General features: G+C 42.5%; 2 pseudogenes; both read left to right on the plus strand.

The window, feature by feature from the left end:
• The first annotated feature begins 37,667 nt into the window (after positions 1-37,667).
• On the plus strand, positions 37,668-90,004 carry LOC103234466 (small ribosomal subunit protein eS4, X isoform-like; annotated as a pseudogene).
• A 22,684-nt stretch (positions 90,005-112,688) lies between these two features.
• Positions 112,689-114,144, plus strand: LOC103234465 (small ribosomal subunit protein eS4-like; annotated as a pseudogene).
• Positions 114,145-144,179: the final 30,035 nt, after the last annotated feature.

Consider the following 144,179-nt stretch of genomic DNA (forward strand, 5'->3'; position numbering starts at 1 on the left):
ATTCATACAAAGACTGGCACACCCATGTTGATAGAAGCTTTGTTTGTTACAGCCAGAAACTGAAAAGTGAACAACGGAGGAATGGATTTCAAAAATTGCAGTATATCAATACAATGGAATTCTACTCAGCAATGACAAAAAATGAACTACTGATCTACTCAGCAACATGAATGAATTTCAAAATAGTTAAGCTTGACTGTGTAACTTCCAGACCAGTTTTATCTGGCCATACTTTCTTGATAACAGGATTATTTTGCAAGCACAGAGCTCAGAAGTCAAACTGTGCCCCAAAGGGTTAAACAAACGGGTGACTAACAGTTTTTTTTTTTTTTTTTTTTTTGAGGCGGAGTCTCGCTCTGTCGCCCAGGCTGGAGTGCAGTGGCCGGATCTCAGCTCACTGCAAGCTCCGCCTCCCGGGTTTACGCCATTCTCCTGCCTCAGCCTCCCGAGGAGCTGGGACTACAGGCACCCGCCACCTCGCCCGGCTAGTTTTTTGTATTTTTTAGTAGAGACGGGGTTTCAACGGGTTAGCCAGGATGGTCTCGATCTCCTGACCTCGTGATCCGCCCGTCTCGGCCTCCCAAAGTGCTGGGATTACAGGCTTGAGCCACCGCGCCCGGCCTTTTTTTTTTTTTTTTTTAAGACAGAATTTTGCTCTGTCCCCTAGGCTGGAGTGCATCGGTGTGATCTCAGTTCACTGCAACCTCCTCCCGGGTTCAAGAAATTCTCCTGCCTCAGCCTCCGGAGCAGGTAGGATTATAGGCGCTTGCCACTATGCCCAGCTAATCTTTGTATTGTTAGTAGAGACAATGGATTTCACCATGTTGGTCAGCTGGTCTCAAACTCCTGATTACAGGTGATCCACCCGCCTCGGCCTCCCAAAGTGCTGGGATTACAGGCTTGAGCCATTGCACCTGGCCAGGAATTCTTGGAGCTTACATGATGGCAGATACGAAAAGAAACATGTTGTGGGAACTCCCTTTAATTATAAGGGAATGAAACTGGCTGAAATCAGCTGGAACCAATATGGCCAACTGGAGTCTGCAGAAGGAGGCTGCTAACATCACAGGCTGAACTTCCGCAGCATGTTCCATACTAACTCTCGCATCCTGGATTTGCACATGCAACCCATCCAGAGGCAACTGTGCGTGCCCAAGGACTTCCCAGACCTCCCCTTTCTTTCCACCTGTGAATTCCTAACTCATCCCCTAAACCTTCCTACTAAATGTTCTGCCTTAAGGCTGGCATGGCGAGATAGACTTGATCTGGCCTCCTGTCTCCTTGCTGGTCAACAGGCAATAAAGCTTTCCTTTTCTCAAAACCTCATGCCATAGTATTGGCCTCTATGCTCATCACGAAGGGACCTCTTGGCCTCGGTAACTGTCCTCTACCCTGAGAAAAAGCAGATAGTATATGATTCCTTAACATACAATTCTATAGGATGCAAACTAATCCACAGTGACCAAAAGCAGATTCACGGTTATCTGAGGAACCGATATGGCAGGCTGTGACTGGGAGGAAGGGTTATAAATGGGTAGAAGGAAATTTTTGGGGGTGATGGATATGTTCATTCTCTTGATTGTGGTAGTGGTTTCAGGGATGTATACACACATATGTAAAAGGCAAACTGTATGCTTTAAATATGTACAGGCTTTACACCAGCACTTCAATAAGGCTGTTTAAAATTTTCAAAGGTGTGGGAAAGAACACAGAGGCCACACATGTGGTGGTGGAAATGGTCCAGGCTTTGCTATTGAAGTTGCGCTGGTGTCCTTTGTCAAGTCACTTAGAACTCTCAGCTGCAAAGATAATACCGCCCTGGCAGGGATTAAGAAATAGTGAATAGGCCGGGTGCAGTGGCTCACACGTGTAATCCCAGCACTTAGGGAGGCCGAGGAGGGTGAATCACTTGAGGTCAGGAGTTCAAGCCCAGTCTGGCCATTATGGCAAAACTCTGTTTCTACTAAAAGTACAAAAATTAGACAGGCGTGGTGGCAGGCACCTGTAATCCCAGCTGAGGAGAATCACTTGAACCCGGGAGGCAGAGGTTGCAGTGTGCCGAGATTGCGCCACTGCATTCCAGCCTGGGAAACAGAGCGAGACTCTGCCTCCAAGAAAAGACAGACAGACAGACAGACAGAAAGAAGAAATAGTGAACAGGCCGACTGCGGTGGCTCACGCCGGTAATCTCAGCACTTTTACAGGCCGAGGTGAGAGATCTTTTGAGCCCAGGAGTTGGAGACCAGCCTGTGCAACATAGTGAGACCGCCCCCTCGACAAAAAATGTCATAATTAGCCGGGTGTGGTGGCCTGCGCCTGTAGTCTCAGCTATTTGGGAGTCTGAGGCGGGAGGATCACTTGAGCCCCAGGAGTTCAAAGCTCCAGTGAGCTAGCTCTGATCACGCCACTCTACTCCAGCCTGGGCTACTAAGACCTTGCATTAAGGGGAAAAAAAAAGAAAGAAATAAAAGAAAAAGAAATAGTGAACATTCAGGCAAATTCAGGCGAAGCACAGGGCATTCGGCCAGGTGTGACATGCAAGGTGGAATGATGGCAGGCAGCCCGACTCAATTCCAGCCCCTAGCTCTTCTTGGATCTGTGACCTGAAGCACGTTCCCGAGGACCTGACGGCGCCGGTGAGACCCCGGGCCGGTTGCTGGGGTAGCACACAGGCGGCCAGAGGGGCGCGCAGGAGCGTCCGGGGCAGGGGCAGGGGCAGGGGCCGGGAAGGCTCGGCGGATGAGAGGGCCGGAACAGGCGAGGCGGCCAAGGAGGCATCCGGGAGCCGCGACAAACGTGCGAGCAGCCCAACAGGTGACCCACCGAGCCGCCAACCACCACCATAACGGGACTTCCCAGCCTGCCCCGCGCCCTCGGGCGCAGGCGCAGTGAGGTGGGCGGGGGACCCCGGCCCTAGGTTCGGTGGGCGCGGTCCGGCACCTAGCCCAGCTCCAGCCGCGGTCACACCCCCTCGCCCCGCCTCCGAGGGGAGGCTCGGCTGCTGGGTTCAGTTGGCAGCAGGTGAAGGTGGGGGCATTGCCAGTGTCGAGTGGGTTGATCCTCCCTGGGTCCTTTTGCAAATTTAGGACCGTGCCCGGAGTCCCGTCAGGAGCGGGACGCCTACCCTGCACCGTCGTGCGCGCTTCAGGGGCATTATTGCAAAATAGATGCAGCACTAGGGCAGTTTGCTTCTTGCTGGGTGAGTAGTTTTTGGTTAAAAAACAGTTGTTCCTCCCCGAGTTTGTGAAAGATAACCTATGTAAAAAATAAAACAAAGAAATTCCCAAGTCCCATCTGGAAATGAAAGATAGTTTTAAAGGACACCTGCATTAGATTGCTACAATAAAGTTATATTTTCGTATTTTTTTCTTGATGCAAAACAAATTAAAATATATATATATATTAGACAGAGTTACACTCTTGTTGCCTAGGCTGGAGTGCAGTGGCGCGATCTTGGCTCAACCTCCGCCTCCCGGGTTTAAGGGATTCTCCTGCCTCAGCCTCCCGAGTAGCTGAGATTACAGGCGCACGCCACCACACCCAGATAATTTTGTATTTTTTAGCAGAGACAGGGTTTCATCGTGTTGGCCAGGCTGGGTCGAACTCCTGACCTCAGGTTATCTGCCTGCTTCAGCCTCCCAAAGTGCTGAGATTATGCGCTTGAGCCACCGTGCCTGGCCAATAAAATAGATTTTTATCAAATAATTGTACTAGTACTCAGTTTAATTTGTGTGAACCCCATAAAATGTAATGTGTGAGTGCATGAGCAAATCCCAAAGATTTCACACAATCTTTTTACATTAAAACAATTTTTTTTGAGACAGGGTCTTACTCTGCTGCCCAGGTTAGAGTGCAGTGGTGTGATCATAACTCAAAATGTAGCCTCCAGCTCCTGGGCTCAAGAGATCCTCCCACTTCAGCCTCCCAAAGTGCTAGAATTACAGGCAAGCATCACTAGGCCCCGGCAGAAGTAAAATTTCTGGGTCATAAGGTATGCATAAGTTTAATTTTAGCAGCTACTGCTAGTTGGTTTTCCACAGGATTACTTTTGTTGAAATAATCAAATTAGATTGGAGGCCAGTGCCATGCCTGTAATCCTAGCACTCTGGGAGGCTGAGGTGGGAGGATTGCTTGAGCCTAGGAGTCTGAGACCACTCTGGGCAATATCTCTACAAAAAATTTAAAAAATAGCCTGATGTGGTGGCTCATACCTGTCATTCCAGCTGCTTGGGAGGCTGAGCTGGGAGGATGACTTGGGCTGGGGAGGTTGGGAGGTTGAGGCTACAGTGAGCTATGATGGCATCATTACATTCCAGCCTGGGTGACAGAGTGACACCCTGTCTCAAATAAAAACCAACCAACAAACAAAAATACCCACCTAAAAGAGTTGTTTTGAAGATTAAATAAGCAATATATGGAAACTGCTTAGAAGAAGGTCTGGTACACAAGATACCCCTTACAAATATTAGTTTCTTTCCTTCCAAAGGATTTTATTTGAGATATTAAGAGATCTTGATAATATTTGATCTGGAAGATATATCATGCCCTGTTACATCTTTTAGAGTGTTTAACCAAACGAAGAGAAGTCTGAGACTGAGTGTTAGTCTCCTGGTTTTCTGCTGCTGGGTATATTTTACGCCAAGCACAGAATGAGAGCCTGTGTGAATTAAGCTTCTTTCCCAAGATGATGTGTAGAACACTTTGGTGGAGAACAGAAGAGTCTGCACAGCCTCACTCCTGTGTTTACAGTGTTTTGAGGGGTAGAAATAAGCATTTCAGCAGTCTTTCTGTGGCATCTGCCCCAGGACACAAAGCCCTAAAAGGTAATGAGTACAGGCCAAGATGCCAATAACTGGTGATACAGTTTGGCCCTGTGTCCCCACCCAAATCTCGCACTGAATTGCAATGATCTCACCCACATGTCAAAGGCGGGACCAGGTGGAGGTAATTGGATCATGGGGATGGTTTCCCCCATACTGTTCTTGGGATAATGAGTGTCACGGGATCTGATTTTTTTTTTTTTTTTTTTTGAGACGGAGTCTCGCTCTGTTGCCAGGCTGGAGTGCAGTGGCGCAATCTTGGCTCACTGCAACCTCCGCCTTCCAGGTCCAAGCAATTTTCCTGCCTCAGCCTCCCGAGTAGCTGGGACTACAGGTGTGCGCCACCATGCCCAGCTAATTTTTGTATTTTTAGTAGAGATGGGGTTTCACCATGTTGGCCAGGATGGTCTTGATCTCTTGACCTCGTGATCTGCCTGCCTCGGCCTCCAAAGTGCTGGGATTACAGGCATGAGGCACCGTACCCGGCCAATCTGATGGTTTTATAAGCAACTGGCATTTTCCCTGCTTGCTCTCATTCTCTCTCCTGCAGCCCAATGAAAAGATAGCTTCCTCCATGACTGTAAGTTTCCTGAGGCCTCCTCAGCCATGCAGAACTGTGAGTCAATTAAACTGTGAGTCATTTCTTTATAAATGACCTCGTCTCAGGTGTTTCTTCAAAGCAGCGTGAGAACGGACTAATATAATTGGTTTTGTCCAATCTGCAGAGATGACCATAGATACCACAGGCAAAGAGAGGCAAAGTAAAAGGGTAGGAAGCCCCAAAGTCCTAGGACCTAATAACATGAACACTGATGGCAGGTACATGGAGAGGATGAGGACCAGCATTGGGATATTTACATTATGCTCACAGAGCTCATAAAAAATTTAACAAATTAGGCAGGGTGTGGTGGCTCATGCCTGTGATCCCAGCACGCTGGGATTACAGAGACTAAGGTGGGAGGATTGCCTAAACCCAGGAGTTCAAAGCCAGCTTCGGCAACATCTCTATAAGAAAATTAAAAAATTAGCAGGGCATGGTGGTACACTACTAGAGAGGCAGCTACTCAGGAGGATGAGGCTGGAGGATTGCTTGCACCCAGGAGGTAGAGGCTGGCAGTGAGCTAAGATCTCGCCACTGCACTCCAGTCTAGGCAACAGAGTCAGAACTTGTCTCTCTCTTTCTTAAAAAAAAAAAAAAAAAAAAAAAAAAAAAAAGGGCCGGTCGCAGTGGCTCATGCCTGTAATCCCAGCACTTTGGGAGGCCAAGGCGGGTGGATCACGAGGTCAGGAGATCGAGGCCATCCTGGCTAACACAGTGAAACCCCGTCTCTACTAAAAATACAAAAAATTAGCTGGGCGTGGTGGCAGGCACCTGTAGTCCCAGCTACTCGGGAGGTTGAGGCAGGAGAATGTCGTGAACTCAGGAGGCGGAGCTTGCAGTGAGCCGAGATCGCACCACTGCACTCCAGCCTGGGTGACAGAGTGAGACTCCGTCTCAACAACAACAACAACAAAAATGGACTTGACTAGAACAAAATGAGGTGGACTAGAGATGCTGGCATTTTGTCTGGATGTAGGAAACAGGGAGCAGAGTGGAAGGTTCCTCTTGCTTGTCCAGTGGTTACCCTTGGGGAGCAGAGTGGAAGGTTCCTTCCGCTTGTCCTGTGGTTACCCTGAGTAAGCCCTGTCTCATTTAGTTTCATCACAAGGCAGGGCTTGAATGTGTCAGCCTATGATTTGGTCATCTGTGGTCTCTTCCAATTAAACAAGGAATGTGCAGCAGTGAACGTCATGGAGATGTTCATCCAGCAGCTGTTGTTGGAGGAGAACTCTGTTCCCAAAGTTCGTGTTATTATTTTTTAGTTTTTTATTTTTTATTTTTAAAAAAGGCACCCTAGAGGGAGACTGAGGGGTTTAGTGACATCCTGCCCACATCTGGGCTCATACTATGCCAGTGTGGTCTTCCTAAAATGCTGCATTGATCATGTGAAAGACCCGCATTAAATCTTTTCAAGTGGCTCTCATGGCCCATAAAATAAATCTCAGACTTCTCATCCTGGCATTAATGGTCCTCCTTGAGTTGACCTCATTCTGTGTTGAGGCTTCCTTCTAATTATTCACTAAACCATAGTTTCTTCTGCAAAACTAGTCTACTTGAGCTTTTGCGACCTTTCTCATTCTTTGTGCTTTTATGAATCCTATTCATTTTTCACGGCCTTATTCAGATTCATCTTCTGTCTTCCCTGAAGTCTTTCCTCTATAGCCCAACTTCAAGTGTTTTCCTTCTTGTGATTAAAAAAATTTTTTTTGGCTAGGCACGGTGGCTCACGCCTGCAAATCCCAGCACTTTGGGAGGGTGAGGCAGGAGGATAGCGAGGTCAGGAGTTTGGGACCAGCCTGGCTAACATGGTGAAACCCCGTCTTTACTAAAAATACAAAAATTAGCAGGGCTTGGTGGCACATGCCTGTAGTCCCAGCTACTGGGGAGGCTGAGGCAGGAGAATGGTGTAAACCCGGGAGGCGGAGCTTGCAGTGAGCTGAGATCCGGCCACTGCACTGCAGCCTGGGCGACAGAGTGAGACTCCGTCTCAAAAAAAAAAATAATAAATAAAATAAATAAAAGTAAGTTCAGCAAGATTGCAGGATATAAGATCAATACACAAAGATCAATTGCATTTCTATATACTAACAATGTGGGAAGCAAAATTAAAAACACAATGCTATTTAGAGTTGCTCCAAAGAAAATGAAATGCTTGATATTAACTTAACAAAACATGTACAGTATCTGTACACTGAACATTACAAAATGTTGATGAAATAAATCAAAAACAACCTAAATAAATGGAGAAACACACTGTATCTACTGATTGAAACCTAGTAGATGTGTCGTTTCTCTCCAGATTGATCTATGTAATGCAACTCTTACAATAATCCAAGCAAAGTGTTTTGTAGACATAGACAAGTTATTATGTGGAAAGGCACAGGCTCTAGAATAGCTAAAACGATTTTTTAAAAAGAAAAGTAATGGAGGAATTACTCTAACCTGATATTAAGGCCTACTGAATCGCTACAGTTATCAGTATAGTGTGGTGTTGGAGGAGGGATGGAAACATATAACCATGGAACAGAATAGATAACTCAGATATAGATCCATACAAATACGCCCAGCTTATTTTTAACAATGGTGCAAAAGCATTTTCAATGATGAAATTTTAAACAGTGTTGGAGTAATTGGACATCAATAGGCAAACAAACAAACAAAACCCTCAACCTACAACTCAGAATAGGTCACAGAATTTAACATAAAATATAAAACTATAAAACTTTTAGGAAAAAACTGTCAGAGAAAATCTTCAGGATCTAGAAGTAAGCAAACATTCCTATGATTAATACCAAAATGAACTATCCATAGAAGGAAAAATTGATAAATTGAATCTCATCAAAATTAAAAAACATTTGCTGTGCTCAAGCTCATGTGGGTTGGGTGTGGTGGCTTACACTTGTAAGCTTATGCTTGTAATCCCAGTGCTTTAGGAGGCCAAGAAGGGAGGATTGCTTGAGGCCAGGAGTTTGAGAACAACCTGGGAAAAATAGTGAGACCCTATCTTTACAAATAATCAAAAAATTAGCTGGGTCTGGTGGCATGCTTGTGATCCTAGCTACTCAGGAGGCTGAGGTGGGAGGATGGCTTGACCCCAGGAGGTGGAGTTTGCAGTGAGCTATAATACACCACTGCACTCCAGCATGGGTGACAGAGCAAGACTCTGACTGTAAAAAAAAAAAAAAAAAAAAAAAAAAAGCAAATAAAGCCCATGTGGAGATGATAAAAAGACAAATTATAGACAGGGAATAAATGTTTGGGAACCACATATCCAATAAAGCACTAGAATTTACAATATGTAAAGAACCCCAAAAACCGAACAGTAAAAAAAACCCCAAACAATCCAATTAGAAAATGGGCAAAAGACACGAACAGACATTTTACTGGAGAAGATATACAGATGGCAAATAAATACATGAAAGATGTTCAATACCATTAACCATTAGGGAGATGCAAGTTAAAACCACAATGAGCTATTACTACATACCTGTTAGAATGGCTAAAATAAAGTAGAGGCAATGAATTCTCACAAAGATGCAGAGAAATTGCATCAGTCATACATTGCTGGTGGGAATGTAAAATGGTAGAAAACACTCTGGAAAATGGTTTAGCAGTTTCTTAGAAAGCTAAACATGCAACTGCCATAAGATCCAACAACTGCACTCTTGGACATTTATCCCAGAGAAATGAAAACTTATATTCACACAAAAACCTGTATGTGAATGCTCATAACAGCCTTAAAAACAATAGCTATTAATAACAATTGTTAATAACCCAAATGTCTTTTGGCAGGTGAGTGATTAAACAAACTGTGGTATGTTCAGACCATGGAATTGTACTCAGCAATATGCAGAAACAAACTATCAATACACACAAAGACTTGGAGGCATCTTTAGGGAATTATGCTAAGTGAAAAAAGCCAATCCAAAGTGTCACATAGTAACATATATGATTCTTGTATTTTCCTTTCTTGAAATGACAAGAAGAAATGAAGGCTAGAATAGTGCTCGCCAGGGGTCAGAGCAGGATAAGGAGAGGGAGGAAGAGATGACCTGACTGTATAAGGCAACATGAGGTATCTTGTGGTGCTAAAACTGTTCTGTATATCGATTTTACTAATATCAATTTTTTAAAGACACAGTTTCATTCTGTCACCCAGGCTTGAATAGAGTGGCGTGATCTCAGTTCACTACAACCTCCACCTCCTGGGTTCAAGCGATTCTCGTGCCTCAGCCTACAGAGTAGCTGGGATTACAGACTTGCACCACCATGCCCAGCTAATTTTTTTTTTGTTGTTGTATTTTTAGTAGAGATGGGGTTTGCCATCTTGGCCAGGCTGGTCTTGAACTCCTGACCTCAAGTGATCTGCCCGCCTCAGCCTCCCAAAGTGTTGGGATTACAGGCGTGAGCCACTGTGCCTGGCCTATCAATATTTGTTGAATGAATATCTTGCAGAATTTTTTAAGGCTTTGAAATTGCTTTGTATTTGGCAAATACTTTAAATGCCTCTCCCACTTGATTTTTTGAAAAAATGAGTATACCTTATCCTCTTCCCAGGATAGCCCTCAGACTTTCCTGGGTGGGCCCTGGATCTCAGCAGCCTCCCTGGAAAACATCCTCTGCTTCTCTGGACTCTCCAAGTGGGACAGCTGCAGAGAATATCTGCCCTCTTGACCCTCCCAGGGTTGGTTTTATTAGCATACCCAGTAATTGGTTTTATTATTCTGTGTTGGAATTTTAGAAAGATAATGTGATGTTGTTATTATTCTATGAATAACAACTTCTAAATTGATCCAATGCTCAATGAAAATGACATTTCTTTTTCTTTTTTTGAGATGGAGTTTCGCTCTTGTTGCACAGACTGGAGTGCAATGGCACAATCTTGGCTCACCGAAACTTCTGCCTCCTGGGTTCAAGTGATTTTCGTGCCTCAGCCTCCTGAGTAGCTGGGATTGCAGGACCGCACCGCCATACCTGGCTAATTTTTGTATTTTTAGTAAAGACAGTGTTTCGCCATATTGGCCAGGCGGTCTCGAACTCCTGACCTCAGGTGATCCACCTGCCTTAGCCTCCCAAAGTGCTGGGATTACAGGTTTGAGCCACTGTGCCTGGCCATTTTTCTTTCTTTCTTTCTTTCTTTTTTTTGAGACAGGGTCTTGCTCTGTTGCCCAGGTTGGAGAAAACCTCTGAGAAACATCATATATATGGAAGCTGTTCATACAGAGTATATGAGTGGGCTGTAGAGATAGGGGTGCTGTGGAGGAAATGGAACTTTCATTTAGTTGCTGAAAACTGCATTATTAGCTCCTGAATTTCCAGTCTGTTATATAATTGTTTATGTGAACATGATGCATTTTAAGGTGTAATATTTAAAATTTACTTGGCATTAAATCATAGTTCTGCTCTTAACATATTCTTTATAGATAATTGGGGACATGGTTTTATTCATACAGATTATTAGGTTCGTTTGTTTAAAAGAGACTAGCTCCTTTAAGTAGTGGATTTGATGTGTAGAGGGGTAATTTAGTAACCACTAAACTACTAAACTATGCATTTGAGAGCAGAGGCAGTGGGGAATATAGTGTAATTACTTGAGATAAGGTATGTTCATCATTTGTGTTTTCTCATGGTGAAGATTAAATATATAGTTTAAATATAATATATATGCTCATAGGAACCCTTTTCATTACACGTGTATGTACTAAGAGTAGAAGGTTCTTAAAATGGCTGTTTCTCTGGATTGATTGTTGAGGGAAGAAAGTGTAATTGCTCCAGACCAATCTGGCTCAACTTTCATGTAACAAAGTTGTGAGTTGTTTTTCAGTTGCCATGGACCCCCAGGTCAAAGGTCATGTAACCTGAGCTTGCACAGATGAACAAAGTCTGGGTAGAGGGAACCTCAGTACTTGGACTGAGGAGAGGGGACTGAACTAAGAAGCAGACACCACATGGGGGCATCCAGGATCCAATCAGATCAAGCTCTGGTGTCACCTCATGGCAGGATCCAGTCAGATCATGCCTCCTGGCAGTCACCTCATTGCAAGATCCAATCAGATCATACCTCATTATCCTATGCTTATAAAACCTGATCCAAATCCCAGCTCAGGGAGACAGATTTGAGTGCTTCCTCCTGTCTCCTTGCCAGTCAATTCACGATAAAGTAGTTCTCTTTTCAAAAGCCAGTGCCATGCTATTTGCCTCTATGTGCATTGGGCAGCCCGCCCATTGATTACTTAGTAACAAAAGTGACAGATTATTTTAGATGACTCCTTAACAACTTCTTTTTCCTGAAACTTCACATATCTTCTCTCTTACTCTCACTTTCAACAACAAAAGAGAACTTGCGTATGTTCCATTACATCTGCACGCTTCTCTACGTGTCTAACCATATATACTTTGCCTTCTCTTCTGTTATTCTGGGTATACCTCTGTTCTAAGGCCAACCCTTTGTTTTGTGCATTACATTCTATCTTCTTTTGCCTTCTTAAGAACCTTCTCCAGCAGATTTTCTCTTTTCTGTCTCATCACATTTTCCCCATCCACTGGAACATTCCCATCGGATGTACGTCTGCTATGTTGCCCATCTTAAGATTCAAAAAACTTCATTATTCTATAACCTTCTCTAGGGATGACTTTATTTCTCTCTTCCACTTTATAGCAAAACTCCTTGAAAAAGTTGTCATATTCTTTCTTGAATGCACGTGGTCAGGTTTTCAACCCTGCCTGTCCTCTAGTGAAGTAGCTTATGTCAAGGTCACCAATGACCTGTGTTGTTAAATTCAATGGTCATTTCTCAGACCTTTTCTTTCTCTCTCTCTCTGGTTTTTTGTTTTGTTTTGTTTTTGTTTCTTTTTTGAGATGGAGTTTCACTCCTGTTGCCCAGGCTGGAGTGCAATGGCACAATCTTGGCTCACTGCAACCTCTACCTCCCGGGTTCAAGCGATTCTCCTGCCTCAGCCTCCTGAGTAGCTGGGATTCAGGCATGCCCCATCACACCCGGCTAATTTTGTATTTTTAGTAGAGACAGGGTTTCTGCATGTTGGTCAGGCTGGTCTCCAACTCCTGACCTCAGGTGATCTACCTGCCTCAGCCTCCTAAAGTGCTGAGATTACAGGCGTGAGCCTCCTTCCTTCTTTCCTTCCTTCCTTCCTTCCTTCCTTCCTTCCTTCCTTCCTTCCTTCCTTCCTTCCTTCCTTCCTTCCTTCCTCTCTCTCTTTCTTGTTTTCCTCCCTCCCTCCCTCCCTCCCTCCTTCCCTCCCTTCCTTCCCTCCCTCCCTGCCTCCCTCCCTCCCTCTCTCTCTCTTCCTTTCTTTCTTTTCTTTCTCTTTCGACACAGGGTCTCACTGTGTTGTGCAGGCTAAAGTGCAGTGGTGTGATCTTGGCTCACTGCAGCCTCAACCTCCCAGGCTCAAGTGATACTCCCACCGTAGCCCCCTGGAGTAGCTGGGACTACAGGTGAGTACCACCACACTTGGCTAATTTTTAAATTTTTTGTAGAGACAGGGTTTCATCATGTTATCCAGGCTGGTCTGGAACTCCTGGGCTTAAGCCATCCACCCGCCTTGGCCTCCCAAAGTGCTGGGATTACAGACGTGGGCCACCATGCTTAGCCTAAACCTTCTCTTTCTTGACCAGTCTACAGCATTTGACATGGTCACTCCTTTCTTCAAACTCTTTGCAAACCCTTGACTTTGGGATAACACACTGTCATGGCTCACCACCTTCATCACTGCTCGTGATTTCTTAGTCTCCTTTGCTGGTTATTCTTCATCTTCCCGGCCTCTACGTGCTAGCTAACCCGGGTCTCTGTGTTTGAGCCTTTTCTCTATATTCCCATTCCTTATGTTAATACTTTCTAAACTTTTTCATATCATGGCCCAGGCAGAAAATGACCACTTGTTTTGGCACACTGGGCTCAGTAAGGCCACCCAGGGCTTGAGGTGACCAATCTAGAGGCTCTCGCAGTCTTCAACTGTCACATCTTGACTCACTCATAACCCATTTATATGCTGAGAAATGTCAAGCGGAAAACTCTACCAGATGATCACATCTCTCTCTTCCAGACTTTACTTATTTATTTATTTTTTTGAGACAGGGTCTCACTCTGTCACCCAGGCTGGAGTGCAATGGCACGATCTCGACTCACTGCAACCTGTATATCCCGGGTTCAAGTGATTCTCCTGCCTCGGCCTCCTGAGTAGCTGGGACTACAGGCATGCACCACCATGCCCAGCTAACTTTTGTATTTTTAGTAGAGATGGTATTTCACCATGTTGCCCAGGCTGGTCTTGAATTCCTGACCTCAGGTGATCGCCCTCCTCGGCCTCCCAAAGTGCTGGGATTACAGGCGTGAGCCACCACACCTGGCCTGTCAATGCTTTTTACTTTAGCCATTCGAAGGGGGGTGTAGTGGTATTTCATAGTGGTTTTCTGTTGCGTTTCCTTAAAGTTGAACAACTTTTCATGTGCTTGTTGGGTATCCATACAGCTTCTTAAAGTCTCTTTTGCTCATTTTTTTTCAGTTGGATTGTTTATTATTATTGATTTGTAAGAGTTCTTTTATTTTCACTTCCTGATATAAGTTCTTTGTTCTAAATACAAGACATATGTGTTGAATATTTTCTTCTGGTCTATGGCTTGCTTTTTCTTTCTTTTAATGGTATCTTTTTAAGAGCACAAGTTATTAATTTTAATGATACCCAGTTTATCAATAAGTTTTTAAAATTTAGTGTTTTCAATTTCCTTTAAAATAATCTTTGCCTATCCCAAGTTTTCCAAGACATTTTATGTTTCTTCTACAAACTTGATAGTTATAGCTTTTCCTTTTGGTTTATCATCAACCTATTTTATTTGAAAATGCCCTTATTTTGATTTCATTTTTTAAGGATATTTACTCCGTATACTGAACTCTTGGTTGGTCATTTCTTTCTTTTTTTTTTTTAGCACTTCAAAGATGTTATCTCCCTGTCTTCTGACCTTCATACTTTCTGTTGAGAAGCGACTGGTAATTTTAATTATTGCTCTACTTTTTCTCTATTTTCAAGATTTTCTCATTATTCTTGGTTTCACTAGTGCCATGATATACATAGGGGTATTTTTCTTTGTGTTTATTCTGTTGTGCTTCACTGAGTTTCTTGAATCTGTGAGTTTATCTCTGGAAGGATCACTTGAGGCCAGCAGTTCGAGACCAGCCTGGGCAATATATAGACACAATTTTTTGTCTCTACAAAAAATTTTTAAAATTAGCCAAATTGGAAAAGTTTTAGCCATTATTTCTTCTAATACTTATTTTGACTCCTTCTCGTTCTTCTTTCCTCTGGTACCCCAGGCACACAGACCCTAGTCATTTCTTTTATTGTTCCGCAGGCTCCACACATGTGTTCAGAGAGGGTCTCTCAACAGTTCTCCTATTCTGTCTCCAGTTTTTTTCACATACATTCGGTAAAGATCCATGGAGTAGAGTTGGCTATGAGTACAGAGTCTCTGTGTATGGGGCTGTTAGGGATTCTAAACCATCACTCAAACCTTCGTTTCATCTCTAGAAATTCATTAAAAGTTCAGTTCAGTCTTCTCTTCTTACCCATCTGCAGCGAGATCCTCTGCCCCCTGCTGTTCAACCAAGGGAAGGCAACCATGCTTGTCAGTTTTTGGGTTTTTTCATTAGGTTTTATGCATTCTCAGCTCTCTGATGCACTTAGAAAGACTGTGATTAGCAGTTAACCATCTTTTTCTTGTTGTTAGGGTGGAGAAACACTGTCTTGCAACCTCCTACATTCTAGATGGGAGTAGAATTATCCTACTAGTTTTGATATATTATGTTTAATTGTTTTTCTTTATAAGCACTTTTAAATTTCCCTGATATTTTTTTCCTCTGACCTTGGTGTATGTCTGAAATGTTTTAAAATTTCCAAACATACAGGTTTGAAAAAATATATTTTTATGATTGAATCCTGACTTAATTACATGTTGATAGAGATTAAGGCCTGTATGCTTTGGAATGTTTAACATTTGTTTTTAACTTTTTAAAAAACATTTGCCTTAACCCTTTGAATGGCCAGTTTTTGTAAATGCTCCAAGTGACTGAAAAAAGTATGTAGTCTGTTTTTTAGCTATTGGTTCATTAAATCAAGTTTATTGTTCAAAGTTTCTTTCTTTCTTTCTTTCTTTCTTTCTTTCTTTCTTTCTTTCTTTCTTTCTTTCTTTCTTTCTTTCTTTCTTTCTTCTTTCAACAAAGTCTTGCTCTGTTGCTCAGGCTGGAGTGCAATGGTGCGATATCGGCTTGCTGCAATGTCTGCCTCCTGGGTTCACGCGATTCTCCTGCCTCAGTCTCTCTAGCAGCTGGAATTACAGGCTTCCTGCCACCACGCCAGGCTGATTTTTGTGTTTTTAGTAGAGACAGAGTTTCAGCATGTTGGCCAGGCTGGTCTCGAACTCCTGGCCTCAAGTGATCCGCTCACCTAGGCCTCCCAAAGTGCTGGGATTACAAACGTGAGCCACTGTGCCCAGCCTTGTTTTGTTTTATGGGAGAGGCTCTCGCTCTGTCACCCAGGTTGGAGCGCAGTGGCACAATCATAGCTCACTCCAGTCTTGACCTTGTGGGCTCAAGCAATCCTCCTGCCTCAGCCTCCTGAGTAGCTGGGACTATAGGTACATACCACCAAGCCTGGCTAATTTTTAAATGTTTTGTAGAGGCAGGCTCTTATTATTTTTTAAATAATTTATTTTTATTGGTATGTAATATATATACATATTTTTGGGGTACATGTGATTATTTATCTATCTTTGAGACAAGGTCTTGCTCTGTCACTGAGGTTGGAGTGCAGTGGTGCAATCATAGCTCATATCAAATCAGTGCAATTGAGATATCTGCCACCTTAAATATTTGTCTTTTCTTTATGCTAGAAACATTGAAATTATTCTCTTCTAGCTATTTTGAAATAAATATGCAATAGATTACTGTAAACTGTAATCATTCTTCTGATCTATCAACACTATGTTATGACTTTTTTATATAAGAAAAGTCTTGCCTGTCTGAGAACAGTTAAGTCTTTAGTCTTATTTCATAGCTATTCCGATATTGGGGACTTGTTTTCAATTTGATTGTCATCAGCCAAGTATAGGAATTTTTTCCCATTTGAAATAGTAGGATCTATTAGTGACTCTGACTCTATGAGCTTCCGGAGCAAGTCTTGGATAGTCATCTCGTTTCCTTGTCGTCAGTATCTTTGGTGAGTGTTTATGGGAGATTCACTAAGATCACGAACACGCTAAGATCATAGTGCCACAGTTTATCAGAGCTGGAAGGAACCCAAGGAATCTCCAACCCTCTTCCTTTACAATGACATCACTGAGCTCTAGAAAGGGAAAGGGACCTGCTTAAAGTCTCATGTACACTGATGGCAGAGCAGGGACAAAGACCCTAATCTCTTGACCCTCCCAACCCAGGGCCTTCTTCCTCTGCACTTGCCTCAAAGGCAGAACACTAAATCATGCCCGAAATTTTAATATTGTTTTGTCAGAGTTGATTTAGAATTGACAGTGACAGGAGTGTCAGGAAATAAAAGTATAGGAAGTGCTGTGGTCCCTTGATGTGTAATTGTAGACAGGAGTAAAAGACTTGAACAGGGGTGGGAGGATTTGTGCATAGAGCCTGTGGGCTGTGCAGGAAATTATAAATGCTGCTGTGACACTCGTGTTGTCTCATCCTGTTTGGAGTAAGGAAAATGTTACTCCACATTTTTTGTTTTTAATATTACAAGTTTCCCTTTTCACTTCTTCCTTTAGTTGTTTTTTCTGCCTCTTTTCTTCTTTCATTGCTTTCTTAGATACCATTAACCCTTCTTTTTCTGTAATCTTTGTTTCTTTCCCTACTAACCTCTGACATAAAGTATTAATTTTTGGTAATTTTTTTTTCTTCTTTGAAGTGCTCCTTCTGGCTACAAAAACTTCCAATTAAGTTTTTTAAATAAAAGATAGAAGTTAAAAGCAACTGCTGCCTGGGGTTAGCAGGATGGAAACTTGTAGTTGCTTGAAGCTGTACTTCAAAAAGAGAAAAACTCAATTTTAAAAGTGTAGAGGTTTATTCATAAAATACATTGTGTTAAAAAAATGACTCTGAGTACTTTAGGCTGTGGAGAAGGGAAACTGTAGGTCACTTGTTCTATTGTATTTATTTACAGAATATTCTTTTTCTATGTAATATTTTTATTCTAAATAAAAGGAAAGGGAACATTTCCAGCATCTGGATTCTTGTTTATTCTGTTTCTGATAATAATGTTAATTAATTTAATAATGAGATTCTCATTTTTATTCACCAAATAACTTTAATGAAGTTCTTACGTATATTTCCTTTTCTGTGCTACTTTATACATACAAAAGAATGTAGGAAGGTATCTCAAATTTCCCATTTTAGCAAATTCTCTTGTTCCTAAATTCCACTTACAAAGGCACCCCAGAGAGTGTGCATGTATTCTGCAAGGAGAACGCAGAGGGTGATGAGTAAGTGGCTAGGGGCTCCGTTGTACACAGGCTGCCTCCTTTAACTGCAGGTTTCCAGAGGGCTGTAAGCTTCTTCCTTCTTCTTTCTTCTTTCTCCTCCTCCTCCTGCTCCTTCTCCTTCTATTCCTCCTCCTCCTCTTCCTCCTCCTCCACCATGCCTGGCCAAATCTTTGTCTTTTAATAAATCAGTCAATCTTCTCAGTGGACTTAAGCCCACTGATATGTATTAACGGTCTCAATTGTGTCATATTATTTTACAATATAATTGTTATGTGTGTTATATGTATGTTATGTGTGTGTCTGTATTTCTTTCTCTATTTGATATTTTCTTTGTTCTTTTATTTTCTAAATGTGTTTGGATATTTAGGATATTTAGGAAGATGGATTTTTTGTTTTTTGTTTGTTTTTTTGGAGACAGGGTCTCACTGTGTCACCCAGGCTGGGGTGCAGTGGTGTGATCATAGCTCATGGTAACCTCGAACTCCTGGGCTCAAGTGATCCTCCCACCTCAGCCTCCTGAGTGGTTAGGACTACAGACATGCGCCACCACTCCTAGTTAATTTTGAATTTTTTTGTAGAGATGGGATCTTGCTATGTTGCCCAGGCTGGTCTCAAGCTCCATTCCTCAAACAATCCAACTGCCTTTGCTTCTTGAAGTGCTAGGATTACAAGTGTGAGTCACTGTCTCCAGCCTGAAGGTGGATATTTTTGTTCTAGTAATTACCTTTATACTTAAAAAAAATGGTTAAGATACTGTTTTCTTATTTAATCTTTTATTTATTATTATCATTTATTATTATTATTTTTTATTTTGTAGAGATGGGGGGCCTCACTATGTTGCCCAAACTGGTCTCGAACTTCTGGCTTCAACTGATCCTTTCACCTTCGCCTCCCAAAGTGTTGGGATTACAGGTGTGAGCCACTGTGCCTGACCTTATTTAACCTTTTAATATCAAGTTTGTTAGATTAAAAAAAAGCAACCCGTTTTTATTGAGATATAGTTCACCTATCATATGATTTAGTCATTTAAAATATACAGTTCAGTGGTTTTTAGTATATTGACAAATATGTGCGACCATCACCGCAGTCAATTTTTTTTTTTTTTTTTTTTTTGTGAGACAGGGTCGCATTCTGTTGCCCAGGCTGGAGTGCCCTGGCATGATCTCGGCTCACTGCAATCTCTGCCTCCCAGGTTCAAGCAATTCTCCTGCCTCAGACTCCTGAGTAGCTGGGATTACAGTTGCCTGCCACCACGCCCAGCTAATTTTTGTATTTTTGATAAAGATGGGGTTTCACCATGTCGGCTAGGCTGGTCTCGAACTCCTGACCTCAGGTGATCCATCCACCTTGGCCTCCCAAAGTGCTAGGATTACAGGTGTGAGCCACTGCACCTGGCCAGGGGTAGGACTTTCATCATGCTGAGTTGGAGGTTAGGGAAGGAGTGAGTTGTGACTCAAATGCTGCAGACTCTGAGTGTTCTTATTGAGATTTAATAGATTTTCTTGAATAAATGCTTCTTTATTTGCTTCATGCCATGAGGACAATTTCCAGAAACTTTAAATAATCGTTTGTTTGTTTTTTTGAGATGGAGTTTTGCTCTTGTTGCCCAGGCTGGAGTGCAGTGGCGTGATCTCGGCTCACTGCAACCTCCGCCTCCCAGGTTCAAGTGATTCTCTTGCCTCAGCCTCCCAAGTAGCTGGGATTACAGGCACATACCCCCACGCCCAGCTAATTTTGTATTTTTAGTAAATTTGGAGTTTTGCCATGTTGGTCAGGCTGGTCTTGGACTCCTGACCTCAGGTGATCTGCTCCCAAAGTGCTGGGATTATAGGCATGAGCCACCATGCCTGTTTTTTTTTTTTTTTTTAAATAAGTCTCATCAGTTTTGGTCATTTCTCTCAAGTGAGTCCATGGAGGTCCTTACTCTGCCGTTCCAGAAGTCATTCTAATGGTATGGTTTTAAAAATGTACTATCTAGTCCAGAGAAAGGACAGTTTCTGGGGCTTCTTTTTAGCCTATTCTACCATGAGTTATCTTACTCCACGGGTTAGGTGGCCCTAAAGCAACTACTAAAATGACACAACAAAGACTTATGGCCGGTAAGCCAACAAAGGAGATACGCGAATTCCTAAAAAATGCTCAATCCAAAATCAGGCAACAAAAGAAGAACAAAAGAACGAAGAACAGATGGGACAGATAGAACAAATAGCAACATGATAACTTCTAAACCCAACCATATCAGTAATCAGATGAAATGCTGCGTACACCCCAGTAAACAGGGAGAGACTGTCGAACTAGGTCAAAAGTAAGATCCAACCTTATGCACTGCCTGCAAGGAACACTTTAAATATAAGGGCATCAGCCAGGCATTGTAGCTCATGCTTGTAATCCAGTACTTTGAGAGGCTGAGGCGGGCAGGTCACTTGAGGCCAGGAGTTTGAGACCAGCTTGGCCAACATGGCAAAACCCCATTTCCACTAAAAAAAAAAAAAAAAAAAAAATTGACTGGGCGTAGTGACACATATCTGTAATCCCAGCTACTCAGGAGGCTAAGACATGAGAATTGCTTGAACCTGGGAGGTGGAGGTTGTGGTGAGCCACGACTGCACCACTGCACTCCAGCCTGGGCGACAGTGAGACTCTGTCTCAAAAAAAAAAAAATATATATATATATATATACACACACACACACACACACATATATATATATGGGCATCAATAGGTGAAATTTAAAGCGATGGGAAAAGATGTATCATGCAACACCAATCAAAAGGAAGCTGAAATGGCTGTATTAAATGCTGCCATGGAGGCCTCCTGACTTTCACACCGTGCTGTGAGTTGATAACTGGCTGTCCTGAACCTGTCATGTTCTTTCTTCGGTGCTTCAGTAGCACTGAACAACAAGTGATTAGATTTCTGAGTCTGTATAACTACTTCCCACGTCTATCAAATGCTAGAAATATAGCTCGTGAACCAGTGCTTCCTTTTCCCTTGTATCACAGCCAGTTCATCACAGATGAAAGTACTAGTGATTATTAGTTAAGCAATTACACAGCTTGTCAGTAATCCGCCCATCACTGACAATGGGAACTCTATTGCCATTTGACTGGGGAATGATCCCACTCTAAAATCCCATCTTAGAATCTGTTCCCTAGCACTCCCATTCCCGGTTCCAAATGAGTTTGCTGGAAGTAGATCCTGAGACAAGAATTTCTGAGCACATGTGATGTTATTAAGGAACTATTCCCAACAAAGACTAGTAAGAGATTGTGATGGCCTGGGTGTGGTGGCTCATGCCTGTAATCCCAGCACTTTGGGAGGCTGAGGCAGGAGGATCACTTGAGGCCAGGAGTTCAAAACTAGCCTGGGCAACATAGTGAGACACCTGTCTGTACTGAAAAAATATGAATTAATTTTAAACAAGACATTGTGGGAAGCAGACACGGAAGGGAAGGAAGCCGAGCAGAATGTACTATCAGGCCAGAGCCCCACAGTGGATAGGCTTCAGTTTGATCTGACAGGGGCATTTGTGCATGTAGATTGTGCTGCAGAGGTGTGTTAACCTTGGGCAAGGGAGTAGGGGACATTCATACTCCTAGTGCCTCCCAGGCACTTCTAGCTCCTGTGCCTGTGGACAGTGTGACTCTGATAACCCAAAAGCAGTCCCCTAAACAAGAGATTGGCCAGGCACAGTGGCTCATACCTGTAATCCCAGCACTTTGGGAGGCTGAGGAGGGCAGATCACCCAAGGTTCTGAGTTTGAGACCAGCCTGGCCAACATGGTGAAATCCCATCTCTACTAAAAATACAAAAATTAGCCAGGTATGGTGGTTGGTGCCACCACCACCTTGAGAGGTTGGGTCAGGAGAATTGCTTGAACCTGGGAGGTGGAGGTTGAGTCAGGAGAGGTTGAGAGGTTGAGTCAGGAGAATCTTGAGAGGTTGAGTCAGGAGAATCACTTGAGAGGTTGAGTCAGGAGAATTGCTTGAACCTGGGAGGTGGAGGTTGAGTCAGGAGAGGTTGAGAGGTTGAGTCAGGAGAATCTTGAGAGGTTGAGTCAGGAGAATCACTTGAACCTGGGAGGTGGAGGTTGCAGTGAGCCAAGATAGTGCCACTGCACTCCACCCTGGGCAACAGAGCGAGACTCTATTTCAAAAAAAAAAAAAAAAAAAAGGAAAAAGAAGAGGCCCAGGAGCTGCCATTAGGACCAAAAGCACATTACGGCTAAAGGTATGTAAAGCCATAGTATACAGGAATCTGGGCAATCTGATCTGGGCAGAGTACCTGCATTATCTTCTGCAAGAGAGAATGTGGACTGAGGACCAAGCCAGCCTTTGGGGTGGGCCTTAGAAATCTGCAGAGGAGACCAAGAGAAGAGGCCAGTGGGGACAGAGGGAAAACCCAGGGAGCACTTCAGGAGAGGTGTGCTGCTCTGGGCAATGTCTAGTGCAGCATCCAGAGTTGAATCCAGGGCTTCTGACCCGGGGACTCTGTGCTCCTTGGGCTTCCACTGAGACGGGACGGTGGGGAGCTCAGGAGGCGTTGTGGTTTGGCTTGGGATGTGGAGACTTTGATTTCATTTTTTTGAGACAGGGTCTTACTGTGTGACTCAGGGCTGGAGTGCAGTGGCATGATCACAGCTCACTGCAGCCTTGACCTCCTAGGCTCAGATGATCTTCACACCTCAGCTTCCCAAGTAGCTGGGACTTCAGGCGCCTGCCACCACACCTGGCTAATTCTTACAATTTTTTGCAGAGATGGGGTTTTGCCATGTTACCTAGGCTGATCTTGAATTCCTGGACTCAAGTGATCCTCTTACCTCAGCCTCCCAAAGTGCTAGGATTACAGGTGAGAGCCACTGTGCCCAACCTGATTTCATTTTTATCTATTGCATAAGGAAGAAAAGATAGGCAAGCCATGGTGGCTGTCACCCGTAATCCCAATGCTTTGGGAGGCTGAGGTGGGAGGATTGCTTGAGGTCAGGAGTTTAAGACGAGCCTGGGCAATAGAGCAAGACCCCGTCTCTACCAAAAAAAAAAAAAAAATTAGCTGATTGTAATGGTGTGCACCTGTCGTCCCACTACTTGGGAGGCAGAAGTGGAAGGATCTCTTAAAGCCAGGAGTTCAAGGCTATGGTGAGCTATGATCATGCCACTGCACTGCAGCCTGGGCAACAGAACGAAGCCCCCATCTCTACAAAAAAATTAAGAAAATAACAAAAAAAAATTTAAAAAGATAGGCAAAATATTTTATATCCCACTCCTAGAATTTCTTAAATTGTAATGAAATAACCAAGGGAAAATTTTCTGACAACTGCTATTAAAAAACTGAATGATCGTTTCACTTTTCTCTGTGGGTTTTGTTTAAAGGCACAGCAATAAACCCATATGACTTGATTCCTTATGGTTTAATTTTACCTTAGGTCTCAGTGTGACTTAGTAAGTCATTATAGGAGCCCTCCTCTGTGTTAAGCAGAGGCGATGAAGGCATCGTCCCTTCTCTGAGGGGCTGGCCGTATGACAGGGAAGTTAGCTGTGCTTGGAAAGCCACATCACATGGAGAAAGAGGACGAGGAGCCAGTCTGCTGTGGCCTTTACAGATGGCTTCACAGAGGTCTTGGCTCTGAGCCTCAGTTAATGAGCTGGGGTTGGCTGATCCACAAGTGAAGGAGAGGCTATGGGGTACAACAGTGGTTCCAGGGAGCAAGATGCTGTGTGTGTGTGTGTGTGTGTGTGTGTGTGTGTGTTTGAGACAGAGTTTTGCTCCGCCACCCAGACTGGAGTGCAGTGGCACAATCTTGGCTCACTGCAACCTCTGCCTCCTGGGTTCAAGTGATTCTCCGGCCTCAGCCTCCCCAGTAGCTGGGATTACAGGTACATGCCACCTTTTTTTTTGTTTTGAGACAGAGTCTCATTCTGTCACCCAGGCTGGAGTGCACTGGCGCAATCTCAGCTCACTGCAACCTCTGCCTCTTGGGCTCAAGCGATTTTCCTGCCTCAGCCTCCTGAGTAGCTGGGATTACAGGCACGCGCCTCCACGCCCAGCTAACTTTTGTACTTTTAGTAGAGACAGGGTTTCACCATGTTGGCCATGATGATCTCAAACTCCTGACCTCAGGTGATCCACCCGCCTTGGCCTCCCAAAGTGCTGGGATTACAGGCGTGAGCCGGCCCGAGGTGCTCACTGTGCCCGGCCTGAGACGCTGTGTTTCAGAGGCAAGGGGGCAAGAGGAAAGGAATCTACACAGGTTTGCGAAAGCCAGGAGGAGAGCACAGGTGGTGCGACCATGAAGGCCCGGCTCAGCATCTTGCACACAGCAGGCTCTCTGTAGGACTTGCTGATTCATTAGCCCCTAGGTAAATTTCTTGCTCCAACTCTCCACTGGCTGAAGCTATGCTCTGATACTGAGTGGAGGGAATGTGGGAGAGGAACTGAACTGAGCATCACGTAAATGCCTGAAAACAACATATGTTTAGGATTAGCCTGGCTAAATTTTTTTTTTTTTTGGAGACAGAGTCTCGCTCTGTTACCCAGGCTGCAGTGCAGTGGCACGATCTCGGCTCACTGCAAGCTCCGCCTCCCAGGTTCACGCCATTCTCTTGCCTCAGCCTCCTGTGTAGCTGGGACCACAGCGCCAGCCACCATGCCCGGCTAATTTTTTGTATTTTTGGTAGAGACGGGGTTTCACCTTGTTAGCCAGGATGGTCTCGATCTCCTGACCTCGTGATCTGCCTGCCTCGGCCTCCCAAAGTGCTGGGATTACAGGCCTGAACCACTGCGCCCCGCCTAGCCCAGCTAATTTTTTTATTTTTAGTAAAGACGGGATTTCACCATGTTGGCCAGGCTGGTCTTGAACTCGTGACCTCAATTGATCCACCCACGTTGGCCTCCCAAAGTGTTAAAATTACAGGTGTGAGCCACCACACTCAGGCAGTTCATAGACGTTTGAAATTAAGGCTTTTAAACATTTGTTCTTCAAACATTTACTGGGTATATGTTATATGCTGGGCAATATAGGCTTTGGTGCAGGAAGATGTGAATTCAAGTCCTAATTCTGTCATTTGCCAGCTATTGTCTTTGGGCAAATCACTTAGCTTCTTTGAATTGCAGTATGTAAACTAGGTTTCGTAATGCATAACTTGTGTTGTGGTTATAAGGGTTAAGTACAAAGTATGGCACTATGTATAAAACAGTGCTTGATTTTTAGTAGGCATTTAATAAATGCTAGTTTTTTCTGCCCATGAAGAATTCCAAGCTTTAAAAATTACTCCTGTTTCTTTCTTTTTTTATACAGGATCTTGCTCTGTCGCCCAGGTTGGAGTGAAGTGGTAGGATCATAGCTCACTGCTGCAGCCTAAATGTCCTGGGCTCGAGCTATCCTCCCACTTCAGCCTCCTGAGTAGCGGGGACCACAAGTGTGCACCACCATGCCCATCTAATTCTTTCTAATTTTTTTTAGATACAGGGTCTTGCCATGTTGCCTAGCCTGTTTTCAAACTTCTGGGCTCAAGTATTCCTCTGGCCTTGGCCTCCCAAAGTGTTGGGATTATAGGTGTGAGCCAGTGAGCCCAGCCATTTTAAAACTTTTAGAAACTGGCCAGGTGTGGTGGCTTACGCCTGTAATCCTAGCACTTTGGAAGGCCAAGGTGGACAGATCACTTGAGCTCAGGAGTTTGAGACCAGCCTGGCCAACATGGCAAGACCCCATCTCTACAAAAAATACAAAAATTAGTTGGGCGTGGTGGTGAGCGCCTGTAGCACTACTACTCAGGAGGCTGAGGTGGGAGGATCACCTGAGCCAGGGAGGTGGAGGCTGTGGTGAGCCATGATCATGCCACTGCACCCCAGCCTGGGAGACAGAATAAGACCCTGTGTCAAAAAAAAAAATACATAAAAAAAAAAATTAAAGCTTTTAGAAACATACCTGTACACGTGTGGTGCATTACATGACTGAGTCATTCTAATTGATTCTGACTTACAAAATCCCTTTGACATAACAAAATATAGTTGTGAATACTCATTTTCCCAAAATTATGTTGTATTTGTGGTGATTATGTAAGTAATATGTAAAATATAAGTAATATATAAAATATAAGTAATACGTAAATATGTATACACATATATATAATATGTAAAATAAGTAAATAATATGTAAAATCAGTAATATGTAAAATCAGTAATATGTAAAATAAGTAATATGTAAAATGCATATTAGTCCAGCCAACATTTGGTTAGCCTGTGAAAGAAAAAACCATGTTCATTTGACATTAGAAATGACTGCAACCGGGAAAATGCAAGGTCAGGGCTTAACATTCTAGAAAACTCCTGCAGGCCTAAGGAGGAATTTCATTGTCATGTGCAATTGGTAGCACGGGCGGATCTTGAAGTGCTGTCATTGACAGCTTCATGTTTTTGACGCTCCTTTGCTGCCTAGGGAAGCAGGGAATTCACCTCTGCACCCATAGCAGCTTTTACTACCTTCATCACCATTTCATACCTTCTAATTAACCAAACTTGCTCTACGTCGATAAATCCATGTATGTGTAATGTGGCACATTCCTGATAAACTCTGCAAACATATTCATTTACGCCTGAGTCCCTCTTTTCTTTTTGTAGTCTCTTAAACCCCCCGCTTTTTTGTTTTTATAAAAAGCGCCCTCTTTCTTGCAGGTGATTCCTCCAGATGCCGTGTGGACATTCACCTCGGGCTGGATCCCTGCTGGACTTAAAGTCGCCAGAGATTTTTTTTTTTTTGCAAGCCCCTAAGCACTATGTGGTGTGCAGCTCCTGATAAAGAGGAAGTTTAATTCAGCCTTTGAGTCTGGAGTGGGAAGAAGTTGTAAGCAAGTGAACCATTGAGTTAGGAGTTTTTACTTCAGGCTAATGTTAAATGACAAACTCAAGAGTTCAAGTCTAAACATAGAGTATCCTTGATAATTCTCCATGTGAATTGCCTTTAAGATATACACACACATACGTATTTTGCCCAAAGGAGTGACTATGATTTTGTAATTTTACTTAAAGTTATGTAAAGTAAAACTTGCAATATTTTCCAGAATGTCATGGTTCAGGTTAGGACAGAAAGCAGGTAAATAATGGGAAAATGAGGACATTGAGAGCTTCATTTGGAAGCCTACTTCAGAATGAAAGCTTTTGGGAAAAACAGAATATCTGAGTTATACATTTTGAGGCTCTACGATAGATGCTTATAAGATGATATTTTTCTGGTGAATAGTTAAGTAATGGCTTTTTGTTTGTTTGTTTGTTTTTTCTGTGACGGAGTCTCTGTTGCCCAGGCTGGAGTGCAGCGGTGCAATCTCAGCTTACTGCAACCTCTGCCTCCCAGGTTAAGCAATTCTCCTGCCTCAGCCTCCCAAATAGCTGGGACTACAGGTGTGCACCACTACGCCCAGCTAAGTTTTGTGTTCTTGGTGGAGACCGGGTCTCACCATGTTGGCTAGGCTGGTCTCGAACTCCTGACCTCAAGTGATCTGCCTGCCTCAGTCTCCCAAAGTGCTGGGATTATAGACATGAGCCATTGCCCCTGAGTAATGGCTACCTTTCTGCCTGAAATCCTATTTTATCTTATGTTACACTAGCTTTATGTGGGCGAGTATTTGCCTGGTATTCTTTTCCCGTCTCTTTACTTTCATTCTCATTTTATGTCCTTAGATGTCTATCTCTTTTCTTTTCTTTTTTTTTTTTTTTGAGACGGAATCTCTCTCTGTTGCCCAGGCTGGAGTGCAGTGGTGTGGTCTCAGCTCACTGCAAGCTCTGCCTCCCAGGTTCACACCATTCTCCTGCTCAGCCTCCCGAGTAGCTGGGACTACAGGTGCCTGCCACCACGCCTGGCTAATTTTTTTGTATTTTTAGTAGAGACGGGGTTTCACCATGTTAGCCAGGATGGTCTTGATCTCCTGACCTCGTGATCCACCCGCCTCAGCCTCCCAACGTGCTGGGATTACAGGCGTGAGCCACCGTGCCTGGCCAAATAATGTTAACTTTTAATTGTTATTTTTATTTTAGAGATAAGGTCTTGCTTGGTCACCCAAGCTGGAGCTCATGGCACGATTATAGCTCACTGCAGCCCCGAACTCCTGGGCTCAAGCGATCTTCCTGTATCAGCCTTCTGAGTAGCTGGGACTATAGGCATGACCACCACGCCTGAGTAATACTCTCCCTGTTTTTGATGACTTTGTCATTTGAGGAGTCCTGGTCAGACATTTTGCAAAATGTCCCTCCACTGGAGTTCGTCTGGTTTTTCTCATGATTAGACTGGGATTGTGGGTTTTTGGGAGGAAGACTACAAAAGTAAAGTGCCATTTTTGTCACATTGTATCACGGGTATTGTCATACATCCTTTATAATGTGTCATACATCACATTATATCGCGGATATTGTCATACATCCTTTAACGAGGGGGGGGGTGCGTTCTGAGAAATGTATCATTAGGCAATTTCGTCCTTGTGGGAGCATCACATAGTGTGCTTACACAAACCTAGATGGCACAGCCTATTCCACACCTAGGCTATATGTATGACCTCCTGCTCCTAAGCTACAAACCTGCACAGCATGTTACAGTGGGCAACTGTAACACAGTGGCAGCTATTTGTGTGCCCAAACATATCTAAATATAGAAAAGGCACAACAAAAATATGGTATAGAATTTTTTTTTTTTTTTTTGAGATGGAGTCTTATTCTGTCACCCAGGCTGCCCACTGCAGCCTCTGTCTCCCAGGTTCTAGTGGTTCTCTTGCCTTAGCCTCCCATGTAGCTGAGATTATAGGCGTGCGCCACACGCCTGGTTAATTTTTGTATTTTTAGTAGAGATGGGGTTTCACTATGTTGGCCAGGCTGGTCTCGAACTCCTGACCTCAGGCGATCCACCTGCCTCAGCCTCCCAAAGTGCTAGGATTACAGGCGTGAGCCACCGTGTCCAGCCTAGAATATATTTTTTAAGTAGTATATAGGACACTTCCCATTAATGGAGCTTGCAGGACTGGAAGTTGCTCTGGGTGAGTGAGTGAGTGAGTGGTGAGTGAATGTGAAGGCCTAGGACATTGCTGTACACTACTCTAGACTTTATAAACACTGTAATTATGCTACATTAAATTTATAAAATTTGTTTTCTTTAATAACAAATTAACCTTAACTTCCAATACCTTTTTACTTTATAATTTTTTTTTTTTTAACTTTTTGACTCTTCTGTAATTACACTTAAAACACATTGTATAGCTGTACAAAAATATTGTCTTTTTTTTTTTTTTGAGACACAGTCTCGCCCTGTCACCCAGGCTGGAGGGTGATGGTGCGATCTTGGCTCACTGCAACCTACACCTCCTGAGTTCAAGCAATTCTTCCGCCTTAGACTCCTGGGTAGCTGCGATTACAGGTGCCTGGTACCATGCCTGGCTAACTTTTGTATTTTTAGTAGAGATGGGGTTTTGCCGTGATGGCCAGGCTGGTCTTGAACTCCTGACCTCAGGTGATCCACCCACCTTGACCTCCCAAAGTGCTAGGATTATAGGTGTGAAACACCGCACCCAGCCTATTGTCTTTCTTTATGTCCTTATCCTATAAGCTTTTTTCTATTTTTGTTACTATTATTTTTTGAGACATTGTTTTGCTCTTGTAGCCCAGCTGGAGTGCAATGGTGCAATCTCGGCTGGCCACAACCTCTGCCTCCTGGGTTCAAGTGATTCTCCAGCTTCAGTCTCCTGAGTAGCTGGGATTACAGGCATGCTCCACCATGCCCGGCTAATGTTTTTTCATATTTTTAGTAGAAACAGGGTTTCTCCATGTTGGTCAGGCTGGTCTTGAACTTCTGACCTCAGGTGATCTGCCTGCCTCGGCCTCCCAAAGTGCTGGAATTACAGGCATGAGCCACCGCGCCCAGCCTTCTATTTTTAATTTTAAAAAAAATTTAAAAATTATTTCAACCTTTTTATTAGGAATGAAGACACAAACACACACATTAGCCTAGGCCAACACAGGGTCAGGATTGTCAATGTCACTGTCCTCCACCTCCACATTTTGTCTCATTGGAAGGTCTTCGGGGCAGTAACACATATGGAGTCGTCATCCAGTGTGATAACAATGCCTTCTTCTGGATACTTCCTGGAGGACCCTCCTGAGATCTTCTTGAGGTGGGGTCACTTTTTTCAGAAATATGTCCACGGTGGTTTGCTTGGTTTGTTTCTTTTCTTTATCATAGATTTGCCTATAAACAGATAATGCACCATGAACATTCCTCTCTGTTAATAAAAATCTTCTGGTGTTGGGGTCCATGTTTTCAAACTTCTTAAGGAGTTTGCTGAAATCTGCAGAAGCTTCTGCTAAACCCTTCACTGTGAGTTTTCCTGGGAGTTCTTTTCCTTCTCCAGCAGCTCCCTTTGCTCTTGCCCCTTCTTCAGCTATGTGTTCCTGTCCCAGTTCCAACAACTCCTCATTCCTTTAGGAGCTCCTCAATGCCATCCTCAGCCACACCCAGATTAGAGTTGTTTGCCATCTGAACCACAGCCTTGTTGATTTTTGCAACCTCCTCATCCTTGGCAAATCCTTTGAAATTATGGATGAACCTCCTGAGTGTCTTCTTCCAGATGCCATTCATACACTCCTCAGTGGCTTCACCCCAAGCCCAAGCTCAAAGTGCTTGATGCAGTCATAGATGTTGTAATCCTTCCAGAATTGCATCCATGTCTTCTCAGAGTCTTCCTCAGTTGCAGCAATAGCCTGGGGAAAAGTCCTCCTTAGGTAATTGTCTTAAAAGCTGCTATAATTCCTTGATGCATTGGTTGGATCAAAGAGGTAGTATTTGGCGGGAGAAACACCACTTTGATACTGAGATGAAAATGACAGGAAAAAAAAAAAAAAGAAAAACAAAAAAAGAAAAACAAGCATTGTCAAGAAGCCAGATCTTAAAAGATATGTTATTCTCCAAACAGTACTTCTCCATCTCACTGGCAGAGTAATTCAGGAGGGCCTCTTGGAAGAGGAGCTGGGTCATTCACGGCTTATTGCTCCTGCAGTGCACTGGTTGTGTGTGCCGATTGACAGGCTTGAAGGCCCTGGGGTCCTCACAAAGGGTTTCAGTTTGTAATCTGCAACATTGTTGCCAGGCAAGACTGTTGCCCTGTCCTTAAAAGCCTTCAAACCTGACATTGACTTGGCTTCCTTATGAATGAAAGTCCTTTCAGGCCTTTGTTTCCAGAATGGGGAGGTTTCTTTCATTCATTTTGAAGATTCGCTGTGACAAGTAATTTTCCTCCACAATCAGCTCATCCAGAGTTTCCAAAAATTCTGCTGCCTTCACAACAGCACCCACAGACTCACCACTCACTTTCACTTTATGTAAGAAGTAAGGATTCTTGAATCGTTTTAACTACCTGGAGCAGTAAATTCAACACCACAATCAGGTCCAGCCTTTGCTTTCAACCTTGCAAACAAGCATTGCTTTGGTGGTGATTGTCATAGTGCTGAGAGGGATACGCTTCTGTGTTTGGTCTTCAATCTAGGTCATCAGAAGTTTCTCCACATCTGATAGATAACTTTCATAAATTTTTGTTAGTTTCATTGCTTTCAATGAAGCAGACCCCTTAATACAGAAGTCCCCAACCTTTGTGGCACCAGGGACTGGTTTCACTGAAGATAACCTTCCTTCCTTCCTTCCTTCCTTCCTTCCTTCCTTCCTTCCTTCCTTCCTTCCTTCCTTCCTTCCTTCCTTCCTTCCTTCCTTTCTCTCTCTTTCTTTCTTTCTCTCTCTCTCTCCCTCTTTCTTTCTCTCTCTCTGTCCCTCCCTCCCTCCCTCCTTCCCTTCCTTCCTTCCTTCCCTTCCTTCCTTCCTTCCTTCCTTCCTTCCTTCCTTCCTTCCTTCCTTCCTTCCTTCCTTCCTTCCTCTCTCTCTCTCTTTTTCTTTCTTCTTTCTTTCTTTGACACAGTGTCACTCTGTCACCCAGGCTGGAGTGCAGTGGTGGATCTTGGCTCACTGCAACCTCCTCCTCCTGGGTTCAAGACATTCTTGTGCCTCATACTCCTGAGTAGCTGGGGTAACAGGTGTGCGCCAGTACTTCCAGCTAATTTTTAACAGAGAAGGGGTTTCGCCATATTGGCCAGGCTGGTCTTGAACTCCTGGCCTCAAGTGATCTGCCCACCTTGGCCTCCCAAAGTGCTGGGATAACAGGTGTGAGCCATGCTGGACTGGAAGACAATTTTTCTATGGGCTGGGGTGGGGGTTGAGGGTTGGTTTGGGGATGATTCAAGCGCTTTGTATTTATTGTGCTGTTTATTTCTATTATGATTACATTGCAATATATGATGAAATAATTATACAACTCACCGTAATTATAATGATATAACTCATGTCATGATGTAGTGCACCAATATATGCTATACTGTATATTACTATATATACTATAATACTATATATTACAATATACTATCAATATAACTTATCACGGCATTGACCTTGATCACCTGCCAGAGGCAGTGTTGGTCAGGTTTCTCCACTGTAAATTTACTCTTCTCCCGTGTTTGGAAGGAAGTCACTACATGCAGGCCACACTTCAGAAGTGAGGAGTTATGCTCCACCTCTGTGGGGGTGGAGTATCTGTGAGAATTCGTTAAACTTCTTCCTTGTGGGAGACAGGTCTCTTCTTCCCCTTCTACACTCAGCCCTCTGTATTCTCTGATTCCACATTGTGGATTCAGCCAACCACAGATCAAAAATATTAGGGAAAGAAACCCAGTAAAAAATCATACAAACCGGCCAGGCACAGTGGCTCACGCCTGTAATCCCAGCACTTTGGAAGGCCGAGGCGTGTGGATCACCTGAGGTCAGGAGTTTGAGACCAGCCTGGCTAACATGGTGAAACCCCGTCTCTACTAAAAATATAAAATTAGCCAGGCGTGATGGTGAGTGCCTGAAATCCCAGCTACTCAGGAGGCTAAGGCTGGAGAATCACTTGAACCCAGGAGCAGAGGTTGCAGTGAGCCAAGATGGTACCACTGTACTCCAGCCTGGGTGACAAGAGTGAAACTCCATCTCAAAAAACAAAAAACAAAAAACAAAAACAAAAACAAAAACACCAAATAAATAAATAAATAAATAAATAAAACAACACAGTAGAACAGCTATTTACATAGCATTTCTATTATATTAGGTATTATAAGTAATCTAAATATAATTAGAGTGTACAGGGGGATGTGTGCTGGTTATGTGCAAATATGATACCATTTTATATAAAGGACTTGAACATCCATGGATTTTGGTGTCTATGGGGGTCCTGGAACCAATTTGCAGTGGATGTGGAAAGAGACCTGCATTTATTTATTCAATTGTTAATATCCGTGTGGACTCATGAGTGTTTATTCCATGCTTTGGGTTATGATCCAATCTATTTTATTTTTGTTACTCAAAGTTGTTCCAGCTTTGACTATCGGGATCTCTTTCAGTTGGATCCTGTGACCCTTTGACATCTCCCCACTGATGTGGGCTTATTTTGGGTTTGTTTATTTTGAGCACTTTCCTACTTTCTGGTACTAGTAGGTGCACCTGGCTTATCCTGTGTATTTCCTGCCCCAGTCTTAGAATCAGCCATTTCTCCACGGAAATTTAGTTTCTTTTATTGGCAACACAGTGAGGCTCCATCTCTACAGAAGAGTATGGGCTGGGCCTGGTGGCTCACGCCTGTAATCCCAGCACTTTGGGAGGCCGAGGCAGGCGGATCTCTTGAGCTCAGGAGTTCGAGACCAGACTGGATAACATGGTGAAACCCCATCTCTACCAAAAAAATACAAAAAACAATTAGCCAGGAATGATGGTGGGCACCTGTAGTCCCAGCTACTAGGGAGGCTGAAGTGAGAAAATTGCTTGAGCTCAGGAGGTGGAGGTTGCAGTGAGCCAAGATCGCGCCACTGCACTGCAGCCTGGGAGACAGAATGAGATCCCATCTGAAAAAAAAGAAAAAAAAGCTGGGCATGGTGTCCTTGGCCTGAAAGCGCTGAGATTACAAGTGTGAACCACTATGCCCAGCCAAGACTGCTGAATTTGTGCATGCAATTCTTGTGTGTGTAACCATCAGAACGGCACGCCCTGCCCTTGTAAAGTTTTATTTTCTTATAGCGGAGAGCTATGACAGAACTTCCTTTCTATCTTATTCTTGAAGTACCTTTAAGCAGGAATAAGATGATCAATACATAACCAGTGATTGCCAGCTTCTTTATGCATGTGGCTATTTTGTTTTTCATAAAAATTGTCTCACATTTTTAAAGACTTCTATAATACATAGAATATCGTAATATTGCTCTTCTTTCTATTCTTCCTACCAGGATTAGTAGAAAATGTTCTGTGAAAATAATCTTTAGTTTATTTTCCAGAAACTTCTCCCCCACAGAAGCTCTTGAAAGTACTTTTTGGTTTTGTTTTGTTCAAAAGACAGCTGAATATAGCTCTTGGAGAGGAGATCCTCTGACGTGAATTGATTGAGACAGCTTGTAATAACGTTAGTAGGTATTTTCCAGGCACAGTGGGGAAGGTGTCCACAATATATACCCGTAAAATCCTTTGGGATTTTGTGTTCAGATTTTTTGCAAGTAAAAACGTAAGTCCCTGAAGGTGGTGGTTTTTGTATTTAAGAAAGGCTTTTCTTTTTTTCCTTTTTGTTATGTTAATCAGTGTGGAATGACCTTAACACCAGAGGGCAGTATTTTCTAGTAGTTGCCAAAATGTCCTTGTAGTCGGCGTAATTATCTGATGGATTAAAAAAGACATCTTATGTTTTCCCGGGTGTTGCCGGTATAATGCATATAGCCTGGGTCTTATACCGAAGAGTCATAATGCATCTAGAATTTTCTAAACCGCAGGGATTTTTTTTTTTCTTTTCTTTTTAAACCATTCTGTTTGGTGGTGTTTAAGCTCCCTGAATTAATTTTCACAATAAGCTGTGCTGTTTCCAGGGGTTGTGTGATTGGCAGGAATGGGTGGCTTTTCACACAGCACCATTTGACCCCAGCCCAAGCCCAGAGGAAGTCCTGTCTTATTAGAGAGTAACAGGCAGATTCTTGTGCGGCCAGCGGGCTTGAGTTTGGCTTCAAGGATGGTCAGAATTTGTGAATTTCGTTCCAGAAGAATATCCAGGTCTTGCTCAGAAGAGAATGGGCTTTTTAATCCAGAAACTTTCATACAATTTATTTTATACACACCTTTACTTTTTGCAATTTAAACACTACAGACAATAGAGAGGACATTTAAATAGCCTACATTTGGTTACCCATCTCTCTTTGCTTGCTAGTTTCCATTTAATGTAACTGCAGAGTGAATCTTCTAAAATATGTTCTTACTCTTCCAATATCCTTGTTAAAACAGGAAAGCCTATGGGTATTAACCAGGTAGTTTCTATTTTCTCCTTTTAAAAAATGTTTCCCCTACTTGCTATACATCTAATACATATTCACTGTAGAAAATAAATATGGCAGGTCAGATGCAGTGGCTCACACTTGTAAACCCAGCACTTTGGGAGGCTGAGGTGGGAGGATTGCTTGAGCCCAGGAGTTTGGGACCAGCCTGGGCAACATAGCAAGACCCTGTCTCTACAAAAAATAAAAAAATTAGCTGGGCACAATGGCGCACACCTGTAGTCCCAGCTCCTCAGGAGGCTGAGGCAGGAGGATTGCTTCAGCCCAAGAATTTGAGGCTGCAGTGAGCTAGGATGGTGCTACTGTATTCCAGCCTGAGCGACAGAGCGAGCCTGTGTCTTACAACAACAACAAAAAAAACTTGTAATCTCACCTCATAGATAAGATTTTGTTGTATGCACTTTTTCCTTGGAAACAAACTGTACATGCTATTTTATAATTTGTATTATTCCCATGATAATGTGATGGAAACTTTACTAAGAAGTTCTAAATTCAAGACCAGCCTGGGCAACCTAGTGAGGCCCCATCTCTACAAAAAAATGAAAAAAATTAACAGTGCATGGTGGCTTGTACCTGTAGTCTCAGCTATTCAGGAGGCTGACGTGAGAGGGTCACCTGAGCCCAGAGGTCCAAACGGTGGGGAGCGGTGATTGCGCCACTGCACTCCAGCCTGGGGAACAGAGTGTAACTGTATTTTGCCAAACTGCACAGCATCACTTTCAATGGTTGTTTAGTATTTTCGAGTATGAATGTATATAGTTCATTTAATCAGTTTACCCTCTTGTTAACAGTACATGAGTCTGACTGTTCATACTCTTGCCTACTGTGGGTATTATTATTTTGTCAATCTGCTGCATTCATTCAACACATAGATATTGGTTGCTAACCATGTACTAGGCATATTCTCAGTGCTTGAGATAGATTACTGAAAAAAACAACCCCTGATCTCATGAAACCTATATTTGAGTGGAGGACATGTACATACACGATACACGTTATAAATAAGTAAATCCTTTAGTATTTTAGAAAGCAAAAAGTGCTATAGTTAAGAAAAAACAGAGCAAGTTAAAGGAGCAGGGAGTGAAGAAGATTGTAGTTTTTTATTTTAAATTTATTGTAGAGGGGACATCTCCCTATGTTGCCCAGGCTGGTCTCAAACTCCTAGACTCAAGCAATCTTCTTACCTCAGTCATCCAAAATACTGGGATTAACAGTGTGAGATACTATACCTGGCCAAGGATTGCAGTTTTCATTTGTATGTTTTTCTCTTTGAGAAAGGGTCTTGCTCGGTCACCCAGGCTGGAGTGCAGTGGCATGATCTCAGCTCACTGCAACCTTCACCTCCCAGGCTCGAGTGATCCTCCTGCCTCAGCCTCCCAAGTAGCTGGGACTATAGGCCCATGACACCAAGCCCAGCTATTTATTATTACTTTTTTTTGTGTGTGTGTGTGTATATATATATATATATATATATATATATATATATATATATTTTTTTTTTTTTTTGTAGAGACAGGGTTTCACCATGTTGCCCAGGCTGGTCTCGAACTCCTGGGTTCAAGCGATCCTCCCGCCTTGGCCTACCCAATTGCTGGGGTTACAGGTGTGAGCCCCTGTGCCTGGCCAAGGGTTGCAGTTTTAATTAGAGAAATCAAGGCGAGCCTAATTGAGAAGGGAGCATTGCAAGACTGGAATCAAGTTATTTGAATTTGCAATTTTATTATTACTATAGCTGATATGGTTTGGATCTGTGTCACCACCCAAATCTCATGTCGAATTGTAATCATGAGTGTTCAAGGTGGGGCCTTGGTAGGAGGTGACTGGCTCATGTGGATGGGTTTCCTCTTGATACTGTCCTCATGATAGTGAGTTCTGGAGAGATCCTGTTGTTTAAAGTGTGTGGCACCTCCCCAACCTCACTCTTGCTCCTATTGCCACCATGTAAGATGCCTCCGTCCCCCTTTGCCTTCTGCCATGACTGGAAGCTTCCTGAGGCCTCCCCAGAAGCAGAGGCTGCTATGCTTCCTGTACAGCCTGCAGAACCGTGAGCCAATGAAACCTCTTTTCTTTATAAATTACCCAGTCTATAACAGTAGGAGAGTAGACTAATACAATAGCTAAACGTTCTTTCATATATTTATTCTTTTTTTTTTTTTTTGTGATGGAGTCTCTCTCTGTCACCCAGGCTGGAGGGCAGTAGTGTGATTTTGGCTCACTGCAACCTCTGCCTCCTGGATTCAAGCAATTTTCCACCCTTAGCCTCCGGGGTAGCTGGGACTACAGGTGTGCACTACCACGCCTGGCTAATTTTTGTATTTTTAGTGGAGACGGGGTTTCGCCTTGTTGGCCAGGCTGGTTTCAAACTCCTGGCCTCAAGTAATCCACCCGTCTTGGCCTCCCAAAGTGCTGGGATTACAGGCGTGAGCCACCACGTCTGGCCCACATACCTTGATGTACAAATACTTTATTGGTTCCCAGTTTCTGTGTGCACTAGAAGATGGGAGGTCCTCTTTCTGCGCCTATTACAGCTGTGGCTTTTGGTCCCAAGCGGCATCTGAAGCGGGTAGCAGCTCCACAGCATTGGATGCTGGATAAATTGACCGGTGTGTTTGCTGCTCGTCCATCCACTGGTCCCCACAAGCTGAGAGAGTGTCTCCCTCATATTTTCCTGAGGAACAGACTTAAGTATGCCCTGACAGGAGGCAAAGTAAAGAAGATTTGCATGCAGTGGTTCATTAAGGTAGATGGCAAGATTCGAACTGATATAACCTACCCTACTGGATTATGGACGTCATCAACATTGACAAGATGGGAGAGGATTTCTGTCTGATCTATGGCATCAATCGTCGCTTTGCTGTACATCGTATTACACCTGAGGAAGTCAAGTACAAGTTGTGCAAAATGAGAAAAATCTTTGTGCAGGCAAAAGAAATCCCTCACCTGGTGATTCACGATGTTCACACCGTCCGCCTCCCTGATTCCCTCATTAAGGTGAATGACACCATTCAGATTGATTTGGAGCCTGGCAAGATCACTGCTTTGAAGTTCGACACTGGTAACCTGTGTTTGGTGACTGGAGGTGCTAACTGGGGAAGAATTGGTGTGATCACCAACAGAGAGAGGCACCCTGGATCTTTTGACATGATTCACGTGAAAGATGCCAACAGCAACAGCTTTTCCATCATTTTTGTTATTGACAAGGGCAACAAACCATGGATTTCTCTTCCCCGAGGAAAGGGTGTCCGCTTCACCATTGCTGAAGGGAGAGACAAGAGACTGCAGCCAAACAGAGCAGTGGGTGAAATGGTCTGTGGGTGGCATGTTAGATCTTTGTATGTAATTAAAATTAATATGGCATGATTAGAAAAAATAAGTAAAAATACTTTATTGCTAGAAAGTGCTAACGATCTATCTGAGGCTTCTGTGAGTCACGATCTTTTTGCTGGTGGAGGGTCGTGCCTTCAGATTGATGGTTGCTGACTGATCAGGGCAGTTGTCGCAAGGCTAGAGTGACAATTTCTTAAAATAAGACAACAAAATTTGCCTCATCGATGGACTCCTTCACAAAAGATTTCTCTGTAGCATGCAATGCTGTGTGATAGCATTGCATATAGAACTTCTTTCAAAATTGGAGTTGATCCTCTCAAACCCTACCACCTTTTTATCAACTATGTTTATAGAATATTTGAAATCCTTTGCCGTCATTTCAACAATGTTCATAGCGTCTTCACCAGGAGCAGATTCCATCTCAAGAAACCACTTTCTGGTTGGGCGCAGTTGCTCATGCCTGTAATCCCAGCACTTTGTAGCTGGGATTATAGGCACCCACCACCACATCCAGCTAATTTTTGTATTTTTAGTAGAGATGGGTTGGGGGTGGGGTTGCACCTTGTTGGCCAGGCTGGTCTTGAACTCTTGCCCTTAAGTGATCCTCAGCCTCCCAAATTGCTGGGATTACAGGCGTGAGCCACCATGCCCGGCTGGTGATTCATTTTTGCATGTGGTATGACATAGCAAACATTATTTTTCCTGAATATTTGTATTATTGTATCAGGTTGTATTGACAGCATTTGTTAAGCATTTTATGCCATTACTGCTTATTGACAGTGTCTCACTCTGTCACCCAGGGTGGAATGCAGTGGCATAATTACGGCTCACTGCAGCCTCCACCTTCTGGGCCCAAGCAGTCCTCCTACCTCAGCTTCCCAAAGTGTTGGGATTACAGGCGTGAGCCACTGTGCTGGGCCTGTTTTTTATTTTTTATTTTATTTTATTTTTTTTTTTATTTTTATTTTTTTTGAGACGGAGTCTTGCTCTGTAGCCCGGGCTGGACTGCAGTGGCCGGATCTCAGCTCACTGCAAGCTCCGCCTCCCGGGTTTATGCCATTCTCCTGCCTCAGCCTCCGGAGTAGCTGGGACTACAGGCGCCCGCCACCTCGCCCGGCTAGTTTTTTGTATTTTTAGTAGAGACGGGGTTTCACCGTGTTAGCCAGGATGGTCTCGATCTCCTGACCTCGTGATCCGCCCGTCTCGGCCTCCCAAAGTGCTGGGATTACAGGCTTGAGCCACCGCGCCCGGCCTGTTTTTTATTTTTTATTTTTTATTTTTTTTGAGACAGTCTCACTCTGTATCTCAGGCTGGAGTGCAGTGGTGTGATCTCGGCTCACTGCAACCTCCACCTCCTGGGTCCAAGTGATTCTCCTCCCTTAGCCTCCTGTGTAGCTGGGATTACAGGCATGTGCCACCATGCCCAGCTACTTTTTGTATTTTTAGTAGAGACAGGGTTTCACCATGTTGGCCAGGCTGGTCTTGAACTCCTGACCTCAAGTGATCCACCCACCTTGGCCTCTCAAAGTGCTGGGATTACAGGCGTGAGCCACTGCACCCGGCATTTTTTAGTTTTTAAATTCTGTTCCATTGATCTGTCTGTTTTGTCTTGTGCCATTGCCACATTGCATTACAATTTCTACTTTTATGATTTTTAAATGTCTGCCAGGTAAAATGGATATTGTCTCATTTTGCATAGAGCCGTTCACCATACTTGTTGAGTGCTTGCTCTGCACCAGGCTTTGTCCTGGGCACTGAAGGTGCGATGTTGACCTACATGGTCTTTCTCTCTCATAGGTCTTGGAGACACATGCAGACACACAGAGCGGTAATTACAACCTGCCTGATGAGCAGTGCAGCGGGGAGGGCTGGAGCACGGTGGGACACACCTACCCACGTTCCTGCCTTTGTGCCCTAGATGGACTTTCTGGCTCCTGTCTGAGGCCGCCCCTGACCAGGCACCAGATCCTTTCCCCTCTTGCCTTCTCAAGGACCTACTGAAGCAATTCCCTCTCTCCTTTCCTGCACCATCAACCGATATTTCCTTCTCTACTGGAATATTCCCATTAGCTTACATGGATGATGAGTGAATTCCTTTCATTGCACCATATTCTCCAATTACCATCCATTTCTCTGCTTTGTTTATGGCCCAAATCCTTGAGTTATCCATCTTCACTGTCTCCAGTTCTCCTCCCATTCCAGTGGGGCATCACCTCCACCACTCCTCCAATACCTCTCATGTCAAGGTCATCAGTGACCTCCCTGCACCTGAACCCAGTGTTCAGTTCACTTGCTCATGGTACTTGACACTCCAATAGCACTGGACGAAGCTCGTCACTCCCTCCACTTGGCTTTACACAGGACACTCTCTTCGGTTTCCTTCGACTTTACTGGTCACTCCTCAGAGTCCTTTGCTGTTTTCTCTTTATTCCCCCAAACTATATTTCATTTATTTATTTATTTTAGATGGAGTCTTGCTCTGTCGCCCAGGCTGGAGGGCAGTGGCATGATATGGGTTCACTGCGACCTTTGCCTCCCAGGTTCAAGTGATCCTCCTGCCTCAACCTCCCAAGTAGCTGGGATTACAGGCACATATCACCACGCTCAGCTAATATTTTGTATTTTTCAGTAGAGACTGGATTTCACCATGTTGGCCAGGCTGGTCTTGAACTCCTGACCTCAAGTGATCTGCCCACCCTGACCTCTCAAAGTGTTGGGATTACAGGCATGAGCCACCGTGCCTGGCCATCTTTCCCCCAATTCTAACTGCTGGAGTGCCCCAGGGCTTAGACCTTAGGTCTTGTCTTTGTCTGCACTCACTCCTTTGGTGATCATACCTAGCCTCGAGATTTTAACTATCATTTCTCTTTTTTTTTTTTTTTGAGACGGAGTGTCGCTCTGTCGCCCAGGCTGGAGCGCAGTGCCCAGATCTCAGCTCACTGCAAGCTCCGCCTCCTGGGTTTACGCCATTCTCCTGCCTCAGCCTCCCGAGTAGCTGGGACTACAGGCACCCGCCACCTTGCCTGGCTAGTTTTTTGTATTTTTTAGTAGAGACGGGGTTTCACCGTGTTAGTCAGGATGGTCTCGATCTCCTGACCTGGTGATCTACCCGTCTCGGCCTCACAAAGTGCTGGGATTACAGGCTTGAGCCACAGCGCCTGGCCTTAACTATCATTTCTAATGATGGAAATATCTTCTCAAATCATGGAAACTTCAACTTTATATCCCCTGTTCAGACTTCTCCCCTGAGCTCCAGACTTGTCGATCACTTGTCTTCTTATATCCCGCTTGGATATCCAACGGTTATCTCAAACTCAGTGTGTCCCACACTGTATTCCTGATGCCATCGCATTGCTCTTTCCATGCCTCTTTATACCTCTGTACATGGCAACTACATTGTTTCAGTTGCTCAGGTCAAAAACTTCAAAGCGCCAGGTGTGGCGGCTCATATCTGCAACTCCAGCACTTTGGGAGGCTGAGGTGAGAGGATGGCTTAAGCCCAGGAGTTCTGTAACAGCCTGGGCAGCACAGTGAAGCTCTGTCTCTATAAAAAATACAAAAAATAAAAATTAGCCAGGCGTGGTGGCACATGCCTGTAGTCTCAGCTACTTGGGAGATTAAGGTGGGAGGACTTGAGCCAGGGAGGTCGAGGCTGCAGCGAGCCATAATTGTGCCATTGCACTGCAGCCTGGGAGAAAGAGCAAGACTGTCTCAAAACACAAACCAGCAAACAAACAAAAAATTCGAAGCTATTCGCGACTCTTCTCTTTACCACACAGCTCACATAGACTTCATTAACAGACTCTGGACTCTGCCACTCAAATCTAGAATCTGACTGATGTTCACCACTTCCATCTTGCCATCCTTTTCAAGCTGCCATGATTCCTCACTTGGATTTTCATAATGGCCTCCTGATGGCTCTCTCTGCCTCTGTCCTCATTCCCCTTGGTAGTCTAAGAGTAATGCTTTTAGAATGTAAATCACATTACGTTACATGGCTGCTCAAAACCCAGTGGCGCCTCTTTGTTGTAAGAACGCAATCCAAGTCCTTACAACAGCCTACAAGGCTGTGCTTGATTCTGCATCCCCCAATTTACTTCTCTAACTTTCTCTGCTACCATTTCTACCCTAGCCTTATTGGACTTCAGACACACTGACCTCCTTCCTCTTCTCTGAAGGCCAAGCATGTGACCCTTTCGGGACATATCCTCATGGTTCATCTTGTCACCTCCTTTTGGATTTTGTGCAAATGACAGTGAAACTTTTTTTGATCCTCTATTGATAATTTTAACATCATCCTATCCACTTCCCATCTTTCATTAATTACTTAATGAGTTTATTTATGTATTTGTAGAGACACGATTTCACCATATTGCCCAGGCTGGTCTCCAGCTCCTGCGCTCAAGCAATCTACCTGCCTTGGCCCCTCAAAGTGCTGGGATTACAGGAGTGAGCCTCCTGCCCGGCCTTTATTTACTTTTTATCTAACTCATTACCAGCTTCTAACTAGCTAACATACTCTATTTTTAATTTTTTTTAAAACCTATTTTTTTTTTTTTGTTTATTTCCTACTAGCCTGCAAGTTTTCTAAGGGCAGAGATTTCATCTGTTAAATTCCAGGTTGTTTATACAGCTCCTAGAGCCATGCCTGGTATATAACACATGCTCAGTAAATATTTGTTGAATGAGTGATCTCCTTGAATATTGAAATTGATATGTCTGAAGTTTCTACAATTTCTTAAATGACTTTATTTCTAAGGAGATAATCCCCTTTATCTTAAGTCATTGAATTTTTTACTCTGACAATTTTTGGGTTTGCCTTTCTAGAGGAATTATGTGGGTGTCTGTTTCAAAGATTTTAGGTCAAGGTGAGAGAAAAAGAGAGTAGTTTGAATTTGTTGGAGGTTTATTTTTTTCAGACAGTTACAGTTGCCGTTGTAAAGCGGAAAGAGAGCTCACCCGGAAGTGGCCAAGGACAGGGAGTTTCCCTGTGATGTTGAAGGGTTCCTCTTACCCTTTTGTTATTATTACGGAAGTGGTAGTGGCAGGAGTAGCCACAGTGAGGTAGATAATAATTGCAAGCATTTATGGAATCCTTCACTGAGTGCCAAGCCCTGTCAGAGGGCTTGACAGGCACTTTCTCATTTAAACCTTATAAACCAGGAGCTATTATCATTATCATTCTAAATTCATAGATGGTAGACCTAAAGCTTTTTTTCTTTTTCTGGGACAGGGTCTCAAGATGTTGCCCAGGCTGGTCTCAAACTCCTAGGCTCAAGCAATCTGCCTGCCTTGACCTCCCAAAGTGCTGGGATTACAGACCTGAGCCACTGCACCCAGTCTGACCTGAAGCTTAAATAAAGGTAATGCACAGCCAGTCCCCCTCAATGATCCCCACCTCCTGGTACTCCCATACTCATGTAGTCCCCTCCCATCTTGTACCAGGGTTAACCTGTGGGATCAATAACATACAGCAGAAGTGAGGCTGTCCTTCTTCTGAGATTAGGCATAAAAGACTGGCTTCCTTCTTGAGCACTGTCTTGTCTTGCATGTTCTCTCTCTCTCCCCCTCAGATCACTTGTCTTAACGGAATGTCAGCTGCCATATTGAGAGGATACTCAAGCAGCCCATGGAGAGACCCATGGGATAAGAAACAGAGACCTCTGCCTAACAGCTAGTGAGGCATTGAGACCTGCTATATTAGTCTGTTCTCATGCTGCTAATAAAGACATATGCAAGACTGAGTAATTTATGAAGGAAAGCAGTTTAATTGACTCACAGTTTCACATGGCTGGGGAGGCCTCACAATCATGGCAGAGGGCAAAGGGGAAGCAAGGCATGTCTTACATGGCAGCAGGCAAGAGAGAGTTTGTGCAGGGGAACGCCTGTTTATAAAACCATCAGATCTCGTGTGACTTATTCACCACCATGAGAAGAGCACGGGAAAGACCCACCCCCATGATTCAATTACCTCCCACTTGGTCCCTCCCACAACACGTGGGGATTATGGCACCTACAATTCAAGATGAGATTTGGGTGGGGACACAGCCAAACCATATCACCTGCCAACTACCCATGCATGAGCTTGGAAGTGGATTCTTTAACACCATTTGAGCCTTTAGATGGTGGTACCCTGGCTGGCACCTTGACTACAACCTTTGGAGAGACTCTGAGCCCAAGCCACCCAACTAAGCTGCTCCAGGATTCCTGATCCTTAGACATTGTAGGAGGTGATAAATGATAATTATTTAAGCTGCTAGATTTTGACATAGTGTGTTATGCATCAGCAGACAACCAATATAGGTAACTTGCCCAAGATCATGCTGTCGATAAGTGGTAGAACTAAAATTTGAACATGGGCTTGTCTGACTTCAGACCACTGGGCTCCATTGCTGTGGTGACAGCCACAGTATTGACTCTGCTCAACCCTGGCCTGTTGCGAGCTGCCACTGAGTTGTGGGGCTTGCCATGGTCTGCAGGACTGAGAGTGGGGCTGAGAACCAACCCCATGACTTCTAGGACATATTTCATTCATTCTCAATGTGGGAAAATTTAACCTATTTTACATTCCCTGAAGCATATTTAAGATGTGGGTTGTGACTTCCAACTGAAACTAGATATCTAGACTTCGTTTTTGGACCATGGGTCAGCAAATAGTAAATAATTTTGGCTTTGCAGGTGAAATATATCTTTTTAAAAATGTTGCCTTGACACGGTTTTGAGGCCCTGGCTAGAGGCTGGTCATGTCCCCTTCTTAGGCAGCTGGTTAAGTCATACTTCTTGGCTGGGCACCGTGGCTCATGCCTGTAATCCTGGCACTTTGGGAGGCTGAGGCAGGCAGACTGCTTGAGCCTAGGAGGTCAAGACCAGCCTGGGCAACATGGCGAAACCCTGTCTCCACAAAAAATACAAAGAAATTAGCTGAGTGTGATGGTGCATGCCTGTAGTCCCAACTACTTGGGAAGCTGAGGTGGGAGGATCACCTGATCCTGGAAGGTTGAGGTTACAGGGAGCCGAGATTGTGCCACTGTGTTCCAGCCTCGGTGATGGAGGGAGACCCTGTCACAAACAAACAAACAGGCAAACAAACAAACAAACAAACAAAGTCTACACCCCAAATCGCCTGGCAGTTCATGCTTTAGGCCACTATACACCTGCCCTAATTGCCCAGAACCAGGTATCTGATACCTGATAGGGACAGCCCCTAAGCCCCAGAGCCTGCTGAAGTCACACAAATTGGCCAATCCTAAACCTGCTTGTCCTGCCTAATCCTTTCCTTCCCAGCTGCCCGTCTCTGGTGCTTCCTCGGGGTGGCCCTGCAGGGCGTTGCTGTGTTCTCACCCCAGGGAACTGTCAGTTAGAAAGCGGTAAGACTCAACCCTTTTTCCAGTTTCTCCTGAGATCTGCATAAGGCCTCCTCACCATCCCTCACCACTCACTGTGGGGAGAACAGTGGGCCATATGGCTTCGGTCACAGCGACTCAACTCTGTCTTTGTAGGATCCAAACAGCCATAAACAATATAGGAATGTGTTCTGAAGGAAACCGGAATATTTCACCCCAAAAATAGACTTCTTTGGCATATTTTGAGATGATTATTCAGAGAAACTGCAGACAAGAATAGCCCTGAAAAGCTGTCTTTGGTGGAGGAGATTTGCATCTGTAGAGAAAATCTACATTAGTGAAATAAGCAGCCAGGCTTTCTCTGAGCACCCCTTTCTCCATATCTAGGAAAGATGAGCTCACAGGAAAAAGAGACTAAGAGCCTAACACCTTTTAAGATCTGTCAGAGAAACTTTGCCACAGTCCACTTCTATTCTTTCTGAGAGCTGCTACCTGTGACGCTTCATGTGCATGACAAGACCACTTTGACAAGTTTTCCTTCCTTCTCTCATAACCTGTGTGCTACCCTCTTCTGGAAGCCCCAAGCCTCTTATTCTTTCTGTAGCCTCAGGATAGTGTAAAATTCCACCGAACTGTGGCTTTACGCCTGTACAACTGTGGCTTTACTGCCTTTGGGAGGTCAAGGCAGGTGGATTGCTTGAGCTCAGGAGTTTAAGACCAGCCTTGGCAACGTGGCAAAACTCCATCTCTGCAACAACAACAACAAAAATTAACCAGGCGTGGTGGCACATGCCTGTAGTCCCAGCTACTCTGGAGGCTGAGGTGGGAGGAGGGTCGCTGGAGTCCAGGGAATCAAGGCTGCAGTGAGCATAGATGGCGCCACTACACTCCAGCCTGGGCAATAGAGTGAGATCCTGTCTAAAAATGGTAATAATAATTACAATCACTCAATGGGCTCTTCTTTGAGTTTTCATATTTTCTGTGACATCCCTGCGTAAGTGTGCATGTAATAAATTTGCTATACTTTTCTCTTGTTAACCTGCCTTTTGTTATAGGGAATTACCCCCTTTCTGCCCCTACACTTTCAATAACATTTTATTTACAAAAATAGGTGGTAGAACAGATTTGACACCCAGGCTATAGTTTACTTGCTTTAGAATCTTCTGATAGATTTAGATTATCTGATTCGTGGGTAATATTAAAGAAAGCTTCATCCATATATGAGTTAAGGAGAACGTCTCTTCAAGCTGTCACTTAGTTGACACTGAAGGACCCTTGCGAAAGCGTTAAAGGCGCTTTGTCATACTCTGTGAACTGTTTCAGCCCTGGAGCCTGTCTGTGTGGCCTTCCATAGTGTTATACCTCATATGATTTTAGAGTGACAGTAATGGGAATGGAGCTGCCAGATGGAAGGCTGACCGCATGTCAGAGGCTAGGCCGGATGCATTCTATTCATCCTCACTACTCATTTTCCTAAGGACACGTGTATCTCCTCATTTTATGGATGGCGAAACTGAGGCTTAAAGAAGCCCAAGATAACACATCTCGTCAGTGGTGGAGGCTACAGTCAATCTTGGTAGTTTAACTTAAAAGATCACGTTCCTACCCATGTTATGAAATCACATTTCTGTGATGCCCGTATCTCCTTTAGAGCTTGTTAAAGCCATCTTTTAAAAATGCCTATTGGCATCAAAGACATTTTTTTCCCTTTATTTGTTTATTTATGTATTTATTTTTGTGATTTCTTTTTTGTTTATTTTTATTTTTTATTTTTTAATTTTTTATTATACTTTAAGTTCTAGGGTACATGTGCACAACGTGCAGGTTTGTTACATATGTATACATATGTCATGTTGGTGTGCCGCACCCATTAACTCGTCATTTACATTAGGTGTATCTCCTAATGCTATCCCTCCCAATTTTTTTTTTTTTTCTTCAGATGCAGTCTCGCTTTGTTGCCCAGGCTGGAGTGCAGTGGCACAATTTCAGCTCACTGCAACCTCTGCCTCCTGGGTTCAAGCAGTTCTCCTGCCTCAGCCTCCCGAGCAGCTGGGATTACAGGCACCCGCCACCATGCCCAGCTAATTTTTGTATTTTTAGTAGAGATAGGGTTTTGCCTGGCTGGCCTGACTGATCTCGAACTCTTGACCTCGGGTGGACCAGCGCCTCAGCCTCCCCAAGTGCTGGGATTACAGGTGTGAGCCACTGCCCCAGGTCCAATGACGATGATTTAATACAGTATTTTTTTTTTTGTTAAATAACTTTTAATTTTAAGGATTCCCCAAACAGAGAGATACATTTTTTGTTGTTGTTGTTGTTTGTTTGTTTGGTAATTGGAGGTTGTGCACAGGGACGGGATAGATTCTTGCATTCATTTTAGTTCATAATAGAATACATCAGTTGGCTGGAATTGTTAATTCTCCCTTGGGGGAAACCAAGTGCCTGAGGCAGTGATTGACAAATCAATACATCTTTAGTGGGTCTGGTAAATCAAGTGTCACACGTATGTCAACCTTGTCTCCAGAGTATGGATTTTACCCAGGACAAGTGTGTTTCTTCCTTTCCATCATTTTCTCCTTCAAAATTGCAACATAGTAAGGTATTTAAACAAATCCTCAAGATTGCAAGCTTTTTTTTTTTTTTTTCTTTTTCAGTTTTTAAAAGATAGCGTAAGGGATCGTGCTTTTGCCAGCTATTTTAGGGCAAGAACTCAGTTGTTTGCATATTTGCATTTCAACCCCTAACCTCTCCTGAGGACACATGGCTGGCTGACGATGAAGCCCACAGGCACAGCGCTGGGACCGTGGATTAAGCCTCTGAATGCTGACTAGTTTTCAGCAGTATTCCCAGCGTGTGTGAAGAATGTGTTTGTAGCTGGGAGGCAAACAGAACATCCAAAGCCGAGCAAGAATTTTGAAAAATAGTTGTCTTATGTATAAATGTATTTTTGCTCTTAGTGTTTTCTTCTTGCCGATTTCATTATTCCAGATTTCCGCTTTCTTTTCAAATAGCTCCATTGTGTTTGATATTCTCATAATATTCTCTCAAGTTTTGGTCACTTGATTTTTTCAAAATGTTCTTATTTTTTTTTTTTCTTCTTTATCATTTAAACACCCAGCCATGGATGGTTGGCTCAGATATCTCTCCCTGGCAGTAGGGAAGACCTGGTGACTTCCACACAAGACGCCCTGTATGGCTTTTGCTCTTCATAAATCAGGGCCCAGTTGGAAGTTTTGGCAGGTACTGAGGGCGACAGCTTAGGTTTGTAGCTCTTATAATAGGAACAGCAAGGCTTTGGGCTGTGGATTTATTTCTCTTAACAGTTTAAGTGATCTTTGTGCCTGCTTTTAGGGCCAAATAAATGAATTCTCTTAACTGGCTCTTTATTCTTTTAGTGAAGAAACATATTGTAGAAGTGTGAGTTCTGTTTGGGTAGAAAAACCAAACTAATTTGATGAATTGGCACGTTGGCTTAAAGAGTCCCCAACAGTAATTTGTTGAGAATCTCCTTTTTTGCAATCTGCCAGTGGGGAAGGCATGGCATGGCCCAAGTGAAGTAAAAACTGGTTCCTGTTCTCAGGAGTTCAAGGTCCAGATGTAAAATAAGGAGAATGCCAGAAAACTTACTTATCAGTGAAAGCATCCAGTTCGAGAAATTGTGGGCCAGGGAGCCTTAAAAGATTGGTGGCATTGGCCAGGCGCAGTGGCTCACCCCTGTAATCCCAGCACTTTGGGAGGCCGAGGCAGGCCGATCACCTGAGGTCAGGAGTTCGAGACCAGCCTGGCCAACGTGGTGAAACCTCGTCTCTACTAAAAATGCAAAAATTAGCTGGGTGGGGTGGTGGGCGCCTGTAATCCCAGGTACTCGGGAGGTTGAGTAGGAGAATTACTTGCACCCAAGAGACGGAGTTTGCAGTGAGCCAAGATCGTGCCACTGCACTCCAGCCTGGGTGATAGAGCAAGAGACTCCATCTCAAAAAAAAAAAAAAAAAAAAATTGGTGACATTTTAACAATGTAGATATATTTGTCATGGCTGTAAAGGAGTGTGTGTGTGTGAGTTTATGCGTGTCTGTCTGTCTGTGTCTGTCCATGTCCTTTGGGGAATAATTTGCTATTCACTTCATCTGGCACAAGTGTATGGGAGCAATGGGACATGATTTTCTAAAACTAATTTAAATTTAAGACTCATAACTCATCAGGTCTTTAGGAGAAAGGCAATGTATATTTTCCTTTTACATGCAGTAAAATTAGATCCTTGTCTGTAGGGATGATGATTAAATTTATTATAAAGTTAATGTCAAACCCATTGTTAGCTATTTTGTAAGTTGAAAAGTGACTGACACATAATGAGCTCTGTGTTGTAATTCTTAAAAATAGTTACAATAATACTGCCCTCGAGGTCAGTGTCTTGCCATAGTTAAATTCATTACACAGCCTGTACTTTCTAAATTTCTTTATTAATTATTTGCCTGTACTTTTAAAGTGGGAATTGATCACCTATTCTAGGCCAAACATCAGGATTAGCAGCAAGTGATCTTAGCTGTTTTGTGGTTTTTTTTAAGGGGTAACTTCAATTTGCTGTTACAATGACCTAAAAGATTTCACTTAAAGTATAAGGAATGGCCGGGTGCAGTGGCTCACGCCTATAATCCCAGAACTTTGGGAGGCTGAGGCAGATGGATTGCTTGAGCCCAGGAGTTTGAGACCAGCCTGAGCAACATGATGAAACCCTGTCTTTATAAAAAATACAAAAATTAGCCAGGAATGGTGGCACACACCTGTAGTTCCAGCTACTCGAGAGGCTGAGGTGGGAGGATCACTTGAGGGCTGCAGTGAGCTGTGATTGTGCCACTGCACTGCAACCTGGGTGACAGAGTGAGACCCTGTCTCAAAAAAAAAAAAAAAAAGAAGTGTAAGGAATGGATAACATTACATTGCCATTCTGCTAATAATTCTACTAGTTGAGTTTTTTTTTTTGTTATGTTGCATATTATTAGACACAATAAATCACACTGCAAACTATTTTTATTTTTTGTATGTTTTTGGGTGAGAAATGAAGTATTACTTTGAATCTATGCTTTGTGGACATTCTACTGTGTTTACATCAGAAGGGCCAGGGAAATTAATTGAGTAAGAGGGAGATTTCAAAAACAGAGAGATTAAAATATGCTGTTTATGAATGAGATGGATTTGGATTTGAAGGCAGGAGCTTCTTCTTCTGTTGGCTTGAAATGGACTGATATTATTTAGTAACATTTCTGAGAAATTATTGAAACCATCTGTATTAGTCTGTTCTTACACTGCTATAAAGAACTACCCGAGACTGGGTAATTTATGAAGAAAAGAGGTTTAATTGGCTCATGGTTCTGCTGGCTTACCAGGAAGCACAGCTGGGAGGCCTCAGGAAACTTACAATCATGGCAGGAGGCAAACGGGAAGCAAGAACCTTCTTCACATGGAGGCAGGAGAGAGAGTGAGCTTGAGGGGGGAGTTGCTATGCCCTTTTAAACAACCAGATCTCGTGAGAATGCTATCACAACACAGCACTAGGAGATGGTGCTAAACCATTAGAAACCACCCCCATGATCCAGTCACCTCCCACCAGGTCCCACTTTCAACACATGGGAATTACAATTTGTCATGAGATTTGGGTGGGGACACAGAGCCAAACCATATAACCATCCTCACAGGGGTGGCAAGAATTGCATGTCTGGTTATGGACAGAAATATAGTTATAATTAAGCATCAATCATGCTGCACTTTGGCCCACTTCCTTGTAGCTGAAAGTCATGTGGTGCTAGATCCTGATCATTGGCACCCCATTGCTCCTATAGATAGGACCTCTGACGTTAGACTCATAAGGCTTTTGTTTAAGGATGGCTTATGATGTTTTTCAGACCCAAAATTCTAGCAACCAGTTTGAAGACCTCACAAAGGGTTGGGATAAGCGTGAGAACACAGCTTCTTCCTCTCCCTGCCCCAGGACTTCACCCTGCACTTTTCCAACCATCAGCAATTTGCACACATTAGCCTGCTCCAAAACTCTAACCCCAAATTCTTCAGGGAGATGGATTTGAGGTTTCCTCCCATCTCCTCATTTTGTGACCTTACCATTAAACCTTTTTCTCTGCTGCAACCTGATGTCTCTGTGTATTGACTCACTGGGTGCATTGGGCAATGGATCTATTACAATTACAGCTATTATTAGTAACAACAGAATTGTAGCACATCTCATGAATTCATCACGATGGGTTAGTATACCAATGAATCACCTGGGAAGTTGTAGAGTGAAGATTCCTATGTCTCATTTTCCTTCTTCTCTTCTTTTGGATTTTTTTTTTTCTTTTCTCTTGACTTCTTTTGAATGGATTTTTAAAAATGATTTTTATCACCCTCCTCCACTCTCCTAGAGTGGTTACCCTAGAATTATATATTATTTGAAAATTTATGGAAGTATAATGTTAGTGAAATCCTTTACTATCCACCTGAACAAATATATCTACCTTCCAGCACATTAACTTCATTTATTTCCCATTATGACTTACATGCTATTATTATTGTCTGTCTTACTTTATATATATTTAAATCCCCCCAGAGGCATTTTTATAATTATGGTAAGTCCCTACTTAACGTCTTCAACAGATTCTTGGAAACTTCTATCTTTAGCGAAATGACGTATGATGAAACTAATTTTACCATAGGCTAATTGATCTAAACAAGAGTTAAGTTCCTATGGTGTATTTCTGGTCACAAAAATATAACAAAACTTTTAAATAAAGACCAAAATACTCTTAACATTAAACATGGAAATAAGTGTGAGCTATACATACATTTGAGAAAGATTAATAAAAACAAGTAAGATAATATTTACCCAGTTATTCCAGTTCAGGGTTTCAGTGGCTGGAGCCTATCCCAGCAGCTCAGGACACAAGTAGGAATCAACCCGGGACAAGATGCCCTCCTGCTGGCGTGCATGCTCACACAGACACCCATACTTCTGATCACCCTGTGCGTTTTTCCTGCCCCCTGCACAGACAAAACCAGTTCACTGAGACCATGGTATTGCAGTAAAGGAAGAATTTAATTAACATAAGACCAGTCACAAGGAGAATGGGAGTTATCACGCAAATCAGTCTCCCCAAAGGCTCAGAGATTAGAGTTTTTCATGGTTAGTTTGGTGGCAGGCGGCTAAGGAATGGGGAATGTTGATTGGTTGGGGATGAAATAATAGGAGTGTGGCAAACAGTCCTTGTGAGCTGTGTCCACCTCTGGGTGGGGGCCACAGAACCAGTTGAGTCATGAGTCCTCATCTGGGTGAGTCAGCCAGTTGTCAGAAATGTGAAAGTCCAAAAAGCATCTGGAAAGGCCAACCTTAGGTTCTACAACAGTGACCTTATCTATAGGAGTAACTGGGGAAGTCACTCAAATCTTGTGAAATCTTGCACAAATCTTGTGACCTCTAAAACAATGGCTGGCTATTGTTTAAGTATACCTACATCTTAGCAGAATTTGGGCTCCTCCCATAATCCTAACATTGTGGTCTTTCATTAGTTTTATAAAGGCGGTTTAGTTTTGGGAAGGGCTATTATCATCCTCGCTTTAAAGTTAAACTATAAATAAATTCCTCCCGCGGTTAGCCTGGCTTCTGCCCAGGAATGAGTGAGAACAGCCAGCCTGTGAGGCTGGAGGCAAGATGGAGTCAGCCATGCTAGGCTTCTGTCACTGCCATCATCTTTGCAAAGGTGGTTTCACACTCACTCAGACTGGGACATTGTACACATGCCAGTCAACCTAACATGCACATCTTTGGAATGCAGGAGTAAACCAGAGGACCCGGAGAAAACCCATGCAGATAAGGGGAGAGTGTGTAGACATTACACTGACAGTGGCTCTGGCTGGGAAGTGATTATTTTTTCTCATCATTATAATGAAACAACGTGATTTGAGGACAGGCTGTATTTTATGAAGTTGGCATTCATTTACACTGACAACCTGCTCACCACTTTCTTTCCTCTTCACCCCTTCTTGTATCTCTGACATTCCATGTGGAATCATTTTCTTTCTGCTTAAAATAGGTAATTTAAAATGTTCGTTGGTTGAGTCTGCTGATCCTGAAATCTCGTCGTCTATGTTTATCTAAAATGTCTTTATTTGAAGTTTATCTTTTATTTTGAACTTTTCATTTTGGCATAATTTCAGACTTACAGAAAAGTTGTAAGATTAATACAAAAAATCTCCAATATGCTTTACTGCTCAGCCACTGGAGTAGCTGGGATCACCGGTGTATGCCACCACAGCCAACTAATTTTTTTTTAAATACACTTTTGGCTGGGCATGGTGCCTCATGCCTGTAATCCCAGCACTTCCGGAGACCTAGGTGGGAGGATCACTTGAGGTCAGGGCTTCAAGACCTATCCAGACAACATGGTGAAATCCCATCTCTACTAAAAATACAAAAATTAGCTGGTCATGGTGGCAGACACCTGTAATCCCAGCTACTTGGGAGGCAAAGGCAGGAGAATGACTTGAACCCAGGAGGTGGAGGTTACAGTGAGCTGAGATTCTGCCACTGCACTCCAGCCTGGGTGACAGAGCGAGACTCTGTCTCAAAAATAATAATAATAATAATAATAATGGCTGGGCATGGTGGCTCATGCCTGTAATCCCAGCACTTTGGGAGGCTGAGGTGGGAGGATCACTTGAGGTCAGGAATTCGAGACCAACCTGGACAACACAGTGGAATCCCATCTTTACTAAAAATACAAAAATTAGCTGGGCATGGTGGCACACATCTGTAATCCCAGCTACTCAGGGGGCTGAGGCAGGAGAATCACTTGAAACCAGGAAGTGGAGGCTGCAGTGGGCTGAGATTGCGCCACTGCACTCCAGACTGGGGCAACACAGTGAGACTGTGTCTCAAAATAAATAAATAAATAAATAAATAAATAAATAAATAAATAAATAAAATCTTGCTGCCTCAGTCTCCCAAAGTGCTGGGATTACAGGTGTGAGCCGCTGTGCCAGGCTAATACATTTATTTTATCTTTTCTCTTTCTCTGTCTGATGGATATCTAGTCGTATGTTGCTTAAATTAATTAATGCGAGGCTGGCCACGTGGGAGATTGGAGCTAGCACTCAAATCAGTCTTCCCAAAGGCTCAGGGGTTAGGGTTTTGCAGGGATATAGTTTAGTGGGTAGGTGGCTAGGGATATCTTCTCTTAATGAAAGTGATGCCTTCTGAGGAATCTGTCATTAGAAGATTTCGTCATTGTGAGAACATCACAGAGTAGACTTATACAAACCTAGGTGGTAGAGAGTACTCCACACCTAGGCTCTATGGTATAACCTATGGCTCCAAGGCTCTAAACCTGTAGAGCATGGCACTGTACCGAATGCTTAGGCAACTGTAACACAATGGTAAGTATTTATATATGTAAACATAGCTAAACATAGCAGTTACAGTAAAAATGTGGCCTGTCATTGACTAAAACATTGCATGTTGTGCATGACTGTGTACATACACGTGCCTGTGTGCATGTATGCACACACACACACATACACACACCACTGTAACTGCATTCTTTCTAATGATTAAGTATCTTCTGGGGAGTACATAGAGACTCCGTAAATATTATGTTACTCAAACTTTTCCTTACTCGTTTTAGGCTGTTGATCACTCTTGCCTGAATCAATTGTTACTGTTAAGCCCCTCACATGGTGGCTTTCTAATTCCATCATTCTTTCTATGTGTATTAGATGCATTTCTGCTGTTTATTTATTTTTATCAGTGTATTAGTCCATTCTCACATTGCTATAAGGAAATGTCTGAGACTGGGTCATTCATAAAGGAAAATTTACTTGTCTCATGGTTCTGCAGGCTGTACAGGAGGCATGATGCTGGCATCTTCCTGGCTTCCAGGGAGGCCTCAAGAAACTTACAATCATGGTGGAAGGTGAAGGGGAGCAGGCACGTCTTATATGGCAGGAGCAGGAGCAAGAGAGGGGGAGCGAGAGAAGAGGTGCTATATTTTTAAACATCCAGATCTAACAAGAGCTCACTCACTATCACAAGAACAGCACCAAGGGGCTGGTACTAAACCATTCATAAGAAATGCACCTCCTTGATCCAATCACCTCCTACCAGGCCCTACCTCTGACATTGGAGATTATAATTCAACATGAGATTTGGGCAGGGACACAGATCTAAACCATATCATTCAGTGTATATTCATAGAATCTTACTTTATGTAAAAGCTTCTCATTCTTTATTATAAATGTTATTTATTTCGAAGCTCAGATTCTCCCATATCTGGCCAGTGGCAACTCCACCAAACTGGTTCCTGTGTCCTTTTGACATGTCTATGTCATCTTTGACGAATTCCTTATGGTCGTCTTTCCTTTTTTGCAATAAACACACACACACACACACACGTACATGTATATTATATATAACATTATATATGCCTCCTGTACATATATATGTATCTATACATATATGTACATATATTAAATGTTTTATATATATACACACATATATGTATATCTAATACATAACATTATATATGCCTCCTGTACATATATATGTATCTAAGTGTATATATATGTACATATATAAAATGTTTTATATGCCTCCTGTACAGCCTGAAGAACCATTATATAGATACGTGTGTGTATGTGTATGTATACATACAACTGCAAAAAAGGAAAGAAGAAAATAAGGAAGTCCTCAAAGATGATATAGGCATGTCCAAAGGATGCAGGAACCAGTTTGGCAGAGTTGCCACTGGCCTGATCTGGGAGAATTTGAGCATCAAAATAAATAATATTAATAATAAAGAATGATAAGCTTTTACATAAAGATTCTATGAATATTTATACATACATGCATGACATATATGTATTTATAACATAAAATTTGTTACTTTAACAATTATTTTTGGAGACAGTCTCGCTTTGTCACCCAGCCTGGAGTGCAGTGGTGCAATCTCAGCTCACTGCAACCTTTGCCTCCTGGGTTCAAGCGATTCTCATGCCTCAGTCTCCCGAGTAGCTGGGATTACACTATGCCCGGCTAATTTTTGTGTTTTTTTTTGTAGAGACAAGGTTTCACCATGTTGCTCAGGCTGGTCTCGAACTCCCGAACTCAGGTGATCCTCCCAGCTTGGCCTCCCAAAGTGCTGGGATTACAGGTGTGAGCCACTGCGCCTGGCTACTTCAACAATTTTTAAGTGTACAGTTCAGTAGCATAAATTACATTCACAATGTGTGCAACCATAACCACTATTTCCAAACATCTTTTTCACCTTCAATAGAATCTTTGTACTTAGTAAGCAATGCTGCCCCATTCTCCCATCACCATAGCCCCTGTTTTTCTGTCTCTATGAATTTGCCTATTCTAGATATTCCAAATAAGTGGAATTATATAATATGTGTCCTTGTATGTCTGCTGTGTTTCATTCAGCATGTTTTTAAGGTTCATCTATATTGAAAATACGTATCAGAACTTTATTCTTTTTTATTTCCAACCAATATTCCATTGCACATATAGACCACATTTTGTTCATCCTTTCATCTATTGATGGACACTGGGGTTACTTCTTCCTTTTGGTCCCTGTTTCTTTCTCAGGGTTTTATAGTTGAAGCTCACACATGTAGGTCTTTGATCCATTTGGAGTTAATTTTTATATGTGATGTAAGGTAAGGGTCTAATTTCATTCTTTGCTTGTGAATGTCCAGTTTTCTCAGCATCATTTGTTAAAAAGATTGTCTTTTCCCCATTGAATGGTCTTGGCACCCTTGCTGAAAATCAGTTGATCATATATGGTTTATTTCTGGGCTCTCTATTCTGTTTTATTGGTCTGTATGTCTGTTCTGATGCCAGTACCACACTGTTTTGATTCCAGTAGTTTTGAAATCAGAAAGTGTGAGATATCGAAATAGCCAAAATAATATTGAAAAAGAAAAACTGGCCAGGAGTGGTGGCTCCTGCCTGTTAGCCTAGCACTTTGGGAGGCCGAGGTGGGAAGATCGCCTGAGCTCAAAAGTTTTGAGGACAGCCTGGGCGACATAGTGAGACCCCATCTCTACAAAGAATACAAAAAGTAGCTGGGTGTGCTGGTGCATGCTTGTAGTCCCAGCTACTTGGGAGGCTGAAGTAGGAGGTTGGCTTGAGCCCAGGAGGCAGGGGTTGCAGTGAGCTGAGATCACTCTACTGCACTCCAGCTTGGGCAACAGAACCAAGTCTCAGAAAAAAAAAAAAAAAGAAAAAAAAAGAAAGTTGAAATGGGAAACCAGCAGTGCAAATAGGGAGGGATTTAAAATAGTGGTGCCAGTGGTGTAATCAAAAAACAAGCCCTGACTAGCAGTGTTCACTGGTTCCGTGGGGGAAATACTCCCACCATGGCCAATTTCAAGCTATTTTAGGTGGCTGCAAAAGTCATTGCAGTCTTTGCCATTACTTTCAATAGCAGAAACCACAATGACTTTTGCATCAACCTAATACCAATGATTGAACTCACACACTTCCTGATATTTAACAATGCACATTGATGCTAACCAGCTCTAGCTCACCAATGGGCTAAAAGCTGAAGCTCTGATGTCAGAAAGGTTCCTTTGAAAATCTGAGGACTGCCCATGAGACATATAATATTAAACAGTACAGTAAATAGTACCGCTTAAAAGCCTATAAAGAGAGTGGACATGAAATTGATTAGCATAAGTAAAACTCAGTTGTCAGGTTGACCTGAATCCTTCAGAATTCAGCATTCATTATGTTCACACACAGCTGTCTGTTAATATGACAGTTTCCCAAGAGAACTCTTTCTTGTTTTATCTTGGAAATTGAGGCATACTAATTTGTTAGCAATGAGAGAGTAATCTTTGAGCACAGATAATTCATAGACACTTTTGTTTTAATTAAGAAAAAGTACATCGAGTCAAGCTTTTGTCACGGGATATTTTTGTTTTATTAAAATTAATTTTGCCTGACTCAAAATTAACTTTGAGTGTGTATTTTAAGTGCCTGTCCTTGTCATATTGGACACTGGAAATGCATGCTTGTTTTAAAACAGTAAAATAAATTTACCTTAGACAATGCAAAAAATTGATTTCACTTGTTTCTTTAAAATTTTTTGAAATTTTGCTACCAGAAAACCTAAAGTTACACATGAGCTCATGTTATACTTCTATTGAACAGCAATGATCTAAGAATGAATTTTAGATAAAAGTAAAATGATCCCAGCTGAAAGTCTGACGTATAAGAAGAAAGGAAGAATGAGGAAAATAATAAATATGTGGGTAAACCCAGACAAGCACGCCTGTGTACAACAATAGTAAGGGCTTTGGGATTAATGTAATTCCAACACTTTGGGAGGCTGAGGTGGGCAGATCACCTGAGGTCAGGAGTTCAAGACCAGCCTGGCCAACATGGCGAAACCCCGTCTCTACTGAAAATACAAAAATTAGCTGGGTGTGGTGGCATGTGCCTGTAATCCCAGCTACTCAGGAGGCTGAGTCAGGAGAATCGCTTGAACCTGGGAGGTGGAAGTTGCAGTGAGCTGAGATTGCACCGCTGCACTCCAGCCTAGGCAACAGAGTGAGACTCTGTCTTAAAAAAAATAAATAAATAAAATAAAAATGTATTACAGCAATAGCTTATACGTCTGGCATGGGAGTAATTAAGGTTAAAGTGATCTGAAGTTCTGTGTCATTTGGGAGGAGGGTAAATATATAGACCAAGTTAACATTGAATAAGTTAGTTGTGGATGTTGAAATTTCTAGGGTTACTTCTAAAAGAACATAGTCTATAATTGCCTAACTAGTAGAGGAAAACAATGGAATGAGAAGATAGGAAATAGATCCCCTCAAAAGGCAAAAATGAAAAGAAAAAGTGTTGATAGGATGATAGTGGGAATAAATGTATCTATATACAAAATTACAGTTAAATGTGAATAAATATTCCAGTTGAAAAACAAAAATGGTGGCTCACGCCTGTAATCCCAGCACTTTGGGAGGCTGAGGTGGGTGATCACTTGAGGTCAGGAGTTCGAGACCAGCCTGACCAACAGGGTGAAACCCTGTCTCTACTAAAAATACAAAAATTAGCTGGGTGTGGTGGTGGATCCCTGTAATCGCAGCTACTCAGGTGGCTGAGGCATGAGAATTGCTTGAACCCAGGAGGCAGAGGTTGCAGTGAGCCAAGATCTTGCCATTGCACTCCAGTCTGGGTGACAGAGTGACACCCTGTCTCAGAAAAAACAAACAAAAAACCAAAAACAAACAAACCCAATAAAGTCATTTTAAAAATTAGCCAATTACAAGGAGCACATCTAAAGTCTCAGTATACACAAGGGTTGAAAATACAATGATGATGCAGGATACTTAAAACAAATTCTCACTGAAGGAAAGATTAATGGCAGACAAAATAGACTTTAAAGCAAACAGAACCCCTAGAACTAGAACAGATTATTACACAAATGATACCATACAGTATCCTGTCACAACTTTTTTTTTTCCAATGAACATTATGTTTTTGAGGCTTATCTAACTCTGTTTTTTTTTTTTTTTTTTGAGGTAGGATCTTGCTCTGTTGCCCAGGTTGGAGTGCAGTTGCATGATCAAGGCTCACAGCAGCCTTGAACTCCTGGGTTTAAGCCATTCTCCTACCTCAGCCTCCTGAACAGCTGGGACTACAGGTGCATGCCACCATGCCTGGCTAATTTTTAAAATTTCTGTAGAGATGGGGTCGTGCTCTGTTGCTCTGGCTGGTCTTGAACTTTTGGTATCAAGCAATCTCCCTGGCTCAGCCTCCCAAAATGCTGGGATTGCAGGTTTGAGCCACCTCACCTGGCCTGGTATATGTTTTATTTAGGCATTTAGCATTTCTTGCTGGACGCTGGGCAATTCCCCCAGTCCCCCCACCTCCTGGAATTTATGGATGTCAGGGTGCCTACGTTGACACACAGGTACCAATGGATATGGAATGCAATTTATTGCTCACATAGTCAACACCACAAATATTTCTTGAAGGGCTTCGACTTTGGTTTGGAGTGAAAGAGTGAGGGTGGGAGGCAGTGGCTCTGGTTTTTAATGTGGTTAGAAGTGGGATGGGAGGGCTCCACGCAGGAGTGTGCATGGTTTAGACTTCCCTGCCCATGCGAAGGGATAGAGAACACAAGCTTTCTTACAGGTTTGCCTGGGTGTGGGCAAAAGGGAAAGGGCCAGTAATGTGGCTTGGAAGCTGTCAGTGGCCAAACATCAAAAATCATTAATTCTAGCACCCTATGCATAGACTTAATTTATTTCTTTTGACTAGTGCCAGCATTTTACCATGTGAAACAAACTTAATTTTCATATCAATGTCTCTACTGAGGAACAATCAGTGTTTTATACCTTTTCACTCTGATAAATGGTTCTGCAGTGAGCACCTCTGTATAGAATCTGTGCAAGCATTTTTCTCAGGGAGATACCGGGATAAAGAATAGCGAGGCCAGGAGATGTTCTAATCTTCAGGTTTACTCGGCATTGCCGCATCATCCTCCAATGTAATCATAACAGTTTATGCTCCCATGTCTTGACGTAGTGGGGTTTGTTCCAAGGGTGGTAGGAGACCATTGCAGGGCTTGTGGGAGAATGATGATGTGATCTGATTATAAAAAGGATGCTGGGCGCAGTGGCTCACGCCTGTAATGTGAGCACCTGCAGGTTAGCAGTTTGAGACCAGTCTGGCCAGCATGGTGAAACCCCGTCTCTATGAAAAATACAAAAATTAGTTGGGCATGGGGGTGCATGCCTGTAATCCCAGCTACCCGGGGGGCTGAGGCAGGAGAATTGCTTGAACCCTGGAGACAGAGGTTGCAGTGAGCCAGATCGCGCCACTGCACTCCAACCTGGGCGACAGAGTGAGACTCCATCTCAAAAAGAAAACAAAAAAACAAAGAGAAAGAAAAAACTCTGGCTGCTTTCTGGGAACCTGGGGGTGGTGAGTAGGGAGCAGGTAACAGTCATGAAGCTATTGTAGAGATGCGGGTGACAGACAGTCGTGCCTGGAAGGGGGTGATCTTTGTGGAGATGGTGATACAAGGTGGGATTCAGGATTCGCTTTGAAGGTAGAGGTCATAGAGCTTGTTGATGAATTGGAGATGGGCTGTGATGGATGGCTCCCGGTGTTAAGTCTCATCAGTGAATGGGGAAGACTGGAGAAGTGGATGGGGGGCATCGAGCGTTGTTTTAATCATATGGAATTTGAAATACCCATTAGGCATTGTATTAGTCCATTTTGTATTGCTATAAAGGAATATCCAAGACCAGGTAATTGATAAAGCGATTTCTTGGGCTCACAGTTCTGCAGGCTGTACAAGCATGGCACAGCATCTGCTCGGCTATTGGTGGGGCCTCGGGAAACTTCCACCCATTTAACCGACCCCATCGTGGCGTCCTGGTGTCAAGCAGCTGTGTATATTTTTTTTAAAAAACCCATCTGAATGCTCCAGAGGGCTTTTTATATCGTGTGTCACATGGCAAGAGAAGGAGCAAGAGAGGGGCGGGAGGCATCAGGCTCCTTGAAACAATCAGCTCAGTCCATTGGCACCTGCATGTCTACGTGTCAACGTGAACGAACAGAGTGAGAACTCGCTCATTACAGCAAGGATAGGACCAGGCCATTTATGAGGGATCCACCCCCACGACCCAAACACCTCCCACCCAGCCCCACCTCCAACGTGAGGGATCACATTTCAACATGAGATTTGGAGGAGACCCACATCCAAACCATATCACACATGCAAGTAAAAACGCAGCGTCTGTGGCTTGCTAGGCATGTGTGGAGCTCAGGGTACCAGAAGGGGCTGGACAGATACACGTGCAGTACTCAGAGTAGAGGTGGCATTTAAAGCCACAGGCCCGGATGAAATCCCCCAGGTGTTGGAGGATGACAAGAGGTCTTCAGACTGAGTCTTGGGGAGCTCCAACAGTTAGAAGCTGCGAAGGGGAAGAGGATTCAGCAAGGAAAACACACAGGTACAGGTCCTTGAAAACGGAAATAAAACCAGGTGAGTATGGCCAGCCAGCAGCCACAGGGAGACGTATTTTAAGAAGAAAGGAACAATCACTGCGTCAAATGCTTCTGATAAACGGGGTTGAGCTCTGAGGATAGACCCAAATCATCTAAACGCTTTGGTTACTTTGTAGTTTTGATTTTCCTTATGTTGACACCTTAATTGTCGTCTCCTGCATCTGCTAATATCCTTGAGGTGGGGGAGGGAATCAAAACCCATCCCTCAACTCCCATCCATTCTAAGTGTATCATTAGACCTAGAATGGAAAAGATTAAGGAATTAAAAAGTGCTGGGGGCTTTGTATCTGCTGGTAGCCATTTAACCTACCCCATCGTGGCGTCCTGGTGTCAAGCAGCTGTGTATATTTTTAAAAAAACCCATCTGAATGCTCCAGAGGGCTTTTTATATCGTGAGTTAGAACTGCCTGCAAGATCTGATTGGCCCAGTTCCACAAAGAGGGCTCCAATAGGCTTTAAAACCTTCTGTCTCATTTCTTTGTGCATTTGTTATTAGCTCAATCAATAATAAATGGAGGAATTACCCAGTCACTAATTTGCTTTTTTATGAAGTAGAATTCATGTTTTAATAAATTGCCATTTTGTCTTATTGAACATGTGCTATACTATGCCTGTAATTCAAACATAAAACTATCTTTATTATAGTATTTGTTTCTTTACCCATACATATGTTCTTCAGCTATGGCTTTTGTGAGGATGTTTGTTCATTTATTGCTTTTCTCGTTCCATTCTTGTGATGTCTTCTCGTAAAATGTTTGCTTTTTTTCTGGAATTATTGCATTTAAAAAATTAATATTTATTTATTTTTCTCTCATCACAAGAGTAATAAATGATGCCCTTTTAAGATTCCTAAATTTGCTTCCTTTTTTTTTTTTTTAATGAGTAATGTTCTTTTTGCCACTGTCATGTTTTTGGATAATGTTGCCTTTTTAATAACTACCTATATTTTGAAGAAGTGTTGAGTTGAGCCATATGAAATGGCTGATACTTGGCAATTTTTGACTACAGAAATGGTGATTTCAAATAATTCAACCTCTTGTTTCCTTTAGTAATAATTCTACAACTTACTTATTTGGCCCTTTTTTTTTGGAGACAGGGTCTCACTGAATCACCCAGGCTTGAGTGCAGTGGTACGATCTTGGCTCACTGTAACCTCTGTTTCCTGGGCTCAAGCGATACACTCACCTCAGCCTCCTGGCTAGCTGAGATTACAGGTGTTCGCCACCACACCCAGCTAATTTTGTTTAATTTTTGTAGAGATGGAGTTTCACTATGTTGCCCAGGCTGCTCTTGAACTCCTGTACTCAAGCAATCCTCTTACCTCGGCCTCCCAAAGTGCTGGGATTACAAGCGTGAGCCACTGCGCCTGGCCCAGTTACATACTTTTTAGGGCCTACTATAAATTGATAATGTGGGTCCTCTTGTTTAAAAATTGTTAAGAATTTTAAGACAGGGACAACAGAGCCCTTTGGAGTGCCAGGCTGTGTGTGACTGTGCAGGTCACATGTCCATGAAGCTGGTTCCAAGGTCAGGAATTGGAGACCTCAGAAGGCCTCACACTTAGGATGTGATGGACCTGTGTTCAATCCAGGGCTGCAGACCCCCAGGGCCGACTTGTCTAGCCAGGCTGCAGCTAGCTCTGTTGTAATCTCTTGACTGGTCTCTCACTGGTCTTGCTCTACTCCATCCAACCAAGACTGATCTTTTTATTTTTATTATTTATTTATTTATTATACTTTTTCTTTGAGATGGAGTCTCTCTCTGTTGCCTAGGGTGGAGTATGGTGGCACGATCTTGGTTCACTGCAACCTCTGCCTCCTGGGTTCAAGCGATTCTCCTGCCTCAGCCTCTTGAGTAGCTGGGACGATAGGAGCACGCTAACACGCCTGGCTGATTTTTTTTTGTATTTTTAGTAAAGATGGAGTTTCACCATATTGGCCAGGCTGGTCTCAAACTCCTGACCTCAGGTAATCCACCTGCCTCGGCCTCCCAAAGTGCTGGGAATACAGGCGTGAACCACCTCGCTCGGCAGAGCGATCATTTTAAAACTGAAATCTGACCACAGCACTCTCCTTTGTTGGAAACCTCTTCCCTGCTGCTGCCTTTGAATGAAGTCTAAGCTCTTTAGCACAGAACCCGAGTCTTGTGGTCAGGGTCCACTCTCTCAGATCCTTCCCATGTGCACCGTTCTCATGCTTTGGTTGTCCTGACCAGCTTGACAATCTCCACATGCTTTTTCTTTCCTTTTCTTTTTTTTTGAAAGCATCTCACTCCGTCACCCACGCTGGAGTGCCATGGCGTGATCTCAGTTGACTGCAGCCTGTGCCTCCCAGGTTCAAGCAATTCTCTTGCTTCAACCTCCTGAGTAGCTGGGACTCCAGGCATGCACCATCATGCCCGGCTAATTTTTGTATTTTGGGTAGTGATGGGGTTTCGCCATGTTGGCCAGGCTGGCCTCAAACTCCTGACTTCAGGTGATCTGCCTGCCTCAGCCTCCCAAAGTGCTGTGTAGGTGTGAACACTGAGCCTGGCCTCAGCACGCTCTTTCATGCCTTCTTGGTTTTTCCTATGCTAGTCTTTCCTGCCACCCCACCCCAACTGCCTAGCAGACTTATAATCACTCTTGAATATCCTGGCTAATACCATTTCTTTCGGTCTGAAGCTTCTTTGAATCACTCTAGCAGAGTTGGTCCTTTCCTCCTCTGTGCCATCAATATCTTTAAGTCATGTCTGTTTAGGTGGTTACTGCAGTATGTGATAGTCATTTGTTTTTATTTATTTATTTTTGAGACAGGGTCTTACTTTGTCACCCAGGCTGGATTGCAGCGGTGCAGTCTTGGCTCACTGCAGCCTGGAACTCCCAGGCTCAAGTGATCCTGCCACCTTAGCTTCCCGAGTAGCTGGGACTACAAGGTGCATGCCACCACACCTGGCTAATGTTTGTATTTTTTGTAGAGATGGGGTTTCACCGTGTTGCCCAGGCTGGGTCTTGAACTTCTGAGCTCAAATGATCTGTCTGCCTCGACCTCCAAAAGTGCTGGGATTACAGGTGTGAGCTACCACACCCGGCCATTTGTTTTTCATGTCTGTCTTTCCTACTGAGCTAGTCACAGGCAGGAGCAACGTCTTTTAGATTTTATTTATTTTTTATTTTTAGAGACAGGGTACTGCCCTGCTGTCTAGGCTGGAGCACAGTGGTGTGATCATAGTTCACTGCAGCCTTGACCTTCAGCACTCAAATGATCCCCCTGCCTGGACTTCTAAGTAGATGGGATTGCAGGCGCATGTCACAATGCCTGTCAGATTATTATTATTATTATTATTATTATTTTTGTAGAGATGGGTCTTGCTATATTGCCCAGGCTGGTTTTGAACTCCTGGGCTCCAGTGATCCTGTCATCTTGACCTCCCAAAATGTGTAGATTACAGGTGTGAGCCACTGCACTCAGCCAACATTGTCTTGTTTAGTTTTGTATCCTCTGTACTTACTCCAGGACTTGGCAAAGGGCATGTGTTAGATCAATGCTAATTGTGTTGACTTAAAATCAGGACTGGTGTAAGCAGGATATGATGATAGTTTAATGGGACTAGGGAAGGAGTTGAGGGCAATGGCTGTTTGTGATAGAGGCAGAGTTCTACCGGATTGCTTGACTGAAAAGATGAGATTAGATGGGTACTTTTTTTGTTGTTGTTTTTTGTTTTTTTTTTTTGAGACGGAGTTTTGCTCTTGTTGCCCAAGCTGGAGTGCAATGGCACTATCTCAGCTCACTGCAACCTCTACCTCCAAGTTCAAGTGATTCTCCTGCCTCAGCCTCCCAAGTAACTGGAATTACAGATGTGCCACCATGCCTGGCTAATTTTTTTGTATTTTTAGTAGAAACGGGGTTTCGCCATGTTAGCCAGGCTGGTCTTGAACTCCTGACCTCAGGTGATCCGCCTGCCTCAGCCTCCCAAAGCGCTGGGATTACAGACATGAACCACCATAGATGGGTACTTCTAAGTGACAGGCCGTGTGTGATGGTGCGAGTTGCTGGTCTCGAGGTCAGGAATCTGAGGCAGAGTGAAGGCCAGTGAAGGCCTCACACTTAGGACGTGTTGGACTCCCATCCAGAGCCCCAGACTCCCAAAGCTGATTTATCCAGCCATCCTGTAGCACTGATGTAATCTCTTGATGGGTCTTTCACTGGTCTTGTCCTGTTTGTATTCATCTGGAATATCTAGGACAAAAGACAGGTGTGAACAGCAAGGGCCAAGCCTTTTGCTTCTGTGAGGTCACACCGGATCACAGCACATGAGCCTGTCAGTGCCTGGAATGGCCACTTGCAGAGATTATTGGAAACTTCTGTCCCTCAAGGTCACCAGAGGGGAAGAGAAGATACTAGTTGCTTAAATGTGGGAGGAAATTATTTTCTTTTCCCTCTCTTAGTTAATTAATTCTTCAAAAAGATTTCCAGCTGTATGTAAATAGTTGATGTTAGCACCTAAATAGAAAATATAAAGAGCCACGGGTTTGCTAAATAGACTTAAATAATTAGCAGTCTAACCAGTATTTTTAGGAATATTATTTTTTGGTTTCATAGATAAATAATTTGCAACTTCCTTGTCTGCCAAGACTACTGTGAACATATACTCTGGTGACCTGGACATCATCACAAGCCTCAGAGCACGGATCCTTCTGGCAGAGAAAAGGTGACGTCACTTTCCTTTAAGAATTTTTTATATGGGTCCTTTGTGATCCTCTCCTAGGAGGATTTCTGCCCTTTCTATCAGCTTCTTTCCTTGGAAAGCATTCTCTTGAAAAGGTGTTTTTCCTAAAATAGATCATAGCTGTGTAGAAAACTCTTACCAAACTTTTACGACGTTTTGATTTTGAAGATTAGTCTTTCTCTAGTTCCTGAAAAGAGACATGGACTTTTTTCTTTCTGCCATTGCTATGTGTCACATGGCCTACTTCCCAGGGCACCTGGCTTTGGTGGTATGTCGGGCACACTTGGGGTGGTGCTTTAGAAGAACGTGAGCAGTGATTTTTCGTTTCCCTGTCTCACTTGAGACAGGTGCTGGCCTGAGTGCAGTGACCCTTTTCTTTGTTTTCGTATTCAGAAAGTCCTTGGCGTACATTGGATCAACTTAAATTTTTTGACTTGACGGTGATGCAAAAGTGATCCTCGCTCAGTAGAAGTCATACTTTGAGTACTCGTACAATCATTCTGTTTTTTCACCTGCAATACAATGTTCAATAACTTCTGTGAGATATTCAGCACTTACTTTATTATAAAACCTTTTTAGATGATTTTGCCCAATTGTAGGCTAATGGAAGTGTCTGACCGTGTTTAAGGTCAGTTAAGCTAAGCTATGTTGTTCAGTACGTTAGATGTATTAAATGCATTTCTGGCTTATTATATTTTCAACTTACGATGAATGGGCTTATCAGGATGTAACCCTATCCTAAGAGGAGCAACATCTGCATTTAGTTTCTCTGTAGTTTTTCTTTCTTTTTCTTTTTTTTGTTCTCTCTCTCTTACTCTCTCTTCCTTTCTCTGTCTCTGTCTCTCTTGATATTCCCTTTGATGTTTAGTAAGGCTTGGAGTTTTGTCTCCTAATGGTTTATCTTTATAGTAATACCTTTACGTAATAACCTAAATACCACCTCCCTACCTATTTTGGCACTGCATTGGCTTACCTATCATGAGCAATGTTTTAAATAGCTTGTAATTCTTCCTCTCTCTTTTTCCCCTTTTATCCTGCATCTACTTTAAAAGAAAATTAGTTTACTCTCAGTTAATGTAATAAGACAATCAACAAGTTTATTATTATTACTTTTGTTATTATTAGAGATAGGGTCTTACTCTGTTGCCTAGGCTGGAGTGCAGTGGCACAATTATGGCTCACTGCAGCCTCGACCTCCTGGGCTTGAGTGGTCCTCCAACCTCAGCCTCCCAAGTAGCTTGGACTACAGGCATGTGCCACCATGCCCAGCTTGAGTTTATTCTATACATTCTCCCTTCTATTTTTGATGGTTGTATTTTGTCTACACTATCAAACACATCACCATTATATATTGTCCTGGCACCCATACCCCATCATTTTGTCCTAGCACACATATACACATTTGCATTTTTATCATCTATCTGTCCTTCCATCCATCTACCCATCCATCCATCCATCCATCCTTCCATCCATCCATCATCCATTTATCCATACACCTACTCACCCATCCATCCATCCATCCATCCATCCATCCATCCATCCTTCCATCCATCATCCATCCATCTACCCATCCATCCATCCTTCTGTCCATTCATCCATCATTCATCCATCCATCCACCTATCCATTCATCCATCCATCATTCCGTCCCCCATCTATCCATCCATCCACCCATCCATCCATCCATGCATCCTTCCATCATCCATCCATCCATCCTTTCATTCATCATCCACCCATTCATCCACCACCCACCCATCCACCCATCCACCTGCCCATCCACCTATCTATCCATCCATGCATCCCTCCATTATCCATCCATCCATCCATCTATCCAACCTTTCATTCATCATCCATCCATTAATCTACCCATCTACCCATGCATCCATGCATCCATCCATCCATCTTTTCATCCATCATCCACCCATTCATCCACCACCCATCCATCCATCATCCATCCATCCATCCTTCCTTCCTTTCATCCATCTACCCATCCATTTATCCATCCATCACTCTATTGATTGATTGATCATCTATTGATTGCTTGATCTATCCATTCATCCATTATCTCCCCTCCATCTATCAATCTAGTCTAATCCAATTCAATCTAATCCGATCCAATCTACTCTACTCTTCTCTCTATATATACATATACACTGATACCTCCAATTCCAGTTCAATACCACAGAGTTCACTCTAGTTTTCTCCTTTTCCATGTTTGTATCCCTTTTCTCTGACAGTGAGAAACCCAGTCCCTATTATCTTTAATGTATTTACTTACTTGCATAATCTCCCTGTATGTAACAAATCTCCCATCTTTACTGCCACCTTCACGCCTTGCATAGATGCCCCTCTCACTCTGCGTGGAGTATCACTCTCAATGCCAGGATACCTCCTTTGTTGCTGCCCTTCTCATCCCGATTGGGCGACTACTCCCTGGGGCAGGTTGTCTGCTGTACACTCTCAGCCTGGTTGGCCTCTGACTCCCTACTTTAGATGCCTCCCTGCCCTCCCTCCACACACACTGATGCCTCCTTCCTTTGCATGGGTTTTCACATCCCAGCCAGACTATCTTTCTAATTCTATTCAGGCTCTGACTTCCTGGGTCAGGCTGCCCTGGGTGTGGACAGTTTTTCTCTCCTTTTTGCTCGCACCCATGCCAGGTTGCCCCCTTTTGTGGATGCCTTTCTTTTCCTGCTCAGGTTCCGCTAGGATGCCCTCCTCTGCAAACGTCTTCCTCACCCCACTTGGGTTAGCTCACCCCATTTTTGGCCCTCACTGCTGTTCCTGCCCTCCTCCTGTGCAGGCAACTACCTTGCTCTCCCATACCTGATGGCTAAGTTAGGACTGAACTCTCTCAGGAAGGCATGGGGAAACAGGAAGAAGGAAGAGCTTATCTGGCATCTTGTGTGCTCATAGAGTTAGTCCATGAATTTATACAAGAGTTTTTCAGGATAAGATCTTCAGTGGACATTTTCTTTCCTTGAGGATCTTAGATATGCTACTCCTGTGTCTTCTGCCTTTGAGGGTTGCTGTTGAAAAGTTTGATGCCAAACTGATTTTCTTCTCCTTAAAAAGTTACTTTGTCCTTTTGCCCAAATGCCCAAAGGATTTTTTTCTTTAAAGTTCCATCATTTTACTAAAATATGTCTCAATGCTGGCCATGCTGAACTGATTTTCCCAGGTATGTGGTGTGCCCTGTAAGTATGAAGGTTCAAGTCTTTTCTCGTATTTTTAATTTCGGGGAGACTTTTGAATTACAATTTTTTTAAAAAAATTATTTTTCAGCAGTTCCACGATGGCCGAATAGGAACAGCTCCAGGCTTCAACTCCCAGCATGAGCTATGCAGAAGACGGGTGATTTCTGCATTTCCAACTGAGGTACCGGGTTCATCTCACTGGGGTGTGTTGGACAGTGTGTGCAGGACAGTGGGTACAGCCCACGGAGCAAGAGCCGAAGCAGGGCGAGGCATTGCCTCACCCAGGAAGCTCAAGGGGTAAGGGAATTCCCTTTCCTAGTCAAGGGAAACTGTGACACACAGCACCTGGAAAATCGGGTCACTCCCATCTTAATACTGTGCTTTTCCAAGGGTTTTAGCAAATGGCACACCAGGAGATTATATCCTGTGTCTGGCTCAGAGGGTCCCAGACCCACAGAGCCTCCCTCATTGCTAGCACAACAGTCTGAGATCTAACTGCAAGGTGGCAGCGAGGCTGGGGGAGGGGCGCCTGCCATTGCTGAGGCTTGAGTAGGTAAACAAAGAGGCTGGGAAGCTCGAACTGGGTGGAGCCCATGCAGCTCAAGGAGGCCTGACTGCCTCTGTAGACTCCACCTCTGGGGACAGGGCGTACAAAAGGCAGCAGAAACCTCTGCAGATTTAAATGTCCCTGTCTGATGGTTTTGAAGAGAGTAGTGGTTCTCTCAGCATGGAGTTTGAGATATGAGAACGGACAGACTGCCTCCTCAAGTGGGTCCCTGATCCCTGAGTAGCCTAACTGGGAGGCAACCCCCAGTAGGGGCAGACTGACACCTCATATGGTCGGGTACCCCTCTGAGACGAAGCTTCCAGAGGAATGATCAGGCAGCAACATTTGCTGTTCAGCAGTATTCACTCTTCTGCAGCCTCCGCTGCTGATACCCAGGCAAACGCAGCTGAAGGTCCTGACTGTTAGAAGGAAAACTAAAACAGAAAGGACATCCACACCAAAACCCTATCTGTATGTCACCATCATCAAAAACCAAAGGTAGATAAAACCACAAAGATGGGAAAAAACAGAGCAGAAAAGCTGAAAATTCTAAAAATCAGAGTACTTCTCTCCCTCCAAAGAAATGCAGCTCCTCACCAGCAACAGAACAAAGCTTGACAGAGAATGACTTTGACGAGTTGAGAGAAGAAGGCTTCAGATGTTCAGACTTCTCCGAGCTAAAGGAGGAAGTTTGAACCCATCACAAAGAAGCTAAAAACCTTGAAAAAAGATTAGACAAATGGATAACCAGAATAACCAATATAGAGAAGTCCTTAAATGACCCGATGGAGCTGAAAACCATGGCACGAGAACTATATGATGAATGCCCAAGCTTTAGTAACCAATTCGATCAACTGGAAGAAAGGGTATCAGTGATTGAAGAGCAAATGAATGAAATGAAGTGTGAAGAGAAGTTTAGAGAAAAAAGAGTAAAAAGAAACAAACAAAGCCTCCAAGAAATATGGGACTATGTGAAAAGACCAAATCTACGTCTGATTGGTGTACCTGAAAGTGACGAGGAGAATGGAACCAAGTTGGAAAACACTCTTCAGGATATCATCCAGGAGAACTTCCCCAACCTAGCAAGGCAGGCCAACATTCAAATTCAGGAAATACAGAGAATGCCACAAAGATACTCCTCGAGAAGAGCAACTCCAAGACACATAATTGTCAGATTCACCAAAGTTGAAATGAAGGATAAAATGTTAAGGGCAGCCAGAGAGAAAGGTCGGGTTGCCCACAAAGGGAAGCCCATCAGACTAACAGTGGATCTCTCAGCAGAAACTCTACAAGCCAGAAGAGAGTGGGGGCCAATATTCAACATTCTTAAAGAAAAGAATTTCCAACCCAGAATTTCATATCCAGCCAAACTAAGTTTCATAAGTGAAGGAGAAATAAAATCCTTTACAGACAAGCAAATGCTGAGAGATTTTGTCACCACCAGGCCTGCCCTACAAGAGCTCCTGAAGGAAGCACTAAATATGGAAAGGAACAACTGGTACCAGCCACTGCAAAAACATGCCAAAATGTAAACACCATCAATGTAGGGAAGAAACTGCATCAACTAACGAGCAAAATAACCAGCTATCATCATAATGACATGATCAAATTGACACATAACAATATTAACCTTAAGTGTAAATGGCTAAATGCTCCAATTAAAAGACACAGACTGGCAAATTGGACAAAGAGTCAAGACCCATCAATGTGCTGTATTCAGGAGACCCATCTCACATGCAGAAACACACATAGGCTCAAAATAAAAGGATGGAGAAAGATCTACCAAGCAAATGGAAAACAAAAAAAGGCAGGGGTTGCAATCCTAGTCTCTGATAAAACAGACTTTAAACCAACAAAGATCAAAAGGGACAAAGAAGGCCATTACATAATGGTAAAGGGATCAATTCAACAAGAAGAGCTAACTATCCTAAATATATATGCACCCAATAAAGGAGCACCCACATTCATAAAGCAAGTTTTTAGAGACTTACAAAGAGACTTAGTCTCCCATACAATAATAATGGGAGACTTTAACACCCCACTGTCAACATTAGACAGATCAATGAGACAGAAAGTTAACAAGGATATCCAGGAATTGAACTCAGCTCTGCACCAAGCAGACCTAATAGACATCTACAGAACTCTCCACCCCAAATCAACAGAATATACATTCTTCTCAGCACCACATTGCACTTATTCCAAAACTGACAACATAGTTGGAAGTAAAGCACTCCTCAGCAAATGTGAAAGAACAGAAATTATAACAAACTGTCTCTCAGACTACAGTGCAATCAAACTAGAACTCAGGATTAAGAAACTCACTCAAAACCGCTCAACTACATGGAAACTGAACAACCTGTTCCTGAATGGCTACCGGGTACATAACGAAATGAAGGCAGAAATAAAGATGTTCTTTGAAACCAATGAGAACAAAGATACAACATACCAGAATCTCTGGGACACATTTAAAGCAATGTGTAGAGGGAAATTTATAGCACTAAATACCCACAAGAAAAAGCAGGAAAGATCTACAATTGACACCCTAACATCACAATTAAAAAACTAGAGAAGCAAAAGCAAACACATTCAAAAGCTAGCAGAAGGCAAGAAGTAACTAAGATCAGAGCAGAACTGAAGGAGATAGAGACACAAAAACCCTTCAAAAAATCAATGAATCCAGGAGCTGTTTTTTTGAAAAGATCAACAAAATTGATAGTCTGCTAGCAAGACTAATAACGAAGAAAAGAGAGAAGAATCAAATAGATTCAATAACAAATGATAAAGGGGATATCATCACCGACCCCACAGAAATACAAACTACCATCAGAGAATACTATAAACACCTCTGCACAAGTAAACTAGAAAACCTAGAAGAAATGGATAAATTCCTGGACACACACACTCTCCCAAGACTAAACCAGGAAGAAGTTGAATCCCTGAATAGACCAATAACAGGCTCTGAAATTGAGGCAATAATTAATAGCCTACCAACCAAAAAAAGTCCAGGACTAGATGGATTCACAGCCGAATTCTACTAGAGGTACAAGGAGGAGCTGGTACCATTCCTTCTGAAACTCTTCAATCAATTGAAAAAGAGGGACTCCCCCCTAACTCATTTTATGAGATGAACATCATCCTGATACCAAAGCCTGGCAGAGACACAACAAAAAAACAGAATTTTAGACCAATATCCCTGATGAACATCAATGCAAAAATCCTCAATAAAATACTGGCAAACCGAATGCAGCAGCATATCAAAAAGCTTTTACACCATGATCAAGTGGGCTTCATCCCTGGGATGCAAGGCTGGTTCAACATATGCAAATCAATAAACGTAATCCAGCATATAAACAGAACCAAAGACAAAAACCACATGAAGATCTCAATAGATGCAGAAAAGGCCTTTGACAAAATTCAACAGCCCTTCATGCTAAAAACGCTCAATAAATTCGGTATTGATGAAACATATCTCAAAATAATAAGAGCTAATTATGACAAACCCACAGCCAATAATCATACTGAATGGGCAAAAACTGGAAGCATTCCCTTTGAAAACTAGCACAAGACAGGAATGCCCTCTCTTACCACTCCTATTCAACATAGTGTTGGAAGTGCTGGCTAGAGCAATCAGGCATGAGAAAGAAATAAAGGGTACTCAGTTAGAAAAAGAGGAAGTCAAATTGTTCCTGTTTGCAGATGATATGATTGTATATTTAGAAAATCCCATCATCTCAGCCCAAAATCTTCTTAAGCTGATAAGCAACTTCAGCAAGGTCTCAGGATACAAAAGCAATGTGCAAAAATCACAAGCATTCTTATACACCAATAACAGAAAAACAGAGAGCCAAATCATGAGTGAACCCCCATTCACAATTGCTTCAAATAGAATAAAATACCTAGGAATCCAACTTATAAGGGATGTGAAGGACCTCTTCAAGAAGAACTACAAACCACTGCTCAGTGAAACAAAAGAGGACACAAACAAATGGAAGAACTTTCCATGCTCGTGGATAGGAAGAATCAATATTGTGAAAATGGCCATACTGCCCAAGGTAATTTACAGATTCAATGCCATCCCCATTAAGTTACCAATGACTTTTTTCACAGAATTGGAAAAAACTACTTTAAAGTTCATATGGAACCAAAAAAGAGCCCGCATTGCCTAGACAATCCTAAGCCAAAAGAACAAAGCTGGAGGCATCAGGCTACCTGACTTCAAACTATACTACAAAGCTACAGTAACCAAAACAGCATGGTACTGCTACCAAAACAGAGATATAGACCAATGGAACAGAACAGAGCCCTCAGAAATAATACCACACACCTACAACCATCTGATCTTTGACAAACTGGACAGAAACAAGAAATGGGGAAAGGATTCCCTATTTAATAAATGGTGCTGGAAAAACTGGCTAGCCATAAGTAGAAATCTGAAACTGGATCCCTTCCTTACTCCTTATACAAAAATTAATTAACGATGGATTAGAGACTTAAATGTTAGACCTAAAACCATAAAAACCCTAGAAGAAAACCTAGGGAATACCATTCAGGACATAGGCATGGGCAAGGACTTTGTGTCTAAAACACCAAAAGCAATAGCAACAAAAGCCAAAATTGACAAATGGGATCTAACTAAATGAAAGAGCTTCTGCACAGCAAAAGAAACTACCATCAGAGCGAACAGGCAACCTACAGAATGGGAGAAAATTTTTGCAATCTACTCATCTGACAAAGGGCTAATATCCAGAACCTACAAAGAACTCAAACAAATTTACAAGAAAAAAACAAACAACCCCATCAAAAAGTGGGCAAAGGATATGAACAGACACTTCTCAAAAGAAGACATTCATGCAGCCAACAGACACATGAGAAAGTGCTCATCATCACTTGCCATCAGAGAAATGCAAATCAAAACCACAATGAGATACCATGTCACACCAGTTAGAATGACAATCATTAAAAAGTCAGGAAAAAACAGGTGCTGGAGAGGATGTGGAGAAATAGGAACACTTTTACACTGTTGGTGGGACTGTAAACTAGTTCAACCATTGTGGAAGACAGTGTGGCGATTCCTCAAGGATCTAGAACTAGAAATACCATTTGACCCAGCCATCCCATATATATTTATACATAAAATATATATTATATGTATTATGTATAATCCTATATACCCAAAGGATTATAAATCATGCTGCTATAAAGACACATGCACACATATGTTTATTGCAGCACTATCCACAATAGCAAAGACTTGGAACCAACCCAAATGTCCATCAATGACAGACTGGATTAAGAAAATGTGGCACATATACACCATGGAATACTATGCAGCCATAAAAAAGGATGAGTTCATGTTCTTTGTAGGGACACGGATGCAGCTGGAAACCATCATTCTCAGCAAACTATTGCAAGAACAGAAAACCAAACACCACATGTTCTCACTCACAGGTGGGAATTGAACAATGAGAATACCTGGACATAGGAAGGGGAACATTACACACCAGGGCCTGTTGTGGGTTCGGGAGAGAGAGGAGGGATAGCATTAGGAGATATGCCTAATGTATATGACGAGTTAATGGGTGCAGCACACCAACATGGCACATGTACACATATGTAACAAACCTGCATGTTGTACACATATACCCTAGAACTTAAAGTATAATAAAAAATAAATTTAAAAAAATTATTTTTCAGGCCAAGAGTGGTGGCTTATGCCTGTAATCCCAGCAATTTGGGAGACTAGGGTGGACAGATTACTTGAGCCCAGGAATTCGAGATCAGACTGGGTAACATGGTGAAATCCCATTTCTGTGAAAAACGCAAAAAGTTAGCTGGGCATGCATATGCCTATGGTCCCAGCTACCTGGGAGGCTGAGATGAGATGATCGATTGAGCCCAGGAGTTTGAGGCTACACTGAGCTGTGATTGCGCTGCACTCCAGTTTGGGCAACAGAGCAAAATCCTGTCTCAAAAAAGACAAAAAGAATTTTTCTGTTCCTTTCTGTTTCTGTTCAAAATTCTATGTTCTTTGAATTCTTGAAAAAGATTGTCTTTTAGTGAATCAGTTTTAAATTTACTATGTGATAAGTGAAAATTATAAATATATGTACTTCCTACTTGCAAAGAACTGAGATGAAGCCCTTTTAACGCCACCATCCTGGCCTCTCTGTTCAATCATGTCTCACTCATTCCAGCTCCTAAAATGTAGTCCAAGGGTAACCATGAAAACAATCATCGTGCCTAGTTAAAATTCACTTCGATGACTCTTTTTTTTTTTTTTTTTTTTTTTTGAGGCAGAGTCTCACTCTGTTACCCAGGCTGGAGTGCAATGGCGCAATCTTGGCTCACTGCAACCTCTGCCTCCTGGGTCCAAGCAATTCTGCTTCAACCTCCTGAGTAGCTGGAACTACAGGCATGCGCCACTACGCCCTGCTAAATTTTGTATTTTTAGTAGAGATGGGGTTTCACATGTTGGCCAGGCTGGTCTCAAACTCCTGACCTCAGGTGATCCACCTGCCTCGGCCTCCCAAAGTGCTGGGATGCAGGTGTGAGCCACCGCGCCCGCCCTCGATGACATTCTTAAGGGCAGTTTCCAAGAATGAGCTATCTCAGTCTAGTTTTTCTGATCTGCAAGGAGTGTTCCCTGCAACATACACAAGTGAGGAGTCTCTGTAGATTATGAAGACCATGTCTTGTTTTTCTTTTGAGACAGAGTCTGACTCTGTCACCCAGGCTGGAGTGCAGTGGCACGATCTTGACTCACTGCAAGCTCCGCCCCCTGGATTCAGGCGATTCTTGTGCCTCAGCCTTCTGAGTAGCTGGGATTACAGGTGTGAGCCACCGCCCCTGGTCCATGTCTTGGTTTTGATAAAGCTGGTGGTAGAAACAATGGCAGAGGCTTCCTTTCAGTCATCACAATCTCACTGCTAAGGGAGTGACTATTGGAATGAGGATATCGCAGCAGGTCATCACTGATAGTAGGCACTATCTTGGGATTAAAAACAAAGATGACAGGCCGGGCGCCATCCCAGCACTTTGGGAGGCCGAGGCGGGCAGATCACGAGGTCGGGAGATCGAGATCGAGACCATCCTGGCTAACACGGTGAAACCCCGTCTCTATGAAAAATACAAAATATTAGCCAGGCGAGGTGGCGGGCACCTGTAGTCCCAGGTACTTGGGAGGATGAGGCAGGAGAATGGCGTGAACCCGGGAGGCGGAGCTTGCAGTGAGCCGAGATCCCGCCACTACACTCCAGCCTGGGTGACAGAGCGAGACTCTGTCTCAAAAATGAAAAACAAACAAACAAACAAAAAAACAACAACAAAAAAAGATGACGAACCTTTGCCTTCCTGAAATGATCATCTCCTACGATTTGCAATTAAGACATAGACTAGGGCACTCCATAGGAAAGGGATGATTTCAGCTGTACTCAGGTTAGCTGCAGATATGTCTTTCTCTCAAGCTGATTACCTCAAATTCCATCTTCTGCCTTCTTTCCTTCGGTAACCCAATACTCTGTTTCATTGTAAGACTCCGCTACACTAGGGTCCAAATCATATATTCTGTGTAAGCTCATTCAAAACCCATTCAGGGCCGGGAGCTGTGGCTCACGCCTGTAATCCCAGCACTTTGGGAGGCCGAGGTGGGTGGAGCACCTGAGGTCAGGAGTTTCAGAGCAGCCTGGCCAACATGGCAAAACTTTGTCTCTACCAAAAATATAAAAGTTAGCCAGGCATGGTGGCGCACACTTGTAATCCCAGGTACTTAGGGGACTGAGGCAGGAGAATCACTTGAACCCAGGAGGTGGAGGTTGCAGTGAGCTGAGATCATGCCATTGCACTCCATTCTGGGTGACAGAGCGAGACTCTGTCTCCAAAAAACAAACAAACAAACAAAAAACAAAACACCATTCAGAATGTCTGTTGGGAATAAAAAGTTGGAAACAACAAACCAATGTGCCAGGGCGTTGATTGGCAAGGACGAAGGCTCTAATTTTTTCTATACATATATTGACTCTCTTTTGTTTACTTTTTTTTTTTTTTTTTTTTGTCTCTTGAGACAGGATCTTTCTCTGGGACCCAGGCTGGAATGCAGTGGTGTGAACACGGCTCACTACAGCCTTGAGTTCCCTCGCTCAAGTGATTCTCCCGCCTCAGCCTCCCGAGTAGCTGAGACCACAGGCATGAGCCACCATAACTGGTTAGTTTTGTTTAAGTTTTATAGAGATGGGGTATTGCTATGTGTCTCAGGCTGTTCTGGAACTCCCGGGCTCAAGTGATCCTCCTGCCTCAGCCTCCCAAAGTGCTGGGATTATGGGTGGGAGCCACTATGCCTGGCCTGCTTACTTTTATCATTTTTATCTTACTGCTTTCTATCCTTTTCTTCATTTCTGTTTTATTTTCTTCCGTTTTTTCTTGTTTCTGCCAGTTGTTTCTGAGCTCTGTAAACTGTTCTCACGTCTGCCTATTGTCTGGCCGTCTCATTTCTGAGTTTTCTAGCTTGTGCTTATGCCTTCCTTTCATAGCTTCTCCTATTTTCTTAATTTTCTGTAATTCATTTTGAAATATTAGTTTAACATTTTCATATACCCTGTAGTTGCATTTTTTTCCTGGTGAATATTATCTTCTAAATATATGTTATTTGGATCATTTTTCTTTCTTTTTTCTATTTTTGAGTGAGGATTGACCATAATCTTTTTCTGTAGTTGAAGTTGTATTTTTAGAAGGAAATTTCTATATTGAGGATGGGCCGGAGTGTCTTCCTCTCTTTTCTCATTTTATCACAAAGTCTTAGAAAATATGTGCAGTCATCTCTTCAGTGCTTTCTGCTTTTTGCTTTCTCTGGTCTCCTCTCCGACTAGCATCTAAATGTTTTCCTTTACTCCCAAGTGCCTGGCCCTGATCAAGTTGGGGTCTCCTCCCAGCAATTTCTCCTCAGTGTAGGTGCTCCGATTCCAGAAGGGGAGGGAGCCCACTGGGTTTCTGAGAGTCTTTCTGTTTTTTTTTTTTTTTTGAGACAAGATCTCACTCTGTTGCCCAGATAGGAGTGCAGTGGTGCCATCACAGCTCGCTGAAACCTCTAACTCCTGGGCTCAAGTGATCCTCCTGCCTCAGCCTCCTGAGTAGCTGGGACTGCAGGCCAGCATAAGCTAATTTTTTGAAAATTTTTTGCAGATGGGCATCTCACTATGTTGCCCAGGCTGGTCTCGAACACCTGGCCTCAAGCAATCCTCCTACCTCGGCTTCCCCAAGTGCTGGGATTACAGGTGTGAGCCACTGCACCTGCTTCCTGAGTGTCTTGACCGTCAACTGCCTTTTGGCAGTGAAGCCCTGCCCAGTTTTGCCTGCTGTGCCTAGATCTGTGTCTGGGTGGGAGCCCCTCCTGTGGGACTGACCGCCTGTTGGCAGTCTTAGCTCCCCAGCACTTAAGACCCTCATTTCCCTCTTCCCCTGGCCTGGTGTCATTCCCTGTGGGTCTGACTGCTGTCTGTGGGGTGTGTGTGTGTGTGTGTGTGTATGTGTGATTTATTTATTTATATATATATATATATATATATATATATATATATGTATTTTTAAACTTTTAGCTTCAGGGGTACATGTGCAGGTGTGTTATATAGGTAAACTTGTGTCATGGGGCTTTGTTGTACAGATTATTTTGTGACCCAGATACTAGTACCCAATAGTTATTTTTTCTGATCCTCTCCCTCCTTCCACCCTCTACCCTCAAGTAGTCCCCCTAGTGTGTATTGTTTCCCTCTATCTGTCCATGTGTTCTCATTCCACTTATTAGTGAGAACATGCATTATTTGGTTTTCTGTTCCTGCGTTAGTTTGCCAAGGTTAATGACCTCCAGCTCCAGCCGTTTTCCCACAAAGGACATGATCTTGTGTTTGTTGTTGTTGTTTTTTGAGACAGGATCGCACTCTGTCACCCAGGCTGGAGTGCAGTGGTGTGATCTTGGCTCACTGCAACCCCTGCCTCCCAGTTTCAAGCCATTCTCCTGCCTCAGCCTCCCAAGTAGCTGGGACTACAGGCATGTGCCACCACTCTCAGCTAATTTTTGTATTTTCAGTAAAGATGGGGTTTTGCCATGTTGGACGGATTAGTCTCAAACTCCTGACCTGAAGCAATCTGCCCATCTTGGACTCCCAAAATGCTGGCATTACAGGCATGAGCCACTACACCTGGCCCTTGTTCTTTTTGATGGCTGCATAGTATTCCATGATGTATATGTACCACATTTTCTTTATCTAATCTGTCATTGATGGTCACCTACGTGGATTCCATGTCTTTGCTGTCGTAACTAGTGCTTCAGTGAGCATACAAGTGCATGTGTCTTTAAGGTAGAATGATTTATATTCATTTGGGTATATACCCAACATTGGGATTGCTGGGTTGAAGGGCAGTTCTGTTTTTAGGTCTTTGAGGAATTGTCCCACTGCTTTCCACAATGGTTGAACTAATTTACACTCCCACCAACAGCATATAAGGGCTCCCTTTTCTCTACAACCTCACCAGCACCTGTTATTTTTTGACTTTTTGGTAACAGCCATTCTGACTGGTGTGAGATGGTATCTCATTGTGGTTTTGATTTGCATTTCTCTAGTGATCGGTGATGTTGAGCTTCTTTTCATATGCTTGTTGACTGCATACATGTCTCCTTTTGAACAGTGCGTGACCTACTTTGGTTGATGGCATTCTCTGTGGGTTTTGTCTTTTGCTATCCTAATTGATCTTCCTGTTTTATGAGGGGATTGGGGGAGATTACAAAACTGTGCCATCATCACTTTCATTTTACTTGTCTCTTGTTTTTGCCTATTCCCCAGCCTAGACTCTTTCCATCTTTGTGTACTTTTTGGTTAGGGCTTCAAAGAGCCCTTTCAAGACCCATGCTCCATAGGAATGAGACTCCTCTTATTCGAAAGGAATAGATTCTTGGCTCTCATTCATGCCTCAGGTGTGTGCAGAGCAGAAAGTCACATCAGTGAGCAGTGAGCTCTCAGCTTTCTTATGAGGAAAATGGTAAGCAAATAGGACTTTCAGAATCTGATAAAAAGGCACATTAATTTTCATGTGTGTTTTGTTTCGGGGTGATCATGTCGCAGTGTTTTACTATGAAAAAGCCCAATTCGGTGCTGCATACTCATGTTTAAAATAAGCAACCTGCTTCTTTCTTCATGTTTTTGCCCTTTTCCCTCTTACACATTTATAACTTCATTTTATTTTAGTTTTGTTTTATTAATTAGCAGTGATACTTTTAGTAGCATCATGATCTAGAATCGCCTGGTACACAGATTTTGTTCTGGGCTTGAGTTCAGAAGTAATTCCCTCCCTCCCACCCTCCCTCCCTCCCTTCCTTCCTTCCTTCCTTCCTTCCTTCCTTCCTTCCTTCTCCTTCCTTCCTCTCTCTTTCTTTTCCTTCTTTTCTTCTTTCCTTCCTTCCTTCTTTCTTTCCTCTTTCTTGCTTTCCTTTCTCTGTTTCTTTCCCTTCCCTCCCTCCTTCCCTTCCTCCTTTCTTTCCTTCCTTCCTCCCTCCCTCCCTCCCTCACTTCCTTCCTTCCTTCCTTCCTTCCTTCCTTCCTTCCTTCCTTCTTTCCTTCCTTCCTACCTTCCTACCTTCCTTTCGACAGAGTCTCACTCTGTCACCCAGGCTGGAGTGCAGTGGCACAATCTCGGCTCACTGCAACCTCTGTCTCCTGGGTTCAAGCTGTTCTCCTGTCTCAGCCTCCCAAGTAGCTGGGATTACAGGCACACACCATCAGGCCTGGCTAATTTTTGTATTTTTAGTAGAGATAGGGTTTCACCACGTTGGCCAGGATGGTCTTGAACTCCTGACCCTCAAGTAATTCACCCACCTTGGCCTTCCAAAGTGCTAAGATTACAGGTGTGAGCCACTGCATCTGGTCCAGAAGTAGCTTTAGAGTGAATGTTGGTCATAGCTTTGTTATTTTGTGGGGTGCTGTAGTCACAGTCTGTTTCAAATAATCTCACTTTACTTGTCAAGTACCATTTATTTGGCTGTGGCAGTAAAGGGTGTTGTTCTCAAATATCTTTAAGAAATTGTCAGTATCTTATAAAGTATGATAACATATAATCCTTGTATTATTTGCCTACATTATTTCTTTTTGTAAAGGATGAGTTTAATTCTCAAAAGACTTTATCATGTTCACTGTACTTTGCATAACTCACTAAATTTTGATGTGTCTCAATTGTGTGGGTGGAAAAAGTGAATCAGAAATAGAAGAAATGAGGCTTAATGGAGTACAAGAAGCACAAGGGAAGAAAGAGCCTTTAGTCCAATGCATCCGACCAAGTAGAATTTATACCAGGAACATGAAGTTAGTTTACCATTTGAAAACCCATCAGTGTACTTCATCATATAGACACACTAAAGGAGCAAAACCATGTGATCATCTCGATAGGTGGCAAAGGCATTTGATCACTATCTAAACCAGTTCAAGGTGCAAAATCTGGCCAGGCATGGTGGTTCGTGCTTGTAATTCCAGCACTTTGGGAGGCTGAGGCAGGAGGATCACTTGAACCTGGGAGTTTGAGACCAGCCTGGCAACATAGCAAGGAGAACTATTTGTCCTGGGATCCCAGTCAAGTCAAATAAAGATAGCCTAAGACTGGGGTCTTTTAAGGAGCCACAAGATAGGTCAAATAATGAAACTTCTCTGAGAAGGGGACTTTAAAGGAGCTCCAATTCCATTTGCCCCCGCCAGTGACTGCCAGTGTGCTGGTTTTCACCATGATAACAATCTGCCGGTTTTCAAGGTTACCATGGAGTGAGGGCAGGGGGATGAGAACAGGGCAAATTAAATCACCACAAAACTCACTGTTCTCTCTGAGATTCAGTCATTTTTAAAAAATAAACGTTCTGTAAGTCTCCACAGTCCTGAAAAAGCAGATTCTAAAAAATTTCACCCATGTTCTCACTGCTTCTATGGAGGAGAGACTCTTTATATGTTCTCACTCTGCTGTTTTCACTGACATCACCTTCTACCAATTCAATATGGAGGACAGAGAAACTTTATTCCCAGATAGGACCCCTTGCCCTCATTTATGTTGTAGTTGCCATGTGGGTTGTATGTACATACAATTTTAAAACCCCACCAGATGATGTTATAATTTTCCTTCCAGCCACCACACATAGTTTTTTGAAACTTAAAGGGAGAAGAATAACCTACTATATTTATCCAGATGTTTTCCATTTATGTTGCTCTTCCTCATTCCTCAAGCTCCATGTTACCCACTGGTTTGATTTCCCTTCTGCCAGAATTTATTTCAGCATTTCTTTGGAACAGGTTTGCTGGTGACAAATTCTCTGCATTTTCCTTCATCTGAGAATGTTCTTATTGTACCTTCATTTGTGAAGGGCATTTTCTTTGGATATGAAATTCTATGTTAACAGTTCTTTTCTTTCAGTACTTTTTTTTTTTTTTTTTTTGAAGCAGAGTCTCACTCTGTTGCCCAGGCTGGAGTGCAATGGCATGATCTCAGCTCACTGCAACCTCTGCCTCCAGAGTTCAAGCAATTCTCGTGCCTCAGCCTCCTGAGTAGCTGGGATTACAGGCATGCACCACCATGCCTGGCTAATTTGTGTGTTTTCAGTAGAGATGGAGTTTTGCCATGTTGCCCAGGCCAGTCTCAAACTACTGGCCTCAAGTGATCCGTCCACCTCGGCCTCCCAAGGTGCTGGGATTACAGGCTTGAGCCACTATCCCCAGCCTCTTTCAGCAATTTAGAAATGTTTTTCCACTGCCTTCTGGCCTCTGTGGTACCTGATGGGAAATTCACAGTCATTCAATTTGTTGTTCCCTTACTCTATCACTCAGGGTTCTCCAGAGAAACAGAATCCATAGGATGCGTGTGTGTGTGTGTGTGTATACATGTATGTATATGTGTATATATGTGTGTGTGTGTGTGTGTGTGTGTGTGTATATAGAGAGAGAGACAGAAAGAGAGAGAGAGAGAGAAATTTATTTTAAGGAATTAGCTCACATGATTATAGAGGCTGACAAGTCCAAAAATTGCGGGTGGGCCAGCAGCACAGAGACCCAGAGAAGAATTAGTGCTGTAGTTCAGATCCAAAGGTCATCAGGACAGTGACCCTCTAGAGCAAGCTTGTCCAATCCACAGCCCATGGGGCATGCGACCCAGGATGGCTTTGAGTGAGGCCCAACACAAATTCATAAACTTTCTTAAAACATTTTGAGTTTTTTTTTGTGATTTTTACTTTTAGGTTGTCAGTTGTCCTTAGCATTCATGTATTTTATATGTGGCCCAAGACAATTGTTCTTCTTCCAATGTGTCCCAGGGAAGCCAAAAGATTGGACCCCCCTGCCCTAGAGGGAGCTAACATTTCAATTCAAGTCAAGGCATCAGCTGCAGAATTCCTTCTTGCTTGGGGGGAGGTCAGTATTTTTGTTCTATTTAGGCCTTCAACTGATTGGATGAGGCACACTCACATCATGGAGGGCAATCTGCTTTGCTCAAAGTCCGTCAATTTCAACGTTAATCTCACACAAAAACACCTCCATAGAAGTAACCAGAACAATGTTTGACTAAACATCTGGACACTGTGAGGCATCCTCAGCTAATAGAAGACACCTACAGTTTCTTGAAACTTAACGATTCTCTAACATAGTCATCTGTTTCCTCATGGCTAGCAAGGGAGAGAGTTTCAAGGGTGAGTCTGCTAGCAAGATGGAATCTTATTTAACGTAACGTGGTACCATGGTGTAATGTAACATGGTACTGGGAATGATGTCACCTCACCTTTGTCCTATTCTATTGGTTAAGGCAAGTTACAGATCCTGCCCATACTCAAGGGAAGGGGATTCTAAATGTATATTAATACTAGAATTTGGGGATTATCAAGGATGATCTTACAGTCTGTCTACCACAGTCTAATCCCCAGTGATTCACATCTCTTCCTGTGGAGACAAATATTGCTCCATCTTGGATGCTAATCCACCATGTTGCTGTCTGATTGGCCCCAGTCCCATGAATGTCTCCTGATTTCTACTTTATTTACTGTCGCTGTTCCTTCCTTCCTCTCTCTCTCTTCCTTCCTTCTTTCCTTCCCTTCCTTCCCTTTCCTTTCTTCCCTTTCCTTCCTTCCTGCCTTCCTCCTTTCCTTCCTCCCTTCCTCCTCCTCCTCCTCCTCCTCCTCCTCCTCCTCCTCCTCCTCCTCCTCCTCCTCCTCCTCCTCCTCCTCCTCCTCCTCCTTCTCCTTCTCCTTCTCCTTCTTCTTCTTCTTCTTCTTCTTCTTCTTCTTCTTCTTCTTCTTCTTCTTCTTCTTCTTCTTCTTCTTCTTCTTCTTCCTTCTTCTTCTTTCTTCTTCTTCTTCTTCCTCTTCCTCTTCTTCTTCTTCCTCTTCTTCTTCTCTTCTCTTTTCTTTCTTTCTTTCTTCTCTCTCTTTCCTGACAGTGTCTCACTCTGTCACTCAGGCTGGAGTGCAGAGGCATGACCTTGGCTCACTGCAACCTCCACCTCCTGGGTTCAGATGATTCCTTTGGCTCAGCCTCCTGAGTAGCTGGGATTACAGGCACCCGCCACCATCCCTGGCTAATTTTTGTATTTTGTTTCTTTTTTTTTCTTCTTGTTCTTCTTCTTTTTTTTTTTTTTTTTTGGTAGAGATGGGGTTTCATCATTTTGCCCAGGGTGGTCTCGAACTCCTGACCTCAAGTGATCCACCTGCCTTGGCCTCCCAAAGTACTGGGATTACAGTCATGAGCCACTGCACCCAGCCTTTCCTTCCTTCATTTTCTAATAACATGGTCCTCACTTCCTTCTGAACCGTCACTGGTAGCATTCTCCAAGTCCAGATTTCTATTAATGGCTTGTTTAAAGCAATTTATACTTTTTCTATGATGCTCATCACAATTCTTCTAGCCTCCACCCACTACCTTATTCCAAAACCACTTCCACAGCAGCACCCTATTTCTAGGTACCAAAATCCTTATTAGTTATCTATTTCTGCTGTGCTATAAAGGATTCAGCAGGTTTAGGTAGTCTGATTCTTCCACATTCCAAAGAAAGGTTTGGTCCTTGCCTGGCTACTGGGAGACAACCTCTAATCTCCTGGAATCTCCTGTCTGTTAGGAGTGTCTTTGTTTATCTGAGGCCTTGAGCCATGTAAGATAGTTCATGTTAACAATGTGATTGATGGCAGGGGCCTTGTACTACCCAGTATGATCTCAATCTCTGGAGGTGCTGGAGACTGGACTCAGCCATGCAGGCAGTCAGCCATGCCTAGGTAACCAACCTTCAATAAAAGCCCTGGACATAAAGGCTTCAGTGAGTTTCCCTGTTTGGTACTACTCTGTGGGAGCTGTCATTCATCCTTGCTGGGAGAATTAAGTGCTGTCTACATGACTCCACGGTGAGAGAACAACTGGAAACTGATGCCTGGTCTCTCCCGACTCTGCCCTGTACATCTTTTTTTCATTGACGATTTTAATCTGTATCTGCTCATTGTGATAAACTGTAACCATGAGTGTAATGGCTCTGCTGAATTCTATGAGTCCTTCTAGTGATCACTGAAGCTGAGAGTGGTATTGGGAAATCCCTGAACACAGCTGCATAAAAAATTACCATAAACTTAGTGACTTAAAAGAAAACATGCATTTATTATCTCACAAGGGTCTGGGCACAGACTAACTGGATCCTCTTCTTAGGGTCTCACAGGGCTGCTGTCAAGGGATTGGCTTGAATGTGTTCTAATCTGGAGGCTCAGCTGGGGAAGAAGGTTCTTTCAAGCTCACTCAGGTTGGTGATAGGACTCATTTCCTTGTGGTTGTGGGACTGAGGGTCCTGGCTTCTTGCTGGCTGCTTTCAGCTCTTAGAGGTTGTCTTTAGCTTCTTGGTAGATTGGCCTCCCATCTTGGCTGCTCATTTCTTCGGAACTATCTTGAGAGACAGTGTTAGAGTGACTATTAAGAGCCATGGAGCCTTAATAGTATGTAAAGTAATCTTGGGAATGACATCCTATTGATTTTGCTGTATACAGTTGGTTAGAAGCAAGTCACAGCTTTGCTCAGACTCAAGCAAAATATGTCCTCCTTCAAGGGGAGGAGTTTATTCAAGGATGTGAATACTCATCTTAGAGTGTGTTTACCACACAACTTCCCTATACAGGGAAAGAGAGAAATGGGGCAGTAATGAGAGGGGAAAGAAAGGACAAAACTTTTTTTTCCCTTTTTTTTGGAGACAGGGAGTGGAGTGGAATGATGTGATGCAATCACAGCTCATTGCAGCCTCAAACTCCTGGGCTCAAGTGATCCTCCGCCTTTAGCCTCCCTAGTAGCTGGGACTACAGGTGCATGCCACCATGTCCAGCTGATTTTTAATTTTCTTTTGGTAGAGACGGGAGTCTCATTATGTTGCTCAGATAAGTCTTCAAGTCTTGACCTCAAGTGATCCTCTCACCTTGGCCTCCCAAACTGCTGGGATTATAGGCATGAGCCACTGCACCCAGCCAAAACTTATTTTTTTTTGACATGGGGAAAATTTGTGCTGATAGGAGTGGTTCACTAGAGAGGAAATAATTGATAAAATCCTGTTTTATGGGTCAGCCATTACAGTCTTTTAAATATTCAATGCAATTAAAATTCTTATTTTGTCTCTCATATATCACAAAATACGTAATGTATGGGCCCCACTTTCCCCAAATATAAAATGTAGATGTTGACCGGGAGCAGTGACTCACGCCTGTAATCCCAGCACTTTGGGAGGCTGAGGTAGGAAGACTGCTTGAGATCAGGAGTTCCAGATCAGCCTAGGCAACAAAGTGAGAACCTGTCTCTACAAAAAACAAAATAAAATAAAATTCAGCTGAGCATGGAGGTGCATGCCATAGTCCTAGCTACTCAGGAGGCTGAGGTGGGAGGATCACTTGAGTTCCGGGAGTTCAAGTCTGCAGTGAGCTATCATTGTGCCACTGCACTCCCGGCTGACTGACCGAGACAGACCCTATCTCAAAATATACAATACAATACAATACAATACAATACAATACAATACAATACAATACAATACAATACAAATCATGTTCACTGAAAGGGTTTCAGATAGACTCGGTATTTGCGGCTTCACTACGATGCTATTTTATTTGTAATTCTGGGATAGGCTCTGGGCCTCAGAACACCCTACAGTGGATATTGTTATGAAGGCACACATGAAGATGTCCTGTCGATTGTGTGGCAATGAGTTTGTCAGAGATGGTGACAGTGACGCACATTTTTCAGTCTCCCGGAATACGTGTTTCTCAATCTTCAGCTTTTGAGCGGTTTTGCCTACAGAAAGGCCCCGGCGCAGTGCCCCCTGCTGGTGAGTGGCAGCCAGGCGCGTGCGTCATGTCAGTGACAGACAGAGTGGGTCTCTTTGCTGACACGGACCCTGGGGCTGATGCTGAGCCTGCCAGGTTATTTCAGATCAGGTCATTAAAGCAACAGAAGGTCGACTCGATGTAAAACGAGCAGCTCCCAGTAATCTCTACATTTTTTAGACATGTGATGATTTGCTATAGCTCACTTTGGCTGATAAAATATGAACACTTCACAAAATATTTGTATTTCAGCCTCTGTCTTTGTTCATTTAACAAGCCATTTTGCCCTAATTCCCAGGAGCTGTATTCTTGTTCCATTGGGAAACCTAACTTGGGCCTCAGCAGAGAAGATTTTAAACATGATATAGGTTAGGAGTGTTAATTTAAAAAAAAAAAACAGAAAAACATTTAAAACAAAAAAACCCCTTTCTCTTTCACTTCAGTGATATGAATTAGCATTCATTTGTGCAAGTTTCTAAATGGTGACGAGCATCTTAAAGAAAATTAATTAAAACTAAGAACCAGATTAGTGTTTAGATTATTATTTTAACCTTAGCCTCTGGTGAAGGTAGTAGTTTTATAATGAATAATTATCCCTTTAATTTTGTTCCCATCTAATCTCTTTGTATATATCTGGGATGGGTATGTCATGACAGTGACATTTTTGGTAGCCTTTAATTCAGGAATGCAGTCCACACACTTCAGGATTTTAGTGTCTTAGGTTCACGGGCAGGTGGCTTCTCTACTTAGGCAGTTCCACGAGGCAGGAAGGAAACCAGGAGAATGTGTATCCTCAAACCCAAGTGAACCAGGCATAGGAGGAAGAGCTCTGTTGAGTGAGCTGTGATAATCAACCATTGCGGAGGTCATAGTTAACTTGCTGGGAGCAGTTTTGGTGGAGGGATGGGACAAAGTCTGATTAGAATGGGTTTATAAGAAAATGGGCTTTTCCAGGTGCTCATCAGTGGTGGGCTGGATAAAGAAAATGTGCTGGGCGCATGGCTCATGCCTGTAATCCCAGCACTTTGGGAGGCCGAGGCGGGTGGATCACGAGGTCAGGAGATGGAGACCATCCTGGCTAACATGGTGAAACCCTGTCTCTACTAAAAATACAAAAAAAAAAAAAAAAAAAAAAATTATCTGGGCATGGTGGCAGTTGCCTATAGTCCCAGCTACTTGGGAGACTGAGGCGGGAGAATGGTGTGAACCTGGGAGGCAGAGCTTGCAGTGAGCTGGGACCGTGTCACTGCACTCCAGCCTGGGCGACAGAGTGAGACTCTGTCTCAAAAAAAAAAAAAAAAAAGAAAATGTGGTACATACACACCATGGAATACTATGCAGCATTAAAAAAAATGATGATGATATCATGCCCTTTGCAGCAACATGGAGGCGGCTGGAGGACATTATCTTAAGCCAATTGACCAAGAAAAAGAAAACCAAATACTGCAGGTTCTCACTTGTAAGTGGGAGCTAAGCATTTGGTACACACAGACATAAAGATGGGAAAAATAGACAATGCAAACTACCAGAGAGGGGAGAAAGGTGGGGAGGCAAGGGCTGAGAAACTACCTATTGGGTACCATACTTATTACCTGGATGACAGGACCATTCATACCCCAAACCGTAGCATCATGGAAGGCTTGTAACAAACCTGCACGCTCACCCCTTGATTCTAAAATAAGAGTCTTCCTTATTTCTTTCTCTTTCCCCACTTCTTCCGTTTCTTTCTCTTCCTGAACAAATCCATTTAAAAGTCGTTAGGTGGGACCAAGCAAGGCGGACATCCACACAGAGCAGCAGGGAAGCCCTGCCATCCCGAAGCAGGTGAAGAGGGCATCCACGTGGGAGGCGTGGGGATGGCCTAGCCCGGGATGTCAGAGATAGCCAGGGTGAGGTTTGGTGACTGATGCAGAGCATTGGAACCTGAGTTGGATAAGAGGGCCTCCCTGCTGACGGCCGGCCCAGCTTGGAGTATCGGAGCATTGGAGTGTGGAAAGCATTCGTGTAGGATGACAGCCAGTGTGGGGTGTCTGATCATGAGGAGGTAAAGAAGTGCTCCGCATAAGAGGACAACCCTCTGTGAGGCATCAGAGCCTGACCAGGTGAGAGCATCCATGCAGCGGGTATCAGAATTCAAGCAAGAGGTCGGGCGCGGTGGCTCACGCCTGCAATCCCAGCACTTTGGGAGGCCGAGGCGGGTGGATCAGGAGTTGGAGACCAACCTGGCCAATACGGTGAAACCCCATCTTTACTAAAAATACAAAAATTAGCTGGGAGTGGTGGCGGGCACCTGTAGTCTCAGCTACTTGGGAGGCTGAAGTGGGAGAATCACTTGAGCCTGGGAGGCAGAGGTTGCAGTGAGCCAAGATTGTGCCACTGCACTCCAGCCTGGGTGACAGAGTGAGAATCTACCTCAAAAAAAAAAAGAAAAAAATTCAAGCAAGGTGAGGCAGGCATCCACCTACGAGCGCCGCCTGGCATGGGGTGTTAGAGTTCTACCCAGGTAAAGAGGGCATCCACACATGGTGGGTGGCCCGGTATGCGGGGTGGAGGTGTCAGATCCTGGACAGAGTGAATGTGGGGGTGGAAGTGCTACCTGGCATGGTGTGTCAAAATATGAGTGGCAGAAGGATGGCTGGGGGCTAGGCATGGGCCTGGTGGCTTCCACCTGTAATCCCCACATTTTGGGAGGCCAATGGGGAAGGATTGCTTGAGGCCAGGAGTTCAAGACCAGCCTGTGCAACACAGCTACATAATTAAAAAAAAAAATTAGCCAGGTAGTGGTGTACACCTGTAGTCCTGGCTACTTGGGAGGCTGAGGTGGGAGGATCGCTTGAGTCCAGGAGTGCGAGACTGCAGTGAGCTGTGATTGTGCTGCTGCACTTCAACCTGGGCAACAGAGCAGACCCCTATCTCTTTAAAAAAATCTTGTTTAAAAAGGAGGATGACGGGGCTAGGAAAGTACAAGATGAACCTGAAGAACCTAGAACATCATATTCCTGAAGGTAAGTGTGTGATCCAAGAAGGATGGAGACAAATAAACAAGACACAGAAGCCATCTTGAAACAGTTTCCATTGGCCCAAACTGGGATAACTGAAGCATTCGATTAATGAGAATAATGGACTGAAAAAGATAGAAATCCATGGATCACGTTGGTTAAATGAATAAGTGAATGAATGAATGAACTGAAAGTTTGATGAGGAACAGGATTGTTTACATAGTCTTAAAGTACATCCATACAAAATACTCAATAATTATAAAGGGAAAAAGTCTCTTTACAGTAGAGAAGTCCGGACGACCTCCCCTCACCCCAGCCCTTAATCAAGTGACCAAACTGAACATCATCAGCAAAGGGGCACACCGAAATTATGTGTTACTTAATAAGATGCAGTGAAATAACTGTATGCCAAGGATGCATTACCTGAATCTAAAAAGCCAAACCCAGATTGATGGACAGCCTACAGTTTAACTTGCCTGTAATCTTTTTTTTTTTTTTTTTTTTTTTTTTTGAGATGGGGTCTTGCTCTGTTGTCTGGGCTGGAGTGCAGGGGTGCAATCTCAGCTCACTGCAGCCTCAACCGCCTGGGCTCCAGTGATTCTACCACCTCAGCCTCCTGAGTAGCTGGGACTGCAGGTGCATGCCACCACGCCCAGTTAATTTCTTTTCTTTTCTTTTCTTTTCTTTTATTTTCTTTTTTTTTTTTTTTTTTTTTTTTTTTTTTTTTTTTTTTGAGACAGAGTCTTGCTTTGTCACCCAAGCTGGAGTGCGATGGCACAATCCCAGCTCACTGCAACCTCCACCTCCCGGGTTAAAGAGATCCTCCTGCCTCAGCCTCCCAAGCAGTTGGGATTACAGGTGTGTGCCAAAAAGCCTGGCTAATTTTTTGTATTTGTAGTAGAGACCAGGTTTCATCATGTTGGCCAGGTTGGTCCCAAACTCCTGACCTCAGGTGATCCACCCACTTTGGCCTCCCAAAGTGCTGGGATTACAGGCATGAGCCACCGCACCCAGCCTAATTTTTTATTATTACTTGTAGAGACGGGGTCTTGCTATGTTGCCCAGGCTGGGTTTGAATTCCTGGGCTCAAGGAATTCAAACTGGCCTTGCCTGTAATCTTCATGGATGTCAAGGGAAGACTAAGGAACTGATCCAAGCTGCAAGAGGCTAAAGAGACATGACAACCTGGTACAACAGGTAATTTTGACGTTATTTATTACAAGGGATATTATTGGATAAAGCGTAAATGAGATCTAAGGATTTAATGGGAATAATATATCAGTGTTAATTTTCTGTCTTTGATATTTGTCCTGTGGTTTTATGTGAGAATAATCTTTTTTGTAGAACTGTACAGTAAAGTATTCAAGTGTGATGAAACATTATACTGATTCTTTTTTTTCTCTTCTCTTCTTTTTTTTTTTAGAGACAGAGTCTTGCTCTGTCACCCAGGCTGGAGTGCAGTGGTGCAATCATGGCTCGCTGAAGCCTTGATTGACCTCCTGGACCCAAGCAATCCTCCCTCCTCAGCCTTCGAGTAATTGGGACTACAGGTGCATGCCGGCATGCCTGGCTTATCTTTTTTTTTTTTTTTTTTTGTAGAGATAAGGTTTCACCATGTTGCCCAGGCTGGTCTTGAACTTCTGGGCTCAAATTATCCACCTGACTCGGCCTCCCAAAGTGCTGGGATTACAGATGTGAGCCACTGCACCTGGCTGGCCATAATCAGATGTGTGTGTGTGTGTATGTGTGTGTGTGTATGAAGATCACTTTGACTGCTTTGTGGGGACTGCATTTCGTACAAGCAGAGAGACCAAGTAAAGAGGTTGTTTCATGAATCCAGGTGAGAGAGAAAAGGAGCTCGTGTCAGGGTATTAACAGTGGCACTGAAGAGAAGTCCATGGACTTGACCTATATTTGTTGACAATAGAATTGATAGAACGTATTGATGGATTAAATGTTTGGTGCTGGGGGAGGCTGAAGGTAAAATCAAGACAATACGAGAAAAATCAAGGTTATGCTCAGGTGTGGTTAAAGTAGTAGCAGGGAACGCAGGAGACTGTGCTATCATGGAATGTGAGTATAGCTGAGAAGTCAGCCAAGATGAAGAGAAGAGCTACTGCTGGATTTAGCAACATGGAGCCCATAGGCGATCTTAGCAGAACGATGTGGATGGGTTGTGGGAACAGAATTCTTCTGACTAGGTATTGAGTAGTGAATGAAGGCTGAGAGGTGAAGACATGGAGACCTGGTGATGAGAATCTTTGGAGAAGCATGTCAGTGAAGGGAGAGAGAGAGAGGACTCTTGCTAGAGAGGGACAGGAGGGCTGGAGTTCACTAAGGCAAGTAGGTATTCTGATGGGACAAACCACAGACCTCTTGGTCAAGGACCCCATGTGGGCAGCCTCAGTAGGAACATTGTGGATCGATGATGAGTAAGGATAGATTTGTGCATGGCTCCATGGAGCCCCCAGTTGAAGACATGGGCTGAGAGGGCAAAGGTGGACCCTGCCTCTGAATTAAACTATTTCTGACACCCAAAGGAATGGGGGATCCTAATAGACATTAAGGTCCCAAAGAAAAGAGGAAATGGTATGTCTTCCTACCTGAGTGCAGGCACTGAAATTTGGATCTGTTACACTACTGTGGTATTCCCAATGGTATTCTTCTGTGATTTCTGCTGCCTGGACTCCTCCTTCACCCTCATCCCCTCCTACATTCTGTCATTCAAGACTCAGCTCACTGGCCCCAACCTCTGGGGCAAGAACACCCCTCTATCTTCTGATAGCCCCTGGGTGACCACCTCTGCCCTACTGATGGTTGGATTGTAATACTGCTCACCCATCTCTCCTTCTCTCTACGCCTCTTAACAAACATGATACCTGGAAACAGAGCACCTGAGAGGCATTTGATCCTAGCAGTTAGGAAGGAGCCCAGGTTCTGGAGTTGTATTTGAGTACCACCACTTACTGGCTGTGCATCTGAAACTGCCTTTGCAAAAATGATAACAGTGAGAAAATTACGACAGTGAAAGAGATCCGATCTAACCAACCCGTATCTCACCTTCAACCTCCGAACTGCCCTCAGGCATTACTTTGTCTCCATCCTTCTTGGAGTACACACTTACATTCTGGAATATGATATTCTAAGTTTCTCAGGTTCATCTTGTACTTTCCTAGCCCAGTCATCCTTCTTTTTTAAAAAAAATTTTTTTTGAAGAGACAGGGATCTGCTCTGTTGCCCAGGTTGGAGTGCAGTGGCACAATTACAGCTCACTGCAACCTTGCACTCCTGGACTCAAGCAATCCTTGGGTCAAACTAACTTTGGGAGAAACTTAGTTTATAGTTTAAATAGCAATAACCTTGCCCCAAAACTAAACTACCTCTGTAAAGCCCACCAGGTTAGGAGGATGAGAGGAATCTGAGATCTGCTAAGGTATAGACATAAATGATGACCAGCCATTATTCCAGTGGTCACAAGATTGCAACCTCCCCAATTACTTCTGCAGATAACATCACTGTTGTAAAACCTAAGACTGGCTTTTTGAGATTTTTGCACTTCTGACCTGGACCAGCAAACCAGTCCGGTGGCCCCACTCAGAAGCAGACTCAGTACACATTTTCCACACCCCTCTGATTGCATCCCTAGCCAATCAGCAGTGCCCTTTCCCTTGCCTGACAAAGTTGAAAAACCCTACCCTTTGAATTTTCAGGTAGGCTGGTTTGAGTAATAATAAAACTCTGGACTCCCGTTCAGCCAGCACTGCATGAATTAAACTCTTTCCCCATAGCAATTCCCCTGTTTGATAAATCAGTTCGATCTGGGCAGCAGGCAAGATGAACCTGTTGGGTGGTTACACATCCTTAGCATACTGCCTAACGTCTCTGTGCTTTCTTCTTCATCTGTAAAGTGGGGATATTAAAAGTACCTACCTCATAACACTGTTGTGAGTGTCAGGGGCGTTTGAACCAGAGCAACTCCATCTTGAATAGCGGCTGAGCAAAATAAGACTGAGACCTACCAGGGCGCATTCTCAGAGAGTTAAGGCATTCTAAGTCACAGGATGAGATGGGAGGTCGGCACAAAATACAGGTCATAAAGACCTTGCTGATAAAACAGGTTACAGTAAAGAAGCCAGCTAAAACCAAGATGGTAATGAGAGTGACCTCTGGTCATCCTGGCTGCTGCACTATCTCCAGCGCCATGACAGTTTACAAATGCCATGGCAACGTCAGGAAGTTACCCTTTATGGTCTAAAAAGGGAAGACATGAATAATCCACCCTTTGTTTAGTATATAATCAAGAAATAACCATAAAAATGAGCAACCAGCAGCCCTTGGGGCTGCTCTGTCTATGGAGTAGCCGTTCTTTATTCCTTTACTTTCTTAATAAACTTGTTTTCACTTTATGGACTCGCCCTGAATTCTTTCTTTTTTTTTTTGAGACGGAGTCTCGCTCTGTCGCCCGGGCTGGAGTGCAGTGGCCGGATCTCAGCTCACTGCAAGCTCCGCCTCCTGGGTTCACGCCATTCTCCTGCCTCAGCCTCCCGAGTAGCTGGGACTACAGGCGCCCGCCACCTTGCCCGGCTAGGTTTTTGTATTTTTTAGTAGAGACGGGGTTTCACCATGTTAGCCAGGATGGTCTCGATCTCCTGACCTCGTGATCCACCCATCTCGGCCTCCCAAAGTGCCTGAATTCTTTCTTAGGCAAGATCTGAGAATCCTCTCTGGAGGTCGGGTTCGGGACCCCTTTCTGGTAACGTGAGGATTAAATGAGATAACCCCTGTAAAGTGGTAACCGCACCAGGCGGATGGTAAGCACTCAATAAATATTGCTATCATTAGGACATAGAAGATCCTGACGCATTGCTGTTGAAAGAATAAATGAGCAAATGAAAGAATAAAGCAGGTCGTAAAAATGCCCAGAACATGTGTCAGCCTGGCTTTCAGTGTCTCTTCTGCCAGGCCTACCTGGTGCATTGCACAAATTCTCAGAGCCATTGTTCAGCCGCTGTGCGTGGAGGGATATGAGGACAGAGGAGGCGTGGTTTCCTGGGGGTGCCTGGTACCTGGCAGAGTCATCTAGAATGTTTCATAAATGTGTACATGCCTGGGCCCTGTCCTTGGTGTGTTGGTCCCCAAGGTCTGGGCATGGCCCCAACACACACATTTCTATAAAGCCTTGGGTGGCATGTTTTCCTGGTTAGAGCTGGCTGTTTGACCGTGTAGCTAAGACTCTTTCTACCTCTGAAGCCCTTCAACTCTGTGATTGCCTGTCTTAATTCACTCCTGGTTTCTGAATATAATGGTGAAACATCTGAAACTACTCTTTGCAATCAAAGCTTTAGGAAAGAGTAACTAGATGGCATTGTATTAAATCATGAAGAAATTATATTTTCTTACGAAACGATTTTCTTAAATCATATATCTGGGTTCCATATGTGTACATTACAGTGAAGGGATGTTTTAAAACTTTTGATTTACATGGATGACGATTCCACCCTGCCCCAAGGCTCATAGAGAACGGTTTGGTGATTTTCTTCCCAGTGGGGTGGTAACTGTCATTGAGAGACATAGTCCCATGGGTGGTGGGAGTCTGGCTGGGACGATGTGCTTGGCTCAGGGTAAATTGCCTGTGTGACTGAACACCCCTTAGCCAACTCCATCAGGCTGCCCTGAGGTGGGAGGCTGGGGTATCTTGTTCACACATCAAAGGTAGCACATACTTTTGTGGGTGAAAATGAATATAGTATTATTGGTTTTGTGCATGTGTGTGTGAGAGAGAGAAAGAGAGAGAGAAAGAGAGAGAGAGAGAGAGACAGGCTCTTGCTCTGTTGCCCAGGGTGGAGTACAATGGCACAATCACAGCTCACTGCAGCCTCAATGTCTCCAGGCTCAAGTGATCCTCTTATCTTGGCCCCTTAAGTACCTGGGACTACAGGTGCATGCTATCATGTCTGGCTAATTTTTTGGTATTTCGTAGAGATAATGTTTCGCGCTGTTGCTCAGGTTCAAACTCCTGGGCTCAAGCAATCCGCCCATTTTGGCTTCCCAAAGTGCTGGGATTATAGGCATGAGCTGTCGTGCCTGGCCTGAATATAGTACTGTTGTTTTTTACAGTCATAAAAGTAGCTCAAGAGTAAAGATGGTGGATTCAACATGTGTTTACTTTTGGTCCTTCCTGAAACCCAACCAAAGCAAGAGTAAAAGGATCTTTTAAAAAGAAAAATCCATTAGAACAAAAAGGAGAAGAAAGAAGAAAAATAGTGACAACATTTTGGAAGCTAGAAAGCACTTGAGTGAGAGGTAGCTGACTTAGCAGACACAAGAAAGCTGTGTTCCAAGCTGCCGGGAGAAAAGCCAAAAAGCATCCCAATTTATTTGACAAAATCCCCAAAAGACTTAGGAATAGACAGACTGAAGTTGAAGGTGGGTCTAAAAATAGGAAAATTATGTGAAAAGCTGTCTAAGGGCCAGTTAGAGCCCCAGACCCTCAGCCCGCCTCTGTATTCCCGGAGGCCCACCCTCGTTCTGTATCAACAGAGGGCAGCAATTTTGTTATTAGGGAGATGACCACTGACAGCTTTGTTCACCCAGGACTTGGTTCATGATCTCTCTGCACATCTAGCTTTGCCACCACCTTGGAGGACTTTGGGATGCACATGTACAACCTGTGTAGCACCTTGACCTTGAAGTTTCATTGACCTTGTCCCTTACCTACATTAGCCAATGCACCTGTCCCTTACCTACTTTAGCCAATGCACCTTAGCCTGGTCATCATTGGGACCTGCTGACTTATTTGGACGTTGCATCCTGCATGCATCCTCATGCCCTTCTGGCGAAGCTGCCCCTGCCAGTGTCGTTCCTTGATTGCATCCTCCAGGCCATTGACTGCCCGGCTTTCTCCTCATCTTTCAGTCCCCTCCTTTCCTTCGCATACTCTCACCCTCCAATTCCTTGGAACTAGAAGGGGCTGATGTTTGACTTTCTATTTCGTATTGTGAATTGTATTTTCCTCACTTGCAGCCCAGTGGCCAATCCTTCATGATGGAGCGGATGTAAGGGGTAGGGAGTGACAGAGAGGAAGAGAAAGAGAGTAGGGAATGATGTCAGGTGATGTGGCTCACACCTGTAATCTCAGCACTTTGGGAGGCCGAGGCAAGTGGATCACTTGAGGTCAGGAGTTTCAGACCAGCCTGGCCAACATGGTGAAACCCCGTCTCTACTATAATTACAAAAATTGGCTAGGCATGGTGGCGGATGCCTGTAATCCCAGCTACTTGGGAGGTTGAGGCAGAAGAATCACTTGAACTGGGGAGGTGGAGGTTGCAGTAAGCCAAGATCGTGCTACTGCACTCCAGGCTGGGTGACAGAGAGAGACTCAGTCTCAAAAAAAAAAAAAAAAAACAAAAAAACAAAAAAACAAAAAAAAACAACACCAAGGAGGGACTGAATCTGGAGGAATTCCAAGTGTTTGATTCATTGCTTATAAGAATGTGCCTCCTGGCCAGCGGTGGCATGCCTATAGTCTCAGCTATGTGGAAGGATTGCTTGAGCAGAGGAGTTCAGTCTGGACAGCATAGCAAGACCCCATGAGAATACCCTATCCTCTCCTCCTTTGTTCCTGTCGCTCTTTCTGACACTCTTTCACCCACACCCCAGCCCTGCCTCCTGCATCCTCTCCAGCCTCTCCTTTATGTCCGTGACTTCCCCACTTTTTGATGCACTTCACCACTCAATTTCCTAGTGAAATTGAGACCTGCATTTCCTATTGCATTTCAGGTCACAGACACATGTATCTTACATGTTTCTGGAAGCAATACTTATTATTTGGATGTTCTCTGGTATCTTCTATTGTGTTCTGTGGTATTCTATTTCCTATTTATTCCACTTAATTTTTAAGATGCTGGCCAATAGACTGGGCATGGTAACTCATGCCTGTAATCCCAGCACTTTGAGAGGTTGAGGTGGGAGGATCACTTGAGCCCAGGATTTCGAGACCAGCCTGGGCAACATAATGAGACCCTGTCTCTACAAAAACTAAAGAAAATTAGCTGGGTGTGGTGGTACTCACCTGTCATCCCAGCTATTTGGGAGGCTGAGGTGGGAGGATCGTTCGAGCCCAGGAGTTTGAGGCTGCAATGAGCTATGATCGTGCCGTTGTACTCCAGCCTGGGTGACAGAGTGAGACCCTGTCTCAAACAACAACAGCAACAACAACAATGACGACAACAACAACAACAACAAAACACTGGCTAATAAATTGACAATACAAAGCACTAGTAGATCCTGACTCACAATTTGATAAAATACGGTTGCAGATTATCCCTTCTTTTTCTTGCATATTCTACTTTTTACTTTAAGTTGGACCCTTCTCTTATCAAGCTAAACTAGCTCACATCTGTCTGGCTTTTCAAATAAACCCCCTCCAGCCAAACCCCACCCCCACCCTGCTTCACAGCCACATTGTGGGAACAGCTGTCTACACACATCGTTCCTTGTCCTCCTCCCTCCATCTCCTTTCCATTCACTCAGCCCTGCCTGGCTTCTGGGACAGCCCCGCCCTGGCACAGCTCTTGCTCTGGTCACAAATGACAACCTTGTCATTAATTCTGGTGGTTGGTTTCAGGCCCCTTCTTCCCAGTTCTTTCTGCAGCATTCAGCTCAGTTGTGTGTTCCTGATGCAGGGCAGGTGAGCCCCCAAATTGGAGCTTAACTGGGGAGGATTCTTGGCTTTGCCCAGGAAAGAATTCAAGGGTGAGCTGGTGGTGTCAGACAGCAACTTTCCTTGAAGTGGCCGTGCACAGCAGCAGCACAGAGGCTGCTCCCTGTAGAGTGGGGCCACCCCATAGTCAGTGTGCCCCGAGGAACAGCTCAGAGGCAGTGCTGCAGTCACATTTATATGTACGTTTTGTTTTTTTTTTGAGACAGAGTCTCACTCTGTCACCCAGGCTGGGGTGCAGTAGCCCGATCTTGGCTCACTGCAAGCTCCGCCTCCTGGGTTCACGCCATTCTCCTGCCTCAGCCTCCCAAGTAGCTGGGACTACAGGTGCCCGCCACCACGCCCGGGTAATTTTTTGTGTTTTTGGTAGAGACGGGGTTTCACCGTGTTAGCCAGGATGGTCTCGATCTCCTGACGTCGTGGTCCACCCGCCTTGGCCTCCCAAAGTGCTGGGATTACAGGCGTGAGCCACCGTGCCTGGCTATATGTACTTTTAAGTATATGCAAATTAAGGGGTGGGTTAGGCAGAAATTTCTAGAAATAGGGTGGTAACTTCTGGGTCAGTGGGTTGTTGCCATGGAAAGGGCAGTAACTCGCGGGTGTTGCCATGACAATGGTAAACTGACATGGTGCACTGGTGGGTGTGTCTTACGGAAAGGTGCTTCTGCACACAGCCCTGTTTTAGCTAGTCTTCCATTTGGTTATATGTCTGAGCCCCACCTCCTAAGTCCAGTCCTGCCTCCTATGTCACTCCCAGGCCTGGCGTTTATTCTCCCTGTGATCTTTGGCAGCCTCCTCTCCCTCAGGGCAGCCAGGCCCCAGCCTTCACCTTCTCTCTGGGTGATCTCCTGCACCTGCTCCTACGCGTGCAGCTGCCTGAATAGCATCCCTGTCCACATCTCTGAGCTCCTGATCGCTCTCTCCGACAGCCCCTGGAGGGGTCTGACTCCTGGCCCAGCTTTGTGGCCACGTAGGAACACGCTCCCAGCTTTCTGGTTGAACACCCATGGGGTCCATCACCTTCCTCACACACTCACCAGCCCCGGGTGTTTTTCTTCCTATTATTCCCCAGGATCTGCGCCCCCAGAATGTTTTCCTCTGTTAGGAGAAAGTCAGGAAACAGTCTTCCCTCTCCACTCCCCACCCCACTTTTATGATCTTTGCTCTTTTGGCAACATTGAGCTGTTCTTGAACATGTTTCCTGTTCTTTTCTTATGTGCCTGGTGCCATTTCCCAAATCTCATTCTAATTCTCCCTGGAGGGCGGCCTTCATTACTGCTGTTGATGAGTGCTAGAAGGGGGTGTTGATGTGTGCGGTCCCCTCGTTTCTGTGCCACACTCTTAAAGCGAGCACCGTTAGTGGGTGATCACACAGCTGCTCAAGGCCACAGGCTGCTTCTTAACCGCGTTACTCTTCTCAGGGGATTTCTGTGTTTATTCCTTGCTTGTTCTCTACAGTTTTCTTTCTGATCTGAGACGTCCAACACATTAAGGTTCTTAGAAGCCTAGATAGTATGAGGTCTTACATGAAGTAATCGTATTCTTTCAGGTATACAAAGTCTATTTAAATACTGTAAACACAAGATATCAGAAAGCTGTGAAAGGATTCTATTCATTTACGTTCATTAATCAATTTTCTCTTGCTCAAAAACAGACTCTTAGGTTCTGTTAATTTTTATGAATCTCAAAATGGAAAAAGCCCCTAGAAATAATCTAGCAGGATTCCTTCATTGGAGCAGGGGAGTCCCAGGGTGGCTAAGTGTCTTGTGTTTGGACACACGACTCATTCCCGGCAGTTATGACTAAGGCTGTGTCTTTCTTTTTCTTTTTCCTTTTTCTTTTTTTTTTTTTTTTTTTTTTGCGGTAGAGTCTCGTTCTGTTGGCTAGGCTGGAGTGCAGTATTGTGATCTCAACTCACTACAATCTCTACAGTTCAAGCAATTCTCCTGCCTTAGCCTCCTGAGTGGCTGGGATTACAGGCTCAAGACACCACAACCAGCTAAGTTTTGTATTTTAAGAAGAGATGGGATTTCACCATGTTGGCCGGGTTGGTCTTGAACTCCTGACTTCAGGTGATCCACCTGCCTCGGCCTCCCCAAATGCTGGGATTACAGGTATGAGCCATTGCGCCTGGCCAAGGGCTGTGTCTTTCAGTGCTGGGCTTTTCCTACCATGCCTTTGCTCTGTGTGTTCATCATGTCTTTCCTCTACTCCTATAAATATCTAAGCATACACGGACATCCACATTCTCCTTTAATTATCATTTTGGGAGATGGGGAATCATCTTGCTCAGTGATACTTTTGGTAAAATGATCTTGGAGTTAATGCATTTTAACTTGGTGGTCTTTATCCCTGTAAAACCACTTCTTTAACTGAATTTTTGTTTCAAGTTATTTCACATTAATGGATTGTGTATATTTTCTTTTATTTAACATGTTCTTAACAAATACAATACAGATGCTCTTTGAACATTTTTGTATTTATTGCTATGCATGAAGGAGAGAATTTGCATGTTACAATCCCAACTCCTTTGGAAGTCTCAGTCCCTACCTGTAGAATCTGTCCAGATTAGAGTGTGCTCCAGAATCTTTTGAAATATGGAAAGTAGTTACATTTGAATGTGTAGTATCAGTTTTTTTTTTTGTTTGTTTTGTTTTGTTTTGTTTTACAGTTTATCTTCTTTGATAACTTTTTTTGAGAATGCAATTAGCTTGGGTATCTTGAATTTCATTTAAACTTAGGATAAATGGGTGTGAGTATTTTACACCCATAGTGCCAACTGGTTGGCTTTGGCAGCTTTTCTTTCGGAAGGTTGATATTCTAGACCAGGGGCCAGCAAGCCTTTTCTGTAAGGCTAGGTAGACTTTGTGAGTCATATGGTCTCTCACTCAGCTCTCCTGTAGTAATGGGAAAGCAGTGTCAATAAAAACTTCATTAAATTGATTTTAATGATCTAATTGGCTTTTACTATCAACTCATGAATTGGGCAGCATCCCATTTAAAAATAGAAGGGTGCTGCATTAGGCGTGGCAGGACAATTTATTTTTGTAAAGTAGCTTGAGCAGGAACAAGGGAACAGCTTAATACAAAAAAGAGGATAGGGGCCGGGTGTGGTGGCTCACACCTGTAATCTCAGCACTTTGGGAGGCCGAGCTGGGTGGATCACTTGAGGTCAGGAGTGTGAGATCAATCTGATTAACATGGTGAAACCCCATCTCTACTAAAAACAAAAAAAAATTAGTTGGATATGGTGGCGTGAGCCTGTAGTCCCAGGTACTTGGGAGGCTGAGGCAGGAGAATCACTTGAATCCAGGAGGCAGAGGTTGCAGTGAGAGGAAATCGCACCACTGCACTCTAACCTGGGTGACAGAGTGAGATTCTGTTTCAAAAAAAAAAAAAAGACAGGTATTATTATTTTTATTATTTTTTTAGGTTTACAGTTTTTTTTTTTATTATTATACTTTAAGTTCTAGGGTACATGTGCATAACGTGCAGGTTTGTTACATATGTATACCTGTGCCATGTTGGTGTGCTGCACCCATCAACTCGTCAGCACCCATCAACTCATCATTTACATCAGGTATAACTCCCAATGCCATCCCTCCCCCCTCCCCCCTCCCCATGATAGGCCCCGGTGTGTGATGTTCCCCTTCCCGAGTCCAAGTGATCTCATTGTTCAGTTCCCACCTATGAGTGAGAACATGCAGTGTTTGGTTTTCTGTTCTTGTGATAGTTTGCTAAGAATGATGGTTTCCAGCTGCATCCATGTCCCTACAAAGGACACAAACTCATCCTTTCTTATGGCTGCATAGTATTCCATGGTGTATATGTGCCACATTTTCTTAATCCAGTCTGTCACTGATGGACATTTGGGTTGATTCCAAGTCTTTGCTATTGTGAATAGTGCCGCAATAAACATACGTGTGCATGTGTCTTTATAGCAGCATGATTTATAATCCTTTGGGTATATACCCAGTAATGGGATGGCTGGGTCATATGGTACATCTAGTTCTAGATCCTTGAGGAATCGCCATACTGTTTTCCATAATGGTTGAACTAGTTTACAATCCCACCAACAGTGTATAAGTGTTCCTATTTCTCCACATCCTCTCCAGCACCTGTTGTTTCCTAACTTTTTAATGATCGCCATTCTAACTGGTGTGAGATGGTATCTCATTGTGGTTTTGATTTGCATTTCTCTGATGGCCAGTGATGATGAGCATTTTCTCATATGAAAAAAAAGACAGGTATTATTATTATTATTATTATTATTATTTGAGATGGAGTCTTGCTCTGTCACTCAGGCTGGAGTGCAGTAGTGCCATCTTGGCTCACTGCAAGATCTGCCTCCCAGGTTCATGCCATTCTCCTGCCTCAGCCTCCCAAGTAGCTGGGACTACAGGTGCCCGCCAGCACGCTCAGCTAGTTTTTTGTATTTTTAGTAGAGACAAGGTTTCACCGTGTGAGCCAGGATGGTCTTGATCTCCTGACCTCGATCTGCCCACCTTGGCCTCCCAAAGTGCTAGGATTATAGGCATAAGCCACTGCACCCGGCCAAGACAGGGTTACTTTAAGGTTACTTTCCTTATAAGGGTTAAAGCAGAGTTAAAGGGCAGAGTTAACTGCCCTTTCTGATTGGTTGCTGCAAATCTCCTGGTTTTCGGGGAAAACTGGTCTGTTTGGGAATTGTCCTGCTTCCTTAAAGTTTCAGTTTGATGATGTGGCACTTAGCACAAGTGACTCCATTTTGGTTTGGTCTATTGGGGCCTCTGTTGGCGTTCAGTTCAAAACAACGCCTCCCTTAGGTCTTATTCAGTGGCAGGCACAGAAGACTGAAAATGAATAGACATGGTAGTTAAAGAAAAAACTATATTCGAGAAAAAAGCAACATGAAGGCCACACTTTGCTGATTGCCGGTCTACACTGTTGCGTATTTTTCCTAGCCCTAGTGGCAGTCTCTGACAGCATTTTTTTTTTCCCCACCAAGCCTAGAATCAGAATAGCAATTGCAGTTGCATTCCCACTTCTGTGCGTCTTCTGAAGTTGGTCTCCCTGCTGGAAATGCCGTCTCCTCTCTTTTCCATCTGTCCGAATGTTATCTAGAAAGCCCTCCCATTCAGCTCCGTGCTTTCTCCCTTCCTGAACTCCGCTGGTGTGCTCATCTGTGGGCTGGTATTATCTGTGTGTTCATGTGTTTATGGTTTCTTCCCAAGCTCCCAGAGCACCTGGTGCAGAGCACCATGTTCTGCATTCGGTGAGAGCTCAGGAGTGGCCGTGAACACCCAATATCAGCACAGCCCCTCCACGGACCTAGAAGGAACCACCCTTTGCATGAGGCAATGGGATACATCCTTGGTTCAATGAGCAGTAACAGTAGTTATTTTTGTTTCATGGCTCTAATTTCTCAGATAGGAGTCAGGGTCTGCTGTGGAAAGGGGAATGTTAGAAATCATGGAAAGTTTAGGGAGGAAAGAAGACAGCATTAAAGAGAAGCACAAAGTGTTATGGCAGATACGTCATTCAGCCTTAAAAGCAAGAATGGCCAAGATACATTTTAAGTGCTGGAAATAAAGACGCCACTTTAGCTGTGGGACCTGAGTAAGCTGCTTAATGTTGTTTAACTTATGCAGTTTCCTCACCTGGACAATGGAGATAGTTATTGTACCTACCTCATAGGGTTGATAGGGGCATTAAATGAATTAAACACATCAAGGACATAGAGCGCTGTCCAGTACCCAGTAAGTACTTGCCATTTAGAGCCCGGCATGAGCCTCCTGACTCCAAGGCCAGTGATGATTTAGAGCAATGATGAACCAAGCCAAAGACCCCAGACTGTCAATTGAAGGATGAAATTAACACCTTAAATGTGCAGTTACCAAAAGATAACTGTATTATAAAGCTGGGCACGGTGGCTCACGCCTGTAATCCCAGCACTTTGGGAGGCCGAGGAGGGCGGTTCACAAGGTCGGGAGATCGAGACCATCCTGGCTAACATGGTGAAACCCTGTCTCTACTAAAAATACAAAATATTAGCTGGGCATTGTGGCGGGCACCTGTAGTACCAGCTACTCGGGAGGCTGAAGCAGCAGAGTGGTGTGAAATGGGAGGCGGAGCTTGCAGTGAGCCGAGATAGCGCCACTGCGCTCCAGCCTAGGCGACAGAGTGAAACTCTGTCTCAAAAAAAAAAAAAAAAAAAAGAAAGTAACTGTATCTTTTTCACACTGCTGTTAAAGGCATACCTGAGACTGGATAATTTATAAAGAAAAAGAGGTTTAATATACTCACAGTTCCACATGGCTGGGGAGGCCACACAATCATAGTGGAAGGCAAAAGACACAATTCACATGGCATCAGGCAAGAGAGAGAATGAGAGCCAAGCGAAAAGGGAAACCCCAAATAAAACCATCAGATCTTGTGAGACTTAGTCACTACCACGAGAACAGTATGGACAGTATGGGGGAAACCACTCCCATGATTCAATTATCTCCCACAGGGTCCCTACCCCAACACGTGGGAATTGTGGGAGCTACACATTTGGGTGGAGACACAACCAAACCATATCAATAACCATACTTCAGAAATTTCTTTTCTTTTCTTTTTTTTGAGATGGAGTCTTGCTCTGTGGCCAAGCTGGAGTGCTGTGGCACAATCTCGGCTCACTGCAGCCTCCACCTCCCAGGTTCCAGCGATTCTTCTGCCTCAGCCTCCCAGGTAGCTGGGATTACAGGCACACACCACCATGGCCAGCTAATTTTTTTTTTTTTGTATTATTTTTAGTAGAGATGGGGTTTCATCATATTGGCCAGGCTAGTCTCAAACTCCTGACCTCAGATGATCCACCCACCTCGGCCTCCCAAAGTTCCATGGTTACAGACATGAACCACTGTGCCAAGCCCATGCTTCAGATATTTCTAAGACAAGAGGGCTAAAATTAAATCAGATTTCAGTTTAACTAAAATTGACTGGGTGATTTTATGTGCTACATCCTGGGGGTGCAGAGATGACTAAGGCGTGGTTGTTGACCTCAGGGACTTAGAGCCAGGGAGATACAGTTGTGTGTTGATTAACGATGATTAACGATGGGCTGTGTTCTGGGAAATGTGCCATTAGGTGATTCTGTTGTTGTGCTCGTGTGATAGAGTATACTTAAACCTAGATGGTATGGCCCAGTGGTCCTCAACCTATTTGTCACCAGGGACCGGTTTCATGGAAGAAAATTTTTCCATGGACAGGGAGGCGGGATGGTTTTGAGATGAATCTGTTTCACTTCAGATCATCAGGCATTAGATCCTCAAAAGGAGTGCCACCTAGATCCCTCACATGCACAGTTCACAATAGGGTTCGTGCTCCTATGAGATCTGATCTGACAGGAGGCAGAGCTCAGGCAGTGATACTCACTGGCCTGCCCATCACCTCCTGATGTGCGGCTCAGTTCCTAACAGGTCACGGCCTGGCCCATGGTCCCTGGTGTAGCCCACTCCACACCTAGGCTGTATGGTATAGTCTATTGCTCCTAGGCTACTGACCTGTGCAGCACATACCTGTACTGAATACTGCAGGCAGTTGAGCACAATGGTAGGCATTTGTGTGTCTAAACATAGAAAAGGTGCAGTTAAAATATGGTGGTGTAATCTCATGAGACCATCATTGGCTGATACATTATTACCAAGTGCATGATGTATATCCTTTCATTATATTCAGCAAAGTGTCAAGGTGGATAAGCAGTATTGGAAGAACATTATCCAGGTCGAAGAGGATATTGAAGGATATTGAAAACTTATGAAATAATAAAAGATATGAAAAACTTACATTAAGCCATAAAGATTCAGTTATGACATTGTAGATTCATTGAAAAGGGATATGAGGTCAGGTGCCATGGTTCACGCCTACCGTAATCCCAGTACTTTGAGAGGCCAAGGCAGGCGGATCACTTCAGGTCAGGCATTCAAGGCCAGCCTGGCCAACATAGTGAAACACTGTATCTACTAAAAATACAAAAATTAGCCAGGCATGGTGATACATGCCTGTGGTCCCAGCTACTCAAGAGGCTGAGGTAGGGAATCACTTGAATCCAGGAGGTAGAGGTTGCAGTGAGCGGAGATTGTGCCACAGCACTCCAGCCTGGGCGACACAGCAAGACTCTCTCCCCCAAAACAAACAAACCAACCAAACAAACAAAAAAGAAAAGAAAAGAATGGATTGGCTCCTGAATTGGTCTTGGGAGAAGCTGTCTATATGTGAAAGGCAGCAGTCTGGGGCCTCCCTGGTTTTTGGTGAGCCCAGTGCCATCTAACAAGAAGAATTGCTCTTCATTTGCTTGGCCAGGTGGGGAGCAGCTGAACTTGGTCTGTGTTCACTTAGTCTGCAGCAGAGCTCACTAAGTGCTCTGAAAGTAAAACACTGAAGTGAATGTGTGGATCACGTATGATCTGGGGATGTGAATCTCCCATCAGAGCAGGGACAGGTTTGTTCTTTGCAGAGGTGACTAATATAGTATTCTCTCACATCTCTACAGGACTTTATGTGTTCTTTGTTGCATGTGTAATGAATGAAAATCTGGTGTCAGACTCTGTACATACCTTCACTTCTTGCAGAAAGTGATTAATCACCGTATTAGTCAGGGTTCTCTAGAGGGACAGAACTAATAGGGTAGATGTGTATATAAAGAGGAGTTTATTATGGAGTGTTGACTCATGTGATCACAAGATGAGGTCCCACAATAGGCTGTCTGCAAGCTGAGGAGCAAGGAAGCCGGTCTGAGTCCCAAAACCTCCAAAGTAGGGAAGTCAACAGTGCAGCCTTCAATCTGTGGCTGATGGTCCAAGAGACCAGAAGCTGAAGAACTTGGAGTCTGATGTTCGAGGGCAGGAAGCGTTCAGCACAGGAGAAAGATGGAGGCCAGAAGACTCAGCCAGTCTAGTCTTCCCATGTTCTTCCACCTGCTTTTTATTTTGGCCACGCTGGCAACTGATTAGATTGTGCCCACCCAGATAGGGGGTGTGTCTGCCTTTCCCAGTCCACTGATGAAAATGTTAATCTCCTTTGGCAACACCCTCACAGACACACCCAGGAACAATACTTTGCATCTTTCAATCCAACCAAGTTGACGTTCAATGTTGACCATCACAATCAGATTGTAATGAAAGGTAGAACATCTAATTAAAATGTTTGCCTTCTCTATTATAAGAACTTCACTGGGTCCTATATTGGGTACTGCCTGTGTACTCAACTCTTCTTTTAGACATTGCTGTAGCAGTGACCAGTACTGTGCAGGGGAAACCTGTCAGTACCGCCCTGCAGCCTCCTGATTCCTGCCTTGGAACCTCTGATGCTGGGACATGGGATTCCTGTGTGTCCCCATTCAGCACTCACACATGTGCAACCTGGAAATGTAGGGGAGGTAATACCCCTAGGGAAACCCTCAACTCATGGAGGCTGATGGGTAAATGCCATCCCTTTCTTCCCTGTGGTGGTGGTGACATGTGGTTCCAAGACACATTTCATCAAGCTCCTTGGGTGTTCCCATAGGATTGATCCATGCATCTGAGGTGGTGGCCAACCTGCCTGCACATCTGCCAACTATGATCATAGATGAACATCTGCCACAGGCTGTGCGTTCATGTGAACCTGGATCAAGATGGGTCCCTTCTGAATTTCTCTTACATCCCTAGTGCCAAGAACTCTTTCTTTCTTATCCAGTGGAAATGTCCCTTGTGTCACAGGTTGAGTCTTCTCTGTCAAGGAGGTAGTCTTCCCTAGGGTAAGTCCTCCTCCCAGCTTGGATTATGAATATTTATAGAAAAACTTTGGGATTGGAGATGGGAGGGGCCTTTCTTTTTCAAGAAAACTCAGCCTTCAGGGTGTTGGTCTTGTCGTGGCCTCCAACAAGCCTGTTTTGAGATGGAAAGCTGAATAAGGATCCATCTGTTCTTGGCTGTGACTGATTCCTTGCCCAGTACTCCGAATCTCAGCTTTACCTATTTGGTGGAATATGACTACAAGGGAATAAAAATTGTATCTTTCTAATATTAAAAATATTATCCTCATTACACAGGAAATGAAGTTAAGGCATAAAGGAAAGATAAATGTGAGCCTCTCACAGGGACACTGAAGAAAATCTAGAAATTAAGTGCATGAAAAAACACACATTAAGTTTTTTATTAAATTGTCAGAACAGTTTTTAGATACCTATTATAATACCTGGGGATTTTAGGTTCACTCCAACTTCTTGTGTTGATACCATAAATGCATAAATTTGTGGTACCATAAATTTTGTCATTGGGTGAACATCATAGAGCATACTTACACAAACCTAGGTGGTACAGCCTACTACATCCCTAGGCTACATGGCTTAGTCTATTCTCCTAGGCTACAAACCTGTACAGCCTGTTACTGCACTGAATACTGTAAGCAATTGTAACACAATGCTAAGTGTTCATCCTGTTACCTGGCGTTCTTATTAGCTGTTTGCATGGTCATATTAAATTAAAAATAAAAACAAGGAATTCTGGGAAGATGACAGCAGAGCTTTCTACTTTTTACAAATTCATAAATAAAATAGAGCACTAGTGGCCAACCAAAAAGACATGGATGACATTTACAACAAAACTAATTACAAGGTATCCCCAGAAACCTCAAAACACAAATGGCAAAGACAAACTGACAACAGCCACAAGACCTTTAGAGTATCAATGTCTATGTGGAAGAATGCAGAGGGAACTAATGGGGTATTTGACAGACTAGAGAATAGGAGCATCCTCAAAGAGCAAACAGGTGTTAACTGGAAAGTGCAGTGGACTAATTTGGTAATGGTCACTGAAATGGGGAGGGGTTTTGTCCTCTCTTGTCATGGATGAGCACAAGATGCCTGGGGTGAGGTCTCAAGGGGCTGGAGGAGACTCCCATGGACTCTCTGAAATTGTCCCTTTCAGGATAGGGTCCCACACTGAGAAGCAACTGCTGGGAATGAAATTGAAGTGAGCAGAGTGGGGCCAATAAACATGAAGGAAGAAGGTCCAGATGAAAAAGCTGGAGGGGCACAGAGCCAGCACATCTCAAAAAGCAAACCTCCAAATTTTGGAGGAGACAGCATAAGTGAAGTGAGGGTTCTGTGAAATGAGAAAAGCTACCTGGAGGCACTCCTCCTTCTAAAATTTCAGGAAAAATAATTTTACATAAAAATGAGCAAGCAATTGAGGTCAAATCCCATATCAAGTTATTATTTTTAAAAAGAGATTAAAGAGCAGAATAACATTTCTTCAGACAGAGAAAACACATGGCAAAACATGCTTGCAAACCAAATCAACACTGTAATCCTCTCATTCAAAATAAGGTAAAAGACACTGAGAAAATTATATAAGAAATGCAAGAACAACATAAGTCAGAATTAGACCAGCAGGAAAGCTTATGGAACTGAGAAAAACCCCTAAAAATAGAAGCAAAACTTAATTTCAGAAATGAAGACTAAACTAGGAGGAATACAAATGCAAATAGAACAATAGATAATGTCTTTAAAATAGCTGAAAGGAGAAAAATGTTAAAAAATAAAGGAGGAAAGAGATGAAATTCTATAAGAACTTACAAATGTTTTGCAGATAGGCAAAGAAGATCCAACACCTACGTAATAAGAGTCCCTGAAGAAGAAAACTAAGGCAAGGATAGAAAACAAACGCTGAAAGCTATAGTTTCAGAAAAGTTTCCTGAAGTGAAAAATATTTGGAATTGTATGTTGAAAGAGCTCACCATGCTATTTCTGTGCCTAATACAGTCATGGCTCATGGTCTTAGGAAGCATCTAAAGCAGGTAGCAGCTTCACAGCATTGGATGCTGGATAAATTGACCAGTGTGTTTGCTCCTTGTCCATCCACTGGTCCCCACAAGCTGAGAGAGTGTCTCCCCTAATAATTTCCTAAGGAACATACTTTAATATGCCCTGATAGGAGACGAAGTAAAGATTTGCATGCAGTGGTTCATTAAGATGGATGGCAAGGTCCGAACTGATATAATCTACTCTGCTGGATTCATGGATGTCATCAGCATCGACAAGATGGGAGAGAATTTCTGTCTGATCTGTGGCATCAATGGTCGCTTTGCTGTACATTGTGTTACACTGGAGGAGGCCAAGTACAAGTTGTGCAAAGTAAGAAAAATCTTTGTGGGCACAAAAGGAATCCCTCACCTGGTTTCATGATGCTCACACCATCCACTGCCCTGATTCCCTTGTCAAGGTGAATGACACCACGTAGATTGATTTGGAGACTGGCAAGATCACTGATTTCATCAAGTTTGACACTGGTAACCTGTTTGTGGTGATTGGAGATGCTAACCTGGGAAGAATTGGTGTGATCACCAACGGAAAGAAGCACCGTGGATCTTTTGATGTGGTTCATGTGAAAGATGCCAATGGCAACAGCTTTGCCACTTGGCTTTCCAACATTTTTGTTACTGGCAAGGGCAACAAACCATGGATTTCTTTCCCCAAGGAAAGGGTATCCACCCCACCATTGCTGAAGGGAGAGACGAGAGAGTAGTGGTGGGTGAAACGGTGGGTAAAACAGAGCAATGGTGAAGCGGTCTCTGGGTAACATGTTAGATTTTTGTATGTAATTAAAAATAACATGGAATGATTAATAAAAAAAAAAAAAAAGAGCGAGCTCACCATGTACTTGAGAATATTGATCCAGAATTGATAACTCAAAATGAATAACACTAAGACATATTCTAGTCAAATAATTGAACTAGAAAGAAAAAAATCATTTGCTTATTGCAGCAAGATGAGCAAGTGACTTAGAAGAGAAAGTCAATTAAATTATTTTCAGATTTTTTTTTCACAGAAATATTTTATGCCAGAAAAAAAAAATGGAGAAATATGTTTAAGATACTCAAGGGAAGAAAATGGGAGGCAAAGGTGTCATATCCAGGAAAACTGATTTTTAAGTTTAAAGATTACTATTACCAATCTGCAGAAACTCAGAAAACAGTGCTTCCATGAACCTTTCTTGAGGAATCTACAAGAAAAAAAAGCTTCAGACAACCCAAAAGACTAGAAAGACAACAGGATAAGTTACTTATAGACTTTGGACTAAATGAGAGGAAAAAAGAAAGAGTATGGCTTATAATGGCTATATGTTGGCTATATGTTCTGACACTGTAAATTTAGCACAGCTTTAAAAAAAATAGGGGAGACAGGAGCAGTCATATACAAAAACGTTTTTAACTGTTTTCAGTTAAAGCCTTTTAAAAAATTAATCATGCCATGTTATTTTTAATTATGTATGAAGATATAACATGTCACCCAGAGACCATTTAACCCACTGCTTTATTTGGCCAAAGTCTCTTGTCTCTCCCTTTAGCAATGGTGAGGCAGACACCCTTTCCTCGGGGAAGAGAAATCCATGGTTTGCTGCCCTTGCCAATAACAAAAATGTTGGAAAGCTGGGTGGCAAAGCTGTTGCTGTTGGCATCTTTCATGTGAACCATGTCAAAACATCCAGGGTGCCCCTCTCTGTCAGTGATTACACCAATTGTTCCCAGGTTAGCACCCCCTTGAGATTGGAGGTGGTTGTATTAATATCATTAAACTGTTGCGTCCAAGAAAATGATGAGATATTCTAACTATAGTATCTTTTGTGTTTTAGAGAACTGGGGTTCCCAGTGTGACAGAAAAGAAACATAGATGTAATTCAGAAGAGATGTTAAAAAACTTTGATTTAAATGAGAAGTTATCAATGTAACTCGAGGCATTTTATTTTAAAAATATTATGTGTATGTATGTATATGTTTGTGTGTATGTATATTTCTGGTTCTGACTAATGAAAAGACCTAGAAATGAGCACCTCTTGTGCCCAGATTTTAGTTTTAAAATATCATTTCCCACTAAAAGAAATCAGAGCTCTTGGATAAATGGCTGATTCCAGATCTGGGGTAGAAAATGTCCAAAATGGGGCTGGTCAGGGTGGCTCACACCTGTGATCCTAGCACTTTGGGAGGCTGGGGTGAGAGGATCCCTTGAGCCCAGGAGTTTGAGACCAGCCTGGGCAACACAGAGAGACCCCGTCTCTACAGAAAAAAAAAAAGTTTAGCCAGGTGTGATGGCATGTGCCCTGTAGTCCCAGCTACTCAGGAGGCTGAGGTGGGAGAATGTCTTGAGCCCAGTGAGTCGAGGCTGCAGTGAGCTCACACCACTGCACTCCAGCCTGGATGACACAGTGAGACCCTGTCTAAAAAAAAGCAAAAACAAAAACAGAAAGAAAGAAAGAAAGAAAGGAAGAAAGAAAGAAAGAAAGAAAGAAAGAAAGAAAGAAAGAAAGAAAGAAAGAAAGAAAGAAAGAAAGAAAGAAAGAAAGAAAGAAAGAAAGAAAGAAAGAAAGAAAGAAAGAGAGAGAGAAGGAAGGAAGGAAGGAAGGGAAAGAAAAGAAAGAAAGAAAGGAAAAGAAAGAAAAGAAAGAAAGGAAAAGAAAGGAAAGAAAGAGAAAGAAAGATGTACAAAATAAAACAGAAACACTTTATTATACTAGATAGTGAGGAAGTTAGCAGAGACTTTAAGAGCATGTCAAAAGGACTCAGGAGTTAATTTGAAAAAGATCTCTATTGGCCAAAGAGAGCTAAAATTGGCCATGTGAGCTAAAATAAGAGAAATATTTGTAATATGTCAAAACATCAAAATATGTTTAAATCTACAGATTATTGTAATTTTAAAGTAAAACTGGATTAGTCTCCTTCGGAGGACAATCGGAATCCAATACATGATCTTTTTTTTGAGACGGGGTCTCACTCTGTCACTCAGGCTGAAGTGCAGTGATGCGATCTCAGCTCATTGCAGCCTTCACCTCATGGGCTCAAGGGATTCTCCCACCTCAGCCTCCCGAGTAGCTGGGACAATGTGTGTGCACCACCACACCTGGCTAATTTTTGTATTTTTTGTAGTGATGAGGTTTCATCATGTTGCTCAGGCTGGTCCTCTACTCCTGGGCTCAAGTGATCTGCCCACTTTGGCCTCCCAAAGTTCTGGATTACAGGTGTGAGCTTCCATGATCTTAAAATTAGTAAATAAAGGGAAAGATTCAAGCATTCATCCTGTCTTCCTAGGTGATCGGGGCCAACAGCAACCAGAGGTAGAAGAGGGGATGTATTTAATTATAAAAATATTCCAACTAATGAATAAAGAAGAAATGACAGAATTGGAATATCACATGTTAATGGATTTAGGCATTGTGCATTAACAGCTGCTCATGTCACAAAAAGAAAATCATCAGATTTTGTTTATTTCCTAGTGAAAGAACTCACCACCATCTATGGTATTTCTAAACGGACTGAACCTGAGTCTGATCCAGCCTCTGGATCCAGCTGCCAATTTGCAAGAAATACAGAGGAATACGTTGAATTATACCACTAGTATCAATCATCAAACCAGACTGAATAACTACAAGTCAAAGGTCCCAGCGTTTTCAACAGGTAAATTACAGTAAAAAGAAAGGGATGGAGGGATCCTGCAAAATGATGAGACACCTACAATACACATCAACATTTAAAAAAATGGCAAGACTATAGTGTCTAGGGTGCATACCTAGGGAGAAAATCACCCCCTTCTCCCCCAGAAAAGCAAGGAAGTGATCATTATAAAAAGCCAGGATGGACATTTCTCTCACTCCTTTAGGGGAGTGGGAGGGGTTGACACTGGGACAAGGAACATGGAGGGATTTTGGGGTGGGCTGGTTTAACTGTTTCATCTCTTTCTTTCTCTTTCCTTCCTTCCTTCCTTCCTTCCTTCCTTCCTTCCTTCCTTCCTTCCTTCCTTCCTTTCTTTCTTTCTTTCTTTCTTTCTTTCTTTTCTTTCTTTCTTTCTTTCTTTCTTTCTTTCTTTCTTTCTTTCTTCCTTCTTTCTTTCTTTTCTTTCTTTCTTTCTTTCTTTCTTTCTTTCTCTTTCTTTCTTTCTTTCTTTCTTTCTTTCCTTCCTTCCTTCCTTCCTTCCTTCCTTCCTTCCTTCCTTCCTTCCTTCCTTCCTTCCTTCCTTCCTTCCTTCCTTCCTTCTTTCTTTCTTTCTTTCTTTCTTTCTTTCTTTCTTTCTTTCTTTCTTTCTTTCTTTCTTTCTCTTTCTTTCTTTCTCTCTTTCTTTCTCTCTCTCTCTCTTTCTCTTTCTCTCTTTCTGTCTTTCTCTCTCTCTCTCTCTCTCTTTCTTTCTTTCTTTTTTTTCTTTTTTTTTTTTTTTTTTTTTTAAGCAGAGTTTCACTCCGCTGCCCAGGCTGGAGCGCAGTGGTGCAGTCTTGGCTCACTGCAGTCTCGACTTGCTGGGCTCAAGTGATTCTCCCACCTCAGCTTCCTGAGTAGCTGGGACTACAGGCTCAAGCGATCCTCCATCCCTGGCCTCCCAAAGTGCTGGGATTACAGGTGTGAGCCACCCTGCCTAGCCATCAATCCTTTTTTTAATGGATTGACTTTAGCATTGATGGTTCTCAGACAAGATTGGGTGCATTCAGGGTGGTGTGGCCATAGACCATTTGATGGTTCTCAAATTGTTTCTTGTCGTTCAATATTATTTCTCCAGTTTGAGCGTAAATGTCTTAAGGAATGAATTTCTATTTTATCCAGCACTAAAATTTTTCACAGCAACAGACTCCAAAGAGGTAATCAGTAAGTACCCGCAGTTCCTAGAAGATGCACCTACTGATAATCATTACAGGCAACTAACTAGTGTCCAATTAGCAGTCAGAAATAATAGGAGCAAGTCTCTGTAGCCATTTTTAGGCCTTGCCTCCAAAAAATATGCCATTTATCCTGTATGACAGCAGGTGGCATATCAGAGACCCATCTTTCCACATATTGCAGGGTGACCTGCCTGGCTTAGCATTTAGCAATCAGACTTTTTATAGTAATAAACTCCATGCTGAGTAGGCAACAGATGAAAAAAAAAAAAAAAAGATGCCTTTTATGGCACTTCATGATAATGGCTTTATTGCCAAAAGCCGTATTAGCAGAAGATGAAAGATTCGATTTATATTCTCCTGAATGTCTGGATGTTCAGCCTGTTTCTGCCCAAGAAGAGATCAGTGACCGTGGAAAATGTATTTGAAGGACAATCCACAGTGCTATTCCGCTCTGCTGAGGAAGAGTCCACACTCTTTTCCCTTTCATGCCAAAAGGGAGCACACATAACCAAATGAATGAGTTCCTGCCGCTCTGAACTTCAGCGCCAGAGTGAAGCGTTGAGATTTAGGACCACCCGACTCCTTGTGATGATCTAAAAGTGACTTAGAACAATTCACAGCAATGTCAGAAAAAACTTCCTGCTTTTTGAGACAACAAAACCAGATGGAAAACTGCTAAAATGGCTCAAGTATGTGGCACTTTTATAATGTTTATGTGGCTCTTGAAAAAAAGCACTTTAATTGACTTTTTTGCTTCCCATGTCCTAGTTCTGTCAAAATCTCTTCTGGTTTTGGGCGGGGGGAGGAACTTAAACGAGAGAACACACCATTCAGAATATATTGTTAATTACTATAATTCAGAAACAACGTACTCCTTCTCTGGTCCTGGCCAAAAAGCCAAGGGAGAAAGGCAACAGAAGGGAAAATTTAAAATAAAACACATTTCTAAAGATGGCATTGAAAACAAAGTAAACAGTGAAAGAAATTTCATTGGGCCGAGCACGGTGGCTCATGCCTGTAATCCCAGCACTTTGTGAGGCCAAGGCAGGCAGATTGGCTTGAACCCAGGAGTTCAAGACCAGCCTGGGCAACATGGTGAGACCTAGTCTCTATAAAAAATACAAAAAATTTAGCCAGGCATGGTGGCTCGTGCCTGTGGTCCCAGCTACTCAGGAGGCTGAGGTGGGAGGATGGCTTAATCCAGGGAGTTCAAGCCTGCAGTGAGCCAAGATCGTGGCATTGCACTCCAGCCTGGGCAACAGAGCAAGACCCTATCTCAAAAAAAAAAAAAAAAAAAAAAAAGGAAAAGAAAATTTTACTGGGTGGCCCACAGGAGCATCCAGCCCTCTGTGTGACCTAGAGAATACCACTAAACATCTCTGTTTCATATCATCTTCATATAAATAAGGAAGTTAATACACTTTTACCTCAAGTACCAAATATCATCAGTGCTGAAGGAGAACTTGATACCTTATTTACTTGCCATATTCTATACATGAAGTATCTCAAAGGTGTTGTGCAAATAAATGCTATTCTTCTCATCCTTAGAAGGTGTGGGTAATGGATTTAAAAAACACAAAGAGATAAAAACTCCTTCACTTTCTTTATGAACAAATTTGACCTTGGCTTAACTTTTTAGTCCTGTTCCCCTGGAAACCTGATAAAGGTGGAACGTCGGCTGTGTCACCAGGTTGCCCTTAGATGGCAGAAGGAGGTAAAGAGGTGAGCCCATGGAAGAGTGAGTAAGTCGTGCTAAGTATGGCTGATTTGGGGCCATGGGTCTGACTAGACCTCAGAAAACCCCCAACGTGGGCTCTTAATAGAACAAAATCAGTATATAAATTTAAATTGTGGGTATATTTTAGTCATTTTATCATTATTGTTTTCTCTTTTTTCATCTTTTTTATTTAAAAAAAATTATTTAAAAGTCACCACCACCGAAGTCAAGAAACTAAGTAAGACAGGCATGGTGACTCACATCTATAATCCCAGCACTTTGGGAGGCCGAGCGGGGAGGGTTGCTTAAGCCTAGGAGTTTACGACCAGCTTGGCCAAAATGGCAAAACCCTGTCTCCTAAAAAAAAAAAAAAAAAAATTAGCTGGGTGTGGTGGCATGCACCTGTAGTCCTAGCTACTCAGGACACTGACGTGGGAGGATTGCTTGAGCCCGGGAGGCAGAGGTTGCAGTCAGCCAAGATCATGCCACTGCACTCCAGCCTGGGCAACACAGTGAGATCCTGGTTTTTTTTGTTTTTGTTTTTTGTTTTTTGTTTTTTAAGGCTAGTCATTACGTCATTACATGGGGGCACTTTGCAAATGTTCTCTAGGTAATGGTTTGTTATTATTATTGGGGTCATGGAGGCAGGATTTTTAAATGAATTGAGGTTGGACTGGAATCTTGCTAATGTTGAAAATGAGGACGACTTTGTGAATGGGATTTGCACAGATGGAAGGATTTGGAGGGCAGCGTAGTGTACATTAGGTAAGTTCTCGGGTCAAGACTTGGATTCTAGTATCTGCAAAGTCATTCTTCACCTGCTTTCCAGTTTCTAAAAATGTGCTGCTGTTGTTTTTTTTCTCTTCTTGAAGGTTTATGGTGATATTTATTCTTCTGAGAAAATAACTTTACTATAATTTTAGTGAGGTTTAGGAAGAAAGTGAAGGTAGATTCATAGGTACAAACTATTATTTTAAGATTTTTTTTTTTTTTTTTTTTTTTTTTTTTTTTTGAGAGAGAGTCTTGCTCTATCCTCCAGGCTGGAATGCAGTGGTGTGATCTTGGCTCATTGCAATCTCTGCCTCCTGGGCTCAGGCAATCCTCCCACCTCAACCTCCTGAGTAGCTGGGACTACAGGAGTGCAACACCACACCTGGCTGATTTTTGTATTTTTTGTAGAGACAGGGTTTTGCCATGTTGCCCAGGCTGGTCTTGAACTCCTGGTCTCAAGCAATCCTCCTGCCTTGGACTCCCAAAGTGCTAGGATTGCAGGTGTGAACCACCATGCCAGGCAAGAGGAGATGTTATTATTATTATTTTTAAAAAATTTTTTGAGACAAGCTGGAGTGCAGTGGCTCTATTGCACAGGCTGGAGTGCAGTGGCACAATCTCGGCTCACTGCAAGCTCCGCCTCCCAGGTTCACACCATTCTCCTGCCTCAGCCTCCCGAGTAGCTGGGACTACAGGCACCTGCCACCACGCCTGGCTAATTTTTTGTATTTTTAGTAGAGATGGGGTTTCTCTACTAGCCAGGATCCTTCCAGCTTTGTTGAGGTATAATTGACAAAAATTGTATATATTTACAGTATACAACATGATATTTAAGTAAATACATATACACACACATTGAGAAATGATTAACACAATCAGCTAATTAACATATTCATTTTCACTTAGTTATCACGCGATTTTTTTCATGGTGAAAACATTTCAGATCTATGCTCTTAGTGATTTTCAAGTATACAATCCATTACTGTTAACTGTAGTCACCATTCTTACATGAACTCTCCAGGGCTTATTCATCCTGTCTAGCTGAAACTTTGTAGTCTTTGACTGATATGTCCTCATCCCCCTGCGCCACCTCACCCTGACCATAAATGTGTAGGTTTATTTCTGAGCTCTCTATTCTGTTCCTATATGTCTGTGTGTCTGTTTTTATGCCAGTGTCATGCTGTTTTAATTACTGTAGCTTTGTAGTATATTTTGAAGTCTGGTAGTGTTCTTGCTCTAGCTCTGCTCTTTTTGCCTCAAGATTGCTTTGTCTATTTGGGTTTTTTTGTAGTTCTATATGAATTTTAGTATTTTTTTCTCTTTGAAAATTGCCAATGGAATTTTGATAGGAATTGCACTGAATCTGTAGACAGCTTTGGGTATTATGGACATTGTAACAATATTAATTGTTCCAATTATTGAACATAGGATATCTTTTCACTTGTTTGTTTCCTCTTCAATTTCTTTAATCAATGTTTTATCACTTTCAGTGTACAGATGTTTCACCTCCTTGGTTAAATTTATTCTTAAGAATCTTATGTTTTTTGGCCAGGCACTGTGGCTCATGCTTGTAATCCTAGCACTTTGGGAGGCCGAGGCAGGTAGATCACCTGAGGTCAGGAGTTTGAGACCAGCCTGGCCAACATGGTGAAACCTTGTCTCTACTAAAAATAAAAAAAACTAGTTGGGCATGGTGGCTCATGCCTGTAATCCCAGCTACTCAGGAGGCTGAGGCAGGAGAATCGCTTGAACTTGGGAGGCAGAGGTTTCGGTGAGCCAATATTGTGCCACTGCACTCCAGTCTGGGCGACACAGCAAGACTCCATCTCAAAAAACAAAAACAAAACAACAAAAAAAAGAATCTTATGTTTTTATTGTTCTGATAAATGGGATCGTTTTCTTGATTTCTTTTTGGATAGTTTGTTGTTAGTGTATATAAATACTACTGCTTGTTCTGTGTTGATTTTGTATCCCACAACCTCACTGAACTCATTTATTAGTCCCAAACATGTTTTGGTGGAGTCTTTAGAGTTTTCTATATGCAACCTCTTCAAACAGAGGCAATTTTTCTTCTTCCTTTCATATTTGAATGCCTTTATTAAATTGAATTGGCATCCTTGTCTTATCTCAGAAGAAAAGCTTTTAGCTTTTTGCCATTGAGTATGTTGTTAACTGTGGGCTTGGCACATATGGTTTTTATCATGTTGAGGTATATTCCTTCTTCACCTAATCTGTTAAGAGTTTTTAATTATGAAATGACGTTGAATTTTGCCAAATACTTTTTCTGCATTTGTTGATATAATCATGTGATTTTATCCTTTATTCCGTTAATGCGTGTATTACATTTATTGATTTGCATATGTTCTTCTACTTGACCAAGTCTGCTGTTAAAACTTTATATGAAGTTTCTCAATTCAGTCATGTGTTCTTTAGGCCCAGAATTTCTTATTGGTTCTTTTTGATGGCTTTTATTCTATTTGTTCAGCAACTAAGTCTGTTTTTCTGATTTTGTTTCATTGTCTCTCTGTATTCTCTGTAGCTTACTGAGTTTCTTTAAGTGATTATTTTGAATTGTTTATCAGGCAGTTCATAGATCTCCATTTTTTAAAGATTGGTTACTGATGCTTTATGTTGTTCCTTTGGTGGTCCTATGTTTCCCCGATTACTCATGCTCCTTGTGGGCTTGTGTTGGTGTCTGTGCATTTGAAGAAGTAGGCATCTCTTTCAGTCTTTATAGACTAGTACATCCAGAGAATGGAATATTATTCAGCACTAAAAAGAAATGAGCTACCAACACATGAATAGACATGGAGGAAGCTTAAATGCATATTACTAAGTAAAATAAGCCAATCTGAAAAGGCTACATACTATGTGATTCCAACTACACGACATTTTGTAAAGGACAAAACTATGGAGACAGTAAACAAATCAGTGGTTTCCAGGGATTAGTAGGGACAGAAAGATGAATAGGGAGAGCACAGAGGATTTTTAGGGCCATGAAACTATTTAGTATAATACTACAATTGTGGATTTATATCATTAGACATTTGCCCAAACTTATAGAATGAACCAACAATGAACCCTAATGAAAAGCATGGACTCTAGGCAACAATACTGTTTCAATGTGGGTTCATCAGTTATAGCAAACGTACCACACTGGTAGGAGATGTTGATAATAGAGGAGGCTGTGCGTGGGTAGGGGTAGAGGGTATATAGGAAATCTCTGTACCTTCCTCTCAATTTTGCTATGAATGTAAAACTGTTCTAAAAAATAAAGTTTGTTTTAAAAAATTATGGGCCATATGTTTAATTTTCTTTGAATGTAATGTTCAAAATACAACAAAATGAAATGATAAAAATTATTGAACTTCAGGTAAATGTCTCTTGAATACAAGAGATAGTAGTTTAATTAGATTCCTCTAAGAAAAAGATGGTGGCCCAAATTCCTTTTCTCAAATGCCAAAATGTATTTTCCTGTGTGGGAAGAGGATTTTGTCTCACTTAACGGTTACTCAGAAGTTCTACTCTCAAAATCTAGAGGAAGTGAAAAGAAGGACTGGTTATTTCCATTTGTCACAATATGATAGACTAGATATCCCAAAATCTTTTTGTCACAAAATGGCCATCTAAGGTTGCCTGATAATTTTCCACCATCTGGAGTCTTGAGTTTTACCTGCTGGGTGCAAGGGCCTTGGCCTGTGAAAGTTTAGAGGTTTGAACAGTGTTGATCTAGAGACACATCTGTGCAGTTAAAAGAGATGATCCAGTAAGGAAACGTGGTTTTCTCAGCTTGGGCCCTGGGCAGAATTAGAAAAAGAAACTTCCCCTGATAATTTAGAATTCAGGCCAGCCTTCATAATTTATGGCACTAAATTCTAATTTATGGCACTAGCACAGTCCATAACCCTCAAGCCAATAAATTAATGTAAAGTGGTCCTGTATTGGGAATATCTTCAGGTACCTGAAATAAGCAAATGCAGATCTTCTCTGGAGGCATGCACTCCCAAGCCAGGCCTCATGAAATCTCCACAGAAAAGTCCTGATAAACATAAGCTGATATTGAAAAATCAAGAAAAACACAAGCAAACATGCCATTGCAAATGAAAGTTAGCAGAAACAACAAAGAGTAGAAATTAGGTCCCCAAAGACTTCAGATACTATAAATTTTAAGACATAGAATATAAAATAAATGTGCTATCATGTCTAAAGAAATAAAAGAAGAAAACAAAACTGTAAACTCAGAAAAAAGATCAGGTAGTTTTGAAAAATATTCAAATAGAACTTCCAAAAATGAAAAAAAAAAAAAAAAAAAAAAGCCACATTGAAATAAGAAGCTTATGGTTAAACAGCAGATTAGACATAGCTGAAGAGGGAACTAGCAAACAGGAAGGCAGAGCTCAGCTATCCAGAATCTAGTACAGAGAAACAAGGACATAGGAAATATGAAGGACAGGCTAAAAGACATAAAGGATAGGGTAAGAATGCCTAATATACATTTCATTGGAATTCTAGGAAAAGAGAATAAATAGAATGAAAAAGAAGAGTATCCAAAAGAAAAATGGCAGAGCTATATACTAGAATTTTCTAGAACTCATGAAAAAAATGAAACCTCACATTCAGGAATATAATGATCCCAAGTGGGATAGAGAACAGGACAAAACAAAATAAAACTCCCCTTGAGACCTTTCAGCGTATAGTTCGACCACTCTTATCTATTCTACAGTATCTGTCTTTTAATTGGTGTATCTAAACTGATGAAATAACAGATAATTCAATGTGAAGAGATCTTTAAAATCTTAAAAATATCTAGGGAGTAAAGGCAGATTACATAAAAACAACAGAATTTAGATTGACAGCTGACTTCTCAATGGCAGTAATGGAAGCCAATGGTGCTATTAAGAAGTCCAATACCATTCAGCTTTTTCTGTGTATGTTACCTGTTTTTCTTAGAATTTTCTTTTAATCCTTGGAGTTCTGAAATTTTATAGAGATGAACCTTGGAGTAAATATTGTTTCATTAATTGTGCTGATCTCTCAGGGAGACATTTTGACTTGGCAACTCATTGTCTCTGGTTTTGGAATTTGTTCTTGCATTGTTTCTTTGATAGTTTCCTACCCTAGTTGATCTAATTCTTTTAAAATTTCTCTCCTATTTTCTTTCTTTTAATTTCTTTCCTCCTTTCCTTCATTTTTCTGTAAGTATATCAAACTTCTTTGATTTAAACTTCCAGATTTTGGGATAGATTGGATTTTTTATTTTAATAATTATATTTTAAATTTCCAAGAGTTCAGTTTTTGCTTCATGTATTTTGAAGCTCTATTGTTAGTTCCATACATATTTTGGATTGCTATATTTTCTTGGTAAATTGATCCCTTAATCATTAAGTAATGTCTTCCTGGGCAGGGGTTGCAGTGAGCCAAGATTGGACCACTGCACTCCAGCCTAGGTGACCCAGTGAAAATGTCTCAAAAAAAAAAAAAGTAATGTCTTTCTGTTTTTTGGACCAGCTTTTTGGCTTACTAGCTACTTTGTCTAATTTTGATATAGCTACTTGAGCTTTCTTTTGATTAGTATTATTATGGTATATTGTTTTCCATCCTTTTACTTTTAACTTATCTATGCTATTATATTTAAAGCAAGTTTCTTGTAAACAGCGTATAGTTCGACCACTCTTATCTATTCTACAGTATCTGTCTTTTAATTGGTGTATCTAAACTGTTTACATTTAATCAATTATAAATATATGTTAATTGGCCCACCATTTAATTGTTTTCTGTTTATTCCCTCTCTTTTTATTTCCTCTGTTTACTTCTTCCTGCCTTCTTTTGGGCTTTTAAAACATTTTTAAATTTTTTATTTGAACATTTTATTAAATTAATTATAGTTTTACATGAAGGTGTAACAAATAATTCAAAGAGATCTCTTGTACAGTTTTCTCAGTTTTCCTCAGTGATAACATTTTGGAAAACTATAATATAACATCACAGCCAGGAATTCGACATTAGTACAATCCAGTAATCTTATTCAGATTTTCCCAGTTTTATTTGTGTTTATTTGTGTGCATTCAGTTCTATACAATTTAATCACCTGTATATGTTTGTGTTCCCATCACCTTCTCAAGATTCTGAACAGTTCCAATACTACAAAGAACCTAAGAAGCTCTTGTACTTTCTTTTTAAAACCATACCCACTTTCTTCCAGTTTCCCCATTCTGAACTGCTGGCAACCATTAATCTTTCATTCCTTTCCTAAAATGTTCTCATTTCAAAAATGTTTGCCGGGTATGGTAGCTTACACCTGTAATCTCAGCATTTCAGGAGGCCAAGGCAAGAGCATCCCTGGAGGCCAGGAGTTCACGACCAGCCTGGGCAACATAGTGAGACCTTGTCTGTAATAGGCACGAAGGTGTACACTGGTAGTCTCAACTACTTGGGAGGCTGAGGCTGGAGGATGACTTGAGCCCAGGAGTACAAGGTTGCAGTGAGCTATGATCATGCCACTGCACTTTAGCCTGGGTGACAGAGTGAAACCGTGTCTCTAAAATAAGAAAGGAAATAAATAAATAAATAAATAACCAAACAAATAAAAATGTTGTATAAGTGAAATAATATATTTTGTAATCTTTTGGGATAGGCTTTTTACACTCAGCATAATTTCTGAAGATTCATTTAAGTTGTGTGTATCAATAGTTTGTTTCTTTTTATTGCTGGGTAATATTTTATGGTAGATACATACCACAGATTGCTTACCCATTGCACTGGTTTAAATGTGTCCCCCCAGAGTTCACATGTTGGAAACTCAATCTCCAATGTGGTGTTGTTGGGAGGTGAGGCCTAATGAAAGATGTTTCAGTCATGGGGACACCATCCTCACGAATACATTAATGCTTTTATCAAGGGAGTGCGTTTCTCATAAAAGGACAAGTTCTGCTCCCTCTTCCTCTCTTTCTCCCTCTCTCTTTGCCTTACTGCCATGAGATGATGCAGCAAAAAGGCCTCCACCAGATCGCCAGATGCCGGCCCTTTGATCTTGGACTTCTCAGTCTCCTGAATTGTGAGACACATATTTCTGTTCATTAGAAATTACCTGATCTCAAGTCTTCTGTAATAGCAGTACAAAATGGACTAAGATATCCATTCAACTATTTAAGAACATCTAGGCTGATTCCTGTTTTTGGCTACTAAAAAAAATTGCTACAAATATTGGTGTCATATTTAAAGGTTTTAAATATTCCATTTTAATATATCTATTTTGTTTTCGATATCTACTTCTTAGTATGGTTTCATTGCTCTAGGGATTCCAATAAACATACTTAACTTTTCTGTCTATTTAGAATCAATATTTTACTATGCCAGAAGCAATGGAGAAGAAACCTAACCACCACATAGGTCCTACAATTACTTTCCTTGCCCCAGCCCTTTATGTTATAGTTATTTTAAAATATCAAACCTTTACCTACCTAGTTGGATTCAGGCTGCATGTTCCAACCAGATGTAAAGGTCGTAGGTCAATGTGAATGGGATTTTCAAAGTCTTTGCAGTGCTATCAGATCTGTCCCAGATGTGCTCCACCAGTGGTCAGTCTGGGATCTGGGCTGTGCTTTATTCTGTTGTTCGGTTCACAAAGTCTATGGTGAGTGGTTTTGGATTAGATCCACGCATTTGCAGCTCAGGAGCTTGCCCAGGAGTTCATAAATGACTTTATGAGGTGGTCTTCTCCAACTCCTATTTCTTCACAATCTCTCAGGTATTTTTATGTTCTCTGGGTGCTCCATTTTCAGTTCTCAGGTCAGAAAGTGGAGGCTTTATTTATCACACTCTGCCATGCACTTCCCATGGCCAAGGGGAGGGAGAGGAGAGAGTAAGAGAGACAGATGGGAAGGTAGAACAGAAGAAAGGAAGAACAAGTAGACACAGGGTTTGTCCCTTCCTGTTGGGACATCTCCTGATTAGAGAGGAAATTTCCTCTCCCTCAGAATTGTAGGCACCTATGGGTAGCCCTGGGCTGAGCTGTGAGGGAATGAATGACAAAAAATTTGATGATGGGGTGTGGGCAATATTTCTCCTACTTAACATGGAGTGTTGGCAGATGCCTTTCCTCTCCTCAAGCCAGAACGAGGGGGTGTGTCCCAAAGCTCTCTGTCTGCTCCGTGTCCATTCCAGGCTCCAGCTATGTCGCATCCAGGCTGGGGGATACCGGAGGGGGAAAAAAAAAGATTTGATGATACTTCAAATTATGTTATTTTTCTTCAATTTATCATGTTCCCTTTGGAATCCTCAAAGAACTAATCCATGCATTCTGTGTATGTTTTATAGCTCCGTTCAGTGGGAGGGATACGTTAGCGTGTTCTTTCTCCATCTCAACAGTAGAACTGGAACTCCTTCATCCACTTTTTCTTTCTTTCTCACTCTGTCTTTTTTTATTATTATTTTAATTTTTTTTTTAAAAGATAGGGTCTTCTAGCCATCCCATTATTGGGTATATACGCAAAGGATTATGAATCATGCTGCTATAAAGACACATGCACACGTATGTTTATTGCAGCACTATTCACAATAGCAAAGACTTGGAATCAATCCAAATGGCCATCAGTGACAGACTGGATTAAGAAAATGTGGCACATATACACTGTGGAATACTATGCAGCCATAAAAAAGGATGAGTTCGTGTCCTTTGTAGGCACATGGATGTAGATGGAAACCATCATTCTCAGCAAACTATTGCAAGAACAGAAAACCAAATACCGCATGTTCTCACTCATAGGTGGGAATTGAACAATGAGATCACTTGGACACAGGAAGGGGAACATCACACACCAGGGCCTATTGTGGGGAGTGGGGGGCGGGGGAGGGATAGCATTAGGAGATATACCTAATGTAAATGACGAGTTAATGGGTGCAGCACACCAACATGGCACATGTATTCATATGTAACAAACCTGCACGTTGTGCACATGTACCCTAGAACTTAAAGTAAAAAATAAAAAAAAATAAAAAAAAAATAGGGTCTTCCTCTGTTACCAAGGCTACAGTACAGTGGTGTGATCATAGCACATTACAGTCTCCAACTCCTGGGCTCAAGCCTAGGAGGCTCAACCTAACTGTAGTTCAGCCTAATTGTAGATTTTCCTGCTGCATCCACATCTACCATGTTTCCATCCTCCAGCCTTAGCCTCCTGAGTAGCTGGGACTACAGGTGCATGCCACCCCACCCAACTAATTTCTAATTTTTTTTTTTTTTTTTTGGTAGAGATGGGGTCTTATTATGTTGCCCAGGCTGGTCTCAAACTCTGAGACTCAAGAGATCCTTGGCCTCCCAAAGCACTGGGATTATAGGCATGAACCACCACATCCGGCCCACACTTGACACATCTATCTACAGGTATGCACTTCTTTTCGGTTCTCTTCATCTTCATGAACTTACACATTTGTTTAGAGTTCCTTACAATTTTAGCATGGTTTTAAGAGGGAGAGAGAGAGGGGAGATGACCACATGGTCAGTCCTCCAGTTTTCCTTCATGAAGTCTAATAAAATTGTGTCAAGATAATTTTGACTATTTTTTCTTGGTTATTATGATGGTTGTGTTTTTAGTATCATTTCAAGCTTTAAAGCTTTTTATTTTTTTTTTAATAAACAAGGGTATCTATTTTAAAAAGTGGAAGTTTAGAGGAATAATTTGAAATCTTGTATTTTGTTTTTCCAGCTCAATTAGAAATAGAGCATTTTTCCAATTTTAGAATGAATGAATATATACATAATATATTAGTGATAGTAATATATGATAATATATAATGAATATATGTAATATACATAAATATCTTTAGATATATATAGAGGGAATCTGAATATTTTCTTTACCAGTTTACATAAACCCCAAGTATTCATGCTTTAATAATAATAAGCTGGTAAAAAAAGACATCCAGATTGTTTTCCTCCCTTTAAGTTAACCAAACCAAAAGTATTTTAATTTGTTTCTACTATGATAATGGAAATGCTTTACCTCTGTATATTGTTCGTTATTGCCTCAATGTTACTTCTTTAATTAGATGATAATTGTAGGTTTTCCTTCTTATGTACCAATATCTAACATGTTTCTATTATTATTATTATTATTATTATTATTATTATTATTATTTTGAGACAGAGTCTTGCTCTGTCACCCAGACTGAAGTGTAGTGGCACGGTCTCGGCTCACTGCAACCTCTGCCTCCCGGGTTCAAGCGATTCTGGTGCCTCAACCTCCTGAGTAGCTGGGACTACAGGCACCCGCCACCACATCTGGATAATTTCTGTATTTTTAGTAGAGACAGGGTTTTACCATATTGGCCGGGCTGGTCTCAAACTCCTGACCTGAAGTAATCTGCCTACCTCAGCCTCCCAAAAATGCTGGGAATACAGACGTGAGCCACCATGCCTGGGCTTTAATTATAATTATTTTTATTTCACTTTCTTTGAGATTTTCGCTGCCCTTCATGACTAGTTATCTAATATCATTTTGCAAAGTGTCTAGAAGGATGGAATCTTTGCTGTACTAAAATATCTAGTGTAGTTTTTTGACTCGCCATCAGCTGAAAATAGTTGGGTTTTAATTATTTTCATCTTTCCTTGTTCCTTTTGTTTTAAGATTGTCATAAGCATAGACCTTTAGCTTGATGCTTTCATGAGATAAATGGGAAACTGGAACTTGGAACTTGATTTCATCCACAAGTACACTGCTTTAAACTTTCACTTTTTATTAACAAAGCTAATGTGAAAGCAAAGTGTTTTCTGTTGCCAATTTAACTTCTTTAATTAAAAATGAAAGTTATAAGGTAGTAGTGCCATGGGTGAAGTTCTCATATCATCAGAATGGGGAAAATGGGTTTAAAATTAAAACTGTTGGCATGGTGGTGACTGTACAGTACAGCATCAGGAGTTTTGACACTTTATTTAATGGAAAATAGATACCAGGGCCTTAAACTCATCTAGTATTGCCATTTAAAAATTATAAAACTATAAGAGGCATGACTATGAGAAAAGCACTGATGAAAGCTGAGGGCGCCCTGGGAAGATGGGAGTTTGAAAGATTAAACATGAGTCCTGAGTTTTAAACTCTAAAAGAATGTGCGTTCTTGTTCTTAAATGAGGTCAGGCAAAGTAGCATTCCTCTTACTTTCACACACAGGTGGCAAGTGTCTGAAACCAACAATCACGCTAGAATGTGCCGAGCCCTATTATAACAAAATTCCAGAGAGAACCCCTGACTCTCTTTGTGCCAGTGGGATGGCATTAGGAGTTAATTATTTTTCTGGCTAAGAAGCAAAGCACTCAGAAAAAGTGGGGGTTTTTTTTGAGAGTCTTAAGAATCCCCCTAATTTCCAATTATATCAGAAATGATCTTTTCAAATGTAGTTCCCCATTCATGAAGATCTCTACCTACACTTACTGGAATTAGTGTATCTGTCATGCTTGTGTAGTCTCTCTAGTAGAATTTCTAACATTTTGCAGAATTATGTTCTTTTCCCCCAGAAGAAGCCAAATGCCATACCAGACATATCATTTTATAAAATATTAATAGATTTTTCCAATATCAATATTATACACAGAGGTATTTCAGGCATACAAAAACATTACATCTACAAAGACTTTAACATAAAAATGTCCTTGGCTTGGGACTCATGGTAAAAGTGTAATAGCAAAGCTAAATTAATTTCACGGTAATTTATCATCCCTAAAATTTAAAGTGGGAGGAGGTGAAGGGTCTTTCCATCATGTGCCTTCTCCATGTCTTCCAACAAAACGAAAGGCTAAGATTTAGTAAAAATAAACTAAAACGTGATCTGTCTGTGTAAACTTAGCAGGCATTTGCTTTTTTCCCCCTAAGCCCACAGGTCGGTCCTTCTTGACATATTTGGCCAAGCTTAGAAACGTTGAGCTCCAACAGCACTGACACTTTCAGAAGATTGGGTTTTTAGATGAAGCAACTGTGGCTGACAGTGAGGACCTTTCCAAAGCACCAGCCACCAGCTGGCATGGCTGCCCAGGGCAAGCAGGACCTTCCATAACCCGCTGGCCTGCAGTGCCCAGAAAGCTGGAGGCGCCCCATTCCCTCCCAAATCAGTCCCCTTTGCTCAGTCTGCCGTGTGACAGGGAAGGGGCTGTGGGGCCCCATCTGTCCCCGCCATCACAGAACAGAGTAGGACTGTAGAGAAACAGGAAACAGATTGCAACCCTCACATGGGTTTCTGACTTCGTATGAGCCGGTCCAAGATTCCCCTCATATTTCACTATATTATTTCATAGACTGACCTGGCAGGGAATTTTTCCTCTTTCTTTACCCCACCTTCCAGGAACGGCTGGAAAAATCATCTTCAATCAATTCACCTGGAAGTCTCCCAAGAGGACATGAGTGTCCTGTTAAGACATCCTTTTATGTTTTCTGTAGCTTTGCAGTTTTGTCTTTGGTATGTTTTTCCAGTATTGTGCTTTTCCTTCATTTTTTTTCCCCTGTGATTCATTAGTCTTTCTCCTGTTGTAGAGGGTTATAATTATATCCAAATTAATAGTCAAGAAAGCATTCACATTTAGGATGGCGGTTTTTCTACAGGAAATTAGGTTAGCTGCTTTCTTTCCCAGCGAAACCTCATTTTGCTGGGTTTTAAATTTTTTTCCCTGATTTTTGAAATAGCTTTATTATTTTCATCTGTTTATATATTGAAATATATACTATTTGGAACATCTTATGAAAATTCTGAAACATGTAAAGAGGTTAAGAAAGACTGCCCCTAATTTCACTTCATGGAGACAATTTCTTTTCTCATTTAAGTCAGATCATTCTGGTCCTCTTTAGGTAGCTAGAAATATAACTATCTGTATGTGTGTAGACAGTTCTACCCTCTTCTTAGAATACTTAGAGCTATACCCTCTTATTAGAGTACTCAGAACTCCCTCAACCAATACCATCCTAGCTTAGCCCAACTTTAACTTTAGGACCACAGACCGACCACACGTGGGCCCGTAGCACGGCTCAGCAACACAAATCCATCTCCCCGGTTGGCTCACTCTGCCACTCTCCAAAACTGCTATTTCATGCCTTCCTTCAGTCATGAACATCCTTTCCCTTCCTCACGTTTCAGTAGATGACCTTGTCTATTTCACTGAGAAACAAGAAGCAGTAAAATGAGAACCGTCTCATCACCCAGCCATCTTATGAAAAACGCCAGCCTCTCTGCCTCTGTTCCCAAACTGGCTCTCCTGGTGCTGCAAGCAGCCCCTGCTCATGCACTGCGCCCCATCCCTCTTCCCGCTCAGTGGCTCATCCCTTCATTCTCCCACTCATCCCTTTTTCTCTCAACTCCTTGCTTCCCAGCAGCATAGAAGCATGTTATATTCTCTCTCTCTTCTTAAAAGCACTTCTTGGCCGGGCACGGTGGCTCACGCCTGTAATCCAGCACTTTGGGAGGCCGAGGTGGGCAGATCACTTGAGGTCAGGAGTTCAAGACCAGCCTGGCCAACATGGAGAAACCGCGTCTCTATTAAAAATACAAAAATTGGGAGGCCGAGACGGGTGGATCACGAGGTCAGGAGATCGAGATCATCCTGACTAACACGGTGAAACCCCGTCTCTACTAAAAAATACAAAAACTAGCCAGGCGAGGTGGCGGGCGCCTGTAGTCCCAGCTACTTGGAGGCTGAGGCAGGAGAATGGCGTAAACCCGGGAGGCGGAGCTTGCAGTGAGCTGAGATCCAGCCACTGCCCTCCAGCCTGGGTGACAGAGCGAGACTCCGTCTCAAAAAAAAAAAAAAAAAAAAAAAAAAAAAAAAAAAAAAAAAAAAAAGAAAAAGAAAAAGAAAAAAATTAGCAGGGTGTGGTGGTGCATGCCTGTAATCCTAGCTACTCAGGAGGCGGAGGCAGGAGAATTGCTTGAACCTGGAAGGCAGAGGTTGCAGTGAGTTGAGATCATGCCGCTGCACTCCAGCCTGGGTGACAGTGAGACTCCATCTCAAAAAGAAAAGCACTTCTTGTATCATGTCTGCCCCGTCTATAACCAGGTTTGCCCGCTCCCCTTTATGACAAAATTTCTCGAGAGTTAGATAGACTTACCATTTCTACTCTGTATTGACTCTATTTTCTCATTTTCTAGATTCTTGATGCTCTAGCATTTGGGGGCCTTGATCCTGGAGAGAGTGCCCCTTCTGGCACTAGCTAATTCCTGGAGACAGCCAAGGACTCCCCTGCAAGCACGCCTTTAACATACAAACTAACCAACCCGGAACCCAAGCCACAACCATCTCCTTTATCAAACTCTCACACACCAAGCCAATATTCCCCATGTACTAAGTCACCCCAGGGCCAGGTACAGGACAACCAGGGATCTTTCCTATAGCCCCAAAACAGCTGGAATTATTCAGACCATCCAATCTAGGCATACTCAGTGTCTCTACCTTGATTCGCTCAGGACTGGAGACAGACACTGGTCCCAGGGATGGGAGCCACCCCCAGTCCAGTAGTGGGAAGCTTATTCTTCTGCACACGGTGAAGCTGTCTCCTCTCCCATCACAGCTCCCTGCTGGGGTCAGTGTCCTCATCCAGGTCCCTCTGATGATGGTGTCTACCATTGTTCTCTCTTTAAGCAGAGTGTTTCGGCTTTAGTATGGTCATTCTTCATTCGATCTGTTTACAATATACTGCTAATCAATATAGATTAGAGACAGGCAAAATTTTTCTTTCGGAATTTCAAGTCAAAATTTATTATTTTGAGATGGAGTCTTGCTCTGTCACCCAGGCTGGAGTGCAGTGGTGTGATCTCTGCTCACTGCAGCCTCTGCCTCCCGGATTCAAGCGATTCTCCTGCCTCAGCCTCCCGAGTAGTTGGAACTATAGGCATGCACCACCATGCCTGGCTAATTTTTGTATTTTTAGTAGAGATAGGGTTTCACCATGTTGGCCAGGCTGGTCTCACAAACTCCTGACTTCAAGTGATCCGGCTGCCTCGGCCTCCCAAAGTGCTGGAATTATAGGCTGAGCCACCACGCCCGGCATTCACATAGTTCTTTAGGCTGTTCCTATATCAGCACGTGCTAAACAGCGTGGAAGGAGGAAGTCCGGCCTCGTGTTGCTGGCTAATATCTGAGACAGATGTTGTGCAAAGAACTGTTAGCAATTGGGGTTTGATTTCATTGTCTAAGTGATTTAGGGACGAAAAGTTTGGCACCATGGGATATTTTGGAATCCAGGAAGTGGGAAGTGTGTGTTAGGCACTTTCTTTTTCTTTTTCTTTTCTTTTTTTTTTTTTTTTTTTTTTTTGAGATGGAGTCTTGCTCTGTCGCCCAGGCTGGAGTACAGTGGTACAATCTTGGCTCACTGCAACCTCCACCTCCCGGGTTCAAGTGATTCTCCTGCCTCAGCTTACTGAGTAGCTCAGATTACAGGCACTCACCACCATGCCTGGCTCATTTTCTTTGTATTTTTAATAGAGATGGGGTTTCACTATGTTGGCCAGACTGGTCTCGAACTCCTGGGCTCAAGTGATCTGCCCACCTTGGCCTCCCAAAGTGCTGGGAGTACAGATGTGAGTACCACATTTCTATCTCTGCTTTGTGGTGGCTGCTCCAACAGATTAGTTAGGCTTCTTGGAAATAAAAGATTTGGGTGCATGGAATTGCATAGAGAGGCTAATGAGGGTAGAAGGACAATGCATAGCATTTTAAAGGCTTAAAAAGGAAGAGAAACTGAATTTTAAACTTGAGTTAGCAATATTATAAGCAAATTGGTGTTTTTTGTTTTTTTTTTTTTTAAAGAAACCTATAGTAGATTTTATTTAAAACTGAATATTTAACGGTTTATTGGGTAAGCCTAAAGGCTTGAAATTACACGTCTATGAATTTAGGCCTTGCGTTTTTGACACCTTGGATCCTATTCTCCTTCCTTTGCTATTTTTTAACTTACTGCAACAGATGAGGGGCTCTTAAACCATCTGTTAACCTTTCTTTCTCCTTTTTTTTAACCGTGTAGAGTCGCTCAAGGCAAGAAGACCCAGTGCCAGCAAGACTGAAACAAAAAAGCAAAAGAGGTGAGCATGGAAGAGATCATTGGGTTTGACATTTCAAGGCTTGGACCTATTAATTTTTTAAGACCTGCTACTTGTATATCGTTAATAAAAATCTGACGAAAAACTTTTTAGGATGTATTTGTTGCTTTGGCTTTGATCTTAATGTTTGCAAACTAATACATTAATACATGTGAAGCCTTAAGGAGTTTTTCTAAGAGAATATTTCCATACATTATATTTTCATTTCCATTTTAGGTAGCTGAGCCTCTGTAGGGTTGCAGATGGTAGTGGCATTCGATTTTGGTGGGAAACGTATCTCTTTGCCTGCCGTTAAATGTTACTTCCCAGACATAACGAAACCTTGTCATCAGTCTTTTACCTAAATTCACTTCTGCAAGAGCCCCACACCTCTAAGATGGTGTTGTCATTTCAAATTCTTCATTTTAAAAAGATATGTGAAACTCCATTCAGTTATTTGCCATAGTAAAACCAGTCCCAGATAATCTAATAGCAGGGATTGCTGTCTAGTTATTAAAATTTCACTTGGATTAGGTTGCAGAGATCAGCTCAACTGAATGTCATTTTTTTTTTACCCCTTTATAGGTGTCTGTTCCCTAGTAGCAACATCTGTGACTGAGTTGTGACAAACTCAAAAGTTAAGCCAACACACATGCGTCATCTTTTTATTTATATGTTACCTCTCTGCTCCCGAATATAAGATATAGTGAAGGCATGAAAAAAATGTTCACAAAAACCCCCTAAGCAACAAATGAGACTTGAGGGTCTAATGAATACTTGCATTATATTTGAAAATTTACTTTATAAAGTAAGTAGACATGAAACTTGAATGATTACTTACTATTTTATGCCTAGTGTTCCATTATTGGAACACCAAGCCTGTGGGAGTTATTTATATCCTACTGCTCAAGGTCAGCGCCAAGGTCTGATTTTTCACTTATGAAAAATTCAAAAAATTGCAACCTCTGGCATAAATGGGTTAAAAATGATCACTAACCCAATTTTGAACAGTTGGGTAGGCTATTACAATGACCCTCTCAGTTGCACATTACTTGAAAGTGACTGCGAAATTCATTGAATATTTATGATTTATGTTGAGTATAATACTACTTTCAATTGTTTTCAAATTTTTATCCTTGTAAGTAATGTTTGAAATGTCTGTCATATTCTAATTTATGAGTAATTAATTATTCTGGTAAATGTTAAGTACCTTTTTTTACAGGAGAGTGTATGGAAAGAAAAAGTATACTACACAGAAAAGAAAAATTAATTCAGATTAACCGTTAAAATAAACACTGATCAGCATAATGATTATTATCAAAATTTCTTTTACTATTGTTCCCCAAAAGATGGATGAAATTCTTATCAATATGGTTATTTTTTTAGATCCACTAGAGGGAGTAATGCTGTACAGATATGTATTTTTTAATGAAAAAAATTTGTTTGTCATTGAGTTCGTAAATAAAATTTTGGTAATAGTATTATCAAAATTCAACAGCCATGGAGTTGAGTGTGGCTTTTTGTTTACCACTCTTACTAGATGACAGAGGGGAGCTCTATACTTCCACGCATTTGTCCTACTTCTTTCTCTCCCTTCTAATGTAGTTCCTTAATTTTCTAATTCTGCTTATTGTCCTGAGGCAATATTGATATGCAAATAAGCTTTAGCATTCAAAAACTGAAGCTTTTGAGATTCTGACTTTCATTTCCTAGAGATTCTGTGTTTGGTACAGTAGCTCCACGACAGGGAATAAATGATTACAACTTCGTTTCCATCACAGCTTTTAAGAGCAAGCCTTCTGACTCAGAACCTGCTCCCGGACCTCCCCGTGGTCTCCCTGGACCAGTGCTGTGACTCTGGGGGAACGCCAGGGAAGGAAGAGAGGAAAACCTCGTTATTGATGCTAAATGATACCCTCTCAAACAGGAGAATTCTTCTCATCTTCTGTTTTCTATGAAGCAAGGATAATAAGAAGCTTCAAATTGGAACATGTTTTATTTTTCAAAACTTAAAGAGCTTAAGGTAATTTATACACGCACTTTTAAAAATTTTAAGAAGTACTGAAAGGCTTGTAGTGAAAAGCTCATCTTCCACTCCTCAGAGCGATCACTTTGTAAAATGAAATTTTTATTGAGGTAAAATTTACATATGGTAAAATACGTACACAGACTTTAAGTCTTCAAGCCAAGTGGTTTTGATAAAAATTGGTGCAGTGGTGTAACTACCACCACGTTCATGATACAGATCATTTCTATCACCCTTGAAAATACCTTCATGCCCTTTGGTCATGCTATACAGGAAAGCAAAAGTAATTCACCATAATGACCATGAAAATGACCACTGAGTAGAAGAATTGTTATGGAAATATCTTTTACTATTGTTTTTAAAATATGAAATAGTTATAAATATGGTTATATTTTGGATCCCCTAGAGGGAGTAATAAAGTCCAGTTGGTCAATTTTTTTTCTTTTATCTCTTGTATTTTTGATATCATTATTCAAGAAACCTAAGATCACTATTTCCTCTCATGCTTTCTTCTAAGAGTTTCACAGTTTTAGCTCTTACATTACAGTCCATGATCCATTTCGAGTTTAATTTTGTGTATGGTGTGAGGGAAGGGTCCACACATACTTTTACATGTGGCTGTACAGTTTTCCCAGCATCGTTTGTTGAAAAGATTATTCTTTCCCCCATTGGATTGTTTGGGTACCCTTGTTGAAAGCAATTGAAAGCAATTGATGATGACTGTAAAGGGTTATTTCTGGACTCTTAATTCTCTTTCATTGATCTAAATGTCTCTCCTTATGTCAGCACCACACTGTCTTGAATATAGGAGTATTGTATTAAGCTTTGAAATCAGGGTGAATAAGTCCTCCAACTTTGTTTTTCATTTCCAGATTGTTTTTGCTATTCTGTGGATTTTGCATTTCTATATAAATTTTAGATCAGTTTGTCAATTTCTGCAAAAATAGCCAACTGAGGTTTTAATAAGGATTGCATTGAGTCTTAGATCAATTTGTGGGGAATTGTTATCCTAATAATACCAAGTCTTCTAGCCTTTGAATTGTAATGTCTCTCTCCATTTATTTAGATCTTCTTAATTTCTTTCAACAAAGTTTTGTAGTTTTCAGAGTATAAGCTTTGCACTTCTTTTGTTAAATTTGTTCCTAAATATTTTATTCTTTTTGATTTCATATTGTGAATGGAACTGCTTTCTTAATTTCATTTTAGATTGTCCATTGTTACTGTATAGAAATACAATTGATTTCTCTATGCTGATTTATCCTGCCACCTTGCTGAATTCATTTATTAGTCATTTTTAAAAAATAGATTCTTGGCCGGGCGCGGTGGCTCAAGCCTGTAATCCCAGCACTTTGGGAGGCCGAGACGGGCGGATCACGAGGTCAGGAGATCGAGACTATCTTGGCTAACACGGTGAAACCCCGTCTCTACTAAAAAGTACAAAAAACTAGCCGGGTGAGGTGGCGGGCGCCTGTAGTCCCAGCTACTCCGGAGGCTGAGGCAGGAGAATGGCGTAAACCCGGGAGGCGGAGCTTGCAGTGAGCTGAGATCCGGCCACTGCACTCCAGCCTGGGCGACACAGCCAGACTCCATCTCAAAAAAAAAAAAAAAAAAAAAAAAAAAAAAAAAAAAATAGATTCTTAAAAGGATTTTCTGTATATGAGATTTTGTTGTCTGAAAATAAAAATAGTTCTATTTCAGACTTTTGAGTCTGGGTGTCTTGTGTTTCTTTTGCTTGCCTAACTTCCCTGGCGAGAACCTCCAGTACAATACTGAAGTGAAGTTGTAAAAGTAGGCATCTTTGTCTTGTTGGCAATCTTTTGCTTAGTAGAGGTGTAAAATCTTGATGAAGTTAAACTTATCAATTTTTTTTCCCCTTACAGTTAGTGCTTTTTGTGTTCTAAGAAATCTTTGCCTACTTCAAGATTATGAACTTTTTTTATTTTTCATACAAGTTTTGTAATTTATCTTATAAGTTTAGGTCTATGATACATTTCAAATTAATTTTTGCATATTTTGTAAGTAAAGTTCTCTTTAAAAATCCATAACCGGCTGGGTACAGTGGCTCATGCCTGTAATTCCAGCACTTTGGGAGGCCGAGGTGGGTGGATCACCTGAGGTCAGGAGTTGGAGACCAACCTGGCCAACATGGTGAAACCCCATCTCTACTAAAAAATACAAAAATTAGCCAGGCATGGTGGCAGGCACCTGTAGTCCTAGCTACTCGGGAGGCTGAGGGAGAATGGCTTGAACCCAGGAGACGGAGGTTGCAGTGAGCCGAGATTGAGCCACTGTACTCCAGCCTGGGTGACAGAGCAAGTGTCTGTCTAAAAAAACAAAAAACAAGAACAAAAAAAGCCATAACCATATTTATAAATAAAGACATGTAGATATAGAAATCCAGTTGTATCATATCATTTATTGAAAAGATTATTATTTTATTTACTTCATTGAATAACATTTGCATCTTTATTGAAAAATGAACTTATATTTACCAAGGCTACAAATACGTAAAAGTTATGCTGGCCTCACAAAGTGAGTTTGAAAGCATTCTCTCCTTCTCCATTTTCTAAAAAGGTTTCTGTGAAATTGGTATTATTTTTTCCTTTGAAGTTATTGATAAAATTTACCAGTGAAATTTACATGGGCCTGGAGTTTTTTTGTGGAAAGATTTTTTATTATGAGCTCAATTTCCTTTATAGATAGAAGTCAATTCAGATTTTCTATTTCTTCTTAAATGTCCCTTAGTAAATTGTGTTTTTAAAGAAATTTATCCACTACTTAATTGTCCTTTTACTTAATTGGGCTGGAGCCATCTTCCCACCTCAGCCTCCCAAGTAGCTGGGACTACAGGCATGCACCACCATGACAAGCTAATTAAAAATTTTTATATATATATATAAGAAATGATGTCTCACTATATTGCCCAGGCTGGTCTTAAACTCCTGGGCTCAAGCAATCCTGCCTCAGCCTCCCAAAGTGCTGGGATTACAGGCACGTGCCAACATAACCGACCTTTCTCTTTCATTTCTGATGTTGGTAATTTGTGTCTTCTCTCTTTTTTTCTTGATTAGTCCTACTTATTTTTATCAATATATTAATCACTTCAGGGCACTAACTTTTGGATTTGTTATTTGTTTCTTTTTGTCTGTTTTGTATTTGTTCTTCTTTAACCAGTTTCTTAAAATACTAACTTTAAATGTTGATTTTAATTCATTCTTTCCTAACATAGACATTTACATTGTAAATTGCTCTCTAAGCACAGTTTTAACTATGTTTTCTAACTTTGTGTGTTGTTTGAATTATCATTCACTTTTAAATACTTTATAATTTCCATTGTGTTTCTTCTTTGAGCTATAGTTTGTTTGGAAGTATGCTGTTTAAATATTTGGAGATTTCCTAGATATCTTACAGTTATTGACGTAATTGTAAGACGAAATTGTATTCTGTGTGGTAAGACTATTCTCTCTTTGACATTCATTGAGACTTACTTTAAGGCCCAGCATATGGTCCTATCTTGGTGAATGTTGCACATGCATTTGAAAACAGTGTACATTCTGAATTTGGTGGGAACGGTGGTCAGTAAATGTTAATTAGATAAAATTATTTGATAGTGTTCTTTAGATTTTCAGTTTATGTGTTCTATCAGTAACAAAGAGAAGGGTGTTAATATAGCCAAATCTGATTGTCAGAGGCTGTTGACTTTACCCTTTACTTCTTTTCTCAAAATTTTTTTTTAATTTTCAATTTTTGTGGGTATATGGTAGATGTATATATTTATGGGGTACGTGAGATGTTTTGATACAGGCAAGCACTGCATAAAAATCACATCATGGAGAGTGAGTGATATGGTTTGGCTGTGTCCCCACCCAAATCTCATCTTGAATTGTAGCTCCCATAATTCCCATGTGTTGTGGGAGGGACCTGGTGGGAGATAAGTGAATCATGGGGGCAGTTTCCCCATGGGGAGGGGGTAGTGAATAAGTCTCGTGGTAGTGAATAAGTCTCACTAGATCTGACGGTTTCATAAGGGGAAACCCCTTTTGCTTGGCTCTCATTCTCTCTTGCCTGCTGCCATGTAAGACATGCCTTTCACCTTCCACCATGATTGTGAGACCTCCCCAGTCACATGGAACTGTGAGTCCATCAAATCTCTTTTTCTTTGCAAATTACCAAGTCTTGGGTATGTCTTTATCAGCAGTGTAAAAATGGACTCATACAATGAGGTATGAGCGTTTATTTTTTGTGTTACAAACAATCCAGTTACACTCTTTCAGTTATTTTAAAATGTACAAATGAATTATTATTGACTATAGTCATCCTGTTGTGCTATCAAATCATAGGTCTCTTTCTATTTCTTTTTTTGTACCTACTAACCATCCCCACCTCCTTTCCACTCTGCCCCACTACCTTCCCAGCCTCTGGTAACCAACCTTTTACACTGTGTCCATGAGTTCAATTGTTTTGATTTTTAGCTCCCACAAATAAGTGAAAATATGTGATGTTTGTCTTTATGTTACTGGTGGAAGGTATCTGGATCACACAGCACCAAAATATGTTACCGGTGGTGAATCCATATTTGTGGGGTTCTGCAGCAACCTCAGTTCTTGCCTCCTCAGAAGAAAGAATTTGACTGAGTGGCATAAGGCAGAAGGAGAGACCAAGGCAAGTTTTGGAGCAAGAGTGAAAATTTATTAAAAGCTTTGGAACAGGAATGAAAGGAAGAAAAGTACTTGGCTACTTGGAAGAGGAACAAGTGAGCAACTTGAAAGGCAAGTGTACAGCTCCATGTTTTGACTTTATACATTGGCATACTTCTAGAGTCTTATGTTACTTCTCCCCACTCGCCAAACTACTGAGATCTTATCAGGAAGCTGCTGATTACCTTTCAGGGTTTTTTTTTTTTTTTTTTTTTTAAATCTATTAGGAGACTGCCTTTTCCTGGCACTGTCTGTGACCAATTACTACTTTAAAGAGACCAGTTAACAACCACCTGACCATCACCCGATAGTTGCTTAACACTCCTGGTATGTGTGTTTTGTGGGGAGGCCCCTCCTTCCCTGCTCATAGCAGACTAGCTACCCAATATAACATTTCTGTGCCTGGCTTATTTCACTTAACATAATGATCTCTAGTTCCCTTCATGTCATTGCAAATGACAGGATCTCATTCTTTTTTATGACTGAATAGTACTCCATCATATATGTCCACATTTTCTTTATTCATTTGTTGATGGACACAAAATCTTCCAAATCTTGGCTATTGTGAACAGTGCTGCAACAAACATGGGAGTACAAATATCTTTTTGATACACTGATTTCCCCTTTACTTCTGATAGGTTTTACTTCATCTGTTTTGAAGTTCTGTTATTAGGTACACACACATTTAGTACAATTAT

Source organism: Chlorocebus sabaeus, chromosome 6, assembly GCF_047675955.1.
Source record: "Chlorocebus sabaeus isolate Y175 chromosome 6, mChlSab1.0.hap1, whole genome shotgun sequence".
NCBI lineage: Eukaryota > Metazoa > Chordata > Mammalia > Primates > Cercopithecidae > Chlorocebus > Chlorocebus sabaeus.